The following is a 144,179-nucleotide window of genomic DNA, read 5'->3' as shown; positions in this document are numbered from 1 at the left end:
AGTGTGTTGTTGCAGGTGTCGTGGCTCGACGCCACTTTTCTCTCTCCTCTGTCGCTCGTCGGTTTCCGCCGTTGTGCAGAAGCTTCGAAACCCCCGTAGCCTTATGTGTTCGTGGCTGGGGCTGTGTTCTTCGCTGCTCACAAGAGCAGAGGTACACCCACACCTCTTTGTTTCCCTTTTGAAATTCTGATTAAGCACAAGTGTAATTATCCTTGTTGGTTTGTGTAAGTTGAACCTAAATTAGATTTTACTAAGTTAATCTAGAATTGGATTCTTGTTTCATTCAAGATTTGATTATGATTATGGAATATTAGTTTAAAGTGGAGATTATAATGGTTGTTGTTGCTCCACTGTTGTTGTTATTACTGTGGTTGATTATGTGAATAGCTATATTAAACGATTGTGTTTAAATTAGAAAGCCAATGATGTTGTTGAAATGTTTTTGTTATTATGGCCGTTGTGTTGTTGCTGCGTGGTCGTTGTTGTCACTGTGTTGTCGTTATTGTTGTGTGGTGTTGAACTTGTGGTGGTGGTGGTGGTTAGTGTTGCGATAATTATAGTTGATGTTGCTGGATTAGTTTTGTGGCGAATTGATATATCAACTTGATTTGTATTTATGTTGGTTGATTGATCAAGTATGGCACTTTGGTTGTGAATTGGTTGCGACAAACTCAAATTGGAGTAGCTCCTTCACTTTATTAATAAACATAGTTGATTTGTTGTTGGATGTGGTAAAGAAGTATGATTAGAAATTCTTAAGTTAGCTCAATAAAAGTTACTAGTTTCATTTGATTAATGGGAAGCTTTATTCTAGTTACATTAAATAGTGAGTTATACAATTAGATTAATATTCTTAATTAGAAATTGCCATTAAGATTTATGGATGGTTTGTATTAACTAAGTTAGTCGAAATGGGTTTATATTTCGGAAATCAGTGGGAGTAGTTCCCGAGTATCATTAATGTTGTGGTGTTGATGATTGTTAACTAAGGAAATTGAACAAGTTGAGTTATGTGCGTCATTGAATTAATAGGATTTAAAAGCTATGACTTAGTAAGGGTAATGTAAGTTCCTTTGGTCCTAATGATAGTAGAATGTTGTTAATCTTTCTACGGTTATCGTATTGCCATGAATAGTAATAATTTCAGTTTATTATTCTTGGTAAGTTAAAAGTATCACGATTAAGAAGTTCTTAATATATATATAGATTAGCCAATGACTATTTGTATAACTTTTAAGAAGGAATTGGTTATGTCAGTTCAGTTAACTAAAGAAAGAAAAAGGATTAATTAAGTATTGATAATATCAAGATTGTTAGAAGTAAACTCTATTGCAAGGTCCATCTCCTATTATAATCGAGTTAATGTGATGAGGGAATACCCTATAAACGGCTTAATGTAGTAAAGTTAGAACACTATTTATAATTTACTAAAAGGGAGTTGAGATGTCTACTCTTTTGGTAATACTTGCTAAATAAAGTTGGTAGTTCAGTACGCTATTCCTATGATGGTTATAAGGCAAAACATTATCCACTTCTTTGTTTCATGATTGAAAGTTGAGTTAATCAAGGTTAACTTGTAAGAGATTCGGTTTGATTGACTTTTAATAAAGGATGTGAGTTGGTTGGAGCTGGGAATAGTTCTAATATAATTGACCAATCTTGATGAAATGGAGAGTATTGAAGTAACTTACCTAGTAATGTTTCAAGGATGCGTTTTATAAAGAATTTCCGTTTAATGACTATAGATGGAGTAAAGTAATAAAGTCAGATTATCAGATTAGTATCTACTAGTTAATAATGGTGCTTGAGTTCAACTACGTAGTAACTATAAGTTCTGAAATACCTTAAAGAGGCCTCGAATATATATTTGAGTAGTACACTAAGGACATGAATTGGACTTGGCATTATGTGATTGTGAGTACACTATTGTGAGTGGATTCATCGTTGATTTTGTAAATAGTGTTTAACTAATAGTAACTACCTCATATCAATATTGTCGTAAGAACCTCAAGTTGGGATGTTTAAGTTAACACTCCCTAGTTAATTCTAGGTGAGAGACCTATTGCTAGTATGGTTGATGTTTGATAATCATTAGTATCATTATTGAGACGAGTCTACATGGATATCGGTAAAGTGAAAAAGAATATGAACTATCTATATGCAAAAGTATGTGATGTGTGGAATTGGGTTAGTAACTCTCGCTAGTTAAATCTAGCTGAGAGACCTATTGTCACTATGGTTGGGTATTTTACATAATATGATTGGTTACTTGTGTGGTAAGTATGTTTGGTAATTGTAATTGAGTTGAATCGAAATGCATAACTATATTGACCTCGAAATACTTAAGCGATTATAACTCTCTAAGAGAAAGCCTTGCTTGTTGTTCAATGATTGTCAAGGATTACTATAACTATGGAATAGTTCTAAGAATGATGATTGAGTTATGAACGATAATCGAAAGAATCTGAAAGGGGAAAGTAGCCTCGTCTGAGTCGACGGATGAGGTGACATGAACAGTGCCCCATGGACTGTGAACCTTGGGGGCCCCACAGGGAAACCTGCCCATTGCTCTGTGGGGCGATAATCGGGCGTTATATCAGGTAATGTGAAACCTGTGGATGGCTGATGAAATCAGCGGAAAAATGTACTCCGGACTAGTCGCGGTTATTGGCCAAAAGTAAAGTGAATGGTTGGGTGACGACCCCCACTGTCGGAGTGTAAGCTTTGTCTCCTCCGCCGCGTTCTCTTTCCCCCTGGTTAAAAAGGAATGTCATTTCAAAGTATGAAAGTTATATCGATAATGGATTCCCGATAAGGAATCATATCGTGGTAAGTTGTTTCGATATCGGATTCCCGATAAGGAATCATATCAGGTAAGTAATGAATGTTTATTCAGTATATGAATATGAATATCGATATTAGTTTCCGAATAAGGAGGCATATCATGGTAAGTTGAAAAGTCGACTAGATGAGAATATAGAAACATGTCAGTGCTAGAGATTCACCTTATGGTGTTTGTTACCATGTGATTGATGATATATTATGAAACGTGTAATTAAAAAAGTAATATATACGTTCAATAAGAATATTGCTGCTAAGCATGCTATGATTGGTATGATTGTTGAACTTATGTGGATTGCGTGAGAGTTGATTTTAAGTAAAAGCCACCAAAGCATGTGTTACTCTTATTTACGGGTTTAGTACTCAGCTTTGCTGATGTGTGTACATTGTTTTGTCATTTCTGTGGCCTGTCACTTGGTGGGTGGCAGTATCTTATATGTTTCAGGTTGAAGCCGTGAGTTATTCTTTTGCAAGCTGAAGCTAATACAAGTGGAGCAGTATTATAGTTGCTATCGAAGTGAGGACGCTTGACTTTGTAATAGTTAATTGTTTATTTTCTATAATTTATTTCTACATTTAAGAGTCGCTAGTTAGTGCTCCTAATTCTCTATTGGTTGTTGCTCCGCGAAAGCGTTGAGATTGTTGAGCTTTGGGATTTGGAAATATTTTATAAATTGAAATTGCAACAGGTTCATATTATTTCTCGCTTTAGCGTTGTCCTATTTTCAAAGGAAACTCTGCCGGATTTTCTGTAGAAATTCATGAGAATAGAGTCTGAGAATCAGAGCATAGTTATAATAGTTAATTTATTTGAATAGAGTTGGGAATTGAGTTCCATACTCTCCGATATAGTTCGGTGAGTGTGATGGTAATAGTTCGGGTTATCTCGACCAGAGTTTCTTTCGCTGTGCTTAATCTTCTGTAAGCTGGTCGGGAGAATCCGGGCTGTTACAAGTGGTATCAGAGCTTGAGTAGATTTTAGACACGCTGTGATCTCCATATCATAGTGTAAGGGTTGGAAATAGGTTTAATGGATTGACTAAAGAGTTAGTTATAAATGAATCAAGCCGTATGAGAGTTTGCGCTTACGCGTGCACTATATGAATCCATTTATTTGAATGGGTATTAAGTTTGTGTATATTTGCTAATAAGTATATTATTAACTTATTATGACTTGATTGTTCTTGGTATTATTTACTTAAAAGTGTGTATTTCGAGAAAAACTTACTTGATTTGCTTCATTAAATGAATTTCAAACGAGATCTCGGCAAATGAGATGATTGAAATCCAATGCCAACAAGTTTGCCCCTTTTGCTCTTTGCTCCTTGATATTGTGAGTCAAGTCGAAGTAGAGATTTTCTTTCCTCCTTGATTTCGTGAATCAAGTTGAAGTAGAGAACCAAAAGATGATGGTATGTAGAATGGAGGCTGGATGCCTAATGTCTTTAGAGTTTGAGATTTTGGTTTTCTGAGAATTATTGTTTGCAAGTTTCGAGGACGAAACTTTTGATAAGGGCGGTAGTATGTAATAGCCCTAATTTTAAGAACGATTAATTAAAAGCTAATTATAATTATTAAGTTAATTATGTTTCGATTATTATTATTTTATTAAAATTGGAATGTGATTTTATTTGTTGTATTGCAATATTTTTGTTATATAAATACTATAGAGTCATTGTTATTAAATATATTTTTGGGTTTCAAATATCCAAAATGAGTTGGTATTTTTTCCAAATGAAAGCTAATAGATTTCTTTGTATAACCTTTTATTTTGTCGGTTGTTTTTGGAAGATGTTACTCCAATATTTTCCCTTATTGTCTAATTCAGTAAGAACAAAACCCAAAACCCTTCTCTTATGTGTTTGGCGGTGAACAGAATCAAACCCAAACCCCTTGAAAAAAAAACCCCCGAAGGCCCAAACCCATTCTCTCTCCTCCATCAGACTCTCGGTTCTCACTCCCTCACTTGCATCGCTCTCGCCGTCTCCGAGGCTGCCGGAGATTCGCACCACTCTCTTCTCCTCTATTTCGTTTGTTGTTACAGTTGTCCGTGGGTGTCGTCTTACGTCGCTGCTCTTCGTGCGTCGCACCAAGACCGCCGACTTTGCCGGAGCTTTCCTCGTCGGCTCGCGTTGCTGCTGGTGTCGTTGTTGTTCGGTTTCCGTCGTCACCTCCCCTGCCTTGTTTTCTCTCCCCTGCTCGAGTGTGTTGCTGCAGGTGTCGTGGCTCGACGCCACTTTTCTCTCTCCTCTGTCGCTCGTCGGTTTCCGCCGTTGTGCAGAAGCTTCGAAACCCCCGTAGCCTTATGTGTTCGTGGCTGGGGTTGTGTTCTTCGCTGCTCACAAGAGCAGAGGTACACCCACACCTCTTTGTTTCCCTTTTGAAATTCTGATTAAGCACAAGTGTAATTATCCTTGTTGGTTTGTGTAAGTTGAACCTAAATTAGATTTTACTAAGTTAATCTAGAATTGGATTCTTGTTTCATTCAAGATTTGATTATGATTATGGAATATTAGTTTAAAGTGGAGATTATAATGGTTGTTGTTGCTCCACTGTTGTGTTATTACTGTGGTTGATTATGTGAATAGCTATATTAAACGATTGTGTTTAAATTAGAAAGCCAATGATGTTGTTGAAATGTTTTTTATTATGGCCGTTGTGTTGTTGCTGCGTGGTCGTTGTTGTCACTGTGTTGTCTTATTGTTGTTGGTGTTGAACTTGTGGTGGTGGTGGTGGTTAGTGTTGCGATAATTATAGTTGATGTTGCTGGATTAGTTTTGTGGCGAATTGATATATCAACTTGATTTGTATTTATGTTGGTTGATTGATCAAGTATGGCACTTTGGTTGTGAATTGGTTGCGACAAACTCAAATTGGAGTAGCTCCTTCACTTTATTATAAACATAGTTGATTTGTTGTTGGATGTGGTAAAGAAGTATGATTAGAAATTCTTAAGTTAGCTCAATAAAAGTTACTAGTTTCATTTGATTAATGGGAAGCTTTATTCTAGTTACATTAAATAGTGAGTTATACAATTAGATTAATATTCTTAATTAGAAATTCCATTAAGATTTATGGGATGGTTTGTATTAACTAAGTTAGTCGAAATGGTTTATATTCGGAAATCAGTGGGAGTAGTTCCCGAGTATCATTAATGTGTTGTTGATGATTGTTAACTAAGGAAATTGAACAAGTTGAGTTATGTGCGTCATTGAATTAATAGGATTTAAAAGCTATGACTTAGTAAGGGTAATGTAAGTTCCTTTGGTCCTAATGATAGTAGAATGTTGTTAATCTTTCTACGGTTATCGTATTGCCATAATAGTATATAATTTCAGTTTATTATTCTTGGTAATTAAAAGTATCACGATTAAGAAGTTCTTAATATATATATAGATTAGCCAATGACTATTTGTATAACTTTTAAGAAGGAATTGGTTATGTCAGTTCAGTTAACTAAAGAAAGAAAAAGGATTAATTAAGTATTGATAATATCAAGATTGTTAGAAGTAAACTCTATTGCAAGGTCCATCTCCTATTATAATCGAGTTAATGTGATGAGGGAATACCCTATAAACGGCTTAATGTAGTAAAGTTAGAACACTATTTATAATTTACTAAAAGGGAGTTGAGATGTCTACTCTTTTGGTAATACTTGCTAAATAAAGTTGGTAGTTCAGTACGCTATTCCTATGATGGTTATAAGGCAAAACATTATCCACTTCTTTGTTTCATGATTGAAAGTTGAGTTAATCAAGGTTAACTTGTAAGAGATTCGGTTTGATTGACTTTTAATAAAGGATGTGAGTTGGTTGGAGCTGGGAATATTCTAATATAATTGACCAATCTTGATGAAATGGAGAGTATTGAAGTAACTTACCTAGTAATGTTTCAAGGATGCGTTTTATAAAAATTTCCGTTTTAATGACTATAGATGGAGTAAAGTAATAAAGTCAGATTATCATATTAGTTCTTCTATAGTTAATAATGGTGCTTGAGTTCAACTACGTAGTAACTATAAGTTCTGAAATACCTTAAAGAGGCCTCGAATATATATTTGAGTAGTACACTAAGGACATGAATTGGACTTGGCATTATGTGATTGTGAGTACACTATTGTGAGTGGATTCATCGTTGATTTTGTAAATAGTGTTTAACTAATAGTAACTACCTCATATCAATATTGTCGTAAGAACCTCAAGTTGGGATGTTTAAGTTAACACTCCCTAGTTAATTCTAGGTGAGAGACCTATTGCTAGTATGGTTGATGTTTGATAATCATTAGTATCATTATTGAGACGAGTCTACATGGATATCGGTAAAGTGAAAAAGAATATGAACTATCTATATGCAAAAGTATGTGATGTGTGGAATTGGGTTAGTAACTCTCGCTAGTTAAATCTAGCTGAGAGACCTATTGTCACTATGGTTGGGTATTTTACATAATATGATTGGTTACTTGTGTGGTAAGTATTTTGGTAATTGTAATTGAGTTGAATCGAAATGCATAACTATATTGACCTCGAAATACTTAAGCGATTATAACTCTCTAAGAGAAAGCCTTGCTTGTTGTTCAATGATTGTCAAGGATTACTATAACTAGGAATAGTTCTAAGAATGATGATTGAGTTATGAACGATAATCGAAAGAATCTGAAAGGGGAAAGTAGCCTCGTCTGAGTCGACGGATGAGGTGACATGAACAGTGCCCCATGGACTGTGAACCTTGGGGGCCCCACAGGGAAACCTGCCCATTGCTCTGTGGGGCGATAATCGGGCGTTATATCAGGTAATGTGAAACCTGTGGATGGCTGATGAAATCAGCGGAAAAATGTACTCCGGACTAGTCGCGGTTATTGGCCAAAAGTAAAGTGAATGGTTGGGTGACGACCCCCACTGTCGGAGTGTAAGCTTTGTCTCCTCCGCCGCGTTCTCTTTCCCCCTGGTTAAAAAGGAATGTCATTTCAAAGTATGAAAGTTATATCGATAATGGATTCCCGATAAGGAATCATATCGTGGTAAGTTGTTTCGATATCGGATTCCCGATAAGGAATCATATCAGGTAAGTAATGAATGTTTATTCAGTATATGAATATGAATATCGATATTAGTTTCCGAATAAGGAGGCATATCATGGTAAGTTGAAAAGTCGACTAGATGAGAATATAGAAACATGTCAGTGCTAGAGATTCACCTTATGGTGTTTGTTACCATGTGATTGATGATATATTATGAAACGTGTAATTAAAAAAGTAATATATACGTTCAATAAGAATATTGCTGCTAAGCATGCTATGATTGGTATGATTGTTGAACTTATGTGGATTGCGTGAGAGTTGATTTTAAGTAAAAGCCACCAAAGCATGTGTTACTCTTATTTACGGGTTTAGTACTCAGCTTTGCTGATGTGTGTACATTGTTTTGTCATTTCTGTGGCCTGTCACTTGGTGGTGGCAGTATCTTATATGTTTCAGGTTGAAGCCGTGAGTTATTCTTTTGCAAGCTGAAGCTAATACAAGTGGAGCAGTATTATAGTTGCTATCGAAGTGAGGACGCTTGACTTTGTAATAGTTAATTGTTTATTTTCTATAATTTATTTCTACATTTAAAAGTCGCTATTTAATGCTCCTGATTCTCTATTGGTTGTTGCTCCGCGAAAGCGTTGAGATTGTTGAGCTTTGGGATTTGGAAATATTTTATAAATTGAAATTGCAACAGGTTCATATTATTTCTCGCTTTAGCGTTGTCCTATTTTCAAAGGAAACTCTGCCGGATTTTCTGTAGAAATTCATGAGAATAGAGTCTGAGAATCAGAGCATGTTATAATAGTTAATTTATTTGAATAGAGTTGGGAATTGAGTTCCATACTCTCCGATATAGTTCGGTGAGTGTGATGGTAATAGTTCGGGTTATCTCGACCAGAGTTTCTTTCGCTGTGCTTAATCTTCTGTAAGCTGGTCGTGAGAATCCGGGCTGTTACAATCCCGATTTCTTGAATCAAATATATCAAACAAAGGTTCAAATGGGGTTTCTTGCTTTTGATTATCATCACTATTATCCTCCATATCCTCATCATAGTCATTGTTAGAAACAACATTTTGATTATCCAAATTATCATTTTCAATAGGCACACCACCTCTATTTTTCGAGTCCACATTTTAATTCTCCATATCAACATTATCGTTAATAACCTCATTTTCAAGAACTTCATCATTTACCTTCTCAATATTTTGATTATCAACATGAATATGAGCCTCCTTTATAATAAATTTATCAAGAGCTCCTCTTTGGAATTGAGTTAACTCCTCAAGCCCTTTTTTTTTCTTACGTTTTTCATATCCAGATTCATACTTTCTAGTTTTAGGAGGCATAGGAAAAAAAACAACTAAGGTATAAATCACACAATCGACAATTTAAGACGTGAGTAAAAGTGAAAAAAAAGGAGCGAAACAACCTCACAATTAAGCAATAATACTTCAATTTGTGACAAATATTCCCCAATTAATCAATTATTAACCAATGATTTCAACCTAAAAAATTAAAGAAAAAAATCTCATTAAAATATACACATGGCATTAATCCTTAAAATATTACTTTTATATTACAAAATTACACAAAGCCACTAAGTGAGTAAAACTTTTACCTGCTGCTACCACATCTAGTAATCATCTTCTTCACGTCATATGAAGCAAATAGCAATTAGTCTACTGCAATAGAAAATTCCAACCATTTCAAACCAAAAATTAAACAAAAAAAAATGATGATTGATAAACACAATCGAATAACTAATGAATGATAATGTATTAGTGCAGATATTTATAATTCACTTTTATCTCATACTCTCGTCTATCTGATTTCTTCAAAGTTCGACTTCAACCATACGTTGAGATTGATGACGGAGAAACAGAACTATAGAAAGAGAAGGTATCTTCACTCTTTTGGTTTCTTCTTCCTCCCCAAATATCCACAAATAAAAAAATAACAAAAAGTTGAAGGTATGAATTTCAATTTCTTTTGTCTCAAAATTAGTTGATAATTAATGAAAAAAGAGAAATGAGTTGGAAATATATAAGAGTGAAAAAATTAGCCGTTAATTGAAGATTGAAAGGAGAAATTAGAATTGATATTTTCATATTCTCTGTAACGGTTGATAAGGAATGAGTGAGAGAATTTCGAAAAGTTGTTAAGAGAAATTAAGAAATTAGAAGATTTTCAAAAGATAAAAAATTTGGAAAATTGGAAAGAGAAATTAGGGGAATTTAGAGAAGAACGTGCGATGTGTGTTTAGTTGAGAAGAACTGCATTGAAGAATACGTTTTTTTAAACTGGGCTGCAATATTTGGGCCCTCAAATTTCGGGGGCCTATGCTGATGGTCTGTTTGCACAGGCCATTGACCGGCCCTGTATATATATTGGGGTGAGATCACATGAGAATACTCCTTGTATGAGAAATGAAAATGAATCTCAACCACACGATTGGATTAGGGTTACAACACTTGTTCATTAGAGTTATACTAATTTTTGGAGTTACATCACTTAGGGTGCGTTCTATTCAACTTATTGGACCTGAACTTATTGGAACTTATCTGAACAGAACTTATTGAACCTGAACTGAACTTATTGGAACTTATTAAACCTGATTGGACCTGATTCAACTTATTGGACCTGATTGGACCTGATTGGAACTTATTGGACCTTATTGACCTTATTGAAACTTATTAGACCTTACTGGCCCTGATTGAAACTTATTAGACCTTATTGGACCTGATTGAAACTTATTAGACCTTATTGGACCTGATTGAAACTTATTTGACCTTATTAGACAAAAACATTGACCATGAATAACATAAATATTACCACTAACGTAAATACTACCCCTCAAAATTTTTTATGGAGTAATAATTATTATAATTCGTCCTTTAAAAAAATAATTATTAATTATCTCTTATGTTAATTATTTAACAAAAAAATTTACTATTTATATATTTGCCTATACATAACTTTCACCACTAATATATCTAATAGTTTTGTTTTGGTTTTATAAGACACTAGTAGAAAATCAAAATTTTATATCTTTCATTGTTATTAGTAACGAAAACATGTTATCTCTAGATATTTAAAGACGAATTGCAAAATATTGTAATTATAATTATTATTATTATTGTTAACCTTAATTATTTGACCATGATTATAATATTATTTAATAGCAATATGAATACTCAAATAATAGACAATAATACAAGTATAATACTATACATTGTGGTACTTTAATAAAAAATTCTAATAATAACATAATCAGCTAATAGTAATATGAATAATAAAATAATAGACATAATATAAATAAATAATAAAATAATAGACATAATACAAAGAAATAATAAAATAATAGACACTAATACAAGTATAATACTATATAATCATTGTGGTAATTTAATTAAAATTCTAATAATAACATTATCAGCTAATAGTGATATGAAATTATGAATAACAAAATAATGAACAATAATACAAATGTTTATTAAACATTGACTATTTGGACCTTATTGGACCTTATTAGACCTGATTGGAACTTGTTGGACCTTATTAGACCTGATTGGAACTTATTGCACCTGATTGGAACTTATTGGACCTTATTAGACCTTATTGGAACTTATTGCCCTTATTAGACCTTATTGCAACTTATCTGAACTTATCTGAACTTATCTGAACTTATCTGAACTTATTGGACCTGAAACTTAATTTTTTAAGTTGAACAGAACGCACCCTTACTCATAAGAGCTATATCGCGTAAAATTCATTCTCATTTCTCATGTAAGTATGCATTCTCATATGAACTCACTTATATATATATATATAAACCGACTTGCTTGGATCCGGTTCATATTAAAATTATTGTGCGCAAGGTACAGGCACGTGACACACGACAAATACTACTCACTTCCACTTTTCAAAATCTATGATTTTTCTTCTATCCTCAATATTTCCAAAATTAAATATTCTCTACATTTAAAAGTTATGCAAATTATTCTATCTCTCTTTGTATTCAAATTATTTCTCGATTTCATACAAATCCTAAATTTACGTACATCTCTTTCATAATCAAATTATTAATTCTATTTTTATTTAATAATCGTAACATTATACTGATTCGAAATTTCCTGTTTAATTGAACAATCATGGAAAATTCAAAATTTCCTTTATCACGTTACTAAATGAACATATTTTAAAGGAACCTATATTATAACAATATAATATTCCAACTTTAGTTTGATTCACAACCTTAAATCAATGAGTGGAACTATTAAGTTACTTGTTTAAACATAAGTTTACCATAATTACTATTAAATTAAATGAATTATTGTTACTATTCTAGTTACCCCAAGATATATATTATTAATAACCTTCAATAGTTGTCATTTAACTTATGAGCTAATATGAAGTCATTTTATATAACTTAAGTGTTTCTAATGTGCAATTATAATTTTAGATTGCGAGGATTAGTTTATTACTTAATATAAAATTAGTTCAAACTAGTTAAAGGTGTGAGCTAAATTAAGTGGTTTAATTAAACGAATTTGGTTCTAAGCCCAATAATTATGTTTAATTAATGTAATAAACTAGTGTGGCTCAAGAGAACACTAAATCAGTTTTAGTTAGTCTACAATGGTTTAATCTAACATTATGTAAATCTGATTTTAACCCAATAGTTATAGTGACAAAACAAAAATATATTAATTATTGAATAAGGTTTTAGGCCCAATAGCTAGGCTAACTATCAATATTAGATTTGGGCTTAACCTTCATATTAAAAATCAGAAATTAGAAACAAAGAGGTATGTATACCTCTGCTACTATGAGCAGCGAAGGACATGGAGCTTCAAGCTCCGGCGACGCTCGACACTGGGACCTGGAGAGACAAGGCGGCAGAACCGCGGTGACGGCCGTAGAATTCCGACGATGCAGCGTGCGTCTGGCAGCGCAGGTAAGAGGCGAAGCAGAGGAGGGAGCGAAGAGCAGAGTGCGGCGTAAGAGGGAGAGGACGCGAGGTGAAGGTGGAACTCCGGCGAGCTGCGGCCGTCCGGCGAGTGTCACGTAGTGACCGACGACTGTCTTGGCGTCGCGCGCGCCGGCGGCAGACGGTGGTGGTGCTGTTGTTGAACCGAAACTGAGGATAGAGAGGGGAAATTTGGGGTTTTCGTTTTGAGTTTCTTTGTGTCACCTTTTCTGGCGAATTATTGACTGAAAAATGTGGGGTTTGCAAGGTGGTTCGTAGGTGGTGGTGAAGTAAGTGATGATAGGATGGAAATTGTTGAATTGTTGTGTTGTTGGTGATGGATTTCATGGCCATTTATAGGGGAATTAAGTACACTAAATCAATAGTTGGGAGGAAGAAAATTGAAGTAAATATTTTGAATTTTTGATTTGAAAAAGCTAAGAAGATGGATTGGTGACATATTTTTGGCAGAGGAAAAGCATGGAGGATGGTGGCATGCTTGTCAAGTGGCTATGAAAGGGTAAAGAAGAAGGCAAAATTTATGGAGTGTTGACCATGAAACTTTTACTCATTTTCCCTTAATATTTTGTAACCAAAAATCAGAAAATTTCACTACTTTTTACTCTACTTTACGTGGCTTTGTAAAAGTTTGGTGAAGTGTTGGTATTTTGTGCTTTAGTGAAATAACAACAAAAACTAACCTTCTTGTTTAACTCATGAAATCATAAAATAAAAATTATCGTCACATAGATATTAACATTTTAAGTTGGTAAGCTTCATATTGTAATTCTATATTCGTTTTATTATACGTGAAACGATAAATAAAACATATTTTAACTACTCATTAAAAATTAATTATTTAACTTAAACACGTTTAAGATTTTAGGATATTACACCAATATGAACATATTATGGTTGTTTGGTTGATATGAGAAAACATGAGAAATAAAAATTACTAAGAATTGAAAATTTGGTGAGTTGTTTGGTTGACAACAAAATAGCAAAATGAAGGAACTAAAATTACTAAGAATTTTGAGTTCCCACAAAATGGAGAAAGTTACTTACCTAGGTCCCTCTAGGTAAGTAGAAATTCCCATAAAAATCTTATCCCCCCATTACCAACCAAACAATTTAATCAATTTTCCATCAATTCAATTAAGTAATTTATTTCGTATGAATTATGCGAATTTTAAATTACCGAATAAACCAAATGATCACTACTCCATCTCTAGAAATAATGTCTCATAACACTACTCTCCTTAATTTCCCCAGCAATAAAACAAATTGTATTACAGCACAATTTGATAATGACAAAAAAACAAAACCTTGACCTTTTATTGTATTGTACGACTATCAGCCAAGTTCAGAGAAATTGGCCCTAAATGCAAAAAGTTTTCTACACCAAAAAGATGAGATCCAACTTAAAAGTCAAGTTCAGTCCAAAACCAAACCAAACACAACCCAACCCAACCAGAACAACCAAGGAAAGCCCAGAAAAAGAAATAAAATTAAACGTCTTCATCTTCGTCACCCCTAAATCCTAATTCAATTTTTAGGTTTATAGTATTATTTTGACACCTTCCCATTTCTCTCTCTTTCTCTCTCCTCTGGTTTGTTGATTTCGATCTTTCTTTGGTGGCTGCTAATTGCACCAACCCCACCTTCCCTTAATTTTCTCATTTCTTCCATTCTCCCCTTCAATTTTAATCTCTTAATTCATAATTCAAAACCCATAAATAAATTGAAATAGTTCCTTTGAGTTAAATTTTCCCATCTCACCTACCTCCAGAAAATTTGCCGTAAAATCGGTTAAATTATCAAATTGGAGGAGGAAATTGGGGAAATGGTGAGATTTTGAGGTGGGTTTTTTGTTTTATGAAGTGGGTGTTAATTATAAATATAAATGAGGGATCCAATGTGGGTGGATGATGCAAGTGCTCCATCAACTTCAAACCCTTTAACGCGTCTTCATGAGGCTGTTTCTGCTCCAAAACGAAGGTGGGTTTAGTGCAGATTTCAATATTTTTGTTGAATTTGTTTGGATTTTATTGTTGATCTTGCAGTTGAATTATTTTTCTTTTTGGAGAGGAATTTGTCATGAGCTGAAGATCTGGGAGATTTAGATGATGGGTTGTTTGAATTTTGGTGAATTTGATTTGGGTTTGGATTATTTGTACTTAATTTTGATATTTGGATGCGTTCATAAAAAACTGAAATTGCATGTTATATGATGTTGGATTTCATCTAATTTTGGTTACGTTGATATTCTGGGACTATTGTGTTGTACTGTTGCGAAGTTTATGATGATTTAAGGTAGCTTGAGGTACTTGCATCGAATCGTTTTCGAGTTTTTCTTTCAAGTTAGCTCAGAGATCCTGTTCATCTGTTATGTTCTGGAACTGTCTTTTTATTTGTACATAATTTAGTGTTTTGACTTGTTTGTATATCTGAACATAATATGATGATTGGGTATTACACTATTACCCATTGAATTGTGCATTGGGTGGTGTTACAAATTGCCAAATGGAATTTAATCCTCCTACAATTCATACTTGGACAGAGTTGCGGTTGATTGTTTTTTTGTGGACAAGATTTTGTTTCAGATTTCTTTTGTAAGCCCAATCTAGTTGTGATAGCCTTAGTAGATACTTCACGTTCCATTATTGGTCACTGTAGGCTATCTCCAAATTCAAGGGGATTCTGTAGGCTTTTTCTAAGTATATGTGTAGATAGTTGTAACTTAGCAAGAATCATGGTGGAATAGCATTTTTAGATCTCTAGTGAATTTTGATTAATCTGTTGTTTTGTATTAAGCAGTGGAGACAATGTCTTCAATCTCTTAGCACGTAGAGAGGTCACTCCTCGAACAAAGCGTTCGACAAAAAGGTTGTGGAGAGAAAGTTCAGAAGGTGGTTTTGACACTCTTTCCCATATATATGAGGCCGGAAGGGATGCAAGACGTGGCCTCATCTCATGGTAATGCTCTCTGTCTCTTGGTGACTGCTCGTATATTTTTCTTTTGCTTTTATCTCCATCAGATAGAGTTTTTAGGTACTTGCTTACAGTCAACATGTTGAACTGTGTCTGATTGCTTGTTTTCCGAAATACCTTTATGTATTTGTATAACTCATTTGAGCTGCATGCCAGGGTTGAGGCAGAGTCTTTGCGTCATTTGTCAGCCAAGTATTGCCCTCTTCTTCCACCTCCTAGGTCGACAATTGCAGCAGCCTTCAGTCCGGATGGGAAGACACTTGCTTCTACGCAGTGAGTTACTGAGCTGTCTCATAACCTGTGTTAATTTTGTAGACAAAGTTGGAAGTATCTTTGCTAACTCAGTAAGTTTTATGTCCATGCAGTGGAGATCATACTGTAAAGATAATTGATTGTGAAAGTGGAAACTGTCTGAAAGTGCTAAGTGGGCATCGGAGGACACCTTGGGTGGTAAGTTTCAGTTTCTATCATTATCAAAAAGTATTATAGTATCATTTTCAGTACTTTGGCCCTTTATAGATGGTCACTTATTATATGGAACAAAGTCAAATATTCAAATAGAGCAAGAGGGAATACTACAGCTATTAGTGCCCTTAACTTTATTGTTCAGCATTGACAATTTATTTGTACAACCTAAACAAAGTCGAAGTTACTTTCTTATGCTTAACTTAAAGGAGCATTTTTTGTTGTTACTATTTTGATGAACTCTACTGTTATGTTGCATGTCTTAGACAATTGCCCGATCCAACTTTTTGAATACTGAATTGTTGGAGCAAATGTAGAGAAATTGAGGCTCTCTATCTCTCACCCACATGTGGAAAAATGGCTCTGAAATTCTTCTCTTTCTCTTTCTCTTTAAATGAATTGTGATCACATGGTTATATTAACTGATTAATGCAGATATAGTTAAGCTAGAGAGTGGGGACTTAAGGTCGGGTAAGGCTGCAATGTATTTATTTGATTGCTTGCTAGGTTTCAATTGAATTAGGTTTTTTGTGAGTAGAAGGTCTGGACAACAGCTTAAATAATGGGTTTCCTACATATGCTTAACCGGTTGTAAGTTGTGATTAGAGACGATAATGCATATATCTGGGTCTTATAGAATCCCTAATAGAAAGGGGAGACCTTATGAAGTGTAAATTTCTTTCTTTCTTATTTTTTTTTTTTGGGGAGGGGGGTAAATTACCTGTTTTGCAAGCAAGTAATGTAAATGAAAGTAAAATTCATTGAAATAAGGAACAGCCGTCAGAACTTATCTCAGCTCCCTGATTGTCATACACTGGAGTAGGGTTGCTCAAGATGACCATGACCTTGGGGTTTAGTTATTCAGCAGTTGCTACAGATAATGATGATATAGCCGAGAAGATAAAAGGTGATGGTGGTGAGATGGAAGTACAAAGTGGAGATACCAACAACATTTATATGGCACGCCGAGTCATGAAGGTGTGGTTGTAATCATCCAGTATTATTTAACTGGTTGAGGTTTTCTCGTTAGCGAGGTGGACTTATAGAATATCAACCCAGCAAAATTAATTCAAAATTCTCTTCATGGGTGTTCTTTTTGGGGCCTGGAGATATTCTCTCTCTGAGACTTGACCCTGTCTGACTCCTAGTCAACTTCTCTATGCTGCAGGCTTTCTCTTTACGGGTTCCAGAAAGGTTTTCAGAATTTTGAACAATGTTTCTAGGATGCTCTCTGTGCAGTAATGTTGCAAAGATGTCTGCAGTGCAATTTCCATTTTGCTTGCATCATATTGACATAGGTTATCATGACGTCTCCTTTTAAGAGTTGGATAGATCTTGTTCGTCTTTGTTTTGTATTTATGGTTCAGCTTTAAACCTGAAATAGCTAGGCGTTGTACACTTATCTTTCAAGTAGATAGGGGTCAGGTTGTATTGATTGGAGTCATGGATTCGACAAATGTCATGGTCCTCTTTTGCCAGCTTGAATAAGATTGAAGTCTGACTGAATAGTGTATACTCAAAACTACTTTTTTTCCGACGGAACAAGAATATGTAACTATCTCTTGAGCTTGGGTCTTCATGGTGATTTAAGAATATGCTGATTATGGTATGCGCTTCTTGAGTTCTCAACACTTTCCTTATCTGTGCCTGTTGGACCTTTTTCAGGTTAGATACCATCCGACTTGTCCTGGATTACTTGCTAGCGGGAGTCTGGACCATGAAGTTCGACTATGGGATGCAAATACAGCAGAATGTATTGGGTCACGGGATTTTTGTAATTACTCCTTGCTCTCTTGCTATAGTGCAATGTTTTTAGTGCATTCTCATTTTACGTTTTCTTGTTTTTTTCTTGTAAGTAGTAATAATATAAATTTAACTTTTTTTTTGAAGGAATATAAATTTAACTTTATTCTGCCTCTTCGTTTCATTTTATTTCTAATATATGAGCGCTTCATTTTTTTTACAGACCGACCAATTGCTTCTATTGCTTTCCATGCCCAGGGTGAGGTGCTTGCTGTGGCTTCAGGGCACAAGGTAAAAATCATCTTTGCTTCTAAAATCTTGTAAAGCTTTATGCTCAATCAAGTGATACTGAAGTGTCAACTTCCTTTTTGTTAGCTATACATATGGCATTACAATGAAAGAGGAGATATGTCAATTCCTTCTGTTGTCCTAAAGACACGACGTTCGTTGCGTGCTGTTCACTTCCATCCGCATGCTGCACCTTTTTTATTGACAGCTGAGGTAGGTTCGTCTCATATTAGAGGATGTTATATTCTGTGCATCAGTTTGCTATGTTATCTCATGACTTACCCGGCATGCAGGTCAACGATCTTGATTCTTCTGATTCGTCAATGACACTTGCAACTTCTCAGGGTTACGTGAGATATCCACCTCCTACTGTCTATGTTGCTAATGTCCATGCTTCTGATTGGTCTAGTTCAGCTGAGGAACTTCCTCTTATGTCCCTTCCTTTCTTGATCTGGCCTCCACTCTCTAGAAATGATGGAAGAATATCTTTTCAGCATTCAGATGGGAATGCAGGTACAAGTAGTATGCGACAGAGGTTTGGTCCCTCATCGTCAGTTAGGTTGCTGACATATTCAACCCCATCTGGACAGTATGAGCTCTTATTATCTCCAATAGAATCTAGTAACACTTCCTCTGTTCCGGAGGAAATGAGGCCTGATAGATCGTCGGCTGAGATGGAAGCTGCTCCTGAGTCAGCTGTTGATGCCATGGAGACATCAGATATACCGCCTGAAGAGAGAAATACTCAAATTTTTCCTTTTGGGGACCCTGCGTATTGGGATCTAACTTTCTTGCAAGGATGGTTGATGGGTCAGAGTCAAGCTGGGCAACGCATGATACGCCCTGTAAATTCTAGTTCGCAGGAGCTTTCTCCTGCTCAAAGCGAGATGTTAAACCATGATCCAGTGACGTCCTCACCCGTGCAAATGGGTACATCCTATACAAGGGGCAGCAGTCGATCAGGTTCTCGGCACCGTTCATCACGTTCTCGTGCAGTAGCTATTACTCCTGCAGCGGAAGGTGCTGCTGTTCCACAGGATGAAGGGAATCCTCAGCCTGTCATTAGCAGAATCCAATCTGAGATTGCCACATCACTAGCAGCTGCAGCTGCTGCAGAGTTACCATGTACTGTGAAGCTTAGGATATGGCCGTATGACATAAAAGATCCATGCGCCCCTCTTGATGCAGAGATATGCCGTTTGACTATTCCACATGCTGTCCTTTGCAGGTGAGCTACAAGATTGCTGTATGCATTTTCTTCCTGCTCAATTAATGTACAATTATTTGAGGTGGGTTTTGTCTGTTCGTGTGGTGAGACCCATTTTGTTAAATGCTCAATTGACATAAATGGTGTACTATATTTTGAGATACAGTGGTGAACTGAGTGCTTTATATTCATTTTTCTTCTTTGGCCTTTTGACATAAGTGACATGTCGTGTCTAATCCTTCTGCAGTGAAATGGGTGCCCATTTTTCTCCTTGTGGGAGATTTTTGGCTGCTTGTGTTGCATGTATGCTGCCGCAGGCGGAAGGTGAACCTGAAATACAGATGCAGGCTTCCCATGATGCGTCAGGAATTGCAACTTCACCAACAAGGCATCCAATCTCATCTCAACCAGTTATGTATGAGCTGAGGATATATTCCCTGGAGGAGGCAACGTATGTGTTGTAATTAATTGTTCTTTCCTCCATTCTTTATGGTTCACAATTCTCACATCTTTATGGGTTTACATTTGTAATGATTTAGGTTCGGGTTAGTACTTGCTTCACGGGCAATAAGAGCTGCTCATTGTTTGACGTCTATACAGGTCAGTCATTGATGTGCTTTTTGTAATGGCATAACTGATGTATAGGCCTTCTAATCCCTCGCTCTTATATTAATTGAATTTATATATATTATGGAGGGTATTTCATGGTTGTGGCTTTGAACATATGGTCATATGCTACTGCTGCTACTATAAAACAAAATTGAGAAAGCATCACTCTCTTGATATTTCAATGGTGACTGGCTCCTTTCTACTTTGGCTGATCCGTTGATGAAACTCTTACTTCCATGATATTAATTTAATTCATAAACAGGAGGCTATTATGGTTTGTTTGGTAGGAGTTAGGACTAATAAATGTGTGTGTGTGTGTGTTTGTGGGGGGGGGGTTAGTGTAATGAATTTTAGAGGCAAGTGTCAATGGTGAAACTCTATCCCCTACATTTGTTCTTCACAGATTTTATTTAACACTCAATACTACCTTCAACATTGGTACCGGTAGTAATGAAATTTCATGAAAATAAAAATTTTGGGTATAAAGTGATTGCCATGATTATAGACATGATAAACTCACAAAATTACAGTAAAATTTCATTGCCATTTGTCATTTCTGCCAACCAAAAGAGCCTTAGTGAACATGACCTGAAACAAGTCAATAAGCAACACTAATGTGAGTCTCCTAATGTCACAAGCATATGGTTATGTTCTGTACGGCATCAAGTGTGGAATCCTGATTTCTGGATTTAGACGTGGAAAGTTTCAACTCCAATCCTAGATTTTTAATTATCTGCTATTAATTCGTTTTGGGACTATGTTGATGGATATTTTGTGAATCATATACTGCTATTTAGAGTCATGCAGTGAAGATGTAGTTAAGTCCCTGCAATTTGGCACTTTTCAATTTGTTCGAAGCTCGTGCTTATTGAGATTCTTTATGCTCTTTCTTTTTCCTTTTCTTTTTCTTCCTTTTTTCTTGAACCAGTTGGCTGGGGAGAGGTTGGTTGTTGGCAAGGAGTTAGCCTCTGGCAGTGATTGAAGTGAGGACAAAGGGTGTCATTAACTTAGCATGAGGATATTTGTGTCACTCAATCTAGTTGTACTCACTTGTCTTTTTTAGTGCATTAACTTCAAGGCTGTGTTGGAAAATATCTTGGTGGTCTGCTACCAGCCACCAGGTCAGAGCAAAGAAATTATGCATGAAGTTGGTTTTGCAAAACCCTTTTGCTTTATGTATCTAATCAAATCCACTTGGCACTGGCATCTGAGGGGATGGATGGACTCTCTTTCCATGGTTGTTTACTTACGGCTCGAAGCCCCCTTCTTCCTTCCCTCCTATCCAATCTTCACAAAAAGAGATTGGGTTCCTTTTTGAAAAAGCCTTTGCCACTGCTGATATTTATTCCGGAACCTCACTTTTTCCTTTTATCACTCTTCCTCTCATTTAACCCCGGAGATAAGAAAGATATGAAAAGAAAGCAGCATCGACGTACATAATTGTAAAGTGGTCTGGAAGTCTGGATAAATATGATAACATATTGTCAGTTGACTTGTATATGGAATACTGAGGCACTAGAATTTGGTTATCTGATTAAGAGGTTTTTCTATCTGTAAATGGGTGGAACAGTGCTTAGCATGTGTTTTTTTCATTTAATTTTTTTTCTTTTTCATTTGGTTGTGTTAATCTGTTTAATGTGCTACCTTGCAGTTCTCACCTACGTCAGAACACTTGCTGCTTGCCTATGGACGGCGTCATAATTCTCTCCTGAAAAGTATCGTCTTCGACGGGGAGACTACTGTCCCCATTTATACAATCTTAGAGGTAATTTGGGGTAAAAATTTGTTGTCGTTTGGCAATCCTGTGTTCTTCTGGATATGCTCATGACTCCCGGTTTTGATTTTGATTTGTTAATTATCTTGTGTAACTGACGTGGAAATATCTTGTCATATACTTCATCGTTCATCTGTTTCAATTTAGATGCTCCATAGAGAAAGTGGAGAATTTTTATGAAAGGTAGAGAGGGAGAGTGGGGACTACTACTTTTTGAATAGAAAAATATTTGGTATGGAAGGAGTATGGGTATTGTAAAGGAGAAAGTGGGGGGACCAACTTTTTTAGGGTAATTTAGAAATTTCGATGGTTTAAAGAAGTCCGTTTATGGTATTAACAAGTATTCTACATTTCCATTTTACGGAAGTGTAGCAAGTATTTTGAACAGATGAGTATATTGTATAATTTGCTTTACTTTCTTGTTTCTTCCATTTTTTTCCTCTCTGGCTGGTCTGCCCCCTTTTCCATTCTTTCTTCCTTTCTAGAAAAGGTTCGCTACTCACTAGTTTGATGTTCCCAAAACAAGAATACTGTCTTAATGCCATCCCTTCCAGCCCTCCACCCTCCCTGAATTAAGGAGCGAGTCAAGCTTGCCCAATGGTGTGATCTTATGTTCTTTATGTATCTCAGCTTTCTACTTTATGCTTAGCACTTCTATCAACTATTGTTTTACTCTTCCAGGTCTACAGAGTCTCTGATATGGAGCTTGTGAGAGTCCTTCCGAGTGCAGAGGATGAAGTGAACGTTGCTTGCTTTCATCCTTCAGTTGGAAGTGGTCTTGTCTATGGAACAAAGGTAGAGATGTTGATCTTTCTCCGTGCCATTAATGCATTATGTCATAGTTCGTTTTCTATATTGTTAAATCTTTATTGAAATGTTTCTGGTTGTTTGCAGGAGGGGAAGCTCAGGATTCTCCATTATGATAGCTCCACTAGCGTGAACTGTACTGCTTCCTGCTTTCCGGATGAAAATCTGCTGGAGGTGAGGATGGTGCAATCTGCTAGTTGATCTTTCCTGCTGCTTTTAGTTTTAGGGTATGAATCGTTTTGTAGCATTTGTACATACTTACATACATATATATATGTATACATATATACACACACACACACACACACACACACACATATATATATATATGCTTATTAGTGCTATTGCCATTACAGAAACGAACACTGATACAAAATAGGGGAAATGACAAAATCTGAAAAAGTTGCATTCCAGAACTTCTAATTTTTGAAATCTTGTAGTGTTAACCGCTGGAGTTGGATATGTACATTTTTTTTCATTGCAGGACATTAACTTGATATATCTTACAGAATAAATCAATAAATAACAAGATACAGAATATGTTTGAACAGGAAATGAGAGGGAAGTATCTGATACAAGTTTGAAAATTAGGAAAGGTATCTCAAAGCCCAAATAGAATATATCGACCACCTTTTGCCACCACTTTCCTTTGTCAAGCCCACTCCCTTACTCCTGGGTGTCGTGTCTCCAACACTGCTCTTTCTTAGACATGGAATCATGTTTCTTCCTCTCTCTCTTTCAAGCGGCTTGCTTACTATATGTGCAATTTACAAGAAAATATGTTGGAAGCTATGTTACTCGGATTCAGGTAATCGGTAGCTAACGAGTACGTGTCCTGATCGGCTAATTTATGATTTTTTTTGTGATTTTGGCCCAAAATGAAGTGCCAAAGTTTCTATATCCATGTGGAGTGTTGATGAGTTGACACGGGTGCTTAAGGTAGGATGAAGAGTCCAAGTAACATAGAATGGAAGTCACCTCATTAAGATGAACAAGATCCTAAAATGTTGTGCATCATTAATCTGCGCGTCAATTTCTAAGTATAGGATTCCTGAGTATGAACCCTAGATGTGGAAGTTTGTCAATTTCTTTCATTCTAAGAGATTGTTGCCATGGTTTTGGAGAGTGATTCTGGAGGCAAGTTGTGAGTTTACTTTTTATTTCTGCCAGAAATATTATGGGTGTTCTGAGGTTTTTTGACACTGACATTTTGCTTTGATGTTTCTAAATTGCAAGTTAGGTTAGTATCGTGATGATTCAGTACTTCATGGGTAGTGTAAAAGCAAAATTAGTAATTCATCTTCCATGGACTATATGCCTTGCTCTTAATAGGTAGCTGATTAAGATTAAAGCATACTCAGAAGGGTAATCTGAGATATGGATATGAGAGCAAATATAAAATATTGTAGAATGATTTTGGAGGAAAAAGTGAAGCGCAAAGCTGATGGTATAACAATAAAGAATGGCTACTGCTTGGACAGAAGATACGGAAATTTTCAGATTGAAGTATTGGGGATTTGAAACCTGTAAAAAAAATGTGATATTCTTGGATTTGCCATTCTCAAGACACAAATCACCTGGCTCTATAGGTCATTAATTCTCTCGAGTTTTATCTCACACAAATCACCTGGCTCTATAGGTCATTAATTTGTTAGGGGTGTCTTTTCCTCGCCATAGGAAATTTCTCATAAGTTGTGAGAGTTGTTAGAAACTACTGTATGTGAACCCAGAATTTATACGTCTAGCTCTAACTGCTGAAAGAGTTTGGGGATTCATGTACAACTCTGTAAGCTAGATATTTGCAACATGTCTGAGGTAAGTGCAAATGTGTAACGCAATAGAAAACTGATTTCCGGTTAAATTGTGAGAGTAATTTCTGACAATTAGTTTCTAAAGAACTCCTTGTCGCTCCCTTGTGTATTTATTACACGAGTGTTGTATTATGCATGCAATACTACTGATCCCTTTGTTTGGTTCTTAAGATTTTGTTATCGTGATTAGGCTATTTTATCTGTTATATTTTCTCTAATTCTGTTGTGTCACACATCATATGTAGGTCCCATCACATGCTTTAGAATGCTAGTATGAGGACTAGCTCTCACATCTGGGCATGCATTGGAGCTAAAGTGGTTAGTTTTTATCTCTATTTGCTTGAACTTTCAGACTGATCTTAAAAATCCCTGATTTTCACACCCGACCCAATAGAAGGGTGATGTGCGATATGACTGGTAAAGTGATTGGACTGCTTGCCATTTTGTTATTCAGTAATGTTCTTAATTTTCTCTATACTAGGACGATGGTGACAAACATGGAGCCATAGAATCGACAGTTGGGATACGACAACGTTTTTGTTTTGACTTCCCGGAAAATGAGGTTTTTGTTTTCCTCGAAGGGTGTTATATGAGCTGTCTTTTCTAAGTGCCATTCCCCAAGATGTGATTTCTTTTCAATTCGTTACACTACTGCTGCTTGCGAAAACAGCACAAGTCAGCCATAATCAAGCAAGTTCAGCCACACCCCTCATTTTACACGAGGGGGGTATGTTTAATCGCGATTGTAAGGGCAGATGCAAGTTCTGTATTTCTTTTGCGTTGTATCATTTCATATGTAAGAGGGCTCCGAGCAACTAAGAATCATGCTCTGAAGGATCCAGGGGTGTAACAGTCAATGTAGTAGTTGTATTTAAAAATGCCCAATATATCCACAATTAGTAGTCGGATGGGTTGTAGAAACTGATGATACCTGAATACTGTTAGGGGTGGTGCTGGTAATTGTAGGAAGGTTTTTTCATATATAATTTGTTTCTTTTGTTTACTTGGAATAGAAAAAAATGTAAAAAGAAAGTTGTTCCATCTCGGAACTAGTCGTGTTTCTGGGGAAGTAATTGTGTAATGAGCATCCTGGTCTACTTTGTGTTTCTTGTCAAGCTCTTTCTATGTTTGCTTTCTCTTGCGCTACACTGTTGATTTTAATTTTATATATAATTGAATGATTCAAAGTCCTACTCATTCCATATGTAGATGCATACATGGTTGCTAAATACATCACTTTATTAAATACAACTCTGCAAAATACCTAAAGTACCCTCACAAGTCATAACCTCTTTCTCCCTCTACCCATGTCTTTCTCCATTCTCCCTCTACCAATTCTTCACCCTCTTTTTTGCATCTGTTTTCCGATCCTCTGTCAGATTGTATTTGCCGCCGTCGATGACGGACCAAGAGATGACTGCGGTGTGAGGAGGGGAGAGGAGAGAGAAGAAGACAAAAAAATGACAAGGAGAGAGAAATTAGTTGGATGTTGTTCTAGATGTATTGGGAAGATGAATTAGGGCTTGTTGCTTGTTGGATCAATCATTTCAGTTTAACAATGCGGTGATGATGATGATTATGATGAATTGATGATGATGGGAGCATACCTTTTCTGGTTTCATTCGAAGTTGGTTTTCATCATGTAAATCAATACTAGTTTTTTTTTTTTTTATTGTTTTTGTTTATTTAGATCTCTGATGAGTTTGGATGCTCCTCCGCTCAGGGCTCATGTCTAACCTTTTTTTTTTTCAAAGCACCTTTTTTTGATTTTATAGATTAAGAAATTTTGGTGATTGAAGTTTTGTGGAACTTCGACGATTTGCTATTGATGATATGTTATTCTTGCTTAATGGAGTATTTCTATGATATCACGGTCAAAAAACCATAAACTGAAGAAGTGCTTTGTTGAGAGAGTTTCACACAAGTTACATGAAGCAGATGCCTTCGTTTCATACAATCACAAAGAAACGGTTTACCCTGTTTTGTTCAATTTGCACAAAACAGAGTAATATGTTTCTTGTCGATTGCACGAAATAGTAATAACTATTTCATAGAAATTGCATGAAACTTAGTAGTTACGGAAGAAAAATTATCGATTTACTTACATCATATTGAAGTAGTTCGTTTAGGTTAAAATTATCGTCCGTCGAGTATCAAATTCAAATTTGCCAATTAGATCTTTTGTGATTTATGTTTCTCTAAGGCTCCGTTTGGTAGGGCGTAAAACGTTTTCCCGGAAAACGGTTTTCCTCTATTTTCAGTTTTACATTGTTTGGTTGGCAAAAGAGTGTAAAACCATTTTCCCTTGGGGTAAAATTACTCTCCCATGATGGAAAACCATTTTCCTTTCAAAATGAAGGGAAAACTATTTTCCTTATCTCTCTTGTACACTCCTCTCACTACCTCTTTACTTTCCCTTTCATTTTCCTTTCATTTCATCATTTTTTACATCGAACCAAACAACGGAAAACTAATTTTGGAATTGTGTTTTCCATTGTAAATTGTTTTCCATGAAGATCATTTTACACTGAAAATATTTTACGCCCTACCAAACGGAGCCTAAGTGTGGCAAGGAGGGGAGAGAATTATTTTTTTTAGAGAGAAGGTTTTTTTTTAAAAAGAATATGATAATGAGGGTTTTTAAGGTTGCGTTTAGTAAAGTAGGGTTGCGTTTAGTAACCCCCGATGCATACTATGTGCGTTTGAACCAACACAAATCATTAGAACAGACAGTCTAATTTTAACATAAAATTTAACAAACTCAATATTGAATTTTTCTAATAAGCCATTTTATTTCACTCTATCCCAACACTATTCTAATCATCCCGTCTTTGTTCCTTCATTTGTTTTCTTAATTCTCAAACTAAAATAGACAATTTTAAATAATACTCGGTAGTCTTACAGAATGGATTAAACTAGTCACTGAATGGGTTAAAGAATATCATTACTGAATAGATTAAATTGTTCACGAAATAGATTAAACTGGTCTAGAAATAGATTAAACTAGTCACCCTAGTATATAAAAAAGGCGACATGTTCTTCTTGATATTGGACTTGGGCCGTGCCTAATTCAAATTAAAAGTATGTTGTCTCTTATAAGACCAACTGTTGAACCAATTGTTTGTGTGAATTCTAGGAGCGTGTCTTGTTTTTTGGGCTCTAATGTATGGAATTAATTTTTGTCACCTTTCTTATTTGGTTCAACTCCTATTTAATCCATTATCTTTACTTGATGGGAAATGACTCTCCTAATTTACCTTTGTTTTCCCCGCAAATAACAAAATCTATGGTCTTGTTTGGTAAAGAGAGGTTTGGAGCAATTTTTAGAGGTTTGAACTCATATTAGAGGATTTGACTAGTCAAACCTCTAATTTGAGTGTTTGTTAAATAGAGGTTTCAATTAGTTAATTGGGATTAAAAAAACTCATTTGAAAAAGCTAGTGGAAGGAGTTTTTTCACTTTAGAGGTTTGGGAATGAGTGGACGAATTACATTTATGCGCTAAAGTAGTTGAAAATTACATTTACAAACGATAAAAGTACAACAATAGATTATGTACATGTCCTTATTGGTCATTTTAACAATCAGCTATCAGCTACTTATAAACACATTTATACAAACATATAATATAAGCAGGTAGTCAAATCAGCTAACACAATCAACTATTGGCTATCAACTAATACAATCCGCTAACAACTAGCAGCTATCCGCTAAAGGCCAAATAGAGTTTGTTTCTTAGTAATAATATTCATTTTTTATTTCATGGTTTTACCAAACATCTAATAAAGGAAATATTTTTTTTTATTATCAATTTATCACCACTGCTCTCTTGTATATGATTTCATTTAAAACCAACAAATATTAAGTGCCTGATTGATTAAAGTCATGAAGTGGAAAAAAAAAAGATGAGACAAAGTCCAGATAGCTTGGAATGAATCAAATAGAGGGTATTGGATAATATTATATGTAAAGGGATAATATTATATTGTAAAGGGTAAAATGGTACTTTCATAGTTATAGGTCTGTATTGTAAACACTATATATATTGAATGCCAGGTTAACCTACAACAGGTTAACACACAATTATTCCCACACTTTGACATGGTATCAAGAGCCAACGTGACAAAAAGGTCACGGGTTCGAATCTCATCCACCCCTCATTTCTCAGTGGAATATTTAGCGCCAGGTATGAGGGAGACTTGTGCTGCATCCACACTTCAAGCCCAAAGGGCTATTGCGTGAGGGGGCGTGATAGAGTATAAATCTATTCATGGGGCCTCAACCATCAGCTTAAGCTTTTGGTTGAGTTGGTCCTTTGACATGGTATCAGAGCCTCCTCCTTTGACACTTTCATTGTTCTCACTGGTAGTAGTCCTCCTCTTGTTGCCAAATTCATCTCTGTCCTTTCTTCTCAATTTGCTATGAAGGATTTAGGGGATCTTCATTATTTCCTAGGTGTGCAGGTTGTGCGTACTCCCTCTGGTTTATTTTTGTCTCAACATAAGTATGTTTCTGATTTACTTCGTAAATTCCATCTTCATACTGTCAAACCAGTTACCACTCCTCTTGTTTCTAGAGTAACAGTGTCTCTGCTTGATGGAGAACTCCTTACTGATCCCACAGATTATCGTAGTATGGTTGGTGCATTGCATTACTTAACTATGACTCGTCCTGATATTGCTTATGCTGTTAATATGTTTTTCTCAGTTTATGCATGCTCCTCATACTACTCACCTTCATGCTGTGAAAAGAATTTTCAGATATCTGCAGGGCACTCTGGATTATGGACTTTATTTATATAGCAGCAGTTCTCCTACTGTTATTGCCTATTCTGATGCAGATTGGGCAGGGTGTCCTGACACAAGGCGTTCTACTACTGGCTATGCTGTATTTCTTGGGAAGAATTTGATTTCCTGGCGTTCTAAAAAGCAACCTACTGTCTCCAAATCCTCCACTGAAGCTGAATACAAGGCAGTTGCCTACACAGCTGTAGAAACTATTTGGCTCAAGCAACTTCTTGCTGACATTGGCCATTTTCTCTGTCGTCCTGTGATTGTCTATTGCGACAATGTCTCTGCTACTTATCTCACTGCTAATCCAGTTCATCATGATCGTAGCAAACATATCGATGTTGACTATCACTTTGTTCGAGAAATGGTTGCCAAGGGAGGTCTTATTGTTCGACATGTTCCTACACAGTCTCAGGTTGCAGACATTTTTACTAAAGGCCTATCTACTGATTTATTTACTAAACATCGTACCAATCTATCCGTTGTTTCACCTCGTAAAGATTGAGGGGGTGTATTGGATAATATTATATGTAAAGGGATAATATTATATTGTAAAGGGTAGAATGGTACTTTCATAGTTATAGGTTTGTATTGTAAACACTATATATATTGAATGCCAGGTTAACCTACAACAGGTTAACACACATTATTCCCACACTTGTACAGAGGGGAGGAAAGTGGTAATAAAAGTTGTTACCTTTATTGGTTATTTGCCTATATGATTTAAGTCATGGAATGAAAAGGAAATGATAATTATTACCATACAAACTAAGGAAATTAATTGCCATCAAGTGATATAATGGAAATAGGGGTTGAATCAAACAAGAAAAAATAAAATAGGTATTTGATTCGATTCTTGGAGCACAACAATGTTGAATTAAACATGTTATAAAAATGTGAAACTATTGGGTCAGACTGTCTGACCCAATAGGTTCCGTCATATGAGCTGAGCCCAACTTAACGCGCGCGGGCTTTTTTTTTTGTCTGTTTATTTTGTTGATCTTTTTGCTTTGATTGTGATGGATGTTATTGTCATTTAGTAGCTGTATTGATTTCATTTAGTTAAGTGTTTTTTCAGTTGGTATTGTTGTTTTATCATTTCGTAGTGATTATGTTGTTTTTCATTTTATTTGTTTGTTGTTTCATTTAGATATGTATTTCTTTCATCCTATTATGTTTTTGTTTTAGTTGATGCTGTCTTTGTTTCATTTACATATTTTGTTTTTTTTTGGTGTGTTTTAATTGTTGTTTTGTATCATTTACATATGTTTTCCTTTCATTTGATGTTGTTTTTATTTCATTTAGACATTTCTACCTTTCATTTGGTATTTTTGATTTTGTTTTTCTGATTTTTTTGATGTTTTCAGCTGATTATTGTATTCTTTCAGTTGATTCTTGTATTCTTTTAGTTGGTGTGTAAATTCTTTCAGATTGTTATTGAATTGCTTAATTTGTTTATTTAGTTTGTTTAATGATTCATGTGATTTTTTATGTGTTTCAGTTGTTTAGTATTTAACTTCTAGCTTCTTTGGTATTTATATATTACTACCTTTCTTTTGGTAATGGTGTATTTGTTTTCAGTTGGTGTGTTTATTTGGGTGTTCGGTTTGTTTATGTTTCAGTTTGTTGCTTGTTTATTTCATTTGGTTCTTTTTTCCTTTCAGTTAGTGCTTCTTTTTTCATTTAGGTTTCATTTTACTTTGTTTCAGTTAGTCTTATTATTCTTTCAGCTTGTGTTGTTTTTCTTTCATTTGGTCTTGATATTGTTTTGCTGATTTTAACTAAGACGCGCGTGGTTTCGTCCGACGAGAATGGTTTTTCAGACGAGTCTGACACAATACCATCTCTATAAAAATACAAAGCGGAAGTGTAAACAATTTTTATTGCTGGATTGTGCCCAAAGATTTACAATTGAAAGTCATACCAAATTACCATTATTTTAATTTTGGGTAGGCCCTCAAAAATAATAATGAAAAATTTTAAGGGCAAAGGAAGAAAAGATTGGTAATCTCGCAATAATGTTGAAAAAATTAATTAACTTTTATTCACATTGGTCTTAATTCCACAAATTGGCATGCATGTAGGCTCGGTTAAGTTTTTGCAATGAAATTATCATGTAATTTTAAGAAACAAACTATCGCCAAAACTTTTGTGCCAAAATAGCTTAGGCGACATTTGACTACAATTGGGTACTTTAAAAAAAGCGCATGTGACAATTAGGTAACTGAAAATGGATTCGGTATAATAGGATCAGAATATTGAACTGAACCTGCCAAATCAATGTATGGTAATATATATGAATGACTAAATGTCGCCCTAGTTCTTCCTACCAAAGCCCTAAATATACTAAATGCATACTATGGCTCTCACCTCGATTTATTTATTCTCCCTCTCACATAATCTCTGACACTCTCACTCTCACTCTCTCTCATCACTTCCCCCACTCGCTGCCATTAACAAAAGCTTCACATGATTCGGTGACATCAACTTCTCCGACCACTTTAATTTTTTTGCACGACCTCGACATATACGGATATACCTCTGGCAAATAAGGTTAGTGTAATTTAAATTTTTTTCGGAACAAGCCATAAGTGCTCCAGGCGTCTATCATGGACACCGGACCACATGTCCAAGGACCCACCGAAAACATTTCCACATGTAGTGGGCATCTATGGTAGACGACAAAACCCATGGTGGGTTGTCTACCACAGGTGCCCAACCACAGGTTCACGAGGTTTTTGGTTAATTTTTTAAAAAAAGATTACTTGCATTTTATTATGATTGTCAATTTATTTTTCTTGTAAATATGGTGTTAATTTAATTAAATTATGTTATTTGGATGCATTCAATTACTTAATTAAGAAACTTTTGTGAGAATTTGGCTTGTAGTACGAATTTGCATAAATGAGAATATTTATGTGAGAATTAGAATTTGCGTTGATGTGAAAATTTGTGTGCAAATATGTAAATCACCACGACTCAGTCGTCCACCATATACGATTGACCATAAGTCTAGGTGCCCATGGCAGACGCTTGAGACATGATAAGGAATTTTATATATATATTACTTAAATTGCTTAGTTTAGATAAAATAGTTTTTGTTGTCTTTTATGGTGTCAGTTGAATAGAATTTTCGGTGCTATTTAAATTTAGAAAATTTGGTTATGATGATGTATTAAGTTAGAAATTTTATGTTAGAAAAATTAATGTTGTTAATTGAAAATTTAGTTTTTACCTTTTATGATGTTCATTGAACTAAATCTATTTTGAAATTAGAAAATTGATATGAAATGATACTAACACAATGAATTATTGAATATTAGCGACTCTCCTAAAATAATTAATATTGATGAAACTTTCTACTCCATTTAATCAAAGATGAGTCGACGAGAAAAAACTTGCAAATCGTGATCTTTGCCTATAGATTCGGGACACTGTTATATACTCATGAGAAAGGAGTGACGATCTCATGACAAAAGACTAGAGAAAAGCTTTTGAGGGGCACTCATTGTCATCAGGCGCATAATCAGGACCCCCATAAATTAATCCTCGCATTGCATTACCTCAGGAGCCTTGTAGACCTCACCCAACTTGGATTGACGATCCAATGGTGGAGGATGACGATGGAAGGGATGATGATGATTTTAATGATCAGGAGGAGTCTCTATTGATGGGCCCTTTGGAGGGTCGTAGTTGTACGGGATATAGACGACATACTGCTAAGAGAACCGAGAATAGTAGGCGTGGCAAGAGGAAGGAGACAAAGGATGACATTTCATGGCGAGTACGTGACAGTAGGCTAGGTGGCCATTGGACGGTATTGTCACATCGAGTTCTAGGAGCCACATAGCGGCACATATATGGGTTGGAGGGGACAAGCGCAATTTGTTGAAGTGTCATAACTGGGAGAAGACATGCGTGCATCTCTCCGCATAGTAATCTAGTATAAGTCCCGATGTTCAGGGGATGGTACAGGCTACTAGGTCGGGTAACCTGCTTGATATTATGTTCGATCAATTTGGATATGTCGCTATTATGTTCTTTTATTGGGAGGTGACAGCCAAATACACACATTTCCACCTCCTTTTAGGCGAGATGAGCATCATGTTATACAACATGAGTTCTATCCTTGGGATCCTATTCGATGGAGTGATTATGGATGACTTTGGTACATGGGATGTGTGGGCGTGATTTTATTGCATACACGGGATGAACGCGTATTTGAATAACTCGTTGTAAAAGGTTCTAATGAAAATGTTTTGAAATCGCCAACAAGTCTTTAAGGATGACTCATAAACCTAACTGGATATTGAAAACTTTTAGGGACAAATTAGGGACTTATCTAGTGTAGATTTTCCCATCGTGACTCCACAATTGGTCGATGAAACAAAAATGGAGTTCATGGCAAATGGTACGAATATGATAGGGAATCAAATTTGTCTATGTTAACCTCTACTTAATACGATTCATGTCAATATTTATGCAATTAAACAACCACATAATATTTTTATGCAACTTGTAAATTAATCTATGTCGGTTCGTTAAACATGTAAAAGGCTAATATGGTGACATATTATTTAAGCAATCAGATAACAAGGAAACTAATCCAATAGTCAAAATTATCTGAATTTAACATTAGAACATTTATTTAGGTCTTGTAATTAGCAAAAATAAGCATTTGCGATAATGAAGGCATTAAAACATGCACCATGCATATGAATAATATAATGAAATGTAAAAAAAAAAAGATATGAGATATTAGAATTTACAAGAAAGCATGAGTTCCTTTAAAATTTACATTGTAACAAATAGAATGTAGTAACAAAGGAATTAATTGGAATTGAACATAAGGAATAATACTTTTATCGTCTAGGTCCTATCCGTAGGAGGAGCAATCTTGAAGCTTGAATGACGTTTGAATGGAAATCAATGGAGTTTGAATATAAGTTTGGATTTTTTTGTAGTATGAGAGAGTAGGTAAGCATATGAAAGTTCGTAGGAAAATATGTGTCAAAGTGTATGTGAAAGTCCTTGAAAATCATTCGTTGAAACAAGGATATTTATAAGAGAAATGAGGCTGAAAATAATCACGCGGATTATAAGAACGTAACCTCTGCTAGGCGCAAGGATGGTGTGTCAGACGCATGGCTTGGGCCTGGCGCAACACCCTTGCGTTAACGTAGGCTACTTATGCTTTTTCTTCATTTTGTAAATTGTCGATCTCTGTGTTGTGTCAATGCAACGTAGTGCGCTTGACATAACGTGTATCTGAGTGGTTGTCGTTCGTTTAAAGATTCATCTCACTAGTAGAATAAATGCTTATTGCTGCGGTGATATTGCTGCGGTTTTACCTATACGCAGTAATATATCACGCAAAAAGAAAAGTAAAAATAGAAAATAACAATATTGTTGCGGTTTCCCGTCCAAAACCGCAGCAATATTGTTCAACGGATACATTTTGAAAAAACTGTGGGTCCTAGAGACAGTTAATATTGTTGCGGTTTTGGGAGGGAAACCACAGCAATATATTAAAATATTTTTAAACTATATTGAATCGGTTTCCCGCCCAAAACCGCAGCAATATGGGTTGCTCCTCTCACTTACCAAAGCGGGTTTCCTTAAGCAATCTATCAAAAAATTCAATATTCTCTAAGTCTCTCTCTCTCCTCTCACATTCTCTCACACTCCAGCGAATTTGTTACCGGCGACGTTTGGTTCCGGCGACTGGGTGACGAGTTTTCGGCGACTGCTGCCGACGGTTTACCCTCACACTCCGGCGTATTTGTACCGATGGTTTATAATTCGCTACTCTTTGGGTCGGGAGTTTCTCCTCACTTCTCCACCACATTTCCTTCACCGGCACCACTCATTCACCTCCGGCGCCACTCCTTCACCTCTGGCGCCACTCCTCGAATTTCCGACGAGGGTTTGTCATTTTAGGTTAGTTTTTTTAGAATTTTTCTTAATTAATGTTTTAATGAAAATTTTGACTTAAATTGTAGTTCAAAATGCTTAGTATAAAGTATATATATGATTACTTATAAGATTTGAGTATTAAAAACTTATTTTGTGATGGTTTTGCTTAAGTTTTTGTGTGCCCTAAAATGTTATACGAGATTGTTTATGCTTAAGTTCTTGTGATGTTTTTGCAATTCTTTATTTAAAGTGATATGCAATGCCTTTATATTGATAGACTCACCAATGGGAGGGGAAGGGAAATCTAAGGAATGGTTTGGTACTTGTTGTTTGGTGATAACTTGAAATCGCTTGAATGCGATTATTGTTTGTGAATACTTAGCTTGGAATTGCTTGAATGCGATTGTTTTTATGTACATCATATTGCCTAGATACCCATTCAAGACATTTACTCATTAGGAGTAAGTCTTGAATAGTCCCCGTTTAAACGTCACATCTCACTTAGGTGGTGAATGTGTGTTGATTCTTTGATTCTAAGTAAAATACGGTTAGTCATTTTCCTAATTTGTTCTCCGGGTACATATAAGATAAACAATTATCTTTATCGTGTACTTGGAGAACTGAAGGGAAATGCTGCCGAATTTTACTTAGAATCAAAGATGATACATGCATTCACTAGTGGGATTGGACGTTTAAGGATGGGTTAGGTTGGAGTGATAAGGACCCAATGGAAGCATGCATTGAATATTATTAGTTTGTTGTGTTGGAGTTATGTGAATTTTTTTAATTGATAATAATTTGTATGTATGTATATGTTGGGGTTTTTAGAAATGGATCGAAGTTGGATGTATGGAAAGCGGAATAAATTGGAGTTCGTAGAAGGTGTGAATGAGTTTTGTAAACGTGCTGTAGAACATCAACAACTTACTTGCGAGGCTGAGATTTATTGTCCATGTGTTGATTGCTACAATGTGAATATGATTTCTGATATTAGGACCATAAGGGATCATATTATTCGTCGTGGATTTAGGGTGAGTATTATATTTGGTTATGGCATGGTGAGAAGGGAAAATATACTCAGGATAGGGTTAATTTGATGTTGGCACTAGTAATTCATTAGAGATTGATATGTCAAATGTTGGGGTTGAGAATGAAGTTGTGATAGCAGATCATGTTAGGATTGAAGGTGATGATGTAGTAGGTGATGATATAGTAGGTGATGAAAATGACAATGGAGATAATAGTGACACTGAGGATGAAGAGTTTGGTGATCGATTAGGTGAGATGTTGGAAGGGGCTCGTGACCATTTTAATGAGCGGCCACGAGTGTTTGACAGTTTGTCTGAAGCTGCTGGGAAACCCCTTTATCCAGGGTGTACAAAATACACTCAATTGAGTGGGTTTTAACTCTTTTCAACATAAAAGCGAAACATAATTTGACTGATGTAGGCTTCACAGAACTCTTAGAAGCTTTACAAGATATGTTTCCTGAGGGTAATTTGTTACCAAAATCTACCTACTATACCAAAAAATTAATGTGTCCTTTGGGTTTGGAATATGAGCGGATCGATGCATGCCCGAATGATTGCATGTTGTATCGAAATGAGTATGCGGACCTTTATGAATGCCTGAGGTGTGGTAATCCCCGCTACAAATTGCCGGATGGGATTGAGCCCGGACCGGACAATACTGGTCCTTCTGCGAAGTGTTGTGGTATCTTCCAGTTGTGCCAAGGTTCAGGAGGCTCTTTTCTATCAAAGAAGATGCACAAAACCTAAGAGCATGCTGATCGAGAAAGAAAGATGGGATGCTTAGGCATCCAGCAGATTCTCCTCAATGGAAAGCTATCGATTCCAGATATAGAGAATTTGGTCAGGAAGCTAGGAACTTGAGACTTGCATTGTGTACGGACGGAATGAACCCTTATGGTACTTTGAGTAGTTAACATAGTACTTGGCCTGTTCTTTTAGTCAACATAGTACGCGGAAATATATTATGTTGTCTCTTTTAATTTCTGGGCCTAAGCAGCCGGGAAATGATATAGACATCTATCTTGCACCTCTCATCGAAGATCTCAAAAAGATGTGGGACGAAATGATAATTTAATTTTTGAAATATCTTTAAATTTTAGAAAATATTTATTTTTAATTTTTGAAAATAATTAATTGGTCTTACGAAAGTGAGCTTGAGAATACAATTACTTATCATGAATAATTAATTGGACTCTAAAAAGTAGGTTCAGAGTTATTCAAACCAATAAATAGACTTAGTTTCTTAAAACGATTTTGAGCTTAGCTTTTCAGATCATCGTTTTTGTGGACCTGACTAATTAGGACGATATTATGTTTCATCATTGAGTACATGATGAGACACAATATTGTGTCTACCAGAGGACTTAAGGTGTTCATGTGCAAAGATATTTGGATGGAGAGAAACGTCTTGTCGAAGGCTTGTTGGTCTGATAATGATGTATCCATAAATTCTTTGATTAAGAGATGTTCTATCCTTGATCGAAGTGTGTAGCACCCCGAAAATTCTCTCTTTTCCAAAATACAATTTAATATAAAATTTAGAGAATTATCAAAATATTATCGACCGTGTGATAACGTGTCAGAATTTTACAACAGAAATAATATTATCGACCGTGGAAATATATTATGTTGTCTCTTTGAAAATAAAACTTAATCAACCAAAAGTCAACTCCAAAATTAAAACCAACATAAAGTGAAAAGTCATTTTCAAAAGTATAAAGTCAATTATAAAATGACAAAAGTCAACACAAGCTCACCACTTTCTCGAACATGTGATGCTCATCTTCAAACATGTAAACGACAACGCTCTATAGATCCCGAGGGACTTCTCACCAAGTGGGTCATTACTGGATCAATAAGGCCTAGCCATGATCAACACATACACATTAAGCACATACTCAACAAAGCTGAGTACTACATAGTAACATATATATAAAACCTAACATGAAACTAATAAACATTAAACAGGGATAACTAATAATATAACATCGCATACTACTTTTACTGAACTAAACTCCACATCAAATAATTAATTAATTTAGATGGAATAGTCAATGGAACGAGTTGTCTAACCAAAACCAGTCTTCAATATAAAAGACGAAGTACGAGCGCGACTCCGTACTCCTCTTATCTACGATAGCGAGGAACCTTTAAAATAAAAATAGACACGGTGATCAATACGGTTCCAAGAAAAGTCATGGGCTACCACCATGTACTCCAGCTCATACTTGTTCTATTGTCCAAGACTTCAGACGTGCATAAGTCTAAAGCTATTGTTATTCACATTTCAATGTACATGATTAATAATTTATTCACTTGCTATGACTGACAAGTGGAACAAATAATATAGTCATTACATAAACTTTCATTTTTATCTTAGGGTTAGATAAGGTAATTATCAACTTGAAAAATCAAGATTTATTCCAATATTAAATACATAACCTTGCTTTATTTGTTGAACCAAGTCAACAACCAACCAACCTTTCATAGGTGAAATAACCAAGTTACCAAATAAGGTCATCGTTTTTCAATAATTGAAAATCCAAAGGGAACAATATGATTCAATCATGATCCACTACCAATATAAATATTAATCCCTCATGTGAATTAATAAAATAAAGTTCTCAAATCCCATATGCTTGTATCAATCTTCCATACAAACATAATATCATCATAATCAACATGCTTCACACAACAACATAAAACATGTAAATCCAATTGAATATAAATCACATATGAGCTAAAAATAGTTTCCTATACTTGATACTACATAAATCCCATTCCTAGGACATGATACTAATCCAACCAGTACATAGGTATGTACATACCGTGTGTAGACAAAAGGATAGGCCACTTTCACAACCTTAAAAGCCGCCTAAAGAGAATTCTTCGCCTAAAATAATCGAACATATCCAACATCAATACTCTAGAAATTTCTAGCAATTTTATAATACTTTAATCCTTCTTTAAAAGTGTTTAAAAACCTTTCCCATTATCATAAAAACTTAATTATAAAGCCTCCTAATATAGTACCAATATACTCCTATGATCGAAGTCTTAAACAAAGGATGGATATGTTCAAGGTACAAGCCTCCATAATTGTTACAAGTATTTTGTATGGCACATGCACATGTTATAACAAACGTAGACAAAAGCCAACAATCACAATGATAAAAACCCCATCTAAGTTTTGTTGTTTACTAGTTTTCTTCTTTGATTAGCAAATCGAGGCATTAATGTGAAACATGCCCAACCAAATGCTGAAAAAGTTCTATCGTACGCTCCCTACTAATTTTGCACATAGGTTTCTCTAAGTTGTCATTGATCTTGATCATTTGGCCATTTAAGAACAAATCAACACGTCTTATAGTGTATCCTATGCCAAAGTAGAAGTTTGTAGCCAAGCTTACAAAGCCAAATGAGCATTCTCAACCCTACACGTGGTTGTGTTTCCAAAATCAGCACGTTATTGGTCCATGCTTTCAAAAACTTATTCTTATGAGGATTCAACCACGTTGTCTTGTACGTAATAACAGATGGCTTCCAGACCCAAGTGCTTTTTAATGCTGCCAATGCGGTTTCATACGCATCCTCTATGTCTGCATAGAAGACCTTCTACCAATAACCATTTCAGAAACACTCCCCAAGAATTAGACCAACAAATTTTGGTAACTCGTGCCTCCACATCTCGGTTAATATGCCATGTACAAAGGAGATGTGCAAAATCTAGAAAACAGCACGAACGAGAGCCCAAACAAACCCAACTCACGATTAGTAAATATGACCCGTGAGTTCACGTGGTGGCCAATTTCATTATGTAGGCACATAACACCCAAAGATAACTTCTTTGCAGTGTCATCCTTCATTATGGAGTACCCGATGAGAAAGTTCATGTTTGTTGGTGACACACCTACCAGCTCAACGAAAGACGTGTTTTACACTATGGGGTCTTTATATAGAAAATGAGAGGAGGGTATGGAAAATGAGGTGGCAACTCTTGTATGTTTATACTTAAATATAGGGCATTACTAGGAAAAAGCAGGACGAAGAATAGCAAAACTCTTATATATTGTAATGATCTTCTATTGTTTCCTTCTCATACCTCTTATATTTATGAGATCAATACAAAGTTTTTCCTTTTTCCTTTCTTACCTCTACCTCTACCTCTATGATACCTTTTATCTCAAAAAAAAAAGAATATAAACACAAAACAAGGAGATGGCATGCAAAAAGTTTTAGTGTAAATATTGAGATGACTTAAATAAAAAAAAAACACCATTTGGATATACATCGAATAAAATTTTGCACTAAATTGGCATACACATCTAGTAAAATTACATATAATAATATAATAATAATAATAATAATAATAATAATAATAATAATAATAATAATAATAATAATAACAATAATAATAGTAATGCAGATTTTATCATATACGTGGGTGTAAAGTGAGCATGATACACCTAAAACTATTTTTTTTTCTCATTACTCATCTAAAATAATTTAGATAAGCAAAATGTACTAATAAGGAGAGTTTCAATTAATTTTGGACGTACCATACGATGAATTAACTCAATATTCAGTGTTATATGGTAAGATTACTGACCACAAAGGCACAAATGTATTTCTAAAAAAAAAAAGGCACAAATGTTGATCAAATCGAAGATTTTGTGATGCCAGCAAATTTTGAAGATTGATTTTATATTAATTAGAAAACTTATCATATTCATCCAAAATATATACGAACATGCAATACAATTAAAAGTTTGTATATCGATTTATATAAAATTGTCTTATTCAAATTGGCGAATATATCAGAAGTACACATATATCGATGTCACTTTCATATACGTTTTTGGGAAGTACAATCGGTTTATTTCGAGGCAATTGCCGGACTACAATTATTTGCCTTGTTAAAACCGAACTTGAAAAAACATTTGGCCAAAACCCGACATGAATTTCCATTTTTCCCGAACAAATACATGAATGTGAGTAACTTCTACCTGAAGCGATGCGATTATTGTCGAACTTATATGATTGTCGACAACAACTAAAATATACAGTTATATGATGCGATTATTGTCGAACTTATATGGATTCAACTCTTGGTTAGTTTTAATTGTTCGGTTATAAACATGTTTAAGCTGCTGTTGAACTGAACTGAAATTGGAAAAAAAATCTGAGTTAAACTGAATAGAAAAATTGTTGTAATTAAATTGATATAAACTTAACTGTTTGAATATAACCACACTAGAATTTTTTCCCCGTGATGCGTGCTTGAATTTTTTTCGAAACAGAAACTCGATTTTCTTCGGCATAAGAGTCAAAATTTGAACATTAGACATACAAAGTATAATTATTTTTAGTTACAAATTTTGATTGGTTTAGTTTCTGTCACTTAAGTCTCTCACCATTCTTTTTGTTTTTTTTTTGTACTTTTTAAAGTTAAATTTTATGAACAAAATAGAAATTTTATTGAATTTATTTATGATTTCTAATACTTTTTGAATTATAATTGTAAAGAAAGTGGACACTTTGATTTCAAGTCAATTTTTCATAGGTTGTAGTTTGTCAGTGAATTTTTAAGTTTTTACAAAGTTCCATCATTTTCGTGATTTGCATAACATAAATTATGCAGTTTTATGATTTTAGTTGACTTGTGAGTGATTGTTATAATTATATTTTTGGTGTTTTTGTTTGAAGCCCCCTTTGATTTGTAAGTGAATTTGTAATTTAGAATGGGAAAAGGGCAAAATAGGCATTTCAAAAGAGGACACCATTGCTCCCCCTTGCCTTATATAATACTCCCTCCGTCCCAATTTATTTGCTATATTTTTCCATTTAGGTGTCTCAATTTATTTGCTACATTTGCAACTATTTCCATATATAGTACATAGGTCCCACACTTTATTTACAAATTTGCCATCACTCCCTCCTTGGTTTTTGTAAATATTTCCACATATAGTACATAGGTCCCTCAATTTACCTATTTGCTTTTTTGTTAATTCTTGTTATGGCAATGGTCCCCACTCCCTCCTTGGTCTTTGTGATAAAGCAAATGTAGCAAATAATTTGGGACGGAGGGAGTAGAGATCTAAACTCTTAAATTGAATTGACACTTCTAAATATAATAAGACTTGTCTGTTTTCTTCTTTTGTTTCCTTATCTCTTATACTCTCACAAGTCACAAGCCACAAGTCACAACAGGGTTCTAATTTAGATGTGCAGATTTTGGTGAAATTTTCAGCCTATTTGACTTCCGAATCAATGTTACCTTTATTTGGCAGCATTTGTTTTTTCATTCCAAACTTTAGGAGCGTAGAAGCATATATATATTGAGGAATGATAAACCTCTATTTGCTAGATGTTTATAAACATCTAGCAAGGACACGGTCGTCTTTTACCAAATAAAGGTAAGGGCTTGGAAGTCTTTTCCTACAAGTTGAACGTTAAGTTATCATCCATTCCTGGATGATTCCTAGTGATTCCCTTATAATAAAATATTATTATTTCTTGGTAAGTACATTGTTGGCAAGACTATGAGAGAGGAAAGAAAGAGAAATTCGAGAAAATCTGGGAGGAAGAAATATAAAACGAAAAAATTGAAAGGGTGAAGAATTAGAAAGAAAATATAATTATAAGAAAGGGAGGATTTTTGAGAGTTAAAGTAAATTGGGGGTTGAAGAAATAGAAATTGAAAGGTTGAAGACAATAGAGGCGACAGTTGAGAAGGTCATCTATGGTCCGAGGTAAGTGATTAGCATATATGTAAATATCTGAAGAATTGATGAAATAATGTTAGTTTTTGTTCATTTATAATTAAGGAAACCAAAGATGCTTAATTTTTGTGGTACATATTTGAATTGCATGTTGAATATATTGCATGTGATTAATTTTATAGCATCTGCGTAATTGTCGTTGTTTTCCATGTAAAAATGATGTGATGACAATGTAGGAGGAAAGGGTAAGTGTCGTAAAGCAACGGGTTTGGCGAGTATGAGAGTATGTTTTAATAAAATTGCACTTGTGAAGATTGAGATGTGCTTGTTTGCCATAATTCAAAGATTATAAAGTAATTGTGTGAATGAATAAGTAGTTTTAGCGAAAAATCACCTTGATGTTTTATAAAAGTGGTTAAATATAGGAAGATGAACGTACTGGGAAAACTGGAGGCACAAGGAAACCTGTTGAGGATGAAGTATATAAGGTGGGTATTTGTTATGGTTACATGGTTGTAATTTTTTAGTTCAGTAAGGATGGTTGAGTGATGGACTTGCAATTTCATCTGTAGGTAAATGATTTAAGTGTTGGTGGAAGGTTGCAGGAGAGCGGCAAAGTTATTGCGAGACATTCGGAGCTGTATAAACGGGTACCATGCTAAAAATAAAATCTTACATGCTAAATTTGAATTATTACATGTTTGTTTTGTGACTTGTAAAATAATGAATAAATGACAGGAAGTAAATCTAAACTGTCGAGTGGAGACCTTTGGATAAATTGTGAAGCAGTTTGATGAAAGAAAAAAGCGATTGGTTTGTGACATGGGGTTTGGTGGAATGCTTCACTTTGTAGATAAAGGGTTGCCAAGGAATTTATGCTATTGGTTGTGCACGATGGTGGATGTTAAGAGGAGGAATGTGAATGGATGGCATGGAATTCCCGCTATCGAAGATCCAAGTGCATTGGGTTCTAGGTCTGCCAATTAGTCCTAGAGGTGTTCCATTAGTGTGTGAAAATGAGGAAATGGAAAGTGAAGTGGCAAGGTTGTGTGACGCGTTTGTAACACGGTGCCCCTCCGGTCCTAGAGGAGTAGCACGGAAGACAATAATGGAACTTGTGGAGGGACAAGTAGGTGATGAGGGTGATTTCAAGAAAGCCTTTATGATGTTGGCAGTTAATGATGTGTTGGCCCCGACTAGCTGTCATCGAATGTCTGTGAATATGCTTCCCGTTGTAGCCATAGCGGATAGGGCGAAAGATTATGATTGTGTAGCTTTGTTTTGGATTACCTAATGCAATGTGTGGGTAACTTTGCGAAGAGGTTCTATACTGATGGTTTCTCAAATTGTTGCGGAGGATGCACAATATTCTAGGCGGTTAGTTAATTTTGTGATGGTTCATTTTGTATATGCTTCCATGTTGTGTGGTGGTTGAATGTTTTGTCTTATGTACAGGTTTTTTACTTGGACCGGTTGAAGAGGAACCCTGTGTTATGGGGATTTTTTCCAAGAATGCAGGCGTGGAGCAAGGAAGACATAAACCTTGCGAAGAGAGAGGACATGAAAGTTTCTCGTGATTACGGTCGGCTTGGGGTAAGTGTTAAGTGTTGTTCAGATATACCTTTAACTGGAATTAGTATATAAGTGGAATAGAAGATAACTGAATGACATATTTGAATGTGTTGAAGTGTTTAGATGTTGCATATGGTGAACCTCATCCATTCGAAGCACGAGATAAAATGCCTAGTGAATCATGTGTAGTCGAGGTTAGGAAGTTGTATATATTTCAATCTTGTAAAATCAGTTGTATATATGGTAATCATAGCAATTTGAAGTAGCTAATTGAACAGGTGAACTACAATTGTGGTAATAAAAAGAGGAAGAGGAAAGGGATGTTAAATGGGAGACGAAAAGGAAATTGTAAATATACTCCATATGAGTATAAGCTGAGGAAGGAAGTTCAAGATGCATTAGATAGTGTGAATGAAAGGGATGCAGAAGGAGAGGAAGAACATGAAAGGGAGGCAGAAGATGGGGAAGAAAGGGATGAAAGGGAGTTTGGAAGAGATGGAGAACATGAAAGGGAAAGGGAGGCAGAAGATGAAAGGGAGGCAGAAGATGGGGAAGAAAGGGATGAAGGGGATTTTGGAAGAGATGGAGAACATGAAAGGGAAAGGGAGGCAGAAGAAGATAGGGAGGCAGAAGATGGGGAAGAAAGGGATGAAGGGGAGTTTGGAAGAGAGGGAGAACATGAACATGAAAGGGAGGCAGAAGAAGAAAGGGATGACGGGGAGTGGAAGAGAGGGAGAACATGAACATGAAAGGGAGGCAGAAGATGGGGAAGAAAGGGATGAAGGGGAGTTTGGAAGAGAGGGAGAACATGAAAGGGAAAGGGAGGTAGAAGATGAAAGGGAGGTAGAAGACGGGGAAGAAAGGGATGAAGGGGAGCTTGGAAGAGAGGGAGAACATGAAAGGGAAATGGAGGTAGAAGATGAAAGTGAGACAACAACAACAGAAGGCAACAATAGAGAGGCTGAGGCAACAACGGATGCAACGGCAAAACGTGATTCGATGGAAAATGACAACGTGGAGGGGAACGTTAATGGATATGAGCACTTGTTGAATTCAGGTGAGGAAATGATTTAGTTTTCATTACTTAAAGTATTTATGGTAAAATAAAATCTGAAAAAATGTGATGTAGATTTCCTATTAGTTTTACACGATAAGGAGATGACTGGGTGTCGTACGGGAGAGGGGTCAAAGTACAATTGGCTTTACAGTGATGAAGGGGAGTTTGGAAGAGTTGTGGAGATAATTGTAGAAGAAAGCATGGAAAGTGGTCTGAATGAAGAAGAACGGCAAGTGGAAGAAATACCATTGTTGTCTCCACCTTTAGTAAATGGACAGGAAGAGGAACAGGAAGAGGAACCGCGAAGCCGCAGACAAAGAAAGACAAAGTTGTCTGTTGTTCTTAGTGAGGAATACGACCAGATGTGGCGCCGTAGGTCCTTAAACAAGGACAAACTCTTTGAGTTGATGCTGAAATGCAAGTAAGTGTTTTTAAAGTTTCACTTAAATTCATATCTTAGTTTAATTGATTTTTATTTGTAAAAGTAACGTACAATGTGATGTTAAATGTCAGGGAAGATCCGGTAATAATAAAATGTGATGGATAAACTGCAAGATTGAGTAGTTGCAAAAGTGTTGCACAAGCTCGTGGCCGAGTCGACGATAATGTAAGTGAGTGACATTAAAGTAACTTTAATGTCTTTATATTGGGGCGTTTACTATAATGTTAATTGTTGATCATTTGACAGTATGTTCGTGTAGTAGCTTGTCTGTATTCGAAAGTGTGGAGGAAACGATTTGGGAACAGAAGTTGTAGATTGCTGATGGATCCTACCTTTGCGGTTAGCAAGATAACTGTTAATTGCAAGTGAGCGCCTTGGTGATGTTAATCTAATAGAGTAGTTGGTAATATTGTTTGCTATATATGTAGATAAGGGTGATGCAGGTAGTAGGAGAAAGTTGGGAAAGTGTTGATCGGATCATATCATCATACATAAAGTATTGGGGAGTTTCATCGAATGACAGGATTAATGTGGTATGTTGAAAGTGTTGTTATGTATGGTTTATTCTTGTTGTGGGTGTTACCGGATTTTGTAATTGAAAGATGTTTTGTCATTAATGTCAGGTGTTCGTACCAGTTTTAGAGGCCGATCATTGGTGGTGTGCGGCATTCTCCATTAATAGAGAGGAGGTTCTTGTCATAGGCTCTATGGAAACTACTGCAGCTGTCGATGTTCACCACATAACCCTGATCAAGTTGGTAAGTATGGGCCCCCTTCCATTTCGCTTGTTATAATATGTTTTACGCAAGTTATAATATGTTTAAAATCAGTGCTATGCCATGGACCGGTTCTTCGGGAGTGTGGACAGTCGGTGGCAGGCGGGGCAAATATTGGCGTGGCCCAGGAGTTCAATGCACATGAATCAACAGCCAGACACATAAGTTTTTGTTAAATCTGTCGTCAATTAAAGGAAATTGGGTGATGTTTGGTTACATTGAGTGATGGTTATGTTTAGGCGAAGCTGTGGTGTGTTAATGTTGATTTCAATAAAGATGAACGCTGATCGATTTGTTGAAACCATGCAACAAATGGTAATATTTTAATATTATATTTAAGTTCAAATGGTTTGCGTTATGTGGACTGACAAAGTAAGAGCAGGGAAACATTGTGGAGGAGCGAAAATGGTTGCTGAGCGAGGACGTTATGTGTGATTTCAATGAGGCAAGGGATAGTGTCAAAGCTATGTTGAAGTCATAGTTCGAGACTTGAATTTAACTAATACAACCTTTTGACTGGTTTAATTATATGCAAGCGTTAGTTAAGACTTCAATTTAGGTAGCTAATACAAGCTTTTGACTGGTATAATTATATGCAAGCGTTAGTTTGAGACTTATATTTAGGTTCCTCATCAGTTTTGTCCAGAAAATGGAACGTGTGTGTAATATGGAACATGTGTGTTACTAAGTGGTATATAATTCTTATTTAGTTCAAAAGCCCATACAAAATGCATATTGTTATAGCGTATAGCGTATAATGGGTATATAATGCATACGTACTTCAAAAGCCCATACATATAAGAAATTGTTATACCAAGGCCATATAATGTGGTATATATTTCATAATTGAAAACCCCATACATATTACATATTGTTATACCATATAATGTGGTATATAATTCATACTTGAAAAACCCCATACATATTACATATTGTTATACCATATAATGTGGTATATAATTCATACTTGAAAAACCTCATACATATTGTTATACCTGAAAACCCCATACACTATTACATATTGTTAATTCAAACTTCAAAACCAAAATGTTAAGCTCCTATTTGTTAAGATAATAAGATTTAAGATATTAAGATTTTATATGAATAAATTTAGATCGCCCTTTAAATGTTAAGATAGATAGTTAACGGAGAAAGTTTGTATTCACTTTGCGACTTGGCCATAAATGACTGCCCCGTCGTAAATGTTTGATTCACCAATCCTCGCCTTTCTTTGTAACACGTCTGTATCTAGCCACAACGTCACTCTTTCCTCAGGCACCCCTTGGGATGCTGCCCATTCGTCGTAAACGTCTTGGACAAGGTTGTCTTTAGGCATGCGAAACCTTTCGACAATTGGACATGTACGCAGATCTTGAATTGTGAAAGTAGTCCACTTCATTTTGTTGTCTTCAGTTGGGACAATTGAGATCCCAATATTAGTATCCTGTTCAAATGTTATTAAACTAATGATTATAAATCATATATTACATTTTGATTATCAAAATTTATATCATAAATTAATATCATAAACCTTTTTACCAATATATATTATAGACACATAATTTGTACCTTCTTATATGCGAGGACGATATCTCCGGAGTTCAATTTATATGTGAAGGGCGTTGCATCGGCTTGTAATAGTCGTTCATGGTACACCAACCACAATTCACGTGGTGGTATCCCTGCCCTTTCTGCATAATCTTCGTAAACATCCTTAAATGGTTTGTCCACAGAAACATTATACTCAGTTCCTTCATCGTCTAGATCGGCCCCCTTGACCATGAACATGCATTTCAAACTGATGGGAACCCCGTGGTGCACTGAACTGCCGACTGTGGATAAATTGCTGCACAGTCCATCAGATGAAACGGACATGGATGAGGAGGAGCTGTTAATGGTTTTTTGTGTTTTATGTGAATGTTGTTTGTGTTTATTTAAACCCGGATTTATAGCCAATGAAAAGTTCAATAAATGCCAACAATACGAGGTTGGTGAAGTAGAAATCTAATAATGCCAAATAAAGTGAATGAAATATAAATGCAACAACTAGTAGACAAAGTACAATCTCATTTAAAGTTTAACATAAGACGCATATTATTTCAGGTACAGGACAATGGTGAAAACAATCCAAGAAAGGAAGAAAGCAAAATTCGACGCCTTTTCAGATCTACTTGTTCTTAGTAATTGAATTCTAAGCTCCGCAATTTCGCTTTGCAACAAAACATTGGACTCCACCACATCAAAATTCTTCTTCTCGAACTTCAAAACCCGCTTTTGTAACGTTCGCTTTTCTTCTTCCATGGTGATGATGGTTGTTTGGAGTTCACTTATTATTTCGCGCATATCATCCTCCCATTGGAAGAATCCGCAGGCACAATCATCCTAAAACAAAATTATAAACTAAGTTAATTAATAATAATGAGACCAAACCCTAAAAAATGGAAATTTTACCGGCCAAAGTGAGCATCCATAAAATTTTCTCCCCGCATTCCGACCGGTTTTTGTGGTGACCCGTACAACAGCGTCGACATCGTGGTAACACTTAACGCCTCCCTTTGAGCCCTTTGAGTTGGACGACGACCCCTTGCTCTCCATAGTTATTTGTAATTTGTAATTTGCGATATATATCTCTGGATATGGACACAATTTAAAGGTAAACCCTTTGTTAGAAAGCACTAGTACTATAAAGTTACCTGAACACTAGTCCTATAAAGTTAAAAAATATTTTTTTATTAAATAACAACAGTAAGTTAAGTAGAAACACTAGTAGTAAAAAGTTAAACAATTTGTTACGTGGGTGAATTTTTAGAAAACAATATATAAATGATACCTGAACACTAGTCCTATAAAGTTAAACAATATTTTTTTATTAAATAACAACAGTAAGTTAAGTAGAAACACTAGTAGTAAAAAGTTAAACAATTTGTTACGTGGGTGAATTTTTTGAAAACAATATATAAATGACACCTCAACACTAGTCCTATAAAGTTAAACAATATTTTTTTATTAAATAACAACAGTAAGTTAAGTAGAAACGCTAGCAGTAAAAAGTTAAACAATTTGTTACGTGGGTGAATTTTAGAAAACAATATATAAATGACACTTGAACACTAGTCCTATAAAGTTAAAAAATATTTTTTTATTAAATAACAACAGTAAGTTAAGTAGAAACACTAGTAGTAAAAAGTTAAACAATTTGTTACGTGGGTGAATTTTTAGAAAACAATATATAAATGATACCTGAACACTAGTACTACAAATATAAACACCATTTGTATATTAAAGAACAAGAGTGCATTAAGCAGGAACACTAGTAGTAAAAAGTTAAACGCTTTGTTACGTCGGTGAATTTTAACGAACAATATGTACATGAAACCTGAACACTAGTACTACAAAGTTAAACAACATTTATATAATAAACAACAGTCACTTAAGTAGAAACAGTAGTAGTAAAAAGTTAAACCCGTTGTTACGTAGGTGAATTTTAACAAAACATTATATAAATGATACATGAACACTAGAACTACAAAGTTAAACAACATATATATAGTAAAGAACAACAGTACGTTAAGTAGGAACACTAGTACCAAAAAGTGTATTGAGTATGAAAGATAAAAATGAATTAACGTTATAATACTATAGTTCGTTAAGTTATTAAGTAACAACATTACCTAATGACGAGTAATATGAAAAGATAATGACGAGTAATATGATAAAATCATACGGTTAATAAGTGTAAGAGTATGAAAGATTAAAATGAGATTACCTAATGACGAGTAATATGAAAAACATCATACGAGTAATATGATAACATCATATGGTTAATAAGTGTAAGAGTATGAAAGATTAAAATGAGATTACCTAATGACGAGTAATATGAAAAACATCATACGAGTAATATGATAACATCATACGGTTAATAAGTGTAAGAGTATGAAAGATTAAAATGAGATTACCTAATGACGAGTAATATGAAAAACATCATACGCTTATAAGTGTAAGAGTATGAAAGATTGAAATGAGATTATCTAATGAGGAGTAATAGGTTCATCTTAGTAAAAAAAGTGTTCAAATTTATGTTACTCTCGTTCATCAATTTATTAAAACAATTTACCTTTTCAGTACTAGTGTTCAGAATGGATGTGTATATTGTTTTGTTAAAATTCACTAGGGTTTGCTTTCATACAAATCTTGTTCCTAAAATACATACTATTGTTTCTTACAATATAAAAACCATTCAACTTTACCGTACTAGTGTTCAGGTATCATTTGGATATTGTATTGTTAAAATTCACCTACTTAACTTACTTATTACTCGGACTAGTGTTCCTTTCATTTTAATCTTTCATACTCTCTTACACTTATTAACCGTATGATGTTTTCATATTACTCGTCATTAGATAATGTTGTTCCGTACTAACTTAACGAACAATACTATAACGTTAATTCATTTTGATCTTTCTTACACTTTTTAACCGTATGATCTTTTAACATTACTCGTCATTAGGTGTCATCTCATTTCTATCTTTCATACGCTTACACTTATTAACTGTTTTATCTTTCATACGCTTACATTGTGTACAACATTTTTAGGAAAACAAATATTACGTATGATACCTGAACACTAGTACGAATAAGGTTAACTGTATTTACATAGTAATGAGAAACAGAACGATAATCATGAACAAGATTTTTATCAAAGACCAAACCCTCTAAACTATTAGTATAGTAATAAACAACATCCTATTACTCGTGCGCTGCAATATCTAATTGTGTAATATTAGTATATATTAGTCCATTATAAATGAAAATATGTTCATCCAAACTAAATCCTATCAACTTATTCCACTTAACATGGCAGAACATGCAAACCTTTTCCCAATCATGGAACCACCAACAGGGTGGTCCTTCACTGAATCATCTTCAAACCGCTCCACCATATATGGCACCCCCCCACCCATTAGAAAGCCAGAATTAGATTTCAACAAATGTATTTATTGGAGGGACCACTCCTATTTTGGGGAAGTTGATGCAACTCCGTGGAAAGTGAGGAAGATTATAAGGAATCCTCGCCGGGATCATATTGATTGCACCTTATACAGTCCCTTGAAGATGAAAGAAGATACATCGGCTCCGGCGAGGATTGGCCACCTACCTAACATAAGTGATCTAATAAAGGTACCAGATGCTTTGAAGGTGTTCATGGATTGGAGTATATGCAAGCTAGATGAGGAAGGCAGTAAAAACATTGTGCCTGAGTTTGCTAGGTACATTTTGGACCCAAAATTCACCATTCCTGATTCAGGTTTCATATACTTGATGAGAACTTATGTAGTTCAAGTTTTAATGGCAAGTTACGTACATGACCTTCATGTGATGCACATCATGGCACCAATGTCACACATAAGGATGACCATGTTTTCTAGTATGCGTGTTAGGAGGGAAGAGGAGTGGCACTACAGTATGGTCCGACTAAGGGGGGGCATCAGTGAACTAAACCCTTTACCCCCACACACCCCAATTTTAATATGGAGTGTTAGGGGTTGTGCTAGGCCATCTTTCGTATCCCATTTATGGACGATCTTCGGTGTCCATCAATCGGTGGTAATCGTTCAACTAGAAACAAGGGTTACAGAACATGAGTTTGCGGAGGTTCATGCACTACTCGGCACGACCATGAAGTTTGAGTGCGTCCACAGAGTAGGCATTTCTGGGGGAATGGTTGTTTTGTGGTGTGAAAACGACGTCGATGTGGATGTCCTAAGGGTTGAAAGTGGGCCCCATGCTCAGTTCGTGGTTGAAGTCATGGTACGTTTCATATGCCTTTAATTGTCTAATTAACGGTGTACGTACTCTTTTTAGGAACACTTAATTAACTGAAATTATGAACATTCAGTGAATTTCAAATTCGTTAAACGTAATTGACTGTTATTATGTAACACCCCAAAACTTTGGTTCTAAAACTTTATAAAACATTCACTTTTCATTAAAATATCTGACCAAACCTTTAGGGTGTTACCGCCGCATCTATTGTTAAAAATAAATGCAAGGCTAATTATTAAGAATAAAAATTTAACTCACAAACCAAAGTATCAAAATAAACCAACTAAGTTGTCTAATTTAAACCAATCCAAAACTAACAATCCCAAATAACATACTATAACATTTATTAAACTAGGTGAACTTAAAAACTATAAATTCACTCATTCCTGCAACGTAGTCCCTTTCACCAACCTGCACAATATAAATAGGAAGAGAACAAAGGAAAACAAAACACAAAAATTAGCGAAAGCTAAGTAATTACAACTCCATCCCGTAAAATAATAATAGTTATATTTTAAAAATAGTTTTTATAACATACATACAAATATAATACAATGCAGACAAGTATAACATAAAACAGACATGTATAATGTAATACAAACAAGTATTAACACACTTAATCAATTTATATACTCCAAGTTTATATGATGCACACAACATCAAATTTAATTATTAGAGGGGAATCGAACGTCAGTAGGCCGGGACTAATCCCAGTAACCACCTACTTCAACATGGGTCGTCACCCAGATAATTAAGAGTAATGGCCAATATCGTTTTGCAGAACGTCCCTAGTGTGCACACCCCTCACTAATCTAATGGGTATCCGCAATGCGCACCAATAGTATTAGGAGGAAGACAATAAAGAGTTGTAACAGAATAAAAATCAAGTACTGTTCATCACCTATGGAGGATCCAAGTCCACAGGATAATTCCCTCAATATTATTTCCACTTTACGTGATTAATATATTTTAATAGTTATGGCACATCAAATATCACATTAACATTAACATGAACGTCTTTAGTTCAAATAATATTTTCACAACTTAGCCACTTAATAAAATTATAATAAATAACGTCCATAATTTATAGTAACCAGTACGTCCATTATTAGAGTCTCATAGAGTCACAATATATATCAACTTATAATACCGTTCGTTACATCATTAACACACTAGTTATACCCATTAAGTACATTATCAATATTAGTATAATTTTAATACGATGGTATAATTAGGTACATTATAAATCCAAATTCATAACAACGATACCAGTAGATACATATATATTATACGCAGGGATAATAGTACTATAGTAATAATAATGATAATTTTAGTTACATAAAGTACTACTATACTATTCCTGTCACATAATATACATACATCTAACATAAACATCGAATCACATAACCACATGTATTACACATAGCACATACAATTCCTAATGGGATTCTAGTTGTTGATGGATATTGTGAATTACCTCGCACGCGTCCCAAGTATAGCAATATCAACTAAAAGTAGCCTTCTACGAAGTTTCCGTCTACAACAAATAATATTACCTAAAGTTAGTCACTTGATATAATATCCCGAAAAATAATGAACCAAAGTTTATAAAATTAATAATAACAAAATCCGAAAACAAGAGAAACAACTAAAAAAAATCCTACTAGAAAAAACGTGACAATGTCACTCGTGGAAGGAGGAAAGAAATTTTTACAAGAGGTTTTGATGTGTGACAGCAAAGTCACAATGCCTCGTGACTTTTGCTGCACACACTGACACCAACTTTTTTTTTTTTTTTTTGGTTTAAAGAAAATCAAAGCTTGGAGTAAATAAATCAAACAACTTACTGGGCACGCAGAACCAGAGAAAAGAGAAAGAAGAAGAAAGAAGAAAGAGACCGCCGGCGTCGGACTCCGGCCAAGTCGTCGGAATCGCGGTGTCGGGTTTAAAAATATTTTTTTTTCTGGTTGAAACCTTCAAAACACAACAATGGTGATTTTAGATCTGAAATTTATAACTTACCAAAAAGATGAAGAAAGTGTATTACGTGGAGATTTTTGGGTGTTTGTGGTATATATATATATATATATATATATATATATATATATATATATATATATATATATATATATATATATATATATGTATGTAAAACTAGGGTTTCACTAAAAGATAAGTATTTACAAAAATCTAATTCTTTTCCAAAACCAACTCAAATTATAATTTCAGAATTTTCTTTTCTCTCTATTTTTCATTTTGGATTCAAAAATCTAATTTGAAAAAAAAAAAAAATCTGATTTCGAATTTTTTATTTTATTTTATAAAAGATAAAATTTGATTTAATAAATAAAAACAGTTTCATAAAAATCTGATTTATTATGATTTTACTTTATTTTTCAGAATTTTGTATTTATAAAATCTAATTATAACAAAATAAATTTTATAAAATAGTTACAAAAATTTGGGATATTACATATTATGAATCGTTAAACTAATTTTTATGTCAGCTCTTAAATTGTAGTCTAAACGGAACACATATGGAAGGAAGAGTAGGCTTTTCGCAGGAACAAGATGAACAGGAAAGGTTTAGGAATGGTTGTCGGGGGACGAATATTTTGTAATATTAATTATGACCCATCATCAACTAATTTGTACTCAATCATATTATTATTATTATTATGCTTAGTAGTTTATTAGTTTTGTTATTATTAATATTATTATTATTATTAGTTATGGTTAATATTAGTTTATTACTAATTATGGTTCTGTTTTGTTTAATTAGTTTATGAGTATGTATTTTACTGAAATGGTAAACTAAGCTTTCGATATTTGAAACAGATATTTTTACTTTTTTATTATTATTAAGTACTACTAGTTACCTGACACAAAAGTAAACCTAATGGTGCAACTGACACAACTTAAACCCTTGAAGCAAATGCACCAGCTGCTGCCACGTAACCAACAGCTGGCCTGCAGCAAAACAAAACTTTGCGTGTTGCAGTAGCTTAGAGCGTTCCACTTTTCAGTTCGTGGGTTAGCAACAGCTGGCCTAAGCCTATGTGCCTATGTCCATAAGGCTAGCCCAGTCCAAATGGTCCAATTTATATTTTCCTATATAAATTGCATTGCCACTTTCCATGTATTGTGCTATAAACCCACAAATCCATACCAAACACCAATACTCCATCTTCATCCACTAACGAACCATCTAACCATCTTATGGAACCAACTAATTTAGCCACCCATAGAAGGTTACAACAAAAGATAGGACTAGGATGCAAAGGAATCGACAACATGTTACAAGGCGGCTTTCCTACCCAAGTCATCACCGAGCTATGTGGGGAAAGCAGTTCTGGTAAGACACAACTTTGCTTACAATTAGCATTGACAGCCCAACTCCCACCACAATGTGGTGGTCTCTTTGGAGCATCCATTTACATACACTCGAACTCAAAGTTCCCTATAACGCGTCTTACACAACTTTGTGGATACGTGAAAGGTAAGTACGGAATAAATGCGGAATATGTTGACCTAAGTCACATAACAATCAAGCGAGTGGACGACCCCTATAAACTACTAAAAACACTTAAAGAAATTACAATTTTATGTCAAAAAGCAGAACATTCTTCCCGGAACGTTCGCCTAATTGTCATCGACTCAATTGCTTCAATATTCCAATGTGCATTCGAAAACAATAAACTCGATATGACGACACGATCGAAAGTCCTATTCAAAGTATCTGCTAGCCTACGCGAAATTCCATACAGTTTCAATATCGTAATCGTGTGCACTAACTAGGTCCGGCAATCTATAAGGAACAACTCCCAGCACAACACCAACAACATAACTCTTATTTCATCTAACACTCAAGTTGAACCTGCTCTAGGACTCTCTTGGTCCAACTGCATCAACAACCGTTTCTTCTTACAAATTTCCATTTTGAATGGTCATAAATCACGATCCATGCGAATCATACTTTCATCGTACCTACCAGATAACAACGTTGCATTTCAAATTTCACCAACTGGGGTAGAAGATGTCATTTAGTTTATTACATTATCAATGTATTGCATTGCATCTATCTACCATTCTAAATAGCTAAGTCGTTAATGTTAACGTAGCCGTTTATAATTACGCATTTCCATTATTGTCGTTCCATCTTCTCTTCAATCCGTAGTGATGATTTCCAAGTTCATTCAGATACTTGTGTAACAAAAATATTTTATTTGTATTAATAACATCAAATATTAGTCGTATTTTATTCTCTTCAATCCGCACTGTACTAAAAAGGATGAATAACAAAAAATATTGCTGCAATTACCTTACCTTCATTACGAGGATTAGATGGCCACAGCTCCAACTGTAGATGTGCCTCCTACATCAATGAAATCACATTACCTCATCTCCAACATTTTAGTTCAACTAATAATGTACACTATAAAGGATGCACGTATTCAAAATGGACAATACCTCCTCTCCAACCTCCTTTCTTTTAACTCCTTTCCCTCGTGGATTCTTCGATGCTTCTTTCTTCTTCGTTGCTTCATCCTTCTTCGCATTCTTCTCGATACACGAAAGCAGTCTAGCTGCCTTCTTAGTTTTTTTCCTTGGGGGGTCTTTTACAAATCCTACATCGACATCAACATCGGTAACATCAACATCAACACAACTAACATGTCGTACGTCTACACGACTCCCTTCCCCTTCCATTTCACATCCTACCACTTCACTTGGGGTTTTGTCCAACCTGTTTGAACTAACAATCCCTCCAGAATTTATCACCAACTGCCTATTACCAACCGATTTCGGGGTGCAATTCTTCGTACTAATACCAGAAAGTTTCATAGCATGCCGCTCATCAAGACGTATGTTTAGTAGTTGGAAAGTCTCTAAAACTGTGTGAGTATCACCATTGTTGGCAGCCTTCAAGCAGATTGGGTCAAATACTACCATCATCCTATCATAGTTCTCCACTTCATCTGTCTTTGAGGGGTCATGATATGCTACCTTTACCATTGTGTGCTTTTGAAATACATCTTTCCGCCAACGCCTCAATATGTACTTCTCAGGAATCTCCTTAATTTGCAACTTAAGATACAATGATATAATGTGCCTACACATTATTCCCGCAGACTCAAACATCTTGCAATCACAAGTAGCCTTCGTACTCTCCATGTCTATACGAACAACATACTCACATGTCCTCTCCAAAGGCACCTCTTTCCTCGTCTCCTTGCACATCACCCACACCCTATCCTCGAACAAGTGTTCTACAACATCATCTCCAATATCTTTTTTCCCACTCCACTGAAGGTAAAGCACCTTCAAACATTCATTTTGTATCTCTTTAAATTTAGCATCAGTGTACAACTTTTGAAATACATGTTCAGTCTTGAAGGTAGTAACAGTAAGACGGAGGTACCTTGCGTTATTTGCATATGCTTCCTTCTCCGCATTTGCTCTAGCTTCCATTGCGTTACAGTACTGCTCTGCAAACTCACACAACTTTGTCGTTTTGTGAACATAACCATCAAAAAAACTGTTAATACTCTCGGACCTTTGAGTTGTTTTCATACCCGTCCAAAATAGATGTTTCATGTAAGCGGGGACTCACATGTGCCTTTCACGAAACAACCCTGTAAATATTCATACTATTCTAAGTTACTACAACACTGTAAATAATGTGATCGATTTTCAACATGGTTTTGCATCATTACAATTTACTAAGAATATCCAAAAGTTTATCATTTGCATTATAACAGTTCTTGTCTAACCTAGCAAAATGAGGAATTCAGGGGGATTCGAATTTCTTTTCTATGAAGCCTTATCTATGTTTTCATTCCATTATCTTTTGTGCACACATTAGGAAATTGTATATTTTTATTTGGTAACTCTTTGCATCATAACAGTTCATCAACATTTCTGTGCACAGATTGAGGCATAACAGTTCATCAACATTTCTGACAATAAATTCTTTTAATAACTAAAACTGATAATAACCAATGCATAAAACCATCAATTGTTTGAACTACTAAATTACTAAATTACCTAATAACATCAATAATCTCACATACCTTCAAGCCATTCATCATCACCTAGACCATACTTCTCTATGGCAACCACCCAAGTTCTGTCAAACACATCAGGGCTTGTACTTTCATAGATGGACTGTGTCAACGCTTCCTTCAAATCTTTGTAATTTGCATACGAACCTAGCTTCTTCCCAAATTTCATCATTATATGCCATATACACCATCGGTGCACAGATTGAGGCATAGCATTGTGGAGTGCCTTTCTCATCGCCGCGTCTTGGTCAGTCAATATACCAATGGGTGCTCTACCACCCACGCACAAGACCCAAGTGCTAAATACCCATTCATATGTCTCTGCATCCTCGTGCGAAACTAACGCACATCCAAGCAATATGGTCTGTCCATGGTGGTTCACTCCGACAAAGTTTGCAAATGGTAGTTCATAGTCATTAGTCAAATATGTCGCATCAAAAGCAACCACATCACAAAATTCCTCGTAAGCCACTCGAGACCTAGCATCAACCCAGAACACATCCTTCAAGTACCCTTCTTCGTCTAATCGATGACTGTGAAAGAACTTTTGGTTGTCCTCCGCCATCTTGTTAAAATACTTCATCATTGCATTTGCATCACCAGGCCCAAGCTTCAATTTCCTCTCCTTCGCAATGATATTCCTAAGATCCCTCTGTGTTATAGCCATATTGTCCAACCCATTCCTATCCCGCGCTAAGCTACTATGAATCTGTGAAATCCTCACACCAACAGCATGATCATTGAACAACCGTCTCCTTACAGCACATGTGACCTCCTCCTTCCGAAACATGCTAATGAACTTTGACTTGCTTGGCATTGGATTATGGTTCACATGATCCAAAATCACTTTCTTCAATTGCCACTCACCTCCTTCATTGCAACAAGCATACATCATAACAGGGTAATTGCATTTCTTCGACTTCCTAGTTGCCACTTGAATACCCTTACATCCAACAGCTACCCTACCCTTCAATGCTCGTTTCACGTCCGGTTTACCATAACATTCACATTTCCATGTATAATTCCTCCAATCCTTTTCAACTTTATTACCTTCACCTTTCTTGTAACACCCCTCTGGGGACCACGAGCCCGCTAGTAGATATTGTCCTCTCTGGGCCCTAGCCCGCAAGGTTTTGCTTTGGAGTGGTAACGGCCCACCCAAAAGGCCTCTACTAGATTAAGGTATCCACCTCTATATAAAGAAGGCTTTGTTCTCCTCAACTTCTGATGTGGGATGGCTTTTACTCCCTTTCCCCACCCCCCTTAAAGGGTGTCTGCGTCCTCGAAGGCACGACAGGACATCAAATCGGGCCCTGGCTCTGATACCACTTGTAACACCCCTCTGGGACCACGAGCCCGCTAGTAGATATTGTCCTCTCTGGGCCCTAGCCCGCAAGGTTTTTCTTTGGAGTGGGAACGACCCATCCAAAAGGCCTCTACTAGATTGAGGTATCCACCTCTAGACAAGATTAAGGAGAAAATGAAGCAAGGTAAGGAAGTAGACTTCAAGATTCATGATGATGGGAGTCTAAGGTTCAAAGGGAGGTGGTGTGTACCACAAAAGTGCAATGACCTTAAGAGACGTCTTATGGACGAGGGGCACAACACTCCATATTCTGTGCACCCTGGGGGTGACAAGCTGTATAAAGACCTTAAGGTGATCTATTGGTGGCCGAACATGAAGCGAGAGGTAGCTGAGTATGTGTCTAAGTGTCTAACCTGTCAGAAAGTGAAGATAGACCATAAGAGACCCATGGGGAAAGTTCAATCGCTAAAGGGTCCTGGATGGAAGTGGGATTCGATTTCTATGGACTTTGTGACTGCCTTACCCAAGTCGAGGAGTGGAAATGATACCATTTGGGTTATTGTGGATAGACTGACCAAGTCCGCTGTTTTCATACCTATTAAGGAGACATGGAAGAAGAAGCAACTCGCTACAACCTATATCAAGCATGTAGTGAGGTTGCATGGAGTTCCAAAGGACATTATCTCGGATCGTGACTCTAGATTTCTATCTAAGTTTTGGAAAAAGGTCCAATTAAACCTTGGGACAACACTAAAGATGAGTACCGCCTTTCACCCTGCGACCGATGGTCAGACTGAGAGGACTAATCAAACTATGGAGGATATGTTGCGAGCGTGTGCTATAGATTTTCAAGGGAGTTGGGAGGACCAATTAGATTTGATTGAGTTTTCTTACAACAATAGTTACCATGTGAGTATAAAGATGACACCTTTTGAGGCGTTATATGAACGGAAATGTAGAAGTCCCATTTGCTGGAATGACTTTAGTGAAAATATAGTCTTGGGGACTGAATTTATTGAGGAGACCGTCCAGAATGTCAAATTGATTCAGGCTCGAATTCAAGCTGCGCAAGATAGGCAGAAGAGTTATGCAGATTTAAAACGTCGTGAAGATGAGTTCGCTGTAGGTGATAAAGTATTCCTGAAAGTATCACCCACTAAAGGCGTTATGAGATTTGGGAAAAAGGGCAAGCTAAGTGCTAAATATGTAGGCCCATATGAGATTTTAGAGCGGATTGGGAAAGTAGCTTATAGATTGGCGTTGCCAATGGAGTTTGAAAAGATGCATGATGTGTTTCATATATCCCAACTGAAGCGTTATATCCCTGATGAGCGCCATGTGTTAGAGCCTGAAAGAGTTCAGATAGATAGTAGCCTCACATATGAGGAAATACCTGTCAAGATTCTCGACAGGAAAGTGCGTAGTACGCGTAACAAGGATGTTCATATTGTCAAAGTTCTTTGGTCCAACCACGAGTCAGAAGAGGCAACGTGGGAAGCCGAAGAGGATATGAAGAAAAAGTATCCAGACCTATTCCTTGAGGTGAGTTACGAGGGCGTAACTCGTTTCCTTTAAGGGGGGTAGAATGCGATAAATTTCGCGCTTTAGTGTATTTTTTATGAGATTTTCATGCATATGTATGCCTATGTTGGGCAAGTTGCACATGTTAGTGCAAAAGAAGTAGAGTCTCCGCATAAGAAAAGTGTTCATAAGTAACACAAGTGTTTTAAAAATGGGAAAGTGCACTAGAGGCACTACCTTTTCTCCAAAAGTTTTCGAAATGCTTAGTTCAAACTTTTGAAAGTACGAGGGTTTTGTGTTAAGTTTCGGGACGAAACTTCTTTTAAGGGGGTAGACTGTAATCCCCCACAATTTTAAAGAATTTTCATAAATATATTAAAGTATTTATGTAGTTATATTTAAATCCAAATGAGTTTGGAAAATGATTTGACTTTTAAAAAGGGTTGACTATTTTAAAAGTCAACTAAAAATATTTTTCATAGCTTAATAAAATTGTAATATTTTAATTAAGCATGTTTTAAATAAGAGTTTTAATTATTAAAAGCATATTTAAAAAGGAAGCTTAATGGAATCGAAAGCCCAAAAGTGATAAAAAGGAAAAGGGTTATTTGATGACTAAAGTCTTAATTAGCCCATCTTATTAGTCATCAAGTTTCATTAATTAAAATCGCTTTTCCTAAGCTCACAAGTAAAAGCCTTTATATAAATATCCTAAAAACCCAATTATTTCACCCTACACACTTATTTTCTCAGAATCACGCCACTTTCTATTCTCTCTCTCCTCATGGTTTTCTTTTTCCTCTCTTCACTCGTTTTTTTTCTCACCCGAATCTGATTGGCCAGATTTCTCATAGTTCCGTTAATTTTTAGCCAAAACTTCCTTCTTGAAAGTTGTAGATCTCAAAAAGTTATTGAAGTTAGGCTCAAGAATCACTCAATTCCGATTCTTATTCTATTAGTTATGGCCTCTGCAAGTTTCGCAATTCTGCTGCCATATTTACTCGCGAATTCGGTATATTACTCTTTTTCTTCCTTTTTCCTTTTGATTCTTTTCCTCCTTATTGTTTTGGTTGTTTTTCTTTTCTTCTTCTCTAAGATTCCATTAAAGTATTAGTTTTTATATTATTTTATTATTTATTAGCATGTTTATGATTTAAATTATTATTTTATTATTCGGTGGTCATATATGTAAAAATAATAAATTTCAGATTTATTATTTTCAGTTTTTATTATGAAAGATATAGTTTTTAGGGTTTTTAATCACTAGAAACTATATATTTAAAATATAAATATGAGTTTTGGTTAGAATATGATCTTATATGTATTAAATATATTTTCAGAAGATTTATAAATTTTTATAAGTGCTGGAAATTTCAAAAAGTATGTATTTTAAGGGTTTTTATATGATTTTTAATCACTAGAATAGTTGTACTATACTAGGGATTAAAAATAATGAAAGTTTAATACATAAAAACGATTTTAAAGACGTTTAAAAGGGTTTGGGACGTTTTTAAAGTTGTTGTAAATTTTTTAGTTCAAAGTATTTATTTTATTATTTTATTTTCTAGGCGGAGAATTCATAGTAGGAGACTTTTAGAGCGTAAAGTGGCCTACCGATTCGTTTACACAAGGTACGTACATAGTCTACGTGCTTTATGATTTAGAAACATGCCTTAGGGATGTTTTATTTATTAGTATCATGTATAGGACTATGTTGTTCGTATATATGATTACTGGAATTGTGTTACATGATATTTTGCCTATGTGCTACATGTAAACTAGAAGTAGTTATGAGTATGTATGTTTGTATGGAAGTTTGATGCAAGCAGATAAGTTCAGTTCATGTATTAATTCGTGAGTGAATTAATATAAGTAAGTTCGAATCATGTGTTACATAGATTCATGAGTACTATTTATTTATCTTATAAGGACCGTGGATCTTATTTGATAAGTATGAGTTATATCTACATAAAGATACAGTTTACTGTTGGCTAGGTTCAACAGGCAAGTTAGTAAAGAATAAAAGAAGTTAAAGGAGTCTTGAATGATAAGTTGTGAACACTTGTTAATTCTTAGATAAAAAGGAGTTTTGTGATGTTTATATGATTATTAGTTATGTGTTATATGCTTGGTTGGTGTCAACACAAGTATTAAAATGAATGCAACGTAAAGTGAAACGAGAGTAGGTTATAGACTTTAGACTGGTGCACGTCTAGAGTTGGACACTAAGGGTTGGGATACATAGTCTGTCGTGATATGTATTTTCCTAGGATTGGATTGATCACCTTTCCTTTTTAGCTCAAAGGTTCCTCGATATCGCAGGTCAATTGGAATATGTGGTAGCTCCCATATCTCCTACTTCAGTATAGACAACTCGTCCCATAACTATTCCATTTAAAGGAGAAATAAAAGTTTAGAGTCTAGTTCAGTAAGAGTCGTCTGCAGTTTGTTATATGTTTATTATTATTTGTTCCTGCAAGTATATTTTGTAGTATCATGTTTAGGGTTATATATGTCTGATATGTAGTACTCAGCTTTGTTGATTACGTGTTTGTCTGTGTTTGTGATCATGGCTTTGCCTATTGATCCTGTGGTGATCCTTCGGGGGAGCAGAGTCAAGACAACATTGACATTACAGGTTCGAAGATGCTACCATTGGGGAATCTGGAATGGAGAGGCTTTTGTGACATTAGTATTATTTAAGTTGTTTCTAGGAGTTTATATTTTCAGACAATAGTTTAAGTTGGTGTGTTTAATTCTGACATTGTCGTTTGGTTTCATAAGTTTTAATAAAGTTTGTTTTTAGTAAGTTTTCCGCTGCAACATTCTGAGTAAGCCGAAACGTTATCACACGGGCGATAATGCCTGGGTAATTCTCTAGATTTGTTATAAAAGTATTTTCTAGAAAGAGAGAATTATCGGGGTGTTACATTTCTTATGAGAACCAGCTGCCCTAACAACACCAAAACCCTTCCTGCTTCCCATATTTCCTTAAATATTCATCAGCAAACTCTCATGTCCCAAATATCATACCTACCGCAGGTGGTTCAACCGCATTGTTCGACCCAGCTGCACTGCTACAACTTAAAGGATCAGGTGTCTCAACTCCACCACCCACTGCCTGAACACCCACTGCTACAACCCTCCCATCATCAATGCTACACAATTCAAGTTTTGTACATTACATATTATTACAATTAATTATTTCGTTGCCACATACCTTATTTATTGCATATCCTAAAATTTATTGCAATAACTACAAATATTTGCCATTTACCTACAATTTATTGCAATCCAAACAAATGCAATTATGACAGTCAAACAAATAACATTATAGTAAACTTATGACAAAATCAATGCATTTATTTACAATAAATATCAAACCCAATTATTTACAATAAATATCAAACCCACATGTATAATTTAATAAGTACCTGATGATTCATATCAACATCCTCATTCAGCTGCACAATATTATCTACATCCATCGCCCAATAAATTTTTACTATCTTCTTCGATTCTTCTATTATTATATACTTATCTTCATAAATCTCAATTTTTCAATATTCAACTAAGAGAAACTTCGAGATACAGAGTGAGAAGAGAAGTTGATGAAAGAAAATAATTTATCAATATAATATTTTTTCACACTGTTGACAATTTTACTGTTTTTTTGCTTCACACCTCTGCTTTTTTTGCTTTTTCAACACCGTTAAGTTGCCGTTACACCCTTCCATTTCCCTGCTTTCCTACTCTATTCCCTGGGGACCACTTCACTACTTTTCAGGATTATAATATTGTTTAATCCTTGCTAGATGTTTATAAACATCTAGCAAATAGAGGTTTATCATTTCTCATATATACTGAAGTATATTTTTTTTGATGTGCAGATTAGGAGTGTAGAAGTATATTTTTTTTGATGCTGAAGAAAGGTACAACTTACAAGGCCTTAGAAGTTAGAAAGGAAAGACAGGAGGGTAGAATCATACGAGAAATGATAAACATCTATTTGATAGATGCAAAAAAACATCTATCAGGCATTATAATAATATATTCCCAACAAAAGGTACTTGTGGTCCCCTAAGGAAAGGGTGGAATGAAATTTTGTGGACCGTTGAAAGTAACGGCGTTAACTAGGAAAGAGAAATTAGGAAAGAGAAAAAAGTCCAGAAAAAGAGAAAAAAGTCCAGAAACTAGGAAAGAGAAATTCCAGAGAAAGAAGATGAGAAACTTGAGAAAAAAGTCCAGAAATTCCAGAGAAATTAGAAGATGAGAAAGATAAGGAATAATTCAAGAATTAATTAAAGAATTTATTAAAGATGAGAAGATGAGCGATAGCGGTATGGAATCGGTAATGAAGGAAGGGTGCGAATATGCAGTTCCCATAGCTGCGGAGGTAAGTACAATTCTGCAAAAAAATTTCAGTTGTAGGAATAAATGATGAAATGTAGGAATATCATTGTAAAATGTAATAAATATGTTCTCTGAGTTGTAGTAATAAATGATGAAATGGTGGGAATAATTGACATTTATTGAAGTAGGAAAAAAAATGGTGGCTTGCGAATAAATTCAGCTAATTTTGTTTGTATTGTAATAACTTCATGCTGCAATTTTAATTTACCAAATAATTGGCATAGTAACTATTGAAAATATAAAATTGGAATTGCTGGAAATATTGGAATTGCTGTCATTTAAGTTTGTATCTTATAATATTGGAATTGCAGTACATGAATTGTGTTGAATTGGGTGATAATGATGAACTGGCTGTTATTGAGACACCTGATCCTCATAGTTGTGGATCAAACACTGTTGTGCAACCACCTGCAGTTGGTATGGTGTTTGGCACATGGGAATTTGCTGATGATTATTTTAGGAGATATGGAAAGCAGGAAGGTTTTGGTGTAATTAGGGCAGCTGGGTCTTTGAAGAAAGTAGGTGTGAAAGGGAAAGAGGTGACCGGTGGAGAAGTGAAGAAGGAGTTTAGGAATTACACTTGGAAAGTGAGTGTAATGGTAAACCTGACATGAAACGAACATTGAAGGGGCGTGTTACGGTTGGACGTAAAGGTGTAGAAGTGCCAACTAGGAAGTCTAAGAAATGCAATTGCCCTGTTATGATGTATGCTGCATGTAATGATGCTGCATGTAATGAAAGGGGGGAATGGGTAGTGAAGAAGGTCGTTTTGGATCATGTGAACCATAATCCAACACCAAGCAAATCCAAATTCATTAGCATGTTTAGGAAGGAGGAGGTTAGTTGCGCTGTTAGAAGGCGTTTGTTTAATGATCACGCTGTTGGTGTTAGAATATAAGATTCATAGTAGCTTAGCGCGTGAGCGAAATGGTCTTGAGAATATGGTTATCAAGAGTGGGATCTTAGGAATATGGTTGCCAAGGAAAGGAAGTTGAAACTTGGGCCCGGAGATGCAAATGCAATGCTAATGTACTTTAACAAGATGGCAGCTGACAATCAAAATTTTTTCCACATTCATCGACTTGACGATAAAGGGTATTTGAAGGATGTACTTTGGGTTGATGCTAGGTCGAGGGTGGCATACGAAGAATTTGGTGACGTTGTATGTTTCGATGCGACATATTTGACAAATGATTATGAATTACCTTTTGCAAACTTTGTTGGAGTGAACCACCATGGGCAGAGCATATTGCTTGGTTGTGCGCTAGTATCGCACGAAGATGCGGAGACTTATGAGTGGGTGTTTAGCACATGGTTGCTTTGCATGGGGGGTAAGGCACCCATTGGAATATTGACAGACCAAGATGCTGCCATGAGGAAGGCCCTTCGCAATGCTATGCCGGAGTCTGTATACCGGTGGTGCATTTGGCACATCATGATGAAATTTGGGAAGAAGCTTGGTTCATATGGTAATTACAAAGATTTGAAGGAAGCGTTGACGAAAGCCATATACGAGAGTGTAAGTCCAGAAGTTTTTGAGAGGAGTTGGGTTTGTGCCATAGAGAAGTATGAGCTTGGTGATGATGAATGGCTTCAAGGTATATTTGTTAAGTGAACCAAGCTTAGCATGTAGAAATGTTACTACTGTATTGTATGCATTTGTCTTGAAGTTTTTAGCGACTCTGCAGGTTTGTTTCGGGAAAGAGATATGTGGGTTCCTGCTTACATGAGGCATCTATTTTGGGCGGGAATGAAGACAACCCAAAGGTATGAGAGCATCAACAGTTTTTTTTATGGTTATGTTCACAAAACCACAAAATTATGCGAGTTTGCTAAGCAATATTGCAAAGCGATGGAATCTAGAGCAAATGCGGAGAGGGAAGCTGATGCAAATAGTTCAAGGTATCTCCGTGTTGCTGTGACAACTTTCAAGACGGAGATTGTGTTTCAAAAGTTGTACACGGATGCTAAATTTAGGGAGATACAAAAATGAATGTATGAAGGTGTTATACCTTGAATGGACTGGTAAGCAGGATGTTGGACAGGAGTTGGTTGAACATACGTATGAGGATAGGGTTTGGGTGGTTAGCAAGGACACTAAAAAGGAGGTGCCTCTTGATAGGAATTGTGAATATGTAGTTCTTATAGACATGGAGACGACCGAAGCTAAGTGTGAATGCAAGTTGTTTGAGTCTGCGGGAATCTTATGTAGGCATATAATATCGTTATATAATAAGTTGAAAATTAAGGAGATACCTGAAAAATACATACTACGTCGATGGCGGAAAGATGTATTCCGGAAGCATACAATGGTGAAGGTAGCTTATCACGACCCCTCAAAGACGGATGAAGTGCAGAACTATGATAGAATGATGGTGGTTTTTGACCCATTCTGCTTGAAGGCAGCCAACTATGGTGATGTTCACACTGTGTTGGAGACGCTCCAAGTACTCAACATACGCCTAGATGAACGGCATTCCATGAAGATTGCTGGTATGAGCCTGAAAGATTGCACTCCTACTTCTGTTGGTAACACACATTGGGTGCAGTTGGCAAATGGTTCTGTAGGAGTTGGCAGCTGCAATAGGGTAGAGAAGTCCCCAAATGAATGTGAAGGTAGTCGCATAGAAGTTAATGTTGGCCCGATTAAAGACCCCCCTACGAAAAAAATAAAACGGGCAGGTAGAATTAAGTCATGCGTTGAGAAGGCCAAGAATGAGAAGGCGAAGAATGAGAAGGGAAAGAATGATAAAGGGAAGAATGCGGAAGCTAAGAAGAAACAGCAAGAAGCACCTAAGAAGGGGAAAGGCAAAGGAGTGAAACGCAAGGAGAATGCAGACCCCCCTCCTCAGGTATAAAAATGATTGAACTTGGTTGTTAGTTATTTCAGTTTTGAGTTATTTCATTCATTGTTCATAGTAACATTTTTAAGTAATTTCATTAATTGTTTATAGTAATCCTTTCATATATTTGAACAGTCATAACTGAAAGTTGAACAACTAAATATATTTCATGAACACAATTTTTTTCACCTATTTCACTGCAAATATACTTTATAAAGTTACAATTTTTGTCACCTATTTTAAGTGCATAATATTTCTGCAGATAGTGAACTTACCATCAAATTGTTCATAGTCAAATTGCAATAAATTAATAATGTTTAATTTTAGAAAATTAGGCATTGACCAAAGATCGATGTTCAATTCAGGATTTGGAGAACGTGAATTCATCAACACGTTTGGAGCTGCAGTTGTGGTTTATGTTTGGTCATTAATAATGTTTGGAACGTGAAAATTAGGCATTGAGGTACCAATAGTATCGTGTGTGATTTTAATTGTAGTTTATGTTTTTATGTGTAGTAATACTAAGTTTTTTAACGTTATCGCTCATAGGCTTACCAATACAGAGACTTCTTCGACAAAGAATGCTAGTTGAAACACTCGAATGGTAGTTGGAAGAATGGATTGGTAGTTGAAACACTCGAATGGAACTTCGAACACGAACAATGGATTTAAATTCATTACAGAATTAGTATGTTACATGTTGTTATTGCTGCAATACATCTTATTATTTGCTACATTTAGATATCTTCAACCCCTCCGGTAGTAATTTTAAAGTTTGTAATAGAATCTCCGAGATAGGGACACATAATTGTGCGGATGTGTCGAATTCTTTCACCATTAGTAATGTGAATCCCAAGAAAAAACCGATTATTTATGCAGTTGGACCAAGACAGGCCAAGAGTTGGTTCCACTTGTATTCCAGATGTTAGTAGACGAATATTATTCGTATTGTGTGTGTTGTCGACGAAAGTAGCCCGAACTTCATTAGTGCATACCACAGCTGCATTGTAGTTATGTGCAAGTCCTCTAAACTCAGCTGAAACTTTGAAAAATAGTTTGGACCTTGAAGTCATGTCTTCATGGTTATTGTTGAATGCACATTGGAAAATAGATGCAATTGAGTCAACGATAATTAGACGCACGTTGCGAGGGGATTGTTCGGCTTGCTTGCATAATATAGTAATATTTTTAATTGTCGTCAAAAGATCAGATGGATTATCAACTCGCATGACCTTTACATCATCAATGTTAATGTAACTACTCTCATTTATATAGTTTTCCTTCATGTAATTTGCAATTTTAACAAGTCGGTTTGCTGGGAAATTGTTGTTCGAATGTATGTAAATGCATGATCCGAATAAACCACCACATGATGGTGGGAGTTGGCACAACAGTGAGAGTTGTAAGCATATTTGTGTTTTTCCCGATGCAGTTTCCCCACAAAGCTCCGTGATCATACCGGTTGGGAAGCCACCTCCTAACATGGTGTCGATCCCTTTGCAGCCCACATCAATTTTCTGTTGAATTTGTTTGAATATTTGTAGGTTTATTGGCATTGGTTGTGGGATGGGTTGTGTATAATTGATGGAAGATGGGTTGGTTAAGAATTTTATGGGTTTATTTCTGCTTTGGATTATAATGGGCCTTGTTTATACTTGGGTTAAGTATTTATAAAGGAATGAACAAAGGTTGACGGGCTATGGAGAGGATAAATGACAAATGGACTTCAAAATTATTCGCCATTTCAGTTAATGACAGCTGCCCAATTTCTCTTTCTTTCTCTTTCTTTCTCTGAACTTCTCTGCTGAGCTGCACTTCTCTGGTGTGCACAGTGCTCAAGGTCTGCGCTGCAAACCCATTTGCAGACGCAAAACCAAATTGCAGCCTCAACAGAAATGTCATTTCTCGTACTTGAAGTGATAAAAAAGTTGTTCATTTCTCAAGTTATTTGTACTTGTAAATGAAAACTCATAAAAATGTTGTTCATAAAATATAAAACATAGTTCGCTCGTAATAATGTTTCGAAAATTTAGTACTTAATAACACTAAACTACTAAATTACTTTATACACTAAACTACTAAATTAATACAGTAATATACTAATAAAGTACGTAATACAATAAAGAAGTACTTTTGGTAACAAAATTACTTAACACAGTAAATTCATACTATAATAAATTATATAAACCCATACAACATATCAATTACTTAATACTTAATAGGCAACAAAATTACTTAATACTTAATAGGCAACTAAATTACTTAGACGCTCTACTAAATTACTTAATAAAGTACGTAATACAATGAAATAACTTTAAGCTACTTAAATTACTTTATACTGAAACGCTACTAAATTACTTAATACTTCATACGTAATACAATAATATAAATTAGCGTAAAATTATTGGACTTTCTTCACTTGGCCGTAAATGATAGCACCGTCGTAAACATTTGAATGGTCAATTGTAGCACGTCGATCGACCACATCCGTATCAAGCCACAATGTAACTTTCTCTTCAACCACGCCTTGACTTGATGCCCATTGTTCATAAATTTCCATCATTGGTGTATTTATAGTCATGCGATACCTCTCCACAGTTAGGCATGTGCGTAAATCTTGAACGGTGAAGGTATGGTTTTATCTTCATTCGTTCGAGCATTTACTGGAATCCTTCGTTCGTGTCCTATTATATTCAAAATATGTACTTAAATAAAATTTAGTATCAATTACAATTTAAAATATTTATTTGTTTTATCTTCTTGTAAGCAAGGACAACATCACCGGAGGTGTTTGAATTTGTAACTATTGGACTCCCATCATGTTGTAAATTTTCATGGTAAACCAAACTCAACTCAGATACGTGTACGCCGGATCGGTTTGCGTAATCATCATAGACGACACGTAGTTGTTTTGTGCATGCTCATCGATACTCACACCGTCATCTATATCAGCCCCTTGACGAGGAACATGCATTTCTTTGCAAGAGGGACCCCTTGGTGAACCGAACTACCATTTGTTGAAAGTGAGTCAGTTGAGGATATGGACATTCCCTCCACTGAGGAGGAATTTGATTTGGACGAAGATGAAACTCATTTTTATAAAAACATTTGAGAGTTGTGTGACCCTATTTATAGCCATGGTTAATGCATTTAACTCCTATATTCAGTGGTTGTTGGCTCAACTCACTCATAACATAAATAACTCTAACAATATTCAAATGCCATAAAGTAATACTTATACAGTTCTACTATCGATTACAATGGTACCATTTACCCTTCAAGTAAAGTACAATGGCAAATACAACCAAGAATGAAAAAGCGAAATTAGCTGATTTCTCAGATCTGCTAGACTTGAGGACTTCGATCCGTAAGTTGGTTATTTCATTCTTCAAATTTCTATTGGAGTCCAACAATCTTGATTAATCTTCTTCAAATCTGTAATTCGCTTCTGCATAACCTCCTTCTCCTCGTTCAACGCCTTTAATGCAATCGCAGTTGCCTAGTTCCATCTCCGACGCCGAAAGACTCTGTACATGGTGGTCGTCGTCCGCCCATTTGAAAAATCCACAGTCGCCGTCATTCTACTCAGAAAAGTTAGATGATAAGATTTTTTAAATAAATTAAAACATAATAAATCTTTAACATAATTTGTTTCTCACGCGGATAGGGGACAACCATAAAATTTACGTCCGGCATTAGCACCCATTTTTTTGGTCACTCTGAGGACGGCGGATGTATTGTGATTGCAACATACGGTTGATTTTGCGGAGGACCTCCACGTACGGGATGAAGATGATCCTTTGCTATCCATTTCTTATTGCAAACAGTTTTCGCAAATATTGGGGTTTTTTTAGGAGGACATTATGATTATCGGTTGAATAATATACTTATATATTAGTACCATATTTTTATTTTATTGTAAGGTTGTGTTCCGTAATATTATAAACAAATAATGAGGATAAATGTTAAATGAGTGTTGGAGATATTGAAAAGGTTGTTAAGAATATGAAACATGTATTGAGGATGCTAAAAGGTTCTTATAAATTATGAGAAATTCTGTTCAGGAATATGTAAACATTGTTGACTGGTATAATACTTGTGTTCAGATAATAGAGAGGTTCAGTAAATGTTAGATTATTAAATGGTGCATAATAATGTTACTTAGATTAATAAATGATGCATAATAATGTTACTTAGATTATTACATGATGTTAATGCGTCATCTCTTAAAAATAATGTTATTAGGACACACACCATGTAAATGATGTTTTAGATTAAAAAATAATGATGAAATTATTGTTCCTATACAATAAAAAGTGTTTGTCTTAAATAGGCACAACTTATTTATGAAGAGGCACACTATAAGTGAAGAGTCGCACCACTTCAAAACTAAACTAATTATCTAAAGGGCACCATTGAAAAGACACGTTTATGTTGTGTATAAATAAGGCAAAGTAATCATTAGTTATTCATAATTGACATAGAATACTGAAAGTATAAGAGAACAAACAAGACAAAGACATGGAGCGAAACAACGAACAAGATAGAAACATGGATGGCGAAAACAAACAAGAAATGAATATCGATGGAGTGAACGAAGAACAAATTAATGTTGTGGACGATAATGAAAATGTTGATGTCCCTAACCCTCGTCATCCTTTGCTGTCAATTGAACACATCATGAGACATGAAATTTTTGAAAGGTGTTCGGAGTATGACAGAGGCGCACTTCGTGGCACATGCAGGCTATGGAGGCTATTCAATGATGAGTTCCTTGAAGAATCTAACTGGATGAAGAATTGCATGAAGAGGAGAGCGGAGATGGCAAGGGACATTATTTTTTAAAATGTCATTTCTCTCTACAACACACTTTCAACTGATTGGGCAGACTTCCTTGACGGGTTTCCTCTTCTATTCGGGGAACAAATGTTTCCAAAATCTAACGACGGAAAATCTAACGAGGGAACGAGCAAAAGGAAGCGTAACGATTTGGACGAGGGAACGAGCAAGAACAAGAAAGCGAAATATACCCATTCCGATGAGGGAACGAGCAACAACAACAAGAGGAAGGAAACCGATTCGGATGACGAGGGAACAAACAAGAAGAACAAGAAGAAGTGCGTGTAAAGTAATATAGTTTATTCAATGAATATAATAAGTATATATATTTTGTTAAGTTAAATAAGTTTGTTTAGTTTCGTTAGTTTGTTAAGTTTCATAAGTTTGTTAAGTTAGTTGATAGGTTGAATATAAGTTGTGCATATGTATCGAATAATTGTATTTTTAAGTTAGAAATTATGTTTTTAAGTTACAAACTTGTGTTATTGGATTTATAAGTTGTGTTCGTAGTTTAAGAAGTTATTAAATTGTATTAATGGATTTACAACTTGTGTTCGTCATTTTATAAATTGTTTGTAAGTTACAAACTACTATTGATCGATTTGTAAGTTGTGTTCATCATTTATCAAGTTCGATTAATGGATTTACAACTTGTGTTCGTCAAATTATAAATTGTGTTTGTAAGTTATAAACTACTATTCATCGATTTATAAGTTGTGTTCATCATTTATCAAGTTCGATTAATGGATTTACAACTTGTGTTCGTCAAATTATAAATTGTGTTTGTAAGTTATAAACTACTATTCATCGATTTATAAGTTGTGTTCATCATTTATCAAGTTCGATTAATGGATTTACAACTTGTGTTCGTCAATTTAGAAATTGTGTTTGTAAGTTATAAACTACTATTGATCGATTTATAAGTTGTGTTCATCATTTATCAAGTTCGATTAATGGATTTACAACTTGTGTTCGTCATTTTATAAATTATGTTCTAAGTTATAAAATATTATTCATCAATGTTCATCATTTATCAAGTTGTATTATTGGATTTACAACTTCATTTCGTCATTTTATAAGTTGTGTTCATCATTTATGAAATTGTATTCATGTACTTATAAGTTGTGTCTTGTATTTAATAACTTGATTTAACATGATTTCACAAGTTATGTATTGTATTCATGGATTTACAAATATTTATTTATTGATGATTTAGGAAGTTATAAATTGTATTCATGTATTTAGTAGTTGTTCGTCAACTAGAAGTCGTAAACGTTATTTAACAAGTTAACAAATTGTATTCATGTATGTAGTAGTTGTTCGTCATTTAACTAGAAGTTGTAAACGTTATTTAACAAGTTAACAAATTGTATTCATGTATGTAGTAGTTGTTCGTCATTTAACTAGAAGTCGTAAACGTTATTTAACAAGTTAACAAATTGTATTCATGTATGTAGTAGTTGTTCGTCATTTAACTAGAAGTCGTAAACGTTATTTAACAAGTTAACAAATTGTATTCATGTATGTAGTAGTTGTTCGTCATTTAACTAGAAGTCGTAAACGTTATTTAACAAGTTAATCAATTGTATTTAACAAGTTGAGAAATTGTATTCATGTATTTAGAAGTCGTCTTCGTGATTTAACAACTTATAAAAGTTTGTATTAATTGTATTTAGAAGTCGTGTTTCATGTATTTAGAAGTCGTAAACGTTTAATATCGTATATACACGTAACTCGTTTAAGCGTTTAACTCGTTTAAATCCATTAATACAAGTAAGTTCAATAATATTACACGTAAAGGCTTAACTTTACACTTAATCCTTTCATATATTTCAACACTACTACCTGAAAGATGAACAAGTTTCTATATTTCCTGAACACAATTTACACTTAATCCTTTCATATATTTCAACACTAATACCTGAAAGATGAACAAGTTTCTATATTTCCTGAACACAATTTATTCTTAATCCTTTCATATATTTCAACACTAATACCTGAAAGATGAACAAGTTTCTATTCCTGAACACAATTTTTCTGCAAATAAACCGACAATTTTATACCTGCAATTAACTGCGTTATATTATTTTATCTTATCTATAGTACTATCTAACTGTAGATATATTTACTCCATAGTTAACTGTTAACTTACAACTTTCTCTCACACCCCTTTTCTCCAAACTCCAAACTCTCCAAACTCCAAACTCTCCAAACTCCCTCTCATGGCAAGAATATGCAAACATTTCCCCCAACATCGAACCACCAACAGGCTGGTCCTTCACCGAATGTGAAACCAGGTCCACCATATATGGCATTCCCCGCCCATAGGAAAGCCGGAATTAGATTTCAACAAAATAACTTACTGGAGGGATCACTCCTACTTTGGGGAAGTGATGCAACCCCGTGGAAACTGAGGAAGATCATATGCCATCCTCGATGTGATCTTCCTGATTGCACTTTATACAGTCCCCTAAAGATGCAACAAGCATCGACGCCAGCCATGATTGGCCACCTACCCAACATAAGTGATCTTATTAAGGTACCAGATGCATTCAAGGTGTTCTTAGATTGGAGTATATGCAGGCTAGATGATGAAGGAAGTAAAAAAATTGTGCCTGATTTTGCTAGGTACATTGTCGACCCAAAATTTACAATTCCTGATTCAGGTTTCATATACTTGATGAGAACTCAGGTGGTTCAAGTACTAATGGCCAGCTATGTACACGACCTTCATGTCATGCACATCATGGCCCCAATGTCACACATACGGATAATCATGTTTTCTACAACGCGCGTTAGGAGAGGGGATGAGTGGCACTACACTATGGTCCGACTAAGGGGGGGCATAAGTGAACTTAATCCTTTACCCCCACAAACCCACTGTTAATTTGGAGTGTCAGGGGTTGTGCCAGGCCTAGTTTCGTATCTCATTTCTGGACTATCTTCGATTTTCATCAACCGGTGGTCATGGTTCTACTAGAAACAAGGGTGACGCAAGAAGTTTGGGGAGGTGCATGCAGTACTAGGCACGTCCATGAATATGAGTACTGAACGGCAGGATTTCTGGGGGGAGGTTGTGATGTGGTGTGGAAACGACGTCGATGTCGATGTCCGGAAAGCTGAGGGTGGCGGCCACGCGCAATTCGTGGTTGATGTTCAGGTACGTTTGGTTGTTACTATTTCTATTTCCGTTTCTATTTCACACTCTTCTAAAACCAACTATTTGAGAGTAATTTCCATAATTGTAGTCTAAACGGAACACCTGTATGAGGAAGAGGCTTTTCGCAATCAGGTTATCAAATGAAGAACTACTATGTCTTTTGTTATAAATTATTTGGAGATCCAATTAGTAATGTATTATGTGTTTTGTTAAGATATTTATAGTCGGTTATGTAAGTCATAAGGAACAACTATTTCATATGATAAAGTTCTTGCAAGATATGATATTATGGAGTATAAAACACGTTAAAAATAATATTGAAAGATATAGAACACAAAATTTAATTATTTAGTTTTTGAGGTTCAAAATAACATAATTTCCTATAGTATTATTAGACATATAATATATAGTGAATTAGTACAAATTAGTAAATATAACTAGTAAATGTAACTGTCCAATTAAGTCTTGAAAACCGAAGTTAATAAAGAAGTCAAATAAGTCAATTAATACTAATTAGTAAATCTAACTCATCTCCTACTCTGATCTTCGTCTCTCTCCTCTCCTCTCTCCTTCACTTCGTCTCTCTCCTCTCTCCCTCTCTCAACCCAAAACACCATCCCTCCCTTCTCACTGATGGCACTCTTCTTGCAAATGACAAAAGAACTTAGAGAAGCAGGCGCAACTAAGCGAGAACGTTATTTATGCACTCTTCTTAGCAATTCAATCACTGATGGCACCCCATACGCCTGGAAGATGTACTACTCCGGCGAAGCTGCTGAACTACTAACGAAGAGACCTTCAAAACATTGAAAGAAACCATCGAGGCTATGGAGGCTTTTTTTGCACACCCCCTTGTAGGTCTCCCTCTCAACCTCGACCTAGCGTTTCAGGTAAAAAAAGAAAAGGGAAAGGCTGTAAAAGATGCAAGCTCTGTTCTGTTAAAGAAAAGGGAAAGGGAAAGGCAATAAAAGAACCACCAAAGGTATATATCATTGACGATTCATCTGATGATGAAGAGCCTGAAGTGAAACCCTATCATGCTTCATCTGATGATGAAGAGGCTGAAGAGAAAGCCTATCATGCTCAAGACTTCTATGATTGAGTAATTTCCATATTCTTTTCAGTCATTTTTCCAAATATTATTTTTGGTGTTGCAATTGTATCTATTAATTGTATCTTTGAGTATCAAAATAATTTGCATTAACATTTTTATTTTCCCTTTAAAACATGTTGTGGTTATATTGAAATAGTGATGTTGTGGTATTAAGTAAAATATGAAGTGTAGATCTCATTTTATTTTCCCTTCATTGATAAAAAATTATAAAATATAAGTAGATCTTTCCGTTTAAAAAGACATGTTGTGGTTTTATTTAAATAGTCATATATGAAATGTAGATCTCATTATTTTAATTTCATCATTCTAACTATTTCGTACGTGTCGTTTTTATGTAGCTGCGACGTTGCCCAGCATTGAAGAAAGATAATTTTTCTTTTCGCGAGCTGGATTAGGATCACTACAATTGGCTGTGTGCTTTTGTTTATTTTCAAGACTATCGTTAATGTGTAAAAATGTAGGTTATGAATTACTTGCTCACTCACTGCTAAATTATGTAGGTGATCATCTTTTGTAAGCTTGGCTTTTGGCCATTGAACTTCGTTTGGTTAAACTTTTGGAAAATGCTTAACTTCGTTTTTAGGTGTTAATTTGAATCACAGTGGTTCTAAGAAAGAACGACTATTTTGTAACTATACTTTATTATTATCATGATTGTTATGATTATTATTGGGTCTAGATTATAAGTCTAAATGTGTTATGATTATCATTATAAGTCTAAATGGTTTGATAACTTGTGTTATGATTATAAGTCCGGGGAGGGTTTATGGTTTGATAAATTGTGTTCATGAGTTAACAAACTGGGTTCATGGTTTGATAAATTGTGTTCATGATTTTACATACCGTGTTCATGTTCATTAATTTCACAAACTCCATATATTGACAAACATATTTTCTTCATATAATCACAAACATTTTATGTCTTTCAAAATTGTGTTCATGGTTTGATAAATTGTATTCATGAGTTAACAAACTGGGTTCTTGGTTTGATAAATTGTGTTCAGGTTCATTACTTTCACAAACTCCATATATTGACAAACATACTTTCTTCATATAATCACAAACATTTTATGTCTTTCAAAATTGTGTTCATGGTTTGATAAATTGTATTCATGAGTTAACAAACTGGGTTCTTGGTTTGATAAATTGTGTTCAGGTTCATTTGTTTCACAAACTCCATATATTGACAAACATACTTTCTTCATATAATCACAAACATTATATGTGTTTCATAAATTGTGTTCATGGTTTTATAAATTGTGTTCATGAGTTAACAAACTGGGTTCTTGGTTTGATAAATTGTGTTCATGATTTAACATACTGTGTTCATGTTCATTGTGTTCATGTTCATTAATTTCACAAACTCTATATTGACAAACATACTTTCTTCATATATTCACAAACAAACTTTCTTCATTTAATTTGTCAGAAAATCACCCCAAAATAATATTAAACACATAAGTTGTGTTCCTGCGAAACTCACCCAAAATCAATGCCCAATCTAAACCCAACCAGTGGCCAATCTATTTCATCCTTTATATCTATGAGGCCAATCTAGCCCAACATCACCCCAAAAGAATATTGTGATATTTCATCCTATATATCTATCATCCCAATCTATGGCCAATCTAGCCCAACATCACCCCAAAATTATATCCACCGAAAAGCTGCCCAATGTTAATGTACAAAAAAACTACATCATCATAAGAAAACTAACACAGTAAACTACTTCCGCGGGTACCCTTCACAAAGAGGACATCAAAGCCTTCACACTTTCGCGGGCCTCGTTGAAGTCGCACATGACATCCTCACATAGCAACCATTTACGCTCTTCCACAATGTTTCCCTGTCCACATAAAGAATCCATTTCATAATAATTTAACGAAAACCTTAGTTCAATGTACACTCTCCACAAAACGATCGGCATTGTGCTTGATAGCTAACAACATGTAAACTCCGCAGCTATGCCTATGTAACATAATATAAATAATTACTTTACATAATATAAATAATTATTTAACAAGCTGCCATCATAAACTAATTAAGAGAAACTTACAAGTCCGACTGCTGCTTCATGTTTAGCGTAGAACACGGCCATCTGCTCACAGCCCCGATATCCCAGGAACTGTCGACAGCTCTAAAATACCGGTCCATTGCGTAGCACTGTCCACATATATTAGTACAATATAAAGCATAATGTATATTTGAAATTATTACCATAATACATAAATCAGGTGTACCAATGCCTCTACTGATACGTGATGCAGCTTTGCAGCTTCTTTTGTTTCCATGGAGTCTATGATCATCACCTCCTCCCTTTTACCGAGAAGGCGGCACACCACCAATGACCGTCTTCAATAACAGGGCAAATACCTAAATTGACTTCACTTTTCAATGTTCCATATTGTTCGTTGTGAAAGGTATATGACATTGTACTACACATATTGTTCGTTGTAAAGGTTTATGCCACATACCACACTTATCCTAGAGGACGCAACTGGTGTGTTCTTGATGGAGGACTGGATTATCCTATCAACACTATCCCATTATCTCCTTCTACTTGCAGCACTCTTATCTACATGGAAAAACAATTATGTATTTTACTTGGTTGTTATTATAATAACAACATACAATAACTCACCGCAGATGTTGGATCCAGCATCAACCTCCTGCTTCTAGTTCCAAATCGCCGCCCCCACTTTCACATAAAGACATGCTGCAACTCAAACATACTTGAGAACAGCAAACGATTAGAACATAAATTGTAATTAAAAACTCATATGTCTGGTTAGCAGGGCACTTACATTATCATCTAATCGACCACGGGCCTGAGACAATGATCTGCAACAACTCAATGTCGCAAAGTTCCCATCAACATCAATTATAATTGGATCTCCCCTGACATTGACAAATAATTCATTACTGCGTAATTTATATAATTGGATCTCATCAACTTGCTTGTACTACAACTTACTTGCATTTTGACATCAGCTCAAATAATTTATCCTTGTTGGTTGCCTTAGGACGCCACGTCTGTTCGTACTCCTCACTCAAAACAACCGATGTCTTTGTCTTCCTATGTTTACGGCTTCGTTCTCCTACTTGCGATTCTCCATTCGAATTAACATTTTCATTACCTGCTGTTTCATTCTCTTGACCTTCACTTAATTCTTCAACCTCCTTCACTTTCCTCCAACTGTACTTCGAACCCTCTACTACTGTTATACCTATAACTGGTGCCTCCATTAGTGCAGATCCATACTTACCCACCACCTTCTCTACTTGTGCTTCCAATTGTGCTTCAGTGGAACCTGTCAATGTATTATTACTACTCGACTCTCCCAATTGCAAATTCCCATTTACAATTACATTCTCAAATCCTGGGGGTGCTACTAGTGATGAACATTCATCACGTACCTCTGACTGTTGGCGACTCCTCAATGATATAGGTGATCTTCGTCCATTGACTGTGGGACTCCTCAATGATATCGGTGATCTTGGTCCCTCCATCTCTGACTGTTGCCGACTGAACATAGGTGGTGATCTTGGTGCAGATGTACCTGTACCTATACCTTCTGCATTTCCATGCTTTTGCCTTCCATTACTACTGCCTGCATTTCCATCATTTTGCATTTTCCTTCGCAACTTATACTCATAAGGATTTAATTTAGGAATTAACTTACGTCTCCCTTTCAAGGCCCCTTTTCTCTTACAGTGTTGATACTATCTGGGATCCATTCATTGTATTCAGATTCAGGCATCTTGTCCCTCGCTTCAAGAGGATGACGTTCCCGTACGCAACATCCACACACTAACAAAAATATACACAACACAAAAATCTAATATACAAACACAAAATCTTATTCCTTCCTACTAAAAAAATAACAATTATTATATATAAACTACTTCACCGAGGCCTCCATAATCACCTGATGCTTTCCTATCTTCTTTCTTTGCAAGGTTTATATCCTCCTTCGTCCACGCTTTCTTTCGTGGAAAAACTCCCCACGATACAGGGTTCCTCCTCAACGATCAAGGTATAACACCTACAATAGAGGGTTACAAAAATAACACAATTTGTAATATAACACCTACACTGAATGATATGAATAAACAATATGTTTACATGATAAACAAACCATACCGCCAGAAATATAGTGCAACCACCACAACATTTCGCATATCCTTCAGTGTAAAACCTTTTCGCAAAATTACCAACAGATTTTATAAGATGGTCCAACACAAAACTACACCAATCGTATTCTTTTGCCCTCTCTGCAACACTTACAACTGGGAGCATCTTCACAGACATTCGATGACAACTTGTCGGGGCCATCACATCATTCACCGCCATCATCATAAATGCCTTCTTGAATTCTGAGTCATCTTCCAAAGGCCCCTCAATAACTTCCAAAATTGTCTTCCACGAAACTCCCCTAGGTCCAGACGGGCATCGCGTAACAAATGATTCACACAGTCTAGCAACTTCATTCTCCATCGCATCGTCCTCACAAACTTTTGGTACATGCCTCGGACCAATAGGGATACCAAGTACCCAGTGGACTTGTATCTTCGATAGAGGGAATTCCAACCCATTTCAACACCAATACCCTCCTCTTCACATCTACCATTGTGCACAACCAATAACATAAATTCCTCGGCAAACCCTTATCCACAAAGTGCAATAATCCAGAAACCCCATTTCAGCCACCAAACGCTTTTTCCTCTCATCAAATTGCTTTACGATTTGACCAAATGTCTCGACTCGGCAATTGAAATTCACTTCCTGCAGTTAAAGTTTGTACACACAATTACACATTTTGCGCATTTGCATTTGCCTAAGACAAAGACAAACATTCCCTTACCCTTTTATTGTTAAGTAGCACCGGCCTAGCAATCACTTCCCCACTCCCTTCAATCTTCCACCAACACTTAATTTATTAACCTGCTATTGCAATCTCATTCAGTAAAATTCACTACATAAAATAAATTCAACATACTTCAATTGGTTAAACTAACTACCCTGTATACTTCATCAGGAAGCCTACCCCCTGTGCTGCTCTTGCACCATAGTCCATTCACCTTGAAAACAATCATATTCAATGCTTCAATACATTTTACAATCCTTTAATTAAATAAACAAACATATAAACAAACATAAACAGGGATATTAACTTACTTCCTCATCCTCGTCCTCTTTTCATCATGCCATGATTCACTGCCCTCTTCCTCCTCATTGACCTACATGATTCCTAATATATTATTTACTGCTATTTATCTACCATAGAAATTCATATTTCACAACAGAAAACATCACTTACCTTATCCTTACGATGGCCCTTCCCCTTCTTACCATAACCACCTTCATCACCTAGAGGAAAGCATTTTTTTCAAATTAATTACCTTCATTTACAACTATCAACTACATGATTCTATTTTTCCGCAAAACATTCAATTTACAACTCAATATTCAATAACATGCACAAAAAAATTTGATTCAGCTTAACTGCAACAGAGTTCATCATAAAATTCGCCATTTCCATTTACTTTCAACTACAACTAAAAATAATGTTTTCAGTTACATCAATTACGAACATTTAAGGAATATCCATATTAATTTCAGAAATTCACTTACTTTCACCCATTTCCTAAATCAAGTTGCTGTTGAAATTTCTCTTCTGCTGTGGAGTAATTTTTTGCTTCTGTGTGGGTTCTTTTTTTGATAAGACTTTATTCAATTCTTCTTCTTCGTCGGAAGATTTCTTGCCTTCTTCAGTTTCTCCTCTTCCTCTCCACCGCCAATTCTTCAGTTTCTCCTCCCAATTTTCAAGTTCTTCTTCTACCAAATGAGCTGTCTAATCATTACCTTTTAGGAGGAGTTCTTTTTGGAATGGGAATGGGTCATTCCACTGAAATAACGTTACAAATCCGTTAATGTGCGAAAGGACTTTAGTACCCCTCACTTTAGTATGCGAAAAGACTTTATTACCCCTGATAGATGTTTTTTTGCATCTATCAATTATACATTTATCATTTCTCAGAATCATACTCCTATAATTGAATTAAAAGATTGATAATCGACACAATCTATCACAATTTTAGCTCCAGAGAATTTGCTCTGAGAATAAAGCCTTTAAATCCACCATTCTGGTCATAACTCTTGCCACTTACAAGGCAAGTGTGCATTTGGAATCTTGACAATCCAGCACAATTTTAGTTTCTGCGAAGAAATGAAAACAGCTATGAAGCAAGTCTTCATTGGGGTTTCTCTCTTAAAACCAAAACCCAAATTAGAATTTCAGAGAAAAGGTCAGATTCTCGTCTTCTTCTCTTATAGCTTGTGCTTGTGCTTTTGTTTTTCATGAATTTATGTTCTAAACTTTTCAATTCTTTATAATATGATTTAGCTTATTCGAAATATAATTTCCTAAGCAAATGGAATGGTTAACAACTAGTTAATTCATCTCTGATAATCTCCTTCCTGATAAAAAAAATACACAGCAAGATACATAAGTTATACAACAACCCAAAGACAAGTTAATCATATGGAGGAGGACGAAAACTTTGATAGTGAAAGCATAGCAAACAGGGAATTCTGGACGAGAAAGATTCATAAGCTATGTGCCATTAATGGAAATGTTGATGAGGCCCTTCATCTCTTGGATTGTCTCCGTCTTCGAGGCTTTCGACCGGACTCTCGAAATCTCAGCAGTATAATCCATGCCCTTTGTTGGTCCCAACGCTATGCGGAGGCTCATCAACGGTTCCTCTTCTTCATTGCCTCTCAATTCGTCCCAGATGAGCGCACTTGCAATGTCCTCATTGCTCGTTTACTATATTCCCGTACCCCACATATTACGTTTCATTTGGTTCGTAGTTTGTTCAGTGTGAACCCTGAGTTCATTCCCTCTTTGATGAACTATAACCGTTTAATTGATCAATTTTGCAAGTTATCTGAGCCTCTTGTAGCTCACAGAGTTTTTTACGACATGATTTATAGGGGGCATTGTCCGAATGTTGTTTCTTACACTACTTTGATTAACGGGTATTGTAAGTATGGTGAAATTGGTGCTGCATACAAGCTTTTTGATGAAATGTCCGAGAAGGATGTAGCACCTAATTCTCTGACTTATAGTGTTTTGCTTGGTGGGGTTTTGCGGAGCTGTGATGCACAGCATGGGAAGGACTTGATGAGTCAGCTTTGGGAGCAGATGCGAAAAGATGATGACCCATCTGTTAATTGTGCAGCATTTGCCAACCTTGTGGATAGTTTATGTAGGGAAGGATTTTTTCATGAAGTTTTCGAAATTGCTGAAGATATGCCTCAAGGTAGAAGTGTTTATGAGGAATTTGCTTATACTCAAATGGTTGATTCTCTATGCAGAGCCAGTAGGCATCACGCGGCTTCAAGGATAGTGTACATAATGAGAAAAAGAGGGTTTATACCAAGCAGGGCAGCATATAATTCTATAATTCACGGATTAAGCAAGGATGGGGGATGTATGAGGGCTTTCCAACTATTTCAAGAAGGAGTTGCATTTGGCTATGTGCCATCTGAGTATACATATAATATCTTGGTAGAAAGTCTTTGTAAAGATGGTGATACATCCAAGGCGAAGGAGGTTCTGCAATGTGTTCTTGAATTGAAAACTTTGGACCAGACTAGAATCTATAATATTTATATCAAGGCTCTGTGCCTTACTAATAATGCAATAGAGCTCCTTAATACACTTGTCTCTATGCTGCGAGCACAATGTAAGCCTGATGTGATCACTCTTAATACTGTTATTGATGGGTTATGCAAGATGGGAAGGATTCAAGACGCTGTAGAAATATATAATGATATGATGCTGGGTAAATTTTGTGATCCTGATGCCGTAACTTTTACGGTGGTAATTGGTGGTTTATTGAATGCCGGGAGAATGAAAGAAGCTCTTGTTCTGTTGCATGAGAAAATGCCTGAAAGGCATCTCAAGCCTAGTGTTGTGACTTATAATGCTGTACTTCAAGGTTTATTCAAGCTTGAGAAGGCTAATGAAGCCATGGAGATCTACAGAGCCATGGTAACACAAGGTGTAGATGCTGATAGCACCACATATACTATAGTACTTGGTGGGCTTTGTGAGGCTGGTCGTTTAGATGAGGCCAAAAGGTTTTGGGATGAAATAGTATGGCCCTCAAAGATTCATGACAATTTTGTTTATGCTTCCGTTTTAAAAGGACTTTGTCGGTTGGGTAGGTTGGACGAGGCTTGTGACTTCTTATATGAGCTGGTAGATTGTGGGGTATCGCCTAATATTTTCAACTATAACATTTTAATTGACGGCGCTTGTAAGTTGGGTTTGAAGAGTCAAGCTTACCAGCTTGTTGGGGAGATGAGGAAGAATGGGTTATCTCCAGATGCTGTTACTTGGAGGATTCTTGACAAATTACATAGCAACTTGCAACTAGAAGAACAACAAGGAAAACACCAACAACTCAAAGTAGAACCTCCTCAGGACAGGGTTTCAGAAAAGGAACATGTAGGCAATGATATAAAAATGTAAGAAACAATACTTTTTTTGTTTTTGAAATTGAGGGGAGTTTTATTGGAGTTTTTGTGAAAATTCTTTACGGTTTCAAATGGAATTATTTTTTTGTTTCTTTTGGGGTTTACCACGCTTGGAATTATGACTATGATTCTCATTCAGGAAGTCCTATTAGGTAGTGTTTGGAAACTTGTATTTCATTTCAAATAATGGAATTGAAATAATGGAATTGAATGTTTGGATTTCAATTCATAATCACTGTTTTGTAAAAAGGGTTTGATAGAGGAGAGAGAAATAGAGGTTTAATGGAGGAGAGAGAAAAAGTGTTGGTTTGGTAAAGGAGAAATAAATATTAGAAAGAGAATGGGTGAAGTTGAGATATAGATACTCATGGAGTTGGGATATGTATGAGGAGAGAATTTCAAATGACAAGGTAATAGCTTGAATTTAAAATTCTACTAATATAGGCTTTTGATAAGAATTTGGACAAATTCCATAATTTCAAATTCCATGCCATCCAAACAATAGATTTCATCCAAATCCAGAATTTGAAATGAAATCTTGCTATCCAAACATAGCATTATGTGATTTCTTTTACCAATCGGCAATCGTCTCATGTCTGGATGTTTTCGCTTTTATATTTTGTGCTTGCCAGACTCTTTCTTTTTTATTTGTTTTATTTTTATTTTTTAAGTTTGTTAATTTTTCCGCATTGGTAATGGAAATACTTGATACATTTCTTGACATTAGGCTCTTTCAGTTCAACCTTGGATAAGCTCCTCTCTTGTTTATATTATCTTGTGTAATTGAGGGTTTAAAAGCTCTTTTAGGTTTGTGGCTGAAGCTTTTGTCTTGTCCAACCTGATGGTTGGTTTTCCCCCGTCTTGTGATATTTTCCCGTTTACTTATGGACTGTATTTTCTCAGGGCTATGATTAATCATCGCTTTTAGATGAGGGGAATGGAAATGAGACACATTCAACTTAATGAATGCTGTATGCCTGTATCTAATAAAGCTTACAGAGTTTAGTATCGTTGGTAGAGTCGTGAAGCATCAAAGAAGGCCTTCGTGTTCGTCCTTGCTGAGAGATCATGTCTTTGGTTACTAGAGGTAACTATCAACTCTCCTTCTGAGTCTGCTTGTATTTTATTGTCATGGTGCATTAGTTGGGCATGAGTTTCTAGCAAAAATATAGCGCTTTAAAGTGTTATAGATTGAAAATTTGATTGGAAATAGTTCAATTAAAGATGATAAAAGCAGGTCTTTTGATATAGAGGACTAAATGTGACAAGTTGACGACCATTGTATTGTTGATGCAAAATCTATGATATGTCGGATACCTTCCTTGGAAATTCTTATTCTAATCATCATTGCTTGTTGTTGTGTGTGATGTATAATTCAAAGTTCTCACCATCTCTTATATTAGTCTCGCCTTTTGACCCACAATAACCTCAACCGTGGGTACTCTATTCTCATAATAATTCTGGGTTTGGTTCTCTTATTTTCTCTCGTTTAGATTGTTTTTATGTATAGATTTTCTTGCCGTTTTTCTAATATGTGATAGATAATGAACATTATGATCTAGGCATCATTATTGCCTTAATTAATTCATGCTTCACTTAAGGGCATATTAAATGCTGAGTGAGACATTTATTTTGAGATGGTAATTTGTTGTTCTTGCACGTCTTGTTAGTTGTTAGACTTGTTACTGACCCAAGGTCATGAACCCGATTATTTGGAAATTTCTGTTTGCTGAGTGACATGGTGATTTGAGTTTGGAAACTTCAGCCATACCTAGAAAGAAATCTAACTCTAGTTATCCAGCAAACTTCTATATAGTCGAATATTCCTTGCTTACTTAACCTTGAGCCCTACCTAGGAACAAATCTAACTCTATTTATCTAGTTATCTAGTAAACTTCTAAAACTGAGAGTACCAAAGGTCCTTATTGCATAAGAATTAAAAAATGAACAACTGACTAGCTGTAGCTACCTGGACAAACTGTAAAAATTAAGAGATATAGCATGGTGAGATGAGTTTCCCATGATTGGCTTATTAGACTCTTACAATCTTAAAAATCACAGGAGTAAAAAGTAATGCGATTTTGTAGAAACAAGTGTTATGCCTATTGATAAAGCTAGCCTGTGACACAAGCCATGTAACAAATATCCTGAGATGGTCGTGGTTACTTTTTAAGCTGCTACATGGTGTCACATGACCTTTAAACATCATACATGTGCAAGTTAGTAAAAAAATTATTTTATGAAAGGGATGTGTGGGCATACAAGAAAGGGTCGATTGAGGAATGAGATTATTAGGAAGAAAGTAGGGGTTACATGATTGAGTTTAAGATTATGGAGAATCTTTTAAGATGGTTTTGACATGTAAGACAAAGAGCAAGTAATGCCCTGTTTAGGAGGCTGGAAGAATGGCAAAGTGATAGGGTTGTAAGGGGTAGGGGAAGACTTAAGAAAACTTGGATGAAGGTGATGGAGAATGATATGAGTCTACTTGGGATTGAGGAGAATATGGCGTCGGATACGATAGAGTGAAGGGAGAAAATATATGTTGATGACTTGGCTTTATAAATCTTCCCATTTGACCCTTTTCGTTTACTTCTTGCGTTATGCAAAACCTTTTGCATTGAAAATATTACCTTTCTTAAGGTTTTCCCTAACCTTTTCATTTGTTTGCCGTACAAAGCTGTTTTTCTTTCTCCGTCTTTTCAAATTTATTTATTGTATTTATCTATCCACATCTTTCGTTTTTAACTTTTCTTATTTTTCTTACCCCTTGTGTTATTTTTATTTAATTGTTTCTCATTGTTTTACTTTTATTAATTTCACTTTCCCCTTTTCCTTGTTTATTCTTTTTAACTTCCCGCTCTTTTCTCGTTTCATTGGTCACGCTGACGATTTCCTATGACGATTCATGTTAGCCGAGCCTGAATCATTTAGGACTAAGGCTTTGTTTTTGCTGTAAAGATTAATAAAGACAGTTCCAACTAGAAGTGACCTTCTTTAAACAAGCCAACTACCGATTAACTAAAGATGGACCAAACTGTTTAGGCTATTTGACATTTTTGGGTTCCCTAGGCAAAGTTTGCGTGCTGCAGCAGGTAAACCGTCCTCACATGCCTCTCACGTGGCATTAATGACCTATCACCCTTTCTTCTTCCTTTCTCCCTTCCTTAATTGACACAAAAGAGGAGTTGATTGAAACCGTCCTCACATGCCTCTCACGTGGCATTAATGACCCATCAACCTTTCTTCTTCCTTTCCCCCTTCCTTAATTGACACAAAAGCGGAGTTGATTGAAACCGTCCTCACATGCCTCTCACGTGGCATTAATGACCCATCAACCTTTCTTCTTCCTTTCTCCCTTTCTCAATTGACACAAAAGAGGAGTTGACTGCTTAAGATTAAAAAATAAAATAATTGAATCAAAATTCCAAACATCCTTCATCGTTGTTGTTCTCCAAAAAGCCAATTAGGAGCTCCCCCAAGAGGCCAAGATAAAATAATAGAAGTATGAGCTCTTCATTGACGCCTGGTAAATTTCATTGGGGGAAATAATACTTTTTTTTGGGTAAAAATTTTGAGATGGTTCGGCAAGTTTACTAAGTAATAAAATAGACTAGGAAAATCTTGGATTATTAAATAATGACAATTTTAGAAGAAAGCGATTCGACTGAGATAACACAGGCCACGAAGCAGCACAAGGAAGGGCAGGAAGGGACGAAGGTGATTCAGATTTCTTAGGCGTCTTTGACAACTGGAGTCCGTTGTGTTTGTTTCGATTATGCCATAACTATGAGTTCTCCGCCAATGTTGTCCTCACAATTATTGATTTTGTCGGTGCCGCCTTTCAATGGGTATTGTGGCTCTTTAGCCATTATCAACTTCGCTTCTTTGATTTAGGTTATAATGGAGGTTGAGTGGAGGAGAGAGAGAAGGGACGGAAATGGAGAAAGGAAGAAAGGGGACGAAGTATAAGATAATGGCAAAAGAGAGAAAGGAAGAAGAAAGGGTGATGGGTCCTAATGCCACGTGAGAGGCACGTGAAGATGGTTTACCTTCTGTAGCAGGTAAACTTCGCCTAGGGTCCAATAATGTCAAATTGCCTAAATAGTTCGGTCCATCTTTAGTTAATCGACAGTTGGGCCTGTTTAAATGTCACTTGTAGAGTTGTAGTTGAGATTGTTTTTATCAATTTTCCCTCTATTTTAAGGATCTTGTTTCACTTCTCATAATCCTTTGGTAACTTTCTTTATCTCTACTTGTTTGACTGTCTGCTCTTTTGAAGACCCTCTTAGATAGGTAATTTCCGAACATAAGGATTCGTATACAGAATGTCTGTAGGCATTACAAAATTCAAACTATGTCTTTACAGAATGCCTGTAGGGATGAAGTGTGCTTTGTAGGATCCCTTAGTCTTTAGATTTAGTTAGTTGATTTAAGTATGCAATTTTCTCTTAACATTTGGTTACTTTCTTTCTGCAGGGATCATAGATCCTTGGATACTGTACGTTTGATTACAATATCTATATTGCTAATTAATTGTGTATTTTCATGGATGTCCTTGCAGGAATGTCTACATGGCCTTTTAGTATCCAAGACTGATATATGTCACACACTCACACACCAATTGGAGTTATTACTTGCTGCTGATTGGAAGTGCTTTTTGTCTCCTAGCAAGGGCAACTCTCCTTTTGACTGCTGCATACAAGATAGCTACTTCACTATTCAGTAAGATGCATTCATGCATTTCCCATGCTCCAATGTCATTTTTTTGCGCTACCCTAAGTGGATGGATCATAGTCGAGTACTTCATGTTTTCCCTGCTTCTCCTTTGTCATTCCAATAATTTTTGAGATAATTTTACAGAATGGCATAGAAAAACTTTCAGATGAATAAGTATCATACATTTTCTGCTGGATTTGAAGTGGCATGATCGAAATAGTCCGCTAAACTATGTTCATGGTTCAGGCATCTATAGATCAGAGTGCTTGCCTTTCGAAAGAAATTGGAGATGAAAATTATGATGTTACGCCCTTGATAAATGCCAACTTGGAGATGAATTAGAAAGAAAGAAGGGAGGCTTGATTCAATAGGTTTGTTCATTAGTCTCTCGATTTTTCTTGAATAGCTAGCTATATACATTTGGGCTGAGTAGTGAACACCATTAATTTTAGTTACTTTTCTAATTCTCAACCAGGCTAAACTAAACTATGCCAATCTGTGTTTGCAGATTAATAACACCCGAGGAACGCTCTTGAATGCAGCTATTACACCCTTATAGTGAGTTCTGAAGGGAAAATCCTACCTTGTGTAATATTCTGCCATGGTAACAGGTTAGTTGCAATATGATGTTTTAAGTTTTTTCCTACAAGTATTAATCTATATTATCTGTGTTTGTGTATACACTCTGCCGACTTTGTTTTGATCTGTTTTGATCTTCTATTGCACACTGAAATTATATTACATATCAGATATTAGATGGCCTAGCTTGAAGCTATACTTTTGGATATCTTGTGCTCATCTACTTTTTCTTCTTGTCTTCTGCTTCCTCCAGACTTTCATAACAGTGACTTTTCTGGAGTTGGTTTAGTCAATGGAATGTTTTTATTTTTCAAGATGTATTCTTTTAATTAAAGGAAACATAGTACTGTACTACTACACTACATCATTCATATGCCGAGGATGTGGTCCAGAACTACCTTGTTTTACTCTTCACTGGAAATTTGAAATTTTACTTCCTTTTTTCATGTTGAGATCTCATAGATTTTTGTCTGCATCTTAATATACTCCCTACATTAGCAATATTTAATATATGATCAAAGTTCCCTTGTTCCCTTTCACATAGCATATAGCCGTATACTCTTTCTGAACGCCATATTCCCTACACCAACATTTAGAGTTCTCTTCTGGCCTTGAAGTAAATCTGATTTAAGCACTTCTCAACATAATTTCCTCTTTTATTCTTCCTCTTTTTGTATTACACTTTCTATCTTACTCTGTTTTTTCACATATCTGATCATCATTAGATTTGACTGTCCTTTTGCTCATGCAGAATGTACTTGTTTCAATGTTGATATAAACCAAATTACTTAACCATTAAGATTTATCATCAATTAAATTTCACTCTTGGCTCCCATAGTATATTTGTATTTGAACAACAACAAAGCCTTAGCCCCAAAATGATTTGGGGTCGGCTAACATGAAATCATCATAGGAAATCGTCACCATGAGCAATGAAACAAGAAAAGAGTGGGGAGTTAAAAAGAATAAACAAGGAAGAGGGAGAAAATGAAATTGATAAAAGTAAAACAAGAAGAAAAAAAGTAAATAAAAATAACATAAGGGGTAACAAAAAGAAGAAAAGTTAAAGGCGGAAAATGTAGGGATAGATAAATAAAATAAATACATTGAAAAATATCATATAGTCCCTCCGTCCCTAAAATCTAAATAGATTTCCCATTTCTCCAATGCACATTTGTCAATGCACGTTTTGTATCATAATTATCTTTAATTACACAATGTTGGAGTAACTATGAGAATCACAAGGTCACAAGATAACAATCTTCTAGGCGCAAAACACTTTCCCGAAAGTAATATTCTGACCCTATTCGCATAGCACGGGCTACACAGAATTCACCTTTGAGATTCAAAGAAGGAACAATAATGGTCACGCTCACTGTGAACACTATCAAATGGAAACTGAGTTTCTTTGAGAGATTTGTAATGATGAAGAATTTCAGATTTGATCTAGATAGTTTTGTCCAAACATGAAAGAGAGAGTTTCTTAACATGTCCCTTCATCAGATGAGAGAAGACATACATATATATATATATATATATATATATATATATATATATATATATATATATATATTATAAGAAGTGAGTTCATATGAGAATGCATACTTATATGAGAAATGAGAATGAATTTTACACGCTATAACTCTTATGAATAACTGATGTAACTCTAATGAAAAAGTGATGTAACTCCAAAAACAAAATATTCAAATTTTTTTTGAGGGATATAACTCTAATGAATAAGTGTTGTAACTCTAAACCAATCGTGTGGTTGAGATTCATTCTCATTTCTCATGTAAGGAGCATTCTCATGTGATCCTGCCTCTATATATATATATATATATATATATATATATATATATATATATATATATATATTATTATATATATATATATATAAGTGAGTTCATATGAGAATGCATGCTTACATGAGAAATGAGAATGGATTTTACGTGCTATAACTCTAATGAACATGTGATGTAACTCTAATGAAAAAGTGATGTAACTCCAAAAAAGAAATAATAGAAAAAAAATTCGAAAACAATAAATTCTTTTCTTGGCTCGAAGTTTTTTCGGAGGTATAGTTCTAATGAACAAGTGTCGTAACTCTAATCCAATCGTGTGATTGAGATTCATTTTCATTTCTTATGTAAGGAGGCATTCTTATGTGATCCTGCCCCTATATATATATATATGCTATATCACTTCAGAAAATCCGAAAATAACCAATGTGAAGCCTCAAATAACCTTCAGAAACTAAACAAAACAACGTGAAACAGTATGTCGTTGCGAGGTGCAACGTGCCTTGCGTCGCCAGCTGAGCAGTCCAGCAAGGTCGTGAGGTGCGACGATTTGCTGTCTCATCGAGTTGGGACGCTGCTGTCATCTTTGCATATTCGCAAGGTGCGACTTTGTGCTGCCCGCATTTCCTTCGTCGTCAAACTCGTGACAAAGCTTACGAACAAACCACGACTCTCATATAGCATATAATATCTCTTACATTGTTTGAGTTACAACACCTTAACGGAGCAATTCAAACAAATATATCATGAATTAAACCTTACTTTATACTCTAAATCTCCAACACATAGTAGTAAAAATTATAACAGTTTAATTTTGCAAATGTACACAATGAGACAAATCAAACAAGACCCTACATGACTATGCTTTGTCTTATATATTGGATTTTTTTTTGAGAATTTTCTTTACCTATTAATAGTACCCAAATTAGAAATGAGAAATGTATTAAGAGGCGGAGGGAGTAGTAGAGAGCCAAGAAAAGAGAGAGAGAGAAAAACAACTTTGTAGAGAAAACAAATGAAAAGGCTAGAGAAAACCTTAAGAAAGAGAATATGTAAACAATGTTCAATGCAAAAGGTTTGCGAAACGAAAAAAGTAAACTAAGAGCGGTCAAAAGGGAAGATATATAAAGTCAAGACAAGTCACCAACATATATTCTCTCGCTTTACTCTGCCGTATCGGATGTCGTATTTTCTCAATCCCAAGTAGACTCTTATCCTTTTCAATCACCTTATCCAAGTTTTCTTAGGTCTTCCACTACTCCTTACAATCTATCTCTTTGCCACCTTTCCAGCCTCTTAACCGGGGCATCACTTGGTCTTTGTCTTACATGTCCAAACCATCTTAAATGATTCCATATCATCTTAAACTCAATTGATGTAACCCCTATTTTCCCTAATAATCTCATTTCTCAAGCAATCCTTCCCTCTATGCCCACACATCCAACATAGCATACACATCTCTGCCACATTCATCTTATGTTCGTGGCAATATTTCACTACTTAGCACAATGTGCCGTACAACAATACTGGTCTAATTGCCATGCGGTAGAATTTTCCCTTCAATCTCCGGGGCGTGCCTAGATCACATAGGAGCTCCGTGGCATTCTTCCATTTGATTCTGTGAGCCACATCGCCATCCGATTCCCCGTCCTTTTGGATAATAGATTCTAAATATGGAAGAATTCAAAACCTTGGACAATCTTCCCATCTAAGGTAATCGCCCCTGCCTCTTTGTTTCGGACCCACTAAACTTACACTCCTAATTTTCCGTCTTGTTTCTACTCACCTCGAGATTCCAAAGTTTGTCTCCATAATTCCAACTTACTCTCCACTCCTTTTGTTTCATCAATTAACACAATATCATGTGCAGACATCATGCACAAGGTATATCGTCTTGAATTGACCTCGTCAATTCGTCCATGACTATAGCAAAAAGAAATGGGTTAAGTGTGGAACCTTGATGTACTCTGATCGTAATGGACAACTCATCGGTCTTTCGAACACTAGCTCGCACACTCGTGCTAACTCCCTCATACATCTCCTTAATGATATCAATATATTTCAATGAAATTCCTTTCCTACTTAAAGCCCACAAAACAATTTCCCTAGGTACCTTATCATACGTCTTCTCCAAATCAATGCAAACCATATGTAAATCCTTCTTATCTCGATATTTCTCCATTAATTTCTTATAAGATGAATAGCTTCCATATTTGATTTCGCATGCATAAATCCAAACTAGACGTCCTAGATTTTCACACTTCTCCTTAATCTTTGCTCAATAACTCGTTTCTAGACCTGGGCATGGGCCGGGATTGGGGAAATTACGGGCCGGGCCCAAGCCGCGGTGGCGGCCCATGCCGTGCCGGGGCTGAAATTTCCAGATTTTGTTCACGACCCGGGCTCGTGTCTCCTGCGGGCCTGGCCCGTGTTTTATGTTATTTTTTTTGGATTTTTGACAGTTCTAGGCTAAAAAACAGAGGAAAGGGGCGTTTGGCTCGCGAGCTGGCCCATGGACCATCTAGGCGGGCTCGTGTCGATGCGGGCCTAAAATAAAATTTCTTGACTGTGACAAGCCCACGGCCCACGTAGCGGACAACGGGTCGGGCCTCGAGCAGGCCCGTGCCGGGCCGGGTCCAAATCGAGCCAGGTCAGGTCAGCCCGTGTGTTGGCCCGACCCATGCCCACCTCTACTCGCTTCCATAGTTTCATAGTATCGCACCTTAGTTTGATCCCTCGATAGTTGGCATAATCTTGGATGTCACCCTTGCTCTTTTAGAAGGGGATGATAGTACTTTTCCTCCACTCGAATGGCATCCTATTACTTCCCAAATCTTGTTGAAAAGAGTTGTGAGTCATTCGACCCCTCCCTCCCGACAACATCTCTAGACCTTGATAGGTATGCCATCGGGCCCCCTGCCCTCTTCAATCCCATTTTTTCCAATGCCACTTTGACTTCTCCCTTTTGGATTCTTCGTAGAAACTCTTAGTTAGCCATATCCCGACAGTTACTTGTATCTCCAATATCGTGCCTTTGATCTCAGTTGAAAAGGTTATTAAAGTAGAATCTCCATCTATCTTTTATTTTCTTATCTCCCACCATAACTTTTTGGTCGACATCCTTCACACACTTAATCCTTCCAATGCTCATGTCTTTTGGTCTCTCATTTGAGTAAGTCTAGTCCTTTTCCGCTTCTTTCGTATCCAATCTTGCCGAAAGGTTTCTATTCACCTTTTCTCTAGCCTCTCTTACAGCCTGTATATATGTATTTGAACATTGAAGGTTATTATCTGGTTTCATTAACTAAGATGCTTATTATATGGAATCCAAGGTTAATCAAGACAACATGAAACATAAGGGTCGTGCTCTAAAACTTCTATTTTATGCCAAGGTTAATTTAGACAACTTGAAATACAAGGATAAGGGTTGTGGTTCTTTTGTTTTTTTGATGATTAGGTTAGATGGTTTAAAACCTTTTCCACTTTTGCGCTTGCATCTTTTTATGATCTCATTTATATGATGAAGGAGAGGACCATGACATTTTGATTATTCTGCTGCACTGTCTAATGGTTGCAATATCTCATGGTGTTTGGGAGGAGTCCAGCAGCAATATTCAACGGATGCTGAAAGCTCGGATCTGAGGCTATTAGAGTGCTGCAGCAGTGTGCTGCTAAGTTGCTGCTGCTAGGAGGCCTGGTGGAGTGGTGGGTTCGGCAGCAGGGGCTGGGGGATATTGATTCTTCTCTTTTATTTATAAATTTGTAAATTTTTGTCTATACTGTATTATGAGCATAATTTGTAAAAGAACTTTAATTTCTATTTATATTTTAGTTGTTTGTCTATCAATTTGACATAAAAGTGTAAGAAGAATTTTTTTTTTAAAGGTGTTTAGGTTTTGGTTAAACCTGGAAAACGCTCGTGATGTTACAACTGTATCGACTTTTGGTAAAAATCCTAGCAAATAACAATTATTCTCTGCTGCTATGTTAAGTGCTCCGGTTTCAAAACGGAGCAAACAAGGCTCTTTCGACCACAACATTTGGCCGTTTTTCTACTTGTGAAATTTGGTCAATTTTGGTGAAATTTTAGAGTCTTTCCTCCCCTCTCAAAATCGTTCTTGGATGGTGTATGATGTATAGTGGTGTTTATGGGCCATGATGGCATAGGAGCCTTGTCTAATTATGTGATGGACCGTTTAGGATTAGGAGTTGCACTTGCTTGAGGAAGATGCTGGGCATAAGCAGTGGGTGGTTTTTCTGTTTCCTATATGTGACGAAATATTTTACCAACAGATAGATAAACTTGAGAAAATAATACAACAAAGATTTATGATGAGTGTTGAACACTAGGACTTTATCACTTCTATGTTTTAAAATATATGTTCATTGGTAATTAGGTTTGTTTCCAGTTGCTGATATAGATTGCTATTCTTCTATGTATATAGAGTAACCACTCCAACTGATTTGGAATTTATACGTCTGCAAGTCATATAAGTTCCGGTTTTCAAGCAATTTTAGATGACTTTATCCCTGCAACGCCATATCTTTAGACGACTTTATCCCTGCAACATCATATCTTCTAGCAAATAGTAATGAATAAACCTTAAACAAATAAAAGAAATCAAAACAATATACAAAATAAATGAGAAAACCCAAACTATATAGTTGAACATTGGAGAAATATCAAGCCAACTCTTAGCACAAAGAAAAATAATGCCTACTTTTAGTGGGACTTTTTTTAAAAAAAAAACTAATATGAATCTGGTGCACACTAAGTGTGTACCCGATCTATCTCACGTGAGTTGTAATGATTACAACTTTTCGTTTCTTGATGATATAATATATTTTAAAATGATATAGTGTATTTTAAAATGATATTGTATTTTGACATGATAATGTTTTGGTGAATTTTTTGGCACGAGTGTTTTGCATGATATAATGTATATTGACATGATATAGTGTATTTTGAAATGATATAGTGTGTTTTGACATGATAGTGTTTTGCTGTGTTTTTTGGCATGATAATGTTGCATGATATAGTGTGTTTTGATATGATATAGTGTATTTTGAAATGATGTAGTGTAGTTTATTTGTATATTACACAAAATTCTCATAATCGATCGTTATAGTGTTGACATGATAGTGTATTTTGATATGATATACTTCCTCCGTTTCATAATACTCGCTACACTTTCCATTGTGGAAAGTTTCACATTACTTGCTACAATTCCTTTTTGAGTAATAAACTCTCTCTACCTCTATCCTCTCACATGGGTCCCTTATTTTTTTTTATACTCTACCTCTCTCTTCTCCAAAAATTACCTAGAAGTTCGTAAATTGAGAAGTGTAGCGAGTAATATGAAACGGAGGAAGTAGTATGTTTTGACATGATATAATCTGTTTTGACATGATATAGCGTATGTTTGTTCCGAACAACTGATTTTGTTAAATTTTAGAGCGAGAGAATCTTCTTGAAGAGAGAGAAATCGCGGATTTTGAAAAGTGAGAGTATGACTAGTTGGTAGCGTGACACGTGCCTAGACCCGGTCCACGACATTTTAAAGATGAACGGGTCCACGCAAGACAGATTGAATTTTTTTTGCAAATAATTAGATCTTTTAAAAAACAATTTTTTCACCAAATGCCCCCGAGTTTTCAGTTTATTCACGAGATACCATTGCACTTTTGAAAATACACGAGGTACCCCTCAGTTTCACGATAATACATCCAAATACCCTTAATGACTAACGACGTTAACCACCGTTAGTCATTAATCATAATTTTGTGTTTTAAACACTCATTTTCCCTAATTCTAACCCGAATCCCCTAACTCTAACCCTAACCCACCCTCCCACCACCCCTCCCACCCCCTCCCACCACCCCTGCAGCTCCTAACCACCGTTAGTCATTTATCATAATTTTGTGTTTTAAACCCTAATTAATCCTAATTCTAACCCTAATCCACTAACCCTAACCCACCCTCCCACCACCCCCTCCCACACCCTCACACCACCCCGCAGCTCCCCTTCCCCCACTCCCAACCCCAGCAGCTCCCCCTCCCCCATCCCCGCAGCCGCCCTCCCCCACGCACCCCGCCACCCCTCGCAGAGCAGCAACCCTCTGCCACCCAAGCGCGACTTTCTCTCCTGATCTAATTGCGCGAGTTAAAAACCAACAGGGGTGGAGGGAAGGGGTGCGAAAACCGGCAGGGGTGGGGGGAAGGGGTGCGAAAACCAACGAGGGTGGGGGGAAGGGGTGCGAAAACCGACGGGGGTGGGGGGGAAGGGGTGCGAAAATCGACGGGGGGTGGGGAGAAGGGGTGCGAAAACCGACAAGGTGAGGGGAAGGGGTGCGAAAGCTGCGGGGGGTGGGGGAGGGAGTGGGTGGTTGCGGGGATGGGTGGGTGAGGGGGAAGCTGTGAGATTGCGGGGGTGGGGGTGGCAGCTGCAGGGGTGGGGTGGGGGAGGGGTGGCGGCTGCAGGGGTGGGGTGGGAGAGGGGGTGGCGGCTGCAACGGTGGGGTGGGAGAGGGGTGGTGGTTGGGTGGTAGTGAGGTTAGGGTTTGAAATTAGAGTTTAGGGTTGGGATAGGGTTAGATGTTAGGATTAAGTTAGGTTCGTTAGGGCTAATTAGGGTCTAATATGGGTTAAAACTAACGGCGTTAACCGCCGTTAGTCACTAAGGGCACGTGGATGTATTATTTAAAAACTGAGGGGTACTCCGTGTATTTTCAAAAGTGTGAGGGTATCTCGTGAATAAACTGAAAACTCGAGGACATTTGGTGAAAATTAAAACCGTTTAAAAAATTATCCTACTACAGAGATAAAACCTTGACCTCCATGATATATATAGGAGAAAGACTATGACGTTGTAGATAACTATCCGACTACGTGTTTATACATCTATGAGAGTAGTGGGCAACTCAAAACGACAAAGTGGACAAAAAATGGTTGATTTTCAACCACTTTTCAACACAACCCACATGGAAAATGTAGTTACAAGGCAATAACAAGACTTCTTCTTACGTAGCCCACTTTGAAGCAAAGCGAACAATCTTTATCATTAAGAATTAGCCATTATTTCTTCCCCTTTCACCCTCGTCAAACTTAATAGACTGAGGTGTATGTTGGTACCATGGCCCTAGATGTTATTTCATCCCCGGCGTCGTCTTGGTGGCCCTTCAACCCCAACAAATATTCTAAGCATGTCGTTGCACTGCGTTCATCTTGGCTTGATGACATTGTTACTATATACTATTATTGTTAATCTTAATATAATCTTGAAATTTTAAGAATAAGAAGCAAGCACTTCTATTTTTTTGGAGGATAAAAGGTCAACACTTTGATTATATTGTTAAGTTTGCATCCATATCTAACTTCTACAACTAATTGGATGCTAATTTCTGAGGAAACACTATTTTCACGATTGTTCTCGAGTATTATTAGGCCCGGGGCAAATTTTAAAAAATAGTCCTTTACGCAGTAATGCATGAACTCATATAATAAATACTTTCTAATAACAAAATCTGATAACAATTTAGTAAATTCTTTCTAATAACAAAACAACACTCCATAACTGTGCACTATTGCATATTGAAAACAGCATTATATTTATTTCTAAACTATTAAAACAGTAGTTCCCCTCAAAAAAAAAAAAAAGTATTAAAACAGTAATGGACTTTTAAACAATCTGTTTTTGATAATCATTATAGAATGAAGTATGCTGATAATCTAAGTCCTGTCTAATCACTAAACAAATTAGACATTCACTATTATCTAATTAACGAATAAGATCAATCATCCAATAACAAAGGCACAAAGTCATCAACAACGAGTTTTGCAGGTTATTTCATGGCTGTTTTTGCTAAATTATACAGAATAATTTTACACTCATATAATTCATGAGTTCATACCAAAAATTGCAAACATCAAATAAAACAATTTCACAATAAACTAATATCACAAACATCATCAATTCATCATGTTTAATAAATGCACATAAAATAATAATATAAGTTCATAAAAGACAAGGTAAGATGTGATAAGTGCGAATAAGATAGATTCACATAAGACAAGATAAGCTCCGAATGTTACATCATCCCCGAAGTCGTTCTGGTGGTCTTCTACTCCGGGATTAATTGTATTTAACTCTTGTAAATAGACTTCGTCCACTGCATTCAAATTATCAAATAACTCGTTCAACTCTTCGTCAATAGATATAGCTTGTTCTTCCAATTGATTTACCAATTGTTCTGCATGGTCTTGCATTGCATTTAAAGAGTTAATCAACTCTCTATCTATATCAAATCCCTCGAAGTCCTCGAAGTGGGTATCCGTTTCAAATCCCTCGAAGTGGGTATCCGTTTCGAATCCCTCGAAGTGGGTATCCGTTTCGAATCCCTCGAAGTGGGTATCCGTTTCAAATCCCTCGAAGTGGGTATCCGTTTCATCTTGGCTTGATGACATTATCGGTTATGATCTTGAAATTCTAAGATCAAAGATCATGCACTTTCGTTGTTTATGGAGGAATAAGGGTCAGGCACATTGATTATATACACCCATAAGTTTGTATCCGAATCTGAATATATAATAGAATATGCTAAGTAAAAGATATCTAAAACTAACAGAATAAGATAGCTATGACTAAGAATGAGCAACAATATGATAAAATTTGACAAGGTCAATCTTTATCATTAACAGTATTATACTATAATGTGATTAAAATAGGTCTTGTACAGAAAATTCGATTTTTAATGTACTTTTTCATGTGGCCAAAACCTTAATAGCTATGTGATTTGAAAAATTATGTACTTATGTAAATCAAAGCCAATATTTGAGTTACATATAGCCAAAATTCAGTTTTTAGGTTAAAAGATTTAATCTTGGAAGTGCAACAATCAAGTGATTCGAACATAAACAAGAATAGGAACCAGATGTTTCAAGAACTAGCTGAACACTCCCAAACTTCGATCAATTGAATCTCTAAATCAACTGTAATCTATCATTCACAACACCTCAATCTTAACCATTAGGCTAAGACATCCTTAGTATGTTATTTGGCGTTGTTCATAAATCATATCATCTCCCTGTACATGTTTTAAAAATATGTTCATTGGTAATTAGGTTTGTTTTCAGTTGTTGATATATTTTGCTGTTCTAGTATGTATTTACTATTTAGGATCGCCACTCCAACTGATATGGAATTTGTACCCCTGCAAGTTATACAAGTTCTGATTTCTAGCAAATTGTAACCAATAAACCTTGAACAAATTATAAGAAATCAAAACCACATATATACAAAATTTATGAGAAATCCCTGACTATGTCGTTGAACATTGGAGAAAATTTATCTAACCAACTCTTGGACAAGCTAAAACAAATAATACAAGCACAAAGAAAAACAATAATGCCTACTTTGAGTCCTAAAACATTGTTGCTATTGTAAATAACTGTCCGACTCCATCCGATCCTTGTTTATACATTTATGGGAGCAGTCGGCAACTCGAAACGACAAAGTGGACAAAAATGGTTGATGTTCAACCATTTTTCAACACAAACAACATGGAAAATGTGATCACAAGGCAAAATCATCACTTGTTCTTCCTTAGCCCAGTTTTCAAGGCAAAGTGAACAACAAACTTCATCATTGAGATTATCCATTATTTCTTCAACTTTTACCCTCTTCAAATTTAATAGAGTCGAGGTGTCTGTTGGTACCATGGCTCTAGATGTTACTTGATTATTCGCAAAAAATGTAAATTCCAACTGATCTATATATTCTTCTTCCATTGAGTCCATGTTGATGATAGACAGAAGCAGCTCATTCGCCTCATTGAGCACTTGCATTTGAGATCGATTAACTAAGACGTTTGCAACAAAATCTTGAAAATTATTTTCAACGTTTGTTGGATATAGGTTACGATGTTGATCTTGGCTTGATGACATGATTGCTATACACTATTATTAGCTTAAAGTAGTTCTATACGAATATTCTGACTATAATCTTGAATTCTTGAAATTTATGGATCAAGCACTTCTGTTTTTTTAGGAGGAAAGAAGGTCAGGCACTTTGATTATATATTGCAGAGTTTGTCTCCAAATCTGACTTCTACAACTACTCGGATTATGAGAAGGAAATCTCATCTTTAACAATCCTAATTGAATAATGGTATTGTGATTAAAATTGGTCTAGTAAGTAGTATGAATCTAGAGGTTTTTTTTTTTTTTTTTGAGGGAGTACGAATCTAGATGTTTGATTTAAAAAGTAAGTTCCATTCACATACAATTTACGGCGCAATCAATATTAGTGCACCCTATTTTTTCATGTGCAATGGACATCTCTAATTACATTGTGCTTTTTTTTTTTTTTTTTTTTTTTAAAAATCATGAAAACAAAAAAAGATGAGAGAGAAAGCTAGAAAGAGAAAGAGAAAGAGAGAAAAGGAAAACCCCCCAAAGTCCCCTCGAGAAACCCTAGAATTTTCGCCCAAATTGATTCAGTTTCCATATCTTTATGGTAATCTTTGTTATTCATACAGAAATCCCAATTCAATAGCCTTCTGCTGCTTTTCCCTAAGATTAATTATCTTTTCGTGTTGGTTTATCTCTATCCTTGCCTTGTTTATGGCGATAATAGGGGTGATTATTAGCTATCATTATTGGCTTTCACCCTACTCTGATAGGGTTAGTTCTCCTTTAAAGCTACTGTTAGTAGCGTTTGATGATGAGTTACAGCCTGGGTGCCATTATTTGGTGTCCTTTAAGCTTGAACTAGGGTTTTCTCTGAGAAGGGGGGCTTTCTATTGGCTCTTGAGGGTTTGTGCATTTAATGTGAGTCAGAGAGTTTGTGTGCTGAGGGAAAGTTTCTTTTCGTTTGTTGTGTGGTCATTCAATTCTGGAGGGATTTTGTTTTTTCCTCTTTCAATTTTTTGGCGTGCAGTTCTTCATTTACTCAGACGAAATTTGCAGAAGGCTACTTTAGCATTAATGGCGATGGTAAGTTACACTTTGTCAAAGGATTTCAAGATTGGCATTCCTGTTGTTTGTGTGCATTTTAGACCCTATAAAAAGGTTTGCTGGGTAAGTATTTTTCTCATACTTCTCATCTTCTCCTTTCTTCAGTTCGTAACTCTTAGTATCTATCTTTTTTCTCTCCTTTTGTTTAATAACTGTTCTTCTCTTTTAAGTTGGCTAATGAATTTCAAAGAAGCTGTTATTGGCTCAGATGCTGTCCCTGTGAAGGAGGTCTTTCCTCCTGAGCCTGGGTTAGCCCCTGTGATGGGTGAGTGTAGTGGTGGGATGCATGTCCCTACCTCTGCTGGGTTTGGTGATCAGGACCCTCCCTCTGATGCTTCTTTCCCTGAAGCGGTAATTGTGGATGAGCTTTCTCAGGTGCAGCGAGATATTCAGGAGCTTTCCAAGTCTTGCTTGATTGGTAAGATGTTAGGTGAGCCTCTTGATGTGCGTACCATAATTTCTAGAACTAAGGCAGAATGGAAATTTGTGAAAGGGGACATTGAGTTTCTTGATATGGGTAATCACTGGATTTTATTAAAATTTGCGAATCCTAATGATTTGTATCTTGTGTGGTCGGAAAGACCTTGGCATGTCCAAGGGGACTTGTTTGTTTTGCAAGCTTGGAGACCTAATTTTGACCCTTTTCTAGAGGAAATTAAATGGGTGGATCTTTGGGTTCGCATTCCTCGCTTTCCTACTGAGTTACTGAATTTGATCTCTTGCTAATTTGTTTGCTGCTAATAATGTGGGGGTGCTTATTAAGCTCGATTCTAATTCTCTTTTAAGAAACAAAATTCGTTTTGCTCGCGCTTGTATTCGGGTAGATATCTCTGCCCCTCTTCTTGAGTATGCTGAGTTGGTTCGTGCTGGTGGTCGTGTGTGTGGTTATGTCATTGTTGGTTGGATTCAGTTCTGGTTGTTCCTTTTGTGGTTGTGAGGACCATACTATTGATACTTGTCCCTTATTGCATGCTCCTAAGAAGGAGGTCACTGTCTCTCTCTTAAAAAGCCCTAAACAAAAGCACTTGGCTGAGCTTCTCTCGCTGGCTACTAGGCATGAACAGCTTGCTACCAGGGCTGTGGAAGCCAATGTGGTACAAGCGAAGCCTAAGTCAGTTTTTAGAAATGCTGGGAATAAGAATGCTTTTACTAAATCTGCTGTGCATCTATCTAAGTCTGCGTCTGTTGTGGGTAAACGTAAAGATCATGGTATTGTCATTCGTGAGCCTTCCCAGTTTATCCCTAAGCCTGCTACTGTCCCTCAGTATGGGCAGGTAAAGGTAAGGCAGTAATGTGTGTTATTCCCCCTGGTTGTGAATGCGTGAGTGACTCTGATGATGATTCTGCTAGTAATGCTGCCCCCCTCCAGTTGCCCTCTTCTACTTGCTTTCAGGCTGCTATGCTTGATTTCTCTCACTGTGAGAATGGTGAGGGAGCAAGGTCTTCTTTTGCTCCACCCCTGGCTGGTGAGGTTGGGCTCTCTCCTGTCCCTCTTCAGGTAATCTATCCGGATAACTACTGTCAAGGTAATTCTTTCGGCCCCTTGGAAATGTTGTCTGATCAGAATTTCGGTGGGATTTCTGTGTATGGTTCTGGTGTTGAGAATGATACTTTGATTCTTGCTGATGATGAAAAAACTATTAGTGATGTTCAGCCAATGCTTGAAACCTCGTTTCAATCTATCGATTCAGAGAGCTCCATTGTTAAGCACATTCATGCCATGGGTGTTGAGCAGGAGATTTCTAAGGCTCCCTCTTCTCTATCTAGTGCTGCCAAGCGAAGAAAGGGTAACAATGAGGACGATTCAGCTTCTTCTGATCTGAAGAGGTCCAAGCCGTAAGTTTTTTATGGTTAGAATTGATCTAGGGATTGGTTTTTGGTTACTTTTTGAAGATGCTATTTGATGGGAGTTTCATTTAGTTTGATGGGAAGGTTGTGTAGTTGGAGAAGTAGGAATAATTATGCATTAGAAGCTTTTTTGTTTTTTTGTATTGTTAATAGGCAAGTTTTTGTAATGCTATGGGAAGCTAGGTTGTTCCTTCCTTTTCGCTGTGTGTGGCGCAGGAGGATTAGCTTCTCATATGCTTGCTCTCCCCCCTTCCCCAGGTTCTCTCTTAGCATCTTTTGGTTATCATCAATGAATTTTCATCCTTTTGTTATGCTTTTGTTTGATGCTGTCCAGTTGAATTGGTTTTGGATTGAAAGTTCTCTTGTTGTTTTCGGGCTTGAGGCTCAGTCTCTTCGGGTGCTGGGAATAAGTAGCAGATGTTTTTCCTGGCTGGTTTCTTTTAGTTTTCAAATTATGTATTACTATAGTCTGTTTCCGGTAGTTATCATGTTCAAGCTCTGGATTGTAATAATTATTATTTTTAGATTATGATTGTGGGTTTTTGGAACATTAGAGGCGCGTTGAAGAAGAATGCCTGTTCGGATATTAAGGACTTTTGTGCTAGCAACCGGATTAGTATTTATATGATTTGTGAAGTTAAGTCTAAAGCTCCTCCTACTCAGTTAACTGCCAATCAGTGTGGTTTCTCCTTTTTTGACTATGTTCCCACATTAGGCCTAGCTGGTGGTCTCTGGTTATTTTGGAAAGAAAATATTCAATCTCCTTTTAATCTTGTTGTTCTAACCAAAGGTGCCCGATTTATAGCTTGTTCAGTGACTATGCTTAATGAGAATCTAAGTTTTGTTATTATTTTTGTTTATGCTCCGCCGCAGAATGGCCATAAGATTGAGTTCTGGGAGGAAGTCATCCAATTTGCTAATTCCTTAGATTCCCCTTTTGTTATTTTGGGCGATTTTAATGATATTGGCTGTGAACAAGATAAATTAGGGGGGGCTCCCTTCTCTATAAGTCGGGCCTCTAATATAAATTTTTTGTTAGCATCGCTTCCCTGCATTGATCTCCCCTTTCATGGCTCGCGTTTTACGTGGCGCAAAAAACGAGCTGGTCCTAATAATATTTTAGAGCGATTGGATCGGGGGCTAGCGAGCCCGTTATGGCTTAGTTGGTTCCCGCAAGCTAAGCTTATTCATCATCCTTTTACTTCATCAGACCATTGCCAAATCTCATTGGATCTCACTAATCATCAGGTTTTCAAAGCACCCCCTTTTCGTTTTGAAAAAATGTGGTGCCAACGAAAGGATTTTGATACGTTAGTTAAAAAAACCTGGTGCACGCATTTTCATGGATCTCATATGTTTATTTTATCAAAGAAATGCAAATTATTAAAGAAAAGGCTAAGTCATGGAATAAATTTAAATTTGGTAATGTTTTTAGACAACTTCGAAGGGTTGATGAACACTTAATCAAATCCAAGCTCAACTTCTTGAGTTGCCATTGAGTCCTGTTTTAGCATGTCAACAGGATCGTCTGTTACAGAAAAGAGATAAATTGCTTTCTTTTAGTCATGACTATTGGAAACAAAAGAGCAAGGTAAACTATCTTCATTTGGGGGATGCTAATACTAGTTACTACCATACTCATGCGTCGATTCGTAGAAGTAGAAACCAAATAAAAAGTTTTAAAACGGCGGTAGATCGTGTAATTCTGCTCCAGCTGAGATTTCCAAAGCAATTTCGTCAGAATTTGAGCAACGTTTGTCTCTAACCCTGATTGTGGCTTTGATGAGGAGGTGACTTCCAGCTTCTTTCTCCAATTATTTCTGAATGATGATAATTTGGAGCTTGTAGCTGAAGTCTCAGCGAGGAGATTAAGTCAGCAGTTTTTGATCTTGCTCCGGATAAATCGCCTGGTCCTGATGGCTATCCTCCCTTTTTCTTTCAAAAATATTGGACGTTAGTTGGTAACTCTGTTATTCGAGCTGTGCGCGCTTTCTTCCACTCTGGCCACATCCTGAAGGAAATTAACCATACTTTTCTTGCTCTCATCCCAAAAATTGAAAATCCTTCTTCTGCGAATCATTTTAGACCAATTAGTCTTTGCTCCACTATCTATAAAGTCATTTCCAAAGTATTGACTAATCGCCTTAAAACGGTGTTGGGTAAGATTATCCACCCTCTTCAGGGGGCCTTTGTTCCAGAACGTTTTATTCAGGATAATATTCTAATAGCTCATGAAGTTTTCCACTCCTTTCAAAGAAAATCAGGTGTTTCGGGGTGGATTGCAATCAAGCTCGATATGGAAAAAGCGTACGATCGGCTTGAGTGGAGGTATATATTAACCTCTTTAAAGAAATTAGGATTTTGCGCAAAGTGGGTAGATGGATTGAAAGTTGTATTTCTACCCCGTCGTTTTCAGTGCTTGTCAATGGCCTTCCGGGGGAGAGGTTCAGCCCATCTAGAGGCATTCGTCAAGGTGACCCCTTGTCTCCTTACCTTTTTATTTTATGTGCTGAGCTGCTTGCCAGACAACTTTCTGCAGCTAATCTTCATCGGGATAAATTAATTGGTGTTTCAATTGGAAAATCGGGTGTGCGTATCCCTTTTCTCACTTTGCAGATGATACTATGATTTTTGCAAAAGCCTCGGACGCTAGTTGTATATGCATAAAACAGATTCTTGATAAATATGCGCAATGTCTGGTCAGTTGGTGAATTTCCATAAATCTGCGTTTCAATGTTCCCCTAATGTTTGCTATTAGCAAAGGAACTTTGCGACGTTACTGGGAATGACAGAGGTTAGCACTTTGGGGGAGTATTTGGGTTGCCCTATTATTGATTCCCGTGTAACCAAGGAGACGTTTGGAGTGATTAGCTCTAAGGTGGTGAATCAGCTCCCGAAATGGAAAGCTAACTCGCTTTCACAAGCCGGTAGAACAGTGCTGATTCAGGCTAATCTGGCAACTAAAGCCAATTATCAAATGCAAAGTTTTTATCTTCCGCAACCCGTGCTCTCGGGTTTAGACAAAACTTACCGTAATTTTTTCTGGAATAAGACACCATGAATAAGACAGCTAACTTGATTGGGTGGGACAGGATATGTCTTCCCAAGATTATGGTGGTTTGGGCATTCGTAAAGCGAATGTTAAAATGTAGCTCTTCAGATGAAACTCCTTTGGCAGCTTCTCAAAGCCATGACAATCTGTGGGTTAGCTTGGTAAAAAGAAAATATTTAAGTCTCAAGATGTGCTAACTCACAGGGTGTCTCCTATTGCTTCGTGGCAATGGAGGAGACTTATGTCTCTGCGGCCTATGTTCAGGAAAGGGCTTCGCTGGCAACTTGGGAATGGTAGAAGTTTAGTTTTTGGTATGATAATTGGGTGTTTCAGTACCCCATTAGCCAAATTGTTAGTCCCCCTCCTGGGAGTGAGGCTCTTTCAGTCTGTGATGTTCTTTCTGTGACGGGGGGGTGGGATAGAGCTAGGCTTGATTGTTTTGGTTCCAGCTCATGTTGGGGAGAAGATTTGTTCATTTTTCTTCCTTCTTCTCCTCAAGAGGACACCTTGTTTTGGGGGTTGACTGCAGATGGCCAGTACTCAGTCAAAACGGGTGCCTTGCTTGCTCAGGGAGTTCTTAATCCTAAATTTTGAGAAGGTTGAGTTCGGCTGGATCTGGAAGCTTAATGTAGCTCCTAAGATAAAATTATTTCTTTGGAAAGCGTGCCATGATGGTTTGCCCTCTAAGGATAGACTTGAGAAGTGTAAAGTTTTTGTTCCTCAACAATGTGTTCTTTGCTGTCATAATTCTGAGTCAGTTGCTCATCTGTGTTTTGCTTGTCCGTTTACTCTTCAGGTAATTGAGTGTTTGCAAGTGTCTGAGGGTTGGCCGGGAATTCCGGATTTGATAAATGTGTCGATTTCTTCTTCCTTCAGGTACTGGTTTGAGGAGTGTCATCTAGTTCTTGATAAGGCGTCAGTGGAGAAATTGGCCTGTGTTTGGTGGTTTATTTGGTTTTGTCGAAACAAAGTTATTTTTAATGAGGAGGGTTTTTCGCCTAGGAAGGCTAGTTATTTGATTAGCCATTTTTTTGCGCAATGGGTTGGTGGTCCCATAAAGCAAGTGGAGGATTCTGAGGGGTGCTTGGTGAGACCTCCTTTGCAGAGTAAGGGTGTGAGGTCGGGTCCTCGAGTTATTTGGAATCCCCCTCCTGAGGGGTTCTGCAAGTTAAATTTCGATGGTTCTAAGCTGGGAAATGGGGATGCAGCCCTGGGCTTTGTTATTCGCAATACGGAGGGGGAGGTGTTGCTGGCTGGAGCTAAGTCGCTAGGGCAGTATGTTTCCATTGTTCAAGCAGAAGCTTGGGCTCTGCATGCGGGCATTAAAGGAGCCCTTTCGCTGAATATCCCTAAGTTGGTGGTGGAAGGTGATAATTTGGTAGTTATTAACTCTATGAGGCATATTTGGCGTGTTCCCTGGGAAATATCTAACATTCTGGTTGATGTTGGGTTGGATGCTGCTCTATTTTCGGAGTGTCGTTTCTGTCACTGCTTCCGTGAGGCAAACCGGGCGGCAGATTTCATGGCTAAAAAGGCGCATTCTTACTCCTCGCTGTTATATTGGTTTCCCCCTTATTGTCTGGATTTTTCCCTTATCATCCGTAAGGATGTTTTAGGTTGGCCCCCTGATTAATGGGCGGTTTGCCTAAGTCTTTTCTCCTTATCAAAAAAAAAAAAAAAAATTGTGCTTTTTTTTAAGGCCCATGAATTACACTACCAATTCTTCTTAATTGATTAGTCCATAATAAATTACTCCCTAACTTTTCCACTCAAATCACCCATGTAACTGATCAATTGATCTCGTAAGAGATCGTCTACTTTTAAATGAAAATTAGACAATGGCTCAAGCTTAATATTGAGAAGAGAACAAATCATTTTTGTTTCTGTCTAGAAATTAAGGATGCTAATTCCTTTGCTTAGGGAATACCGGGTCAGATCTGAATGTCCTGAGTCCAAAGTCCGTACGCCGGAATCCTGCAAAAGTAATGGTTAGACTACCCCGGGGGTTGTTCCGGGATCGCCTCTCCGACGCTCAAGTCAGTGATCAAGCTTAGAGAGATAAAGTCTAGAGAGAGATGCTCTGATTTGTTAGGTAAGAATTCAATACCTTCTCTTTGATGAGGGGGTTGAGTATTTATAGTGCTTGGGATATCCCAACTGTAGGCCAGCTGGAGGGCACTAACAGCTGGGAGGCACTATCACAGGTGGGGCCCTCTGGAGGCTTAAGGCTTTGTTGGGTTTAATTGTCTCTGGCTGGCTTAGCCCAGGAAGCTGGCTTAGCCCAGGAAATAAGCCCAAACAATTAGCCCCACGCCAGGAATGGGAAACATCGAGGCCTTGCTGAAGTGTCTCCCGTTCGTGGCGGAACCTAGACAGCCCTGAGCCCAGACTGACCTGGTCTCCTGGAGGAGAAGGGAGGCACGTGCCGACCCAGTCTCCTTGAGGAGAGGGGAGGCATGTGCCGACCCGGTCTCTTCAAGGAGAGGGGTGGCGTGTGCCGACCCAGTCTCATTGAGGAGAGGGGAGGCATGTGCCGACCCGGTTTCTTCAAGGAGAGGGGTGGCATGTGCCGACCCAGTCTCTTTGAGGAGGGGGGAGGCATGTGCCGACCCGGTCTCTTCAAGGAGAGGGGTGGCACGTGCCGACCCGGTCCCTTCGAGGAGAGGGGAGGCGTATGCGCCGACCCGGACTCATAGAGGAGAGGGGGAACATATGCGCCGACCCGGTCTCGTCGGAGAGAGGGGAAAACATATGTGCCGACCCGGTCTCTGGAAGGAGAGGAGAGGCACGCGCCGACCCGGTCCCGTAGAGAAATGGAAGGGTATTGCTCGTACATGGCTCGGATTAGGGGCCAATGAGCCCCATGCTTGTCCTAACCGGTGCCTACTCTCGCTAAGTCAATATGGGACTTAGAAGAATTACTCAACCAACGAGGAAAGCCTCCTTCGGCCGAGTTGGTTGGACGCGGCTCGGATGAGAGGCCAATGAGCCCCCAGGCTTGTCCGAGCCGGTGCCTGCTCTCGCTAAGTCAATCTAGGACTTAGGAGACTTACTCAACCACAGAGGAGAGCCTCCTTGGGCCAAGTTGGTTGGACGCGGCTCGGATGAGGGGCCAATGAGCCCCATGCTTGTCCGAGCCGGTGCCTGCTCTCGCTAAGTCAATCTGGGACTTAGGAGACTTACTCAACCAAAGAGGAGAGCCTCCTTGGGCCGAGTTGGTTGGACGCGGCTCGGATGAGGGGCCAATGAGCCCCATGCTGTCCGAGCCGGTGCCTGCTCTCGCTAAGTCAATCTGGGACTTAGGAGATTTATTCAACCAAAGAGGAGAGCCTCCTTGGGCCGAGTTGGTTGGACGCGGCTCGGATGAGGGGCCAATGAGCCCCATGCTTGTCCGAGCCGGTGCCTGCTCTCGCTAAGTCAATCTGGGACTTAGGAGACTTATTCAACCAAAGAGGAGAGCCTCCTTGGGCCGAGTTGGTTGGACGCGGCTCGGATGAGGGGCCAATGAGCCCCATGCTTGTCCGAGCCGGTGCCTAAGATGCTGAACCGCTGGCTGAAGTGACCGAGCTGGTAACCTTGAGCTGATGAACTAGTAGTCTTGAGCTGGTGAACTAGTAGTCTTGAGCTGGTGAACTTAATAGTTTCTTGAAAACCAAAATGCCACGTGGCAACGGTGGATTATTGGGGTGCTTGAAAACATGGTGGCGATTCAACTTCTGGTCATTTATGACCTTTGTGACGATTGACATTCCTTGGAGCTGTGTCTTTTGAACAGTTTTGGGCCATTTGAGAGGCCCATTAAGGTGGCGAAAGCGCAGGTCCCGGTCCATATTTCGACGCGGGACACGAAAACCGAGGACTTTTGCCTATAAGTAGGGAGAGAGGAGAGAGATTTTGTCAGTTTTACAATTCCTCTCTCTCTCTAAATTTGAGATTTCTGCTCTTCTCTCTCTACTTTTAGAGCTCTTTCTCTCTCTAAGTCCGGGTTCCATCTTCTTCGTCCGACCAGGTACGCCTTGTTTGTTTTTTTCGCTAAGTTTTTCTTCTCTTCTTTAATAAAATCGGCCGACCCCCTCTGTTGATAAATAATGGGGAGCTCGTCCGAGTCAGTGACACCTCCTCCTCACCTCCTTATAATTTAGCCGAGGAAGTGAGAGGTATGGGAATGGTATTGGTGTCAACTTTAATAAGTTGCCCGGATCCCTCGGCTGTGCCTGAGGCGCTTTCCCTCCCGAGTACTCCTTCGCAAGCGAGGAGGAGGAGGCCGAGGTCCATCCCCCCTACCCTGGGAGGTGTCCCTGGCCTATCCCTCTTCGAGGAGTTACTTAGACAGATATTTGTCTGATGGTGTAGTTAGGGTTACTATGCCGGGAGAAGAAGGCGAGGCTTCGACGTCAGGGCGGCTCGCGTATCCTGAAATCGACCCCAAAGGCGGTCTGGGAGCAAAATTTCCTCTTCCTTCTTTAAATAGAGGCCTTATTGGAGGATGCCCGAGGCCAAGGGGCCAAATTCCAAATAAAGGACCCATATTTGCTTGTCCGACCCGATGCCAGCCACACCATTCTGAGCCCACCGCCTGGGTGTACTGCCTTCTATTATAAAGCCATGGAGATGGGCTTGAGATTCCCGCTGACCCAGTTCGAGAAGGACATACTGAATGCCTATAACCTATGCTTGGGTCAGCTGTCTCCAAACTCTTGGGGCGGAATTTTGGCGGTTCAGGTAATATGTGATATTATCGGTGTTAAACCGACCCTCACCCTCTGGCGCCACTTGTACAAGTTGTTCGAGATGCCTGCCGGGGATCATGGACCTGGTTGGTGGTGCTTCCAGGCTCGGCGAGGCTACCGCACCGTCCTCGACCTACCCACTTCTCAAAAGGGTTTTCGTCGAGGGTTTGCCTTTGTTTATTATGGGGGAGAATGGGGTATCCCCATCGTACCTCCATCTGCCGACCCCAACCACTGCCTTAACTTCAAAGTGCCCGAGCTATCGGAGGACGAAGCAGTGGCCGCCATCTACATGCAGTTGGAGGCAAAAATAGTGGATGGTGGCGAAGTTTTTGTAGCGGGGAATTGGCTCCCGAGCTGCAAGTTGTTCAAGAATGAGCACTTCCTGGCAGCGTTCGGCCTGAGTCCGGCCTTCCCTAAGGGTAATTCGGCAAGAGGGGGTCCGGTTGACTTGTTTTTGTTGCTTTACTTGTTGTGTTTTGCTAACTGTGTTTTTCCTTTTGCAGAAGCTTCTTTAGCATTCTTAAAGGAAACTGATCAAGAGATGGCCGAGCGATTAACTTCTGCTGCCCTTAAAGCTGCTCGGATCAGGGCCGAGATGAAGGCCAATAAAATCAACAACCCCTCCAAGCCGAAGGTAAGCACTTTTTCCATCCGGCCTGGTTCGTGTTTACCTTGCATATCTTGCTAACTCCTTGGGTTTTTATAGGACCCGTCCAACCCCAAGCCGAGGAAGCGCAAGGAGAGGGCCGAGGAGAGGGTCGAGCTGACATAGAAGGCTTTGGCCAAAGCTCGGGCTGAGAAGGAGGCTTCAGCGAAGAAGGCTCGGAAGGAGCCTTCTGTCGAGGTAAATAGTCCTCGACCTGATTCTGGAGGTGGGGACACCCACGTCTCGGTCCACCCCTAGGATTTTGAACCTGTTCGGAGTCTGGGATATGCACCGGGGACCTCCCACCCTTCTTTGGCTGAGCGTTCTCTGTCCGAAGCGCCAGTCCCTTTCACTCAGATGTCCAAGACGGACAAGAAGAAAAGGATTTCCGACGCCCTGGAGATCCTGTGCACCCAAACTGACCGAGATCATATCAATGAGGTCAATGGGAGGAATGAGTCGAGCGAGCTTTTTCGCTCCTGGATGGACGTAAGTGAACTTCTTTTTCTTTGCCCTTTACTTGCCTTTTATTTGTCAACTTTCTCCTCCTAACTGATTTTATTTTGGCAGTTTTCTATCCGAATGACCAAGGTGGCCGAGGACCGGCTTGCTTTGGTTCAAGAAGTCCAGGATCTGAAGGACGCGGCTCGGACGCACTTTGACGAGCTTTATCAAGCCAAAGAGGGCAAACGGCTGGCCGAGCTGCGTCAGGAGGAGGCGGAGGATAAGATCCGGAAGGGCGAGGAGGCCTGGCAGAAGGAGCAAGAGGAATGGAAGGTGGAGAGGGCCAAGCTGACAACGGCCAAGGAAAATGCTGAATCGGCCAAGACTGCTGCTGAGGCCAGGGTGACCCGGATCGAGGGCGACCTGGAGAGGGTGAAGTTCAAGCTTTCTACGGCCGAGGCTCAGTTGAAGGAAGCCCAGGCCGCGGCCTCCCGCTCTCAAGAGGAATGGTTTAAAGTCTGGCAGACTTCGGATGCCTGCACCGATTTCTGTGCTGACGTGGGCCAATCCTCCCACAAGATGGGCAAGGACGAGGCCCTTAACAAGCTCAGGGTTGCCTTGGCCGACTCCTGTCCTTCAGCTGACTGGAACTCGGTTTGGTCCCGCTACCAGGAGCTAGCAGAGGCCGAGGCAGCTGAGATCCGGGCAAAGATGGCCGAGGAGGCGAGCTCGGATGATGAGGATGATGACGATGATGAAGAGGTTGCCGAAGAAGGAGGGAGCACCGAGCCGCCTCCGGAGATCACTGCCGAGCAGCCTGCTGCCGACCAACCGGGTGTTGAGCAGCCTACGGCCGACCCCTCAACCCAGAAGCCTTAGGATCTTATTTTCTTAGCTTTTGCCTTGTTGGCTTTTTGGTTTTTTGGTTTTTTTGCTTTCGACCCTGTATTTTGTAAACTCTTGGTTGTATTTTGCAACTTTTGATCAATTGGAATACAACTATTATTTTGCAACTTGTCGTTTATTACACAATTTTCGTTATTTGCAATATCACAACATTTAATAGATAATGGACTGGTTAAGTCTTGTTTGCCTTTTTGATCAACATAATAAGACTGGCTAAGTCATTTCATTTCTGGGGTAGAAACCCGACTTGATACATGGACTAGTTAAGTCCGAGTTACAATTGGATTTGCTAGCTAAAACTGACCAGACAGTGCTGGCCTTACAACATGCCCCTATTGCAAGTAACGAAAAGAAATTATACATAGAATCTTTTGAGATTGTCTAAGTTCCAAGGCCGAGCCAGGGGGACCCCTTCGGGAGATTCGAGTCGGAATGTCCCTGGCTTGATGACCTCTGTAACCTTGTAAGGGCCATCCCAATTTGCCCCCAGCTTCCCTTTGAGATGGGAGAGTCCGGTGGCTTCCACCTTTCGGACGACCCAGTCACCTAGGCTGATTGGCCGAGGCTTTACCCGCCTATTAAAGTGCCTTGTGATTTTCTGCTTGTACCGGATGGCTTGCAGCAAAGCATTGCCTCGTGTTTCTGGTAACAGGTCTAAGTTGACGGGTTTTTCTTCCTCGTTTTGGTCAAACTCATAGAATGTGATCCGAGGAGAAGGGATTCCCACCTCGACCGGAAGAACAGCTTCGCTACTATAGACCAAGCCGAAAGGGGAGTGCCCCGTAGCTTCTTTCACTGTTGTTCGGGCCGACCAAAGTTACTCCGGGTAGGTCGTCTACCCATGCCCCTTTAGCTGCATCAAGGGATTTCTTGATTCCCTTAGGACAATTTTGTTGCCGATTCGGCTTGCCCGTTGGTCTGAGGGCGGGAGACGGCGAAAACCTTGTTTGAATGCCGAACCGGGCACAATATCTCGAGTCGGCCCGCTGTTGAATTGTCGGCCATTGTCCGACACCAGGGCTCTTGGAATTCCGAACCGGGTGATGATATTCCTCCCGATGAACAGCTGGACCTGCTTGTTCGGTCCACTTGGTGAAATAATCAATAGCCACAATTAGGAACTTCCTTTGCCCAGAAGCTGGGGGAAAGGGTCCGAGCAAGTCCATGCCCCACTTGTCGAAGGCAGAACCGCTTGAATGGTGGTGAGGGGAGTGGCAGGTGCTCTCTGGTATGTCCGAGTGAATCTGGCAGGAGGGACACGCCGGACTAAGTCCGAGGCGTCAGCTTTCAAAGTAGGCCAATAGTACCTGCCCTTAGTGCCTTTCCGGCTATCGTTCTGCCCCTTGATGGCTCCGCAAGCTCCTTGGTGTATTTCCCGGAGGACATAGTTTCCTTCCTCGGGGTTATACACTTGAGGAGGGAGGGTGAAGGACTTCTTATAGAGCTGCCTTTCATGCCAAAGGAACCAACCTGATTTATGTTTGACCGGTCGGCTTCTTTAGGATCACTGGGTAAGGTCCCGTCTCGCAAGTACTCCACAATTTCGCCCATCCAGTTCGAGGAACGATTGAGTACGAGCTGCTCTTTGGCATTTATGCTAGGCTCCTTCAATACTTCCCAAGTTATGGTTCTGGGGCCGACCCTTCAGCAGAACTAGCCATCCGAGCCAGTGCATCAGCTTGCTGGTTTTCCGAGCGAGGAATGTGGGTAATCCGGAATCCGGACAACCTTCCAATGACAGCTCGGGCTTTGGCCAAGTACATTCTCATGTTGTCCTCCTTGGCCTCATAGTCTCCAGAAATCTGACCCACATGAGTTGTGAGTCGGACTTGGCTATGACTGATGTTGCTCCAGCTAGGATGCATAGTTGTATCCGAGGATGAGGGCCTCATACTCGGCTTCATTGTTAGATCCGAGAAATCGAACTTAACAGCATATTCAATTTTTTCCCCGACCGGGGGTTTGATGACCAACCCTGCTTCACAACCATTCTTTGTGGATGACCCATCAACAAGCAACTCCCACTCCTCTTGTGAACCGACCGGAGGTCGAAATGCGCATTCGGTGATGAAGTCAGCGAGTGCCTGGGCCTTGATTCCCTTCGTGGCTCAATTCGAGCCCAAAGTCTGCTAACTGGTCTGCCCAATCGCTCATCCGACTCGAGTGATTTCTATTCTCAATGAGCTTCCGGAGCGGCTTGTCCGGTTAGGACTTTGATGGGATGTGCTTGGAAAGTAAGGCTTGAGCTTCCGGCTCGCCATTACTAAGGCAAAGACCATTTTTTCGACATCGTGTACTTCGCCTCGGCCCCCCTATAGGCGTGGCTGATGAAGTAACAGGATGTTGCTTTCCTTCTCGCTCGGCTATTAGGACTGCGCTAAGAGCGTAGTCCGAGACAGCCAAGTAAATGAACAGGGGTTCCCCCGGCAAGGGGGAGATCAGTTTGGGCAAAGTTGCCAAGTGATTCTTGAGGGAAGTGAAGGCTTGCTCGGCTTCATCGTCCCATGCGAACTCTTTTCGCTTCAGGGCCTTGAAGAACAACAAGCTCTTATCTGCCGACCGGGAGAGGGAACGACCGAGCGCCGCTAAGCAGCCGGTTAGGCGCTGTACTTCCTGAACGTTCCGAGGAGATTTCATCTCTAAGACCGCATTGATTTTGTCCGGGTTGGCTTCGATTCCTCTTTCATCCACTAGAAATCCGAGGCACTTTCCCCCTTTAACTCCGAAGACACATTTTTTGGGGTTGAGCATCATTCGGTATTTTCTTAGGGTGCTCAGCGTTTCTTTCAGATCTGCAGGGTGATCCGACTGGGCCTTGCTCTTGACTATCATATCGTCAACATATACTTCAATGTTCCGACCCAACTGGTCGCTGAAGATTTTGTTGACGGTTCGCTGATATGTAGCCCCGGCATTTTTGAGGCCGAACGGCATCTCTATAGCAGTAGACACCCTGAGGAGTGATAAATGCCGTATGAACCCTATCCTTCTCGGCCATGGGAATTTGATGATAGCCAGCATTTGCATCCATGAAGCTGAGAAGGGCGTGCCCTGCCGTTGAATCGACCAGCCTATCGATCTTTGGCAGAGGGTGATTGTCTTTTGGGCAGGCTTTGTTTAAGTCGGTGAAATCGACACACATTCGCCATGCCCCACTCGGCTTTTTGACCAATACCACGTTGGCCAGCCACTCCGAGTACTGACATTCTTCAATGAAACCCGCTTCGAGCAGCTTCTTGACCTCTGCGGCTGCTGCGGCAACCTTGGTGTCTGAGCTTTTGTTTGATTGGTCTGAACCCCTCTTTGATGTTAAGCTCATGACACATGATTTTCGGGTCGAGCCCAGGCAATTCTGTGGCCTCATAGGCGAAGACATCTTGGTACTCCGTGAGCACTTGGATGATATCTTGCCTTGTTTGGGGGTCCATGGCCTTGCCTACCCTGACGGTCCGACCGGGGTCCTGGCCGATCGCGACTTCTTCGTCATCCTCGGCTGGCTGAGGACGTTCGTATTGCTTGGGGTTTTCAGTTATGTACACCCCGAGGCTGGTTGAGGGCTGACCCCCTTCGTATTTTCTTTTTTTCGAGTCCTTTTGGACGTCGTTGTCCGAGTCCTTTTGGACGTCGTTATTTTTGAGGCTATTCACATAGCACTCTCTTGCGCCTGTTTGGCGCCTTGAATTTTTCCTACCTTCCCGTCATCAGTCTCAAACTGCAAGAGGAGTTGGTAGGTGGAGATGGCGGCCTTGGCTTTGTTTAGCATGGGCCTCCCCATTATTATGTTGTAAGGCAAAGGGATGTCTACCACCAAGAAGTCGATCGGTAGGCTTCTCCCCTTACCCTTTTCACCCATCCGAGTGGGTAATTTTATTGATCCGACCGGAGGACAGAGTTGCCCCCGAAGCCTATGAGCGACTGAGCCATGGGGGTAACATCCCGTTCGGTGTACTTCAATTTTTGAGGCAGTCAAGGGTGATATATCAGCGGATGACCACTATCCACCAATACCCTCTTCACCTTTGTATTGCTACCTTGAGCTCGATGACTAGGGGGTCGTCGTGCGGAACTGCAACGTCGACGGGTTCCCCGAAGGTCATGACGGGGCCAGTAGCTCGGGGGAGCTGGACATCAAGTACCTGATGTTTGAGGTTTTGGAGGTGAGCCTTGCGTGCTCGGCCGGTTAGGCCTCCCGACGCGAATCCTCCAGCGATGACACCAATGAATCCTTCGTGTCCCCGCTGTTCGACTGACCCACCTTTTGCTTCCCTTTCTTCGCTCGAGCGCTTTAGGTAGTGTTGAGCTTGCCCTGGTCGGCCAAACCTCCAAGGATTTCTTGAGCTCTCGACAGTCTTGGTGGTGTGTCCACATTCCTTGTGGTAGTCGCACCATAAGCTGCTATCCCTCCGAGACAATGATGTCCGGATGGGCGTTGGCCTGGGAAGCCAGTTTTTGTTCCGGATGTCAAAGTAGATTTCTTTCCGATTTTTATTGAATCGGGGGTCGTTGCCTTATCGTGAGCCGATCCCCTCGGCCCCCGTTCTTTGATGCTTAGGCTGACCCAGGTGACCTCCTTCATCTTTCTTCTTCTTGCCACCCTCATCCGAGTAACGGCAGATATCCGTTGCCTGGATGAATCTTTGGGCCCAGCCATGGCTTCCGAGTAAGTTTACTTCATTCTCGGCCAATGACCATCTGAGCCGACCCGGTTGGAGCCGGACATGAGGGCAGCGAAGGCTACAGCGTCCTGTAGGTCGGTTATTTTGAGGGACTCCTCGTTGAACCTCTTATATAGTCCGACAAGGATTCATTCTTGTCTTGCTTCACCCCCATGAGTGAAGGCTGGTTTTTCTTTGCCTCTTTCCAGCTACGAACTGGTGGATGAAGAGGTGTTCCAGTATGGCGAAGTCAGTGATGACCCCCGCCGGAGTTCTTGGAACCATTGAGGCCAGACCTTTGAGGGTGGTGGGAAGAAACGGCACCAAGTGGCCTCGCAACTTGTCTGACGCTCATTTGAGCCTTGTAACTAGCCATATGATCATCTGGGTCGGTTAGGCCCGCAAATGGCTCGATCAGGGGGGTTTTGATTTTCCCTGGGTTGGGTCCCTAGGATTTCTTGCTGAAGGGGATCAGAACTTGAGTCCTCCAGTTAGCCTAGGAGGCTGAGAATGAGCCGAGTCCCCTTGGCCCTCTCGGTCATTTGCTTTCTTCTTGAGGAACTCCCGGCGTCATAGCCTTGGCTGAGGCGCTTCTTGTTGTTAAGGAATTCTCGGGCATCTTGGGGTTTCCGGCCCCCCCCCCCCCCCTTGGGGATTTAGATACATGGGTCTCTGCATGCAGACGGGCCGACCCCTGTCGCGCTGACTTTTCTTTTTCCCGGTGGCTTGGGTCTCTCGCATCGGACCGTGGCCGGCTAGGCTGCGGATCCCGATTAGAACGAGAGTGGTCCCTTGGGAGCGGACGACTGTGCGCTCTCTGGGCTCATGCTGATTGAGCGGGACGACTTGTTGCGGCTGCCTCTGTTGGAGCATGGCCATCATGTCCATCATGCCCTTTTGGAAAGTTTCCTGGAGCTGAGCCGTGATAAGGGCCAGGTCAGACGCAAAGAGCGGCTGAGGCTCCACATGCTGAATATGTTGGGAGATCGACCGAGGGTCCAGAGTTTGGACGGTGGGTGACCTCCGACCTGGAGAGGGGGTCTGCTCGGCCTCCCTATTGTGCGCAGGTGAGTGGCCTCTCTCTGGCCGAGGGATTGGGTGTTCCTGATTATGTGCGGGCGAGTGGCCTCTCTCTGGCCGAGCGACCTGATCAGAGGTTGGCTTGCCGCGAGTGTTTTTGGTTGGTGCCATTGTTAATTGGCGTTCGAAGCTGAGTAGCTGAGTGAATAAATCTTAATGAGTGGTGGCGAAGTAACTTTTTGTACTATCCCCACAGACGGCGCCAAACTGTTTCTGTCTAGAAATTAAGGATGCTAATTCCTTTGCTTAGGGAATACCGGGTCAGATCTGAATGTCCTGAGTCCAAAGTCCGTACGCCGGAATCCTGCAAAAGTAATGGTTAGACTGCCCCGGGGGTTGTTCCGGGATCGCCTCTCCGACGCTCAAGTCAGTGATCAAGCTGAGAGATAAAGTCTAGAGAGAGATGCTCTGATTTGTTAGGTAAGAATTCAATACCTTCTCATTGATGAGGGGGTTGAGTATTTATAGTACTTGGGATATCCCAACTGTAGGCCAGCTGGAGGGCACTGACAGCTGGGAGGCACTATCACAGGTGGGGCCCTCTGGAGGCTTAAGGCTTTGTTGGGTTTAATTGTCTCTGGCTGGCTTAGCCCAGGAAGCTGGCTTAGCCCAGGAAATAAGCCCAAACAATTTTCATGAATTTAGTGACAGGATTAATCCATTCAGTAATTATATTCTTTAGTATGTTTAGTAACTAGTTTAATCCACAAAGTTAAACGACCATATTTTTTTAAAAAAGTTGTCTACGACAGTTCGAGATTAAAAAAGAAACAAAGAAAGGAGCTAGTAGAGAAGGGACGACTATATTGGTGCGAGTTGTTTAGGGATAGTGCTGGGTTAGAGTTAGATGGAACAGGCTTGTTAGCTTACGATAATGTAGGCTTGGGCTTGTCTAATGCTCTCTCTATTTTTCTTATCGTTCTCACTTAGAATCTTATTAACACTATTCATACTTAGATAGAATGTTCTCAATTTTTTTTTCAATTTATAAGAAAAAAATATAGTAATATGCGGTATTGTTTGATTCATCTCAATTAGTATATTCTTAATATTCAATCGTTATAATTTTTATTAATATATAATGAAAGATATTTAAGTTCAAATATGTATATTATGACTATTTTATTGTGAAATTTTTTAGTTTTTTAATATTTTGATGAGATATTGCAATGGTTTTTTGTCAAGCATTTAAGAAAAGCGTTGTTGTTAATGATAACTATGGCAACAATTTTAGAAAGTTGTTGCCGAGGCTCATAATTGTTGACATAGAGTTATAATAGCTTTACCTATTGACAATGCCATATAATAAACTACTAATATAGGTTTATGGCAATATTTAATGGATCTTTGCCAACACAATAAGGCCGTTGCTATAGCCTTATATTGTAGTAGTTTGTTCATCTTTCAGCGTCCTCCTCTTCCAACTCATATTCTCTCATTTTTCTTGCTTCTCAAAACATAATCAAGTCTGAGCTTATAATTATACGTAACTATAAAGACATAGACAATAATATATTTGGTGCATGGAGGGTGACAAGTAGTGGGCTATATCCTATAAACACTTATTTTCATATTCTCTCCAAAAGAATTTATCTCTAAAAATTCTTCTCTCTTCTCCATACCTAGAGAAACATAATATTGAAAGATATTAGTTGATTAAATCTGAATATGATGACTTTGACCCATATGAACATGAATTGAATGAAAGTATACTGATTTATTTTTTTTTGAAAATTTACCAATCTGAAGGCACTATTTCGTGCAATATACAAGAAGTAGTATGTACTCTTCCGTGTAATTTGAACAAAACAAAATCATATACTTTATGCAATTTGTAAAAACATAATAGTCAAAATTTCATAATTATTGTATCATATGAAATAGCAAACCCTAATTTGTGCATTTCGTGTGAAATATATAATCCTAATTTCGTGTAATAAGTGTGAAATCTATATACATATATATTAAAGGCTTGCGAAAGAAAGTCTATGTGCCATGTGGCACTCTCTTCAAATTTCTAATGCAAATGCTTTATGTTCATGTGTACTCACCTTGTAAAAGATGTGTAAGTGCAAGGTATCGAACACGTGACATTTGAAATGAAAAGTAAGAGCTTAACCATCAATACACTATGACTTTGTTGTTTAATGTTTCAAATAAAATATGATAACATCTTGTAATAATTGTAGTTAACTAAAAAGACTTAACAAGTATATACTCCCTCCGTTTCTTTTGTTGCTTCATATTGTATACATAATAATTTATGCAATATCACTTTCAAGCTTTTTGGAGTATATTTTTTGATCCATTCAATGTAAAAATTAAAATAATGAGAATAAGTGAAAAAGTAGTATTTTTGATGGAAAAAGAGAAGAAAAAATATAAAACTATTACTTTATGGTGGGCCAAGTACCCCAGATAATGAAAATGTAGCAATTAAAAAGAAACAAGCATTTAGGAAAAATGTAGCAATTAAAAAAACGGAGGGGTACATCTTTAAAACTCTTATTACGTAACTTACAAGAGAATATTGATGTCATATTCTCTTACCACAATTCCTTTTTAAGGTATTGTTTTCAAACTCAGAGCTTTCAATAATTTTTTACTTACACTAGTGGAAAATACCTTATCAGTGTCACTTAGTAACATATGCGGTTTTTACAAGATCGCATCAGAAAATCAATTTAAAAAATGGTACGGAAAGCTGGGAGGAAAAATCTGATGCGGTCTTCTTGTGGACCGCATCAGATTAAAAAACCGATGCGGTTTCTAGGGCCGCATTAGATTTTCTTTTTTTTTTCTTAAAAAAATGAAACCTGGCCCAGTCCTCATGCATATTACCTTCCCTCATAACCCTACCCCGTTCCTCTTCAGGTCTACTCCTCCATCCCCCCCATCATCCTCTGCTCCAAAACCCTACCCCATTCCTCCACATGAACCCTGATTCGCTAAAGACGGCGAACCAAATGAGGACGGCGAATCCGGCAAAGAATGTATATATCTCTCTACTCCTTCACACACGCGGCTGAAGAACGCCACCACAAACACCACCACAAACGCCACCACCTCAGTCCTCTCACAAACGCCACCACCTCAGTCCACCTCTCTCTCTCCTCTCTACTCATCCCTCACGTAAGAATGAAGAACGGAAACAAAGAAGTGAAGAACGAAAACAAAGAAACGAGATTTCGTCTCCTCTCTCAATATTCGTCCCTCGTGATTCCAGATATGAGTATTTTCGTTTTTTAATTTAGTTGTAATTTCAAACCTCGTTGTAATTTTTTTTCAATTTTTTCAATTTTTTTTATATCTGAAGTCCTCTTTTAATTTTGTTTTTAGCTCGAAAAATTGAGTTTTTTCACTCGTGATTAATTTGTTCATTATATTTTTTAGGAATTAATTTAGGGATCTGAAGTCCTTTTATTTATAGATTTATTCATTTTATTAATAAACTGTATTTTAGTTTGTTTTCACTCGTGATTAGTTTGTTTTCTTAATTTTCTGTATTTCACATTTGTTCGTTTTTTAGTTTTTTTATAAAATATTTTCTGTATTTTATTAATCTATATTTTAGATTTATTTTTTTTTTTAGTTTTTTCTTTCAATTTGCGTTCATTTTTCGCAATTTATGTTTTTTAGTTAGATCTAGTTTACTTTAAACTATCATTTCAAATGTTCGTTCATTTACTGTCGTTTTTTTATTGTAATTTTCGTTTGTTTTCATTGTTGAACTGGAATTGTGTATTATTTTTTTCAGCGGAATATATATGTATTGTTATGGTAATATATGTATAAAAGATTTTTTTTATACAAATTTGTTTTCCATATTGTGTTGTGTATGAAAGTAAGCATGAGTGTTGTGTATGAAAAAGGCTGCAGACCTGCAGGTGGCAGGTTTGCATCTTTTTTGTGGACAAAATTTTTGGCAATTTGATGCGGTTTTAAAGTAAAACCGCATCAGTAAATAAATGGGATCTGCTGTGAGCCCATTTGATGCGGACCAAAACTGCATCATTAAGCCCGGTATTGACGCATCATCCGGTAGGTATTGATTACTTTGAAACCTTTAGTCATGTTGTTAAGCCTACTATTGTTCGCTTAGTTCTCATTATTGTTGTTTCACTTAAATGGTTTATTCGTCAATTAGATGTCAAAAATGCTTTTCTTCATGGTTTTCTTCATGAAGAGGTTTACCCATCTAAAGCTACTCATATTTGTCGTCTTCGTAAGTTCACTTATGGTTTGAAACAAGCTCATCGAGCTTGGTTGTCTCATTTCAGTACTTTTCTCTTATCTATTGGTTTCAAGTGCAGCAGTTGTGACACTTTCATGTTTACTCTCAAAGTTCGTGGTCATCTCATGATTCTCCTCTTATATGTTGCTGACATTGTCCTTACTGGCCCGTTGTAGTTCTGCCCTCGTCACAAAAGTCATCTTTGTTCATTCTTCTCAATTTGCTATGAAGGATTTAGGGGATCTTCCTTATTTCTTAGGTGTTCAGGTTGTTCGTACTTCCTCTGGTTTATTTTTGTCTCAAAATAAGTATTTTTCTGATTTACTCCGTAAATTTCATCTTCATACTGTTAAACCAGTTAATACTCATATTGTCTCTTCTTGATGGGAAACTTCTTGTTGATCCAACAGATTATCGTAGTATGGTTGGTGTATTGCAGTACTTAACTATGACTCGTCCAAATATTTCTTATGCTGTTAATATGCTGTCTCAGTTTATGCGTACGTGCTCCTCTTACTACTCACCTTCATGTTGTGAAAAGAATTTTCAGATATCTGCAGGGCACTTTGGATTTCGGTCTTTTTTTTATATAGCAACAGTTCTCCTACTGTTGTTATTGCCTACTCTGATGCAGATTGGGCGGGTTGTCTTGACACTCGTCATTCTACTACATGCTATGTTGTTTTTCTTGGGAAGAATCTTATTTCCTGGCGTTCGAAAAAGCAACCTACTGTGTCAAAATCCTCCACTGAAGTTGAATACAGGGTCGTTGCCTACACAACTGCAGAAACTATTTGGCTCAAGCAGGCCATTTTCTTCGCCATCCTGTGGTCGTATATTGTGATGAATGTCTCTGGTACTTATCTCACTGGTAATCCAGTTCATCACGATCGCAACAAACATATTGATGTGGATTATCATTTTGTTCGCGAAATGGTTGCCAAGGGAGGTCTTATTGTTCGACATGTTCTTACTCAGTCTCAGTCTGCTGATATCTTTACTAAGGGCCTATCTACTGGCTTGTTTACTAAGCATCGTTCCAATCTATCCGTTGTTTCACCCCCGTAATAATTGAGGGGATGTATTAGAGTAATATTGTATGTAAAAGGATAGTAGGGACTTTTACTAGTCTTAAGCCTATATTGTAAACACTATATATATAAAATGACAAGGTTAACCTAATCAGTTTAACACAATTATTCTCCACATTTGTACACTTGAAAGTCCAACAAGTGATTCGAACATAAATAAGAACAAGAACCAGAGGCATCATAAAAGTAGCTCAACACTCCTAAACTTCTATTAATTGAATCTCTTATATCAACGTAGATTACATTGAACTACGTAATTAGAATCATTAACCTCAATCAGTCTTGATTAAAAGATGAACGGAAGCAGCTTAAAATAATTCACAAGTAATGCATAAAGCATAAACTAGTTTTTAATATCCACGCTTAAATTGGATGATAATATAATTATAGTACAGAGATACCTCTATCTATATTTTTTTTTTTGACATCAGGAAAATGTGCATCAATGAAAAAAAGGAAGTACAACCTAATGCTAATACAACCCTATAAACACAAAGTAACTAAGCTGAGTGATACATGCTCTTATATAACTAGTACAAAAGCATAAATAACGTAAACAAAGATAAAACTACTTGATGTGGAGGATGGAGATGATAGGAAATTGTAGAAAGACTCTTCTGCTGGTAGATGACGAGCGCCATGACTCTGACGAACGGAGTGAGAGGAAAAGGTTGATTTCACAAACGGGGCAGCAAAGCAACCGCGAGACTAAAAACTGGCTACCAGACCAATCCCAAAGACCTTCTGTTACATGGGATTCTACATCCAGGTTTCCTGGAAGAGTCACATTCTTTTGTGACTCAATACCTTTTGGAAGGTATGTCAGGCTTCTCCATTGATGAGAAGCTCAATTGAGTTGACGTGCTATAAACCCAATTAGCAAATTGGGGAGCCGCCTTCAGATTTCTTTTTGTCAAGGCAATGATTGACAAAATCCTTACCAAGCGAAATTGAGATCTAACTAGAGTTAGATCTCGAAGATCCGTCCGATTGCTAAAATCGGACACAACTTACCCCATCCATGAGATCTCTTGCCACGCAAATCCTAACCAAACACTTACAACCTCTATATATCGGTTACTAACTACAAGAAACCTAAAACATAAGTATAATAAATGAAGTATTGTTTTTTCTGAATTCATGACTGAGAGCATAAACAGATGGTAGTAATGCTTAGTCAACCTTGCATAGTTTCCTTCTACCGAAGGTTTTAAGTAGAGGTTATAATATATACTTCTCTCTTCCATAAAAAGGAAACACTTCTCTAAAAAAGCTCTTACATAAAAGAGAGAAGTGTTTCACTCCTTATAGAACGGAGGAAGTATATGCTTTATTTCCGCCATCATTATATATTGGACAAAGCATAAATCTGCTGGCATTAAGGTGCTTCTCTTTTGTTTAATACTGCCTCCATTCGGAAAAAAATAAATTAAACACCCCTCTTTAAATTAGTGTCGTTTTTCACTCACAAATCACAATAACCTCAACCGTTGGGATATGGTAATAATTCCAATGTATGCAGGGATAGATTTTGATATTTTTCTAGGCTTATGTGAAGTGTTCATGATGTGGTTTTCAGCTTAAAAGGTATTTTGTTTTTGTTATTTTTTCATTGCTGTGGAATTGAAAAATTGGGAAGTGATGCTATAACATGATAACAGTTGCATTGGGTTGGATCAATTAAATTTGCTGATTTGTTTTATTACTGGAATGATATGAATGAAGTTGTCTGTTTGAACCCTGAATATTGCCGCAAACATTAAGATAACAGTTGTATTGAGGTCTTTGTTAAATATTGTCGCAATATTAACTTGTGTTAGGCATGTCTCTCCGGTGTTTGACTTTATCACCTCCCTGGCCCCTGCTTTAAAAATACGTTCATTGGTAATTAAATTTGTTTTCAGTTGCTGATATATATATTTTGCTAATCTTCTATGTATTTTTTTTTTTTTGAAAGAATTCTTCTATGTATTTAGGATCGCTACTCCAACTGCTGTGGTATTTTGTACCTCTGCAAGTCATACAGCTTCCGAATTCAAGAGATTTTAGATGGCTTTATTTCTGCAACCAATGACGTACTCCCCTTTTTTTTTTTTTATTTATTCACTTCACTTTGGGCGAGAATCAAAAGAGGAAGTACAAAAGTATGAGAGTGAAATTTAAAAGGTGGACAAATAAAATAAAATTAAAAGTGGGTTAAAATATAAAAAAAAGGGTTAAAATATGAAAAAGTGCACGACATACATGAAAAAAGATGACAAATAGATGAGACATGATAACAAGAATTGAGAAAACAATAATGTGTAGATCAAAAAGAGATAAACAAAAAAAAGGTGTATAGATTAAAAAAAAACGGATAGAGTATTTTCTTGCAAATTGTAATCAATAAACCTCGAACAAAATAAGAAATTAAAAAACTACATACAAAATTAATAAAAAATCCCAAAATATATCGTTGAACATTGGAGAAAATTTATCAAGCCACTCTAATTAGAAAAAACAATGCCTACTTTTAGTCATAAATATTGCTACCAATTAGAGTATTTAAAAAAAAAACTATTCAACGATCACCAATATAAAATCTTGAGTTCCATAATATATAGAGTAAGGCTATGTCATTGTTAACAAACATTAATGTTATTAAGCAGTCGGCAACTCAAAACGGCAAAGTGGACAAAAATGGTTAATATTCAACCACTTTTCAACACAACCCACATGAAAAATATGATGACAAGGCAAAAACATGACTTCATCTTCCTTAGCCCAGTTTTCAAGGCAAAGTGAACAAATTTCATCAGTGAGAGTATCGCTTATTTCTTCTACTTTCACCCTCTTCAAATTTACTACAGTTGCAGGGTTTGTTGGTAGCATGGCTCTAGATGTTACTTGATTCGCAGCAATCGTAATATCCAACCGTTGTACGTAGGTTTCATTCCCAGAAAATATAATATCCAACCGTTCTATATAGTATCCTTCCGTTCCGTCGTCCATGTTGATCATAGAAGCAATCAACTCGCTGATCACTTCCCTTTGAGAGTGATATAGATTACGACGTTCATCTTGGTTTGATGACATTGTTAATATATAATATTATTACCTTAAAGTAGTTCTATACCAATATTCTAACTATGATCTTGAAATCTTAATAGTTAAGGATCAAGCACTTTTGTTTTTTTTGTTTCGAGGAGAGAAAAGAAGAATAGACTCTTTGATTATATACTGTTAAGTTTGTCTTCAAATCTGAAATTCTACAACTACTCGGATTATGATTAGGAAACCTTATCTTTAAGAATACTATCTCAATAATGGTATTGTGATATGTGATAAAAATTGGTCTCGTGGGAATCTAGAGGTTTTTTCTTTGGAGGGAGTATGAATCTAGATGTTTGATTTAAAAAATAAGTTCCATTCACATACAATTTACGGCTCAATCAATATTAGTGAACCCTATTTTTAATTTTCATGTGCAATGGACATCTCTAATTACATTTTTTTTAAAGGCCCATGAATTGCACTACCAATCAATATATATGAGAACCACCCTTATTGTGAGAACCGTGAGAACCACTCATTTTTCCTCATTTTACGAAAATTTTGATCATTTCATAATATTTTTGCTCATTTTTTGTTTTACTTATTTTATGGTTTTGCTCATTTAACAATTTTATGCTCATTTATCAACGTTTTTACTCATTTTACGTTTTGCTCATTTTGCTTTTTTTTTTTCTCATTGAACATTTTTTTGCTCATTTTAAGTGGTTTTCACGGTTCTCACCATAAGAGGGTTCTCATTAGAACCCAACCCTATATAGGTTTATATATATATGTGTGTGTGTGTGTGTGTGTGTGTGTGTGTGTGTGTGTGTGTGTGTGTGTGTGTGTGTGTGTGTGTGTGTGGTGTGTGTGTGTGTGTGTGTGTGTGTGTGTGGTGTGTGTGTGTGTGTGTGTGTGTGTGTGTGTGTGTGTGTGTGTGTGTGTGTGTTAGGCCTGTTCATTGGGCCGGGTCCGGGCCGGGTCGGGTCAATGTGTTAACGGGCCGGGCCGGGTCGGGTCAAGGGTATTGACAAACGGGCCGGGCCGGGTCAGACCCATTACAATCCGGCCCGGCCCGGCCCGTTTAAGTTACACCTACATTTTTTTTTTATTAGACATGTCTTTAATAACAAATTATAGTGCAACCCAGTTGATAAATAACTAAAGTTACTGCCATACTAAAACTGATTCAAAATTTCAACTTCATCATCCATAACTATTCATATGAAAAGTAGAGTAGCAATCTATTACATAAAAACATAACTTCATCATCCATTACTTTCAGAAAAATTCACAACCATTTCAGAAAAATGATTGAGGTAACATGCTAAAAAGGTTAACATGCTGGGATGGTATATCTGCAACAAAGAAAATAGTAAACTGACATTGAGAATATAATTAATAGCATGATTTTTTGAAGATTTGCGAGTAGTAATTGGTAAAATCTGACCCCTTTGAGTAGAACCAGAGTTTATCACGCTTTGGAGCAGAATATTTATGTACCCATCTTCTTCAAACTCTGAAATTACGTCAAAATTTGCATTGAAATACTGAATATTTGTAGAATTAAATAGTGGGTGTTGATCAAAATGTTGAAAACACATTTTTTGTCATCATTTTCTTCACAAAAAAGGCTAGTTAAAGAATTGTTTTTGAGGTAAAATTGTGCATCATCATGAACTGCTTGCTTAGTTTAGAGTTTAGAGAGGTGGGAAGGAGAGAGAAAGAAGGTTGATGAAAGTGCGAATTTTCCAGATCAATGAGGAGAGAGAAAAAACCCTAGGAGAGAGAAAAAAATTTGGGGGAAAAATCTTTTTGTTTAGAATGGTAGGAAAGACCGAAAGACGAAAAAGAAAGAGAAAGAGTTCCAGGCCCAGTCCATACCATTTAGAAAAGCATTTTTGTTTCAAAAAAGAAAACTTTTTAAAGACCCTTCAAGAACCCGCCCCAGCCCATTCCAACCCTTTTATTTCCTGACCCTTTAAGGACCCGCCCCGTTTATACTAAGGGTCGGGTCATGTGTGTTTTAGAAGGGTTCATTGAGGGTTTTTATTGGGCCCCCGCCCCAATAAACAGGCCTAGTGTGTGTGTGTGTGTGTGTGTGTGTGTGTGTGTGTGTGTGTGTGTGTGTGTGTGTGTGTGTGTGTGTGTGTGTGTGTGTGTGTGTGTGTGTTGGGATCCGGTGAGAATAGGTCCTTATGTGAGAACACTTTTTAATGTGAGAATGAATCTCATCCGTAGGTTACCAAGAGAATCAAGAAAACGACATTGAGCAAATAAGCCTCCAAAACTATGAGAAAAGATCATAGTGACCATGTGTTATATCATAATAACTCATCTATCACATGTTTAAAGAAATTAGTCAAGAAAAAAAATATTTACTATTTCCATATCATGGTGACCCTCTGCTATATCATAGTGACCCTCTGTTGTATCGTCAAGCAACTTTTTCCCTCTCTCACGCGTTGAAATTGTTCTTTGAAAATCACAACATTCTAGGATTAAATTAAAAACTATATTTGAAGGGTGACTATATATGTATAACGGTCACTATATGTCATATGTGTTCGAGCTGTTTTTTTTTTTTTTTTGTCCATTAAAGCTAAAATTGAGAAAATTAACAAGAGAATCAAGAAAATGACATTGATTAACTAAGCTTGCAAAACTATGAGAAAATATCATAGTGACCATGTGTTATATCATAATAACCCATCTATCACATGTTTAAAGAAATTAGTCAAGAAAAAATAATATTTACTATTTTCATATCATGGTGACCCTCTGCTATATCATAGTGACCCTCTGCTGTATCATAGATAGTAACCAACACAACCCTTTGCTATATCATAGTGACCCTATGTTGTATCATAGTAACCAACACAACCCTCTGCTATATATCATAGTGACCTTCTGCTGTATCATAGTAACCAACACAACCCTCTGCTATATATCATAGTGACCCTCTGTTGTATCATAGTAACCAACACAAATTCTAGAAAAAATAGTGTGGAATCCGCAAATAATCGAACTAAAACTTTGAAGAACTAAAACTTTATGAATGACGATACAGAGGAGAGAGAAAGAGAAGATAGAGAGAGAAAAAAAGTAGCGTGAAAGGGGTGGGGGAAGAAGGGGGTAAGGGTTAAACTAAATTACGAAAATGCCATTACTCATAAGTGTATTTAGGATGGTTAGATTAGATTAGATTAGATTAGATTAGATCCAGAGGTCCAGATTTGTTCTCACATAAAAAAGTGTTCTCACATAGAGGAGGTGTTCTCACAAGAGCCCTCCTCTATATATATATATATATATATATATATATATATATATATATATATATATATATATATATATATATATATATATATATATATATATATATATTTATATAAGGGAGGAACTTTTCGGAAGCATAGAGCGCGTCACATAGAATTGTCAAGTCATTAATTTTAATTTTTTTTTTTTTACAAAATAGAGTTCTTCATAGATTTAAATAAATATATAACGAGCTTTGAATAAGCGAAAATTAGAGTTTCATGTTGAATGAACAACTTAAATTATTATATTATGTAATTTGTGTATAACTTTTGCTACGTAATTCGGAATATTATAATTTGTATACCACTAGATAGTGCTCGAAATATGCTTCGAAATAAGATCTATATATAATAAAGTTCTACAACATATTAATAGAGCGCGACACGTAGGATTGTCTTGTCATTAATTTTTTTTAGTTTTTTTTTTTTTACAAAAATAGAGTTTTACACAGATTTAAATACACATAAGGAGTTCTAGATAAGCTAAAATTTGAGTTTGATTTTGCATGAACAACCTAAATTATTATATTGTAAATTGTCTATAATTTTTTTTACGTAATTCGGAATATTATAATTTTTGTTCTATTGGATAGTGCTCGAAATATGCTCTGAAATAAGATCCACTTACAATATAGTTCTACAACTTATGAAATAGAGAGCGCCACATAGGATTGTCATATCACTAATTTTCATTTTAAATATTTTTAGAAATAGAAATCCACTAACCAGAAAAAGATCTTGAGAAACCTCTCCTCCAAGTTTTCTCTCGGTGCATGTGAGCTTAACGTGCACCGTAGCCATGGCAAGGAAAAATGGTGGCAAATCTCAAGGTCGCGAGCATGGTAATCAGAAGAAGAAAGTTCGAGGTCCTAATTCGGACTCTCAGGCGCTACGAACAAGATCAATGGATGAAGTTATGGGCATTGAGGCTTTAGATTTTGGACTAGGTATCGGAGATGTCCTTACGCCTAAAGCTTCCATCAAAGAGATCCAACAATAATCAGAAATTCGTCACACTTTTAAAGAATGGCTCGAATCCATTCATAAGAGTGTGCACAATAACAACAAGTATTCAACCCATTCCCATTTTATTGGAACAAGATGATGATGATGATGATGATTTGATAAAAGATGATGCAAATATAGGAGAACCTATGACATTAGATAAGAGTCCAAATCAGAATAAATGTGGAATTGAACATATACATATTGAAATTGAAGATATACCGGAGGAGATTGAATACTAGCAGTCTTCATTAATTTGTTATGTAATTGGAGCAAGCCGCCCTGTTCATGTTATGGAAGGTTTTCTGAGGCGAATCTGGAATGAATATAAGATAGATAAAGTTGCGATGGTGAAGAAGGGTATATTCCTGGTTAGATTTCTAGCCATGGATTCTAGAGATACTGTGTTAGGAGATCACTACTTCTTTGACAATAAACTAGTAATCATGAAAGCATGGAAACCTGAAATGGATTTTGAGGAGAATCTTAAAACTGTACCAATTTGGGTACAATTGAAGTTGAGCCTCAAATACTGGGGTGAGAAATCATTGCACAAAATTGCCTCACAAATTGGTGATCATATTAAACGTGATGATGCAACAAGGAATAGAAAGAAACTGCAATATGCCAGAATTTTGATTGAGATGTAATTGAATCATGAATTTCCTGAATACATTCAATTTTGGAATGAATTTGGAGAGTTAACAGTTGTACCAATCACCTTTGAGTGGAAACCTAAATAATGCTAACACTGCCAGGGCATTGGGCATCTTGCTCAAGACTGTAGAGTGAAGCACAAGAAGGTTTGGAGGCCTAAAAGTATCCAAAAAAAGTACAACAGACACAAATGTAGTAATGGAGGAACCAACTATAAAACACCTGGAGGCATCACCCTTGCAAGTGAATTCACATGTGCAGAGTAAGGAACAAGTACTATGGAGAATCTGGAGGTCCAAGCGATGGATCCAGATGGCTTTCAACGTGCTTTAAGGCCTATAAGGGTTAGATCAACAACAAGCAAGCCTACTAGCACTCAAAATGGTTTCCAAATGCTGCAACTGGATGGCAATTAACTGGGGAGAATGATGATATGGTTGATAGAAGGAGTGGAATAGGAGATGGAGGGGAAGATCCTCCACTCAGCAATATATAAATTGCTAATTTGGAATGTGAGAGCCATTAACACTATTAAAAAGCAGTTAAATGGGAAAAGTTACATTCATAAATTAGTTGTTGGTGTTGTTGGTCTCTTGGAAACTAAGGTTAAAGCACAACCTTGGTGGATTGTATCAGAGAATCTTTAATGGCTTGTGCTTTACTTCTACCACTAGCTTCCATGAAGAAGGGAGAATTATAGTGGCATGGAAGGCTAACAGTTTCAAGGTTAACATTATAGGTGGATCTAGTCAATACCTGCGCTGTTACTTGGAATCTAGTAGTGGAAAGCTAGGTTTCTTTTGCACTTTCATTTATGCTTTTAATGAAAGAGTGAAAAGAGAAGAATTGTGGAAGGATTTGATGGCATTTCACATCACAGATCCCTGGATAATGTGTGGAGATTTCAACTCTGTTATGAACACAGATGAAAGGATAGGTGCCCCTGTGATGGAAGGAGAAATGAAGGAGATTAGAGAATGCATGGTACATTGTGAGATGAAAGATGTGAAGAGTAATGGACATTTATTTACATGGAACAATAAGCAGGCTGGAAATAGTAGAGTCTTCTCAAAACTTGACGGAATCATGGCCAATCCAGCTTGGCAGAATATGTATAGCACAACAGTAGTCTCTTTCCAACCTGAAGGTGAGTTTGATCATTCACTTGCACTCTTGGCTGTCTCTGAGGAGCATATGGAAGGTAAAATACCTTTTAAATATTTCACAATGTGGAGAACACCACCACTATTCGAAGATGCAGTGAAGACATCTTGGCAAGTAGATGTACAAGGAACAAAAATGTATAGGCTCTTGCATAAATTGAAAGCTGTAAAGATGGCTTTGAGAGAACTCAATAAGCAAGGATACTTTGAAATTCAGGCTTCAGATTTGCAAGCTCATCATAAAATGCTTGCTGCTCAAGAGTTAATGCATGCTCATCTTAAGAATATTCAATATGTAACACAGGAAATTGAAGTAGTCAAGGAATATCACAAGGTACATCAGGCCTACATGGAGTTTCTAGCACAAAAATACAAAGCAGCTTGGATTCAACATGGTGATGAGAACACTCAATTATTTCATCAAAGCATCAAACAAAGAAGACTCTAGAATCAAGTATATTGTATTCATGATGAAGCTGGTGAATGGCAGGACAATCCTGATATAGTTACACAAGCTTTCCTGACATATTATGAGAAGCTACTAGGTACAAATGTAGCTAGATAGAAGATAGTGATGCAACAATTGGTGCAAGAAGGCCCTCTTATCACAGAAACACACAGGAGCATATTCTCAGCACCTTATATAGCAGAGGAAGTAAAGAGAGCACTATTCTCAATACCTGGTAACAAAGCTCCATGTACTAATGGATTTGGATTTTTTTTATAGAGATGCTTGGCAGATTATAAATAATGATGTTATACATGTTGTATTAGATGTACAACAAAGTGGTAGAGTATTAAAAGAATTGAGCACAACTATCATCACATTGATACCTAAAATAAAATACCCATTTAAAGTGACTGAATTTAGACCTATATCCTGTTGTAATACACTGTATAAAAGTGTTACTAAGGTTTTATGTGCAAGATTAAGACAGGTACTCCCTAATCTTATTATTGAAAACTAAGGTGGTTTTGTGCAAGGGAGACATATAGTGCGTAATATAATGGTCATTCAAGACATGGTGAAGCAATATGGAAGGAAGAAGGTGAAGCCTAGTTGTATGCTCAAGATAGACTTGTAGAAAGCATACGATACTGTCAATTGGGACTTCTTACAAGAAATGCTCACAGCTCAACAGTTTCCTTAACCTTTCATTAACTTGGTGATGCAGTGTGTGACTACTCCCATGTTTTCTCTTATGATTAATAGGACAATGCAGAGTTTCTTTAAATCCTAAAGAGGATTGAGGCAAGGAGATCCTTTATCTCCTCTCTTGTTTGTGATATGCATGGAATATCTATCAAGGATATTGAAGAAGCTAGGTTATTTTGAACATTTTGCATTTCATCTTAGATGTAGAGATGTAAAATGAATCACATGTGCTTTGCAAATGATTTGATTATGTGTGTAAGGGTGAATTTCCTTCCATATGCTTATTACTCAGAGCCTTCAAGCTATTTTCAGACTCATCTGGTCTCCAAGATAACATTCATAAGTCAGCTTTGTATACTTGTGGAATGAAAGCTAGCTACTGAAATTCAACGAATAGTTGAAGCTTCATGTTCTCTCATCAACAACTGCCATTCAAATATTTGGGGGTTCCCATATGTGCCAAGAGAATCTCAAATGCACAATGTGAAGCATTGATTGACAAAATGACAGTGAAAATAAGGTTTTGGAGTTCTAGGAATCTATCCTACACAGCACAAACACTTTTGGTCCATACAATCCTTCTTAGCCTACACACATACTAGGCTCAGGTCTCTATATTACCAAAGAAAGTGTTGCGAGCCATCAATAAACTCTGTAGGGCTTTCTTATGGAATGGACAATCTTATAGTCAGAAGGCAGGTCACATAACTTGGGACAAGCTTTGCTTACAGAAGTTAGAAGGAGTGCTAGGCTTCAGAAATATACTTGTATGTATGGAACATAACAAGCATTGGCAAATATGCTTGGGCTATATCCACTAAACAAGATAGTGTCTGGTTGAAATGGATTCATGTTGTATATTTGAGGGGTGCAGATTGGTGGACATATCAGCCTAAGTCAGGGGCTAGTTGGTATTGGAGGAAGATATGTATGGTAAAAGACTAACTAAAACAAGTTATTTCTCAGGAAGATATTTGTCACATGGGAAAATATTCAGTGAAATTGATATATGGAGAATTGATGGGAGAACAAGTGAAGCAAGATTCATTGGGATGGAATAGTGGAGTAGACTAAATATTCCCAAACATAGATTCATCATGTGGCTAGCTGTGCAATAAAGACTCCAAACTACAGCCAAGCGTGCAGCTATTGGCATCAGCTCTACTACCAATTGCCTGATTTGTGGTATTGAACCTAAAACTCATGCTCATCTATTTTTTAAATATGCTCTTAGTATTCAATGCTTACATTGTATTAAAGTATGGCTGGGGATACGAGCAACTACAGATGATATGCAGCAGATATTAACATGGGTTCAAAACTGTTGAAAGTCGAAATTTCAAAGGAATGTAATAATGCTAGCTGGAATTACAGCTAGGGGTGCTTATCGAGCGAGCCGAGCCCGAATAGTACTGGGCTCGACTTGAGCTCGTTTAACTTTTCATGGGCTCGGCTCGGCTCGTGAGCTCGCCGAGCTTGGGGGAGCCGAGCTCGGATCGAGCTCATGATTAGAATTTGCGGCTCGAGCTCGGCTCGTGAGCTCGTTTAGGCTCGACTCGTGAGCTCGTTTAGGCTCGACTAGTGAGCTCATTTAGGCTCGACTAGTGAGCTCAGCTCGGCTGGAAGCCCAACCGTGTAAGCCCACATTAATAGTAAAGCAATACTTAGGCGGTAGGCCCAATCGTATAGGTCAAGTACAAAGTAGGTGAGCTTGTACACTCACCCATCATATGCTTTTATAATTTGATTTCCCTCTTAGCGTTGCTAAGATTTCAATGTGGGACTCCATGGTTTGTTAAAGAAAAACAAACTCACTATCCCGATGCTTTATAACTTGGTTTCCCTCTTAGTATTGCTAAGATTTCAATGTGGGACTCCATGTTTTGTTTAAGATAAACAAACTCATTCTGCATATGCTTATATAACTTGGAATCCTTCATTGCTAAAATTTCAATGTGGGACTCCATGTTTTGTTAAAGAAAAAAAAAACTCAGTATACCCATGCTTTTATAATGGTTTCCCTAGCTAAGATTTCAATGTAAGACTCCTTGTTTTGTTTACATATGCTTTTATAACTTGAAATCCCTCCTAGAATTGTTAAAATTTCAATGTGGGACTCCGTGTTTTGTTAAAGAAAAAAATTCCTTCATGTTATAAGAAAAAAAAATCATATTTGTACCAATAACTCTCTTAAGTACATTTAAATAAACAATTATCAAATATTTTAAGTATTAAATAATCAAATATTTAAAAATATACTTCATTCCCTCTATGAAAAAAATAAAGTATAATTTTTATTTTCCAACCAAGGAGATACAAAATTAAACTTTAAGTTGAAGTAAGGAGTATTAGCTATTTATAAAGAAAATAGAGTTGATCCTTGTTTACTTAACCAATGTGGGACTTTAGTGTCTAGTGGAGTAGAGGTGAAGTTGGATCACAAATTAAAATATATAATTTGTAATCTAAATTAAAATATAAATTTGTATTAAATTTTTTTAATGTAAAATATTTTTTTGATATAATTTTTTTTAGTATAAAATAATAATCGAGCTGTTCATGAGCTTTACGAGCCGAGCTTTGCTCGGCTCATTTAAGTCTCGAGCCGAGCCCGAGTTCGAGTCGAGCTTGAGTTCGAGTCGAGCTTCAACGAGCCGAGATTTGACCGAGCCGAGCCCAAGCTGCTCGCGAGCTTGTCAGGCTCATTATCACCTCTAATTACAGCACTGGTATACAATATATGGCAGGCAAGAAACAATGTGTATTGGGATAATTGTGCTCCAACTTCTAATCATGTTTGTAAACAAATCAAATACCTTGTAAAAGCTAGAGTATTTTCAGTTTTACCTAGGAGAGTTTCTAGGAAAGATTATGAGTGGTTTACTAAACTTGGTCAGTGAATTACAGTACTAGTTATGTATGTATGTTGGACCTAGTTGGCTTGGTCTAGCCTAAAGGGTTAAAGGGAGTCCAACCTAGTTGGTTTGCCTTTCTTTAGGCTAGCTTAGGTTGTAATTGAAGCTTCGTGAAATAATATCTTACTTAGCAAAAAAAATATTTAAAAATAGAGTTATACATATATTTAAATTGGAAAAATTCATAATCCCAACTATTGAACATCTTCCACAATTAATCCCAACTATGGGTTATTCCTGTATAATCCAATTTATAACCTCATTAATCCAAAAATACTCCCCAGTAACCAGGAACTTGTTTATCTGGTAAAGTTTTCCTTCCCTCCAAAACTGTACAGAGAGTTAATGAAGGAAGTTAATGTTCGTGTCTTTTTCGCCCTATTCTAGACAACTAATGCTATTCACCATGAATGTTCTGCTGAAATCATCTTCTTCTTCTTCAACACAGCAAGGTGAAGCTAAAAGGGATTGAAAATTTATGTGCTACTGAAGGTTCTAGGTAAGTAAAGTGTTGAATTTTGAATTTCGCCATGAATGTCTATTTTTTTTCTTCATAAAGTGTTGAACTTTCATCAATTTCGTGCATCAAAACTCTCTGAATTTTGTTGTTTTAATTTGTTAAATTTTGTTTGTTGTTTAATTTATAGGTTTAGTTGATAATTATGGATACAACTGTTTGTATAAGGATGTGGCATGGTGGTCAATTTAAGAAGAATAAATACAGAAACCTAGAATTTGTGGGAGGGGATGTGAGGACTTTTCAGGTGGATGCAGATGAACTCTGTTGGTTTTATTTAGAGGAATTGGCTAACAAGTGTGGCAAATACTCTAGCATTTATGAGATTTATTATTTGACCCCCCCATTGTCAATCATTTGATAAGGGTTTGAAAAGGGTGTATAATGACTCAGAGGTTAGAACTATGACAGAAATTGTGCTTAAAAATAGGTTTATTAATTGCTATGTAGTTCATGGGGTAGAGACATCAGAGGTAATTCTTGAAATTGAAGGAGGAGAGACACAAAGCCAAACTAATGTCTCAAATATAAGTGAAGGAAGGAGTATTAGACCCAAAAAATTTACCCCTATTAGAGGAGGGAAGAAGGGGCATAAAAGTCCAGTGGTCCTAGAAACCCAAAAAGCTACCCCACCACCATAACCAGTCAGCAACTCAGAGAGAATCCTTCACTTTACCCAAGCGGAATCTACTGCTACACAACAAAATGAACCTCATCTCACTCATGTTGACTCACCTACCCTAGATAACACCTTCACAGGGACTATATTAAATGCTAGTAATCAATCTGAATCTGAACAAAGACAACAACCAGAAGCTGAAGATAGCCATCAGCCTGAAAGTAAACAAATCCAACAACCTGAAACTCAACAAAGCCAAATAAATCATCATTCTGAAAATCTTGAACAACTGAACCCTGATTAGTATTTTTCTTGGTATGATCCAAGAGGTGAGGAGCCTATAGGTTGGGGTGAGTTTTTTCAAGGGTATGAGACTGATTATGCTGAGCTACATCCAGATGATGCTGAATTTATCCCTGATGGTGAGGACACATCTGATGTTGAGACAAAACTAGAATAGGAAGATTTTGAGGGATTAGGTGAGGAAGATATTGATGGTGAAGGTGAGGAATATATTGAGGATTAGAGGTAGGATCTGATGGAGGGACTGATGATGGGCAATGGAGGGTGGCCAAGGATAGCCTCATCAGACAGTAGGATAGTTGGGATTGCAAAGGTCTGCAAAAGGAGGCTGCATTAGGTAAGCTTACTGGACAACAGAAGCAGCAAGGGGATGAGCCAAGTGGAGTTGAAGAAACCAACAATCAATTCCGTAGTGAATATGAAGACACTGATGAAGAGGCAAATACACCAGGTTCAAGTGATGAGGACAACATAATTAGCAGAAAAAGGAGGGTTAGGGTTCAAGTTGTGGATGAGAACACTGACTTCAACACTTTGTAGTGGAAGGTTGGCATTAGGTTTCAAAATAGAGATAAGTTCAGGGATGCCATAGTGAGGTTTGCAGTTGCACAAGGAAGAAACTTGTTTATTGCAGTGAGTGACAAAAAAAGAGGGCATAGGCTAGGAGTAAAGTGTGTCAAAGGTTGTCCTTTTAGGATTTATGCAAGTTGGGACAACAGTAAAGCATGCTTTGTAGTTAAGTCAGTCAAATCTGAGCATATTTGTAATAGAACCATGGAAGCAAATAGGCAATTGAAAGCTTCTTGGGTGGCAGAGCAGTTTCTTGAAGTGTTTACACTACAAAAAAAAGCTTATATAGCGACGGATTTTTGGAGACGGATATATATCCGTTTCTAATTTAGAGACGGAATATTGATAATCCGTCTCTAAATTTATTTAGAGACAGAATATTGATAATCCGTCTCTAAATTTATTTAGAGACGGATTTTGAAAATCCGTCTCTAACTTAGGGATGGATATTGATAATCCGTCCCTAAAGTTAGAGACGGATTTAAAAATCCGTCTCTAAAGTTAGTCTCTAATTTAGGGACGGATTTTTAGAATCCGTCTCTAATTTAGGGACGGATTTTTAGAATCCGTCTCTAAATTTAGAGACGGATTCTAAAAATCCGTCTCTAAATTCAAATATGAATATTTTATTGCGCTTCTTTAATTTAGGGACGGATTTTAAAAATCCGTCTCTAATTTAGAGACGGATTTTAAAATCCGTCTCTAATTTAGGGACGGATTTGAAAATCCGTCTCTAAATTAGGGAGGGATTTTTGAATCCGTCTCTAATATTTCTTCTACATATTACCAATATTATGTAGAGAAGTATACAAGTTGTATTTGGTGTAGTTGGTTGGAGCTTCTTCTCGTTTCTTTGAGGTTACAAGTTCGATTCCTACGAACAGCGATTCTTGCTACTGTGGAGTCTTCTTATCCTTTCCCTTGTAGAGTTGAACCGGGTTTACTTAAGGGATATTTCTAAATGGTAATGAGATCAACTTGAACTAGGTAGGTAATAATAGGTGATTAAATATAATCATGATAATATTAGGAACTATCGTGTTGTTAATTTCGTTTATATATTTTTTATATTTTCAGCGAATTTAGAGATGGATTTTCGAATTAGCGACAAGGGTTTTAGAGAGGGACAATATCCGTCTCTAAGCCCATATAGCGACGGATTTGACCTATTTAGGGACGGATTTTGTCCGTCTCTAAATGGACTTTTTTTTGTAGTGTTAAGAGCAGGCCCATTGGCCTGCAAAGGACATAATTGAAACAGTAAGAAGAGCTTACAAGATTCTTGTGAAGAAGAATTGGGCCTACAAAGTGAAGTATTTAGCTCACAAGAAGCTTCATGGCAGCATGAAAGATCACTATAACAAATTGGGAAGGTACTTAGAAGCACTCAAACAAGCTTCACCTAACAGTTGCTATAAGTTGGAAACTCATTCAACTAGGGGGGTTAATCCTCCTGTATTTCAAAGATTTTTTGTATGTTTTGAAGGTGTAAGATATGGTTGGGTTGCTGGGTGTAGAAAAGTATTGAGTGTAGATGGGTGCTTCCTGAAAACCTTCTTAGGAGGCATGCTACTATCTGCAGTAGGTCGTGATGCTAATGACCAAATGTATCCTCTAGCCTGGGAAGTTTGTGAAGGGGAAAATAATGATAG

At 37.2% G+C, this 144,179-nt stretch overlaps 6 protein-coding genes across 12 annotated transcripts; 5 read left to right on the top strand and 1 right to left on the bottom strand.

Annotated features, from left to right (window-relative positions):
• The first annotated feature begins 14,362 nt into the window (after nt 1–14,362).
• LOC104884073 (uncharacterized) lies at nt 14,363–25,644 on the top strand. 2 transcript variants are annotated; one of them, XR_002038894.3, is made up of 15 exons: nt 14,363–14,832; nt 15,652–15,810; nt 15,982–16,098; nt 16,191–16,275; nt 17,956–18,064; nt 18,257–18,324; nt 18,409–18,534; nt 18,615–19,549; nt 19,776–19,979; nt 20,068–20,128; nt 21,789–21,902; nt 22,593–22,706; nt 22,806–22,945; nt 24,775–24,847; nt 25,011–25,644. XR_002038894.3 is itself a non-coding variant. In XM_010668668.4 (15 exons), exons 1-14 carry the CDS (start codon nt 14,738–14,740, stop codon nt 24,799–24,801), a joined length of 2,301 nt encoding a protein of 766 aa, XP_010666970.2. In that variant the 5' UTR covers nt 14,364–14,737; the 3' UTR covers nt 24,802–24,847; nt 25,011–25,644. The 2 variants fall into 2 exon arrangements, 1 of the variants encoding a protein (XP_010666970.2); XM_010668668.4 differs by having other exon boundaries at nt 14,364–14,832; nt 22,806–22,892.
• Nucleotides 25,645–66,932: 41,288 nt separating this feature from the next.
• On the top strand, nt 66,933–67,955 carry LOC104903382 (protein FAR1-RELATED SEQUENCE 5-like). The gene is made up of 2 exons (XM_048640473.2): nt 66,933–67,560; nt 67,651–67,955. The coding sequence occupies exons 1-2, from the start codon at nt 66,933–66,935 to the stop codon at nt 67,953–67,955; spliced, it is 933 nt and encodes a 310-aa protein (XP_048496430.2).
• Nucleotides 67,956–67,959: 4 nt separating this feature from the next.
• Nucleotides 67,960–68,820, top strand: LOC125495684 (protein FAR-RED ELONGATED HYPOCOTYL 3-like). Its single transcript, XM_048640472.2, has one exon. The coding sequence runs from the start codon at nt 67,960–67,962 to the stop codon at nt 68,818–68,820; it is 861 nt and encodes a 286-aa protein (XP_048496429.2).
• A 15,154-nt stretch (nt 68,821–83,974) lies between these two features.
• On the top strand, nt 83,975–97,538 carry LOC104884982 (pentatricopeptide repeat-containing protein At3g18020). 6 transcript variants are annotated; one of them, XM_010669692.4, is made up of 7 exons: nt 83,975–84,227; nt 84,420–86,460; nt 87,373–87,556; nt 91,034–91,194; nt 91,435–91,559; nt 91,697–91,799; nt 97,175–97,538. In XM_010669692.4, exons 1-3 carry the CDS (start codon nt 84,149–84,151, stop codon nt 87,395–87,397), a joined length of 2,145 nt encoding a protein of 714 aa, XP_010667994.2. In that variant the 5' UTR covers nt 83,975–84,148; the 3' UTR covers nt 87,398–87,556; nt 91,034–91,194; nt 91,435–91,559; nt 91,697–91,799; nt 97,175–97,538. The 6 variants fall into 6 exon arrangements, 5 of the variants coding, with proteins under 5 accessions (XP_010667994.2, XP_010667992.2, XP_010667993.2 ...); XM_010669690.4 differs by having other exon boundaries at nt 97,172–97,538; XM_010669691.4 differs by having other exon boundaries at nt 97,164–97,538.
• A 12,471-nt stretch (nt 97,539–110,009) lies between these two features.
• On the top strand, nt 110,010–111,113 carry LOC130590821 (uncharacterized). The gene has a single exon (XM_057393383.1). It carries the CDS (start codon nt 110,010–110,012, stop codon nt 111,111–111,113), a length of 1,104 nt encoding a protein of 367 aa, XP_057249366.1.
• An 18,796-nt stretch (nt 111,114–129,909) lies between these two features.
• On the bottom strand, nt 129,910–130,344 carry LOC104884983 (uncharacterized). Its single transcript, XM_010669694.2, has one exon. The coding sequence runs from the start codon at nt 130,342–130,344 to the stop codon at nt 129,910–129,912; it is 435 nt and encodes a 144-aa protein (XP_010667996.2).
• Between the last annotated feature and the right edge of the window lie 13,835 nt (nt 130,345–144,179).

The sequence above is a fragment of the Beta vulgaris genome, chromosome 3 (assembly GCF_026745355.1).
Source record: "Beta vulgaris subsp. vulgaris cultivar EL10 chromosome 3, EL10.2, whole genome shotgun sequence".
In the NCBI taxonomy this organism is placed as follows: domain Eukaryota; kingdom Viridiplantae; phylum Streptophyta; class Magnoliopsida; order Caryophyllales; family Amaranthaceae; genus Beta; species Beta vulgaris.
The sequence above is the reverse complement of the archived record's forward strand: the minus strand, read 5'-3'. Positions and strand labels throughout refer to the sequence as shown.

Bases quoted from the DNA above. Each gene is read 5' to 3' on its own strand.
- LOC104884073 (XM_010668668.4), top strand. From the start codon at position 14,738: ATGAGGGATCCAATGTGGGTGGATGATGCAAGTGCTCCATCAACTTCA. The intron at 16,276-17,955 runs GTAAGTTTCAGT...GACCTTTTTCAG, and splicing joins ATCGGAGGACACCTTGGGTG to GTTAGATACCATCCGACTTG. The intron at 18,065-18,256 runs GTAATTACTCCT...TTTTTTTTACAG, and splicing joins TATTGGGTCACGGGATTTTT to ACCGACCAATTGCTTCTATT.
- LOC104903382 (XM_048640473.2), top strand. From the start codon at position 66,933: ATGGTTGCCAAGGAAAGGAAGTTGAAACTTGGGCCCGGAGATGCAAAT. The intron at 67,561-67,650 runs GTATATTTGTTA...GCGACTCTGCAG, and splicing joins TGATGATGAATGGCTTCAAG to GTTTGTTTCGGGAAAGAGAT.
- LOC125495684 (XM_048640472.2), top strand. From the start codon at position 67,960: ATGAAGGTGTTATACCTTGAATGGACTGGTAAGCAGGATGTTGGACAG.
- LOC104884982 (XM_010669692.4), top strand. From the start codon at position 84,149: ATGAAAACAGCTATGAAGCAAGTCTTCATTGGGGTTTCTCTCTTAAAA. The intron at 84,228-84,419 runs GTCAGATTCTCG...AAAAATACACAG, and splicing joins ATTAGAATTTCAGAGAAAAG to CAAGATACATAAGTTATACA. The intron at 86,461-87,372 runs GTAAGAAACAAT...GTATTTTCTCAG, and splicing joins GTAGGCAATGATATAAAAAT to GGCTATGATTAATCATCGCT.
- LOC130590821 (XM_057393383.1), top strand. From the start codon at position 110,010: ATGGCCAGTACTCAGTCAAAACGGGTGCCTTGCTTGCTCAGGGAGTTC.
- LOC104884983 (XM_010669694.2), bottom strand. From the start codon at position 130,344: ATGTCATCAAACCAAGATGAACGTCGTAATCTATATCACTCTCAAAGG.